Raw genomic sequence first — 144,179 nt, forward strand, 5'->3', positions numbered from 1 at the left:
AGATTAAATGCCATTTCTAATTGTTTTTTTCTTAACGTTTATTTATTATTGAGAGACACAGAGAGACAAAGCATGAGCATGGGAGGGGCAGAGAGAGGAGGAGACATAGAATCCAAAGCAGGCTCCAGGCTCTGAGCTGTCAGCACAGAGCCTGACGCGGGGCTCGAACCCACAAACCTCGAGACCATGACCTGAGCCGAAGTCGGAGGCTCAACTGACTGAGCCGCCCAGGCACCCCAAATGCCGTTTCTAAAGGTTACACAGTTAATAGTGGCAGAGCCAGGATGAGAGCCCAGCTTGTCTAACCTGGGCTGCCCGCTCTACTGTGGGCAATTGCTCTGCCCACAGTACTCACGAACAGGAGAGTTCAATTTACCTTTGTTGGTGTACTGGAGTCAGAATTCTTGCAGTGCAACATGTATACTAGCCTAAATCCACATTCAGATTTCCAGCCATATTCCTTGAAAAGATAGAAGTTTGCCTCTCAGATTCCTGCGTTGACAGTGACAGCGATGGTATTTCTTTTCAGTGCAGATGAAAAGCCTCTTTTGAAATTTTGGAGAGTATAAATAGTAAGTCATAGAATGAAATTCGTATAAACAAGAGCATTTCACTTTCAGGGTAATAGTGGTCCAAATTTGGTCTGTTCTTGGTTACCAGATGGTGGCAGTGGTCAAGAGCTTGTCTTTTTTCTTGGAAACCAGGGAACTGTAAGAAAGCGCAGTGAAGACATCTGCGTTAAGATATCTGATTCTGAATGACAGCCTTGGAAGGAAATAATGCAGAAGCTTGTATGAGCAACAGACGCTGCCATGATCATCACAAAACACCATGTACCTCTGTCCTAGTTTGAGTTCTAGCCTAGGAGCTGAAGTTAGAAAAGTAGGAAAAAGAAACGGAGAAGGAAAGGCAATAATTAAAGGGAGTGTTATCAAGCAGCTATTACTGTGGGCAACTGAGCTTAATCCCAATGAGGACACTCTGGGAGCTAGTGTCTTGGTAGAAGACTGATGGGAGGCTGTTAATTTCCAGACACTTTTGGTCTACCATAAGGGCGTGCAAAGTACCTTAGAATCCAGATAAAGCTTTCAAAAGAAACATGCAGGAGCTGGCAGTTGGAAGTTAGCTTTCTGCCCCAAAGTAGAAAAGGTAAAGGGATAGGTTGTGTTACTGACAGCATCTAAAGCAGTTTTGCTTTCAGAGGGCAAGAGACAAACAGAAGCTAGCATATACTGAGTGCTTGGAATTAATTTAATTATCACAGCCACCATATAAACTGGGTACTATTATTGTTGGCACTTTGTAGTTAACAGAAAGTAAACAGGGGCACCTGGGGGGCTTATTTGGTTAAAGGCCAAATTTTGGTCTCAGCTTAGGTCATGATTCACATTTCGTGGGTTCAAGCCCCTCACTGGGCTCTGCACTGACAGCGTGGAGTCTGCTTGCGATTCTCTCTCACCCTCGCTCTCTGCCCCACCCCCCATTCATGTTTGCACGCCCTTGCACACCTGTGCACGTGTGTGTGTCTTCTCTCCCTCAAAATAAATAAACATTTAAAACAAGCAAACAAAAAGTAACATCATTGTTTATGTTCAAACATCTGGGAAATGATAAAGTCAGGCATTGAGTCCAGGGGGTCTGACTCTTGAAACTTACTGTCTTCCATGTAAGTATGCAGACTGTAGATTCAAGCTCCTGAGGCTATTCTCATTCTCCAAATGTATGGCTCTTGCCCACGGTAGTTTTTTCCAGAAAAGATCTAAGTTGCTTTAACAGGTCTCCATTACCCCTTGATTGCATTTTCTAGACAGAAATTAGTGATAATAACTGCTGACATTTCACACTCTTCTAAGTTTTTGTATGGGTTTATCTTAGTTAATGCTCTTACCAAACCTATGCAGTAGGTACTATTATATCCCCACATTAAGGATGAGGCAGCAGAAGCACAAGGTGGTAAAGAACTTGCATGAGGCCGTTTACTCAGTGAGTGGGAAAACCGAGGTTCAGTCCGATTTCAGTTCCCTTGCTTGATCACTATGTTGTGCTGTCTCCTTCATGAGAAAGTTTTAAAAGAACAAAGTTTTGAGTAGATGGTGGTGCTTGGCAATTCCAGGAACTACCTTTAAAAGGAAACAAGGTTAACGAACGTAACAAATTCAGGGAAATAGCAGAACCTCCCTAGTCAGTTTTGATTTACAAAGTCTGAACAGGAAAATTCTTCTGGGTAAACATCCACATCTCTGAACCCTTGTTTTAAGGTATCAATAACCAGGCTAACACTGGACTTAGAAATGTTATATTTATGTAAATTTCCAGCTGGGCCAAGGCACCCTTGGCCTTGGGAGCAGATCTGGATGATAGATGGTGGATCTTTGTTTCAAAGGACTAAAAGGGAGGGGCGCCTGCGTGGCTCAGTCAGTTAAGTGTCTGATTTTGGCTCAGGTCATGATCTGTGCTGACAGATCAGAGCCTGGAGCCTGCTTCAGATTCTGTGTCTCCCTCTCTCTCTCTCTGCCTCTCCCCGACTCGGGCTCTGTCTCTCTCTTTCTCTCAAAAATAAATAAAAATATTTTTTAAAAAAGGACTAAAAGAGAAAGATCAGTAATTGACACCTTCATGTACTTGCTTATTTCTGATTTTAGTAGCATTTGTTTGTAACAGAACATATTGAAACAAGGAAAAGAACAGTGGAAAAACAAAGTTCAAATTATTTTTAATCACATCATTTTTCTTCTCTTTACAACATAAGTAAGGTAAAGAGTGAGAGTAATCTCCAACCCCCCCTCCAGCCCTAGACTTTTATCTTTCTTCTGTGATTATAGAAATACACCTACAGGCCATACATATACACGACTGACAGCTTTAAAAAAATGTGATCATGATTTTTCTCATTTAACAATACCTCCTAGACTTCATTGATCCTCAGTATTTATAGTTTACAGTTTTACCTCATTTTTTTAGCTCCTGCACAATATTTCATTATACAGATTATAATTTATCTAAACAATCTCTTACTGATGGACATTTGATTTGTTTGCTGATACAAAAAGTGCTGCAAAGACCATCTTGGAGTATCTTCCTACACTGCCCAGCTGGTGTCTTTTTAGATCATTCAGCATGAAAGATGTCAGATGGTGGGGAATTTTCCCCTTTGAACTAACCAAGTAGTCTAACTATTTGGTTTTCTGATTCCCAACTCCCTTCTATTAATACTTCCTGCTTCTGGTTCTAGTTTAACTCCTACCACCAGTAACAATGATTTAAATTAAGAATTCTTAAAGGCAATTAATTGTGTGTCTGCATTCTCATTCCAATATCCAGCCAAGAAGAAAACCTAGTAGGCACCTTCTCTCTTCCTTCCTCCATCTTCTGTCCTTCATCTCCCAGGCTTCCATCCTGACCGCTGTCGACAGGACTAGCCCTAAGTCTTTTTGGATTCCAGCCTTGAAAGCTATTGCTCCGTTGTATTGAAATATGCTTTCCATGCCTCCCTCCATCCCCACTTTGCCCCCACAAAAGGTCCAGTTCCTTGAACAAAGTCTGTATCTGTGAAACGGTTCTCCAGTCTGGGAGAAACAGGAAGGCCTTTTTTTTCCTTGCACTCTGCCTCTACATTTACAGTGGAAGCCAGCAGAGAAGACTGCTCACATTCTTTCCCCAGTTTTCAGCAGAAGGCAAGAACCCCCGGGCCTCAACCCCAGCCTGGCTTTGGTCACTGACCTTCCTCTCAGAAGTTTCCACAGGACCTCGAGATTGCCAGATCTGGAAAGAAGGGAGGTGGGGAGTGTGGAGACCACCCAGTGGCTGGTGAATCTGGGCCACTGGAAAGGGAGACTAGGAGTGAGAGCATTACACATCTGGCCAGCCCCTCCCCGCAAAGAGCTAGGTTAGGAAGGGCTGGAGGCTAAGGGTGGAGGGGGAAGCAGAGGGTGACCGAACTTTTCGCCCTGGGAAATCTCAGCTCCACTGTGCAGAAGGGCTTCTGACACGTCTCCCCTTTCCCTCAACTTGGAAGCGAAAACGGACCTAAAGCAAAGCGGTACCTCGATGACTTGGGCTGGCTTGGAGGAGCCAGCCTCCCACGGGGAGAAAAAGCAAGGTCATCTCCTCCCTGTCGTCTCCCGGGGCCCCGCAGCCGCCTTCTCCCCGAAGTCATCTTCCTGGGTGCTGCCTCTCGGGAGATGAGCCTAAGCTCCCAGAAAGCTGCGGACCTCGGTCTTCATGCGGCGCCCCTTTCTTGGTTCTCGGGCTTTGGCCCTTTGTGGGCCCCTAGCTCAAGAAGGAATTCCGGGCTCCTAGAAGACACCCAGGGATGGCTGTGGAGGGAGCAGAGCCAGAGGACGCCGATTCGGGCAGCCGCACTCCCTGTTGTCCCGGGTGGAACTGGAGAGGCAGAGACCTCGGGGCGGGAGCTGTCCGTGGTCCTGGCCTACGTCAACGCGTGGATATTTAAGGCAAAGCGCAGCCCGCCCATCATACAGTACAGAGGATGGAGTCCTGGACTGTGAGGCTGGAATTGGTTTTCATGAACCCCCACGCATGCAAGGTCTGAGAGTCTGAGAGTCGCGTTTCAGCACCCTCCGGAGAGTAAGTCATTGGGCAAATCTGAAAGTTTCTTTGCACGTTTCCTTTCAGTGCCAGACCTTTTGGGTTTAAAGACTTCAACTCTTTTGATGCCTCCCATCCTCTCACTCTCCCCCTTCCCGGAATCTATTCCTCCTCCAGCTCCCTCCCCCGGCCCACCTCTGGACCTAGGTGGAAAAGCAAGAGGTGAAGACTGCGGAGCCACGTGCTCATTTCATCTTCACTTCGGATTCCCAAGACATCAAGCTGATACTGATCATTTCAGGGCAGACCGAGGCAGGGATTGGCTTAAAACCCACTAACCTGGCCTGTTTGTGGAGATGATGGAACTTTAATGTCGTCAAATAGAAACTGGGTCTTTGGAACGATGAGGTTTAAACCTCCTTAAATGGGTTGTATCCTTGCAGTTTCATCCGAGCTGATTCTGAACTAGGACTGAAAGATGGAAGTTGCCCCCTTTTTAGTTCAGAGAGTTCCAGGTGAGGGAAGGAAAAAGAAGGTTGAAGGATGAGGTGGTGTATAGGTGGAGATATAGATCTGCTAAATCAACTCTGTGCAGTGGGGTCACAGAGGAGCTGCTGGGTCGCCCTCACAGTGAACGTTTCAATGTTCCTGTTCTCAGGCTGAGCAGGAAATAGACAGTCAAACAAGTACTTGTTGAATTAATTAAAAAAAGGAATAAATTGCTATTTTAATCATTTTAATTGCTTCTCTTTCCCCAAACTATACAGCTGATGGCAGATTTCTGGTGGCATTTATTCTACCCTCTTGTAATGAATGGGAATGGAATAATACTCTTAGAGGAGCAAAATTCCTTCTTATCACATCCCCTTATTTGAAGGACTAATTTGTCCTACCCCATTTTGCAAGAATCTTTATTTACACTTTGCCTTATACATTGGCGTTTTATAGGGCTAGCTTTGGAGCAAAGTGCTCAGAGGGGGAAATGGCTTGACCACAGTTCCAACGACTTTAATTTTTTAAGTTGGTATTCACTTCCTGCCTCCGGAAAGACAAATACCTTCCCAAACCTCATTTCCTAAGGTGACCTTAAAATTAGGCAGCAAAGTGAAGCCATGTTTTCATATATTAGTTCCTCAGCAAAACAACATGTATGGAGAATGATCGGTTTTTAAATCAATCTTGTTTATGTTAACTATTTCATAAAATGAGCACACATGATATTTTCTGCTGAAAAATAGTGTCCTTAGCAGCAGAGCAAATGCTGGCTTTCTGGATATTATGATTTAAAACTTTACTGATAATGGTAGAGCTCAGGAAGAAGGGAAATGCCTAATAGTGTGTTAATGTCAGAAATGAAGGTGTGAAGTGGAGTTCTATTGCCTTTAGCTTCAAACAGGACATTTCCATTTCAATCTCCAAACTTGTCTTTTTCATGATACAATTTTGACTTCAAATTGATGCAAATTTCCTTTTTATTGCTCACCACATTAATTTATGTGTACATCTAGATTTGGGCTGTGTTGAAAGGCTTAAATTCTGCTTTGGTCAAACTCTTTTCTCAAGTGGAAGACAGACTCTTTATGTAGGACACTCCAACAACTGTCTTCTTTCTTTCTTTCTTTCTTTCTTTCTTTCTTTCTTTCTTCTTTCTTTCTTTCTTTTTTTGAAAGAGGGGCCATCTGAGATCATGTTACTGGGCCAAGACAACCAAAAAACAAGTAATAACCAATTCTTATGGGAGCTCATTTGTGCTTTGTAACAGAATAATAAACATTTAAAATTGCTAGATGCAGCTGAAAGTAATTGAGAGGCTTCTATACACACAATATGCTGCTTGATCTTTGTGACAATCTTGTGAGGTAGGCATGCATCTTCCCCATATTACAGAGGAGGAAACTGAGGCTCAGGGAGAGGTTCACCTTGATGGAAAAACTGGCATTTGAATCAAGATCTCCAGAGCAGTGTTACTGAGACATGTTACTCCTTCCATTTCAAACAGTATCATGTGGGAGTGCATCACTAAAAGAAAGAAAGAAAGAAAGAAAGAAAGAAAGAAAGAAAGAAAGAAAGAAAAAAGAAAAGAAAGGAAATCACCTGGCTTTCCTCTGTATAAAGTGCAAAAAACTGGTCATTACCACCAAGGGAATAAATATCACACTTATCTATTCTGTCTTTCTGTTACTCAGCCAAAATGTATTCAAAGTCTGCAGTGAGCAGAGAAAATCATCAGAATCGTGTTTCCTGGTCTGGGTACTAACTTCTTCATGGCTTTACGCCATTCTGACTTTTGTTCTATAAAAGGATAGGCTTTGGGGTTTTACCACTCCCCTCTGTGCCCACAACACCTTGCTGGTCATGGGAACTGTCAACAATGCTGAGAAACTCTGCTCTGAAAGGCTCAAATGGTCTTATCCTCTCATTGCTCTCCAGCCTCAGCACACTGTCTTCCGAGGAGTCAAGTCATAAAACCATGATTGTTTAGTCCCAGACTGCCCTCCACTGTAGGAAACTTTCTTTTTCCCAAGAGAGACTCGGCAGGGAGCCTCTTGTATCTCCGGCTTTCCCAAGGACATCCAGGGAATTGAAAGTTTTGGAAAGATTCTGTTTTCTCCTTCCTTACTCCCAAGTCTGACTTTTTGTTAGGTCAAGGAAACAGAGCTCTTCGGGCACCACAGCATCAGGGATGGTGGTGGAGAGGAGTATTAGGACCCTGGAGGAGCTTAAAAGCCTTCATGGTCTAACAGTTACCCTTTGCAAGTAATGCTGTTGTTCCAGGCTGATTCTCTACTTCTGGGTGGTGCCAATCGCAGAAGGCCTTCTAAAGAATGGCTTCAAACTGCATTATTCTCAAACAGGGTCAGTAGAGGTTTATGGGAAAGGCTAGCCTCTCTATCCTTGTTGCCAGAGCCCTCAACTCATTTCCAAATCATCTTATGTCCTCTTAGAGGTCAAAGGGATGGTGTGTGCATGTGTGTGCGTGTGTGCGTGTGTGTGTGTGTGACTGGATAAGTGACTTCTCAAAGAAACCCACACTTTTGAAGGGAGAGACATAAGGGAAAAACCCAACGACACAAACAAAGATACATTACTAACCCTCTTTTCTAAGTCCAAACACCACTCTCCCTTGACCACTCACAAGGAATAGTAGAAATCAGCCCTTTGCCACACAAACATCTCCACTTGCAAGGTTATTGCAAAAAAGGACAGGATGCAACTGACATTTCTTTGAGAACCTTTAGGAATAAAGACATCTCAGGGAAGACCAAGTCTCTTTCTTTTTAAGTAGATATTCCTTAATTCACTTCTGGGAAGAATAAATCATAAACATCAAAGTATGCACCAATTTTTATAATTTCAATAAGGGATACTGATACACTTACTTTCTTTTGGCATCACCTTTTTCCAAAGAATGGTCTGAGAAAAAAATAAAGGCTGCAGTTCAAGCTATAATCATTTATTTTTTTTTATCCATTTGGGCAAACTGGAAAATAAGCGGGTGCTACGCTTTCTGCAGCAACATCATCTACTAAGAGACGTAAGAAGTCTATCCATATCTCAGGGAGGTACATCTTCTTGTCTTTTTTTCCATTAATGTTCTATTATTTAGAGATTGCTGTCATAAAACAAACAAAATGCAAGAAACATACAAAAGAAGTACTGTTGAAGAGCAACCCTGAACAACTATGAATTATATCGTAAGAAGAGTTGTATATATACGCTGGAGGGCTAGATTCAGTCTTCTCTGCTATTGCTTATCTCTCTGAGCTTGTTCTTTAAGCTTACTATATATGAGAAGGTAAACTGTATCTTGGAACTAGCAGAACTTAAGATTATAAATGAGAAAATTCACAGCACACAAACTGTTAGAGCCGTTACTAGCACATATCAAATCTATTACTGTTTATAGTTTTTGAAACTGCACAAGAAAGCTATTAGAGGGCAGGGATGTTGTGTGGGGGCAGGGAGGTGGGTACACACTCTACTGAAGAGAAGAAGCTTTGATCACTTTTTTTCTCTTCCCTTTGCGGAGTCCATATTTATAGCCTTTCCTATTTTGCCTCCTCTGTAATTTTTTACAGTTGTTAGGTAAGCCATTCATTGCTCTCTGACCATTTCAGCCCCACCGTGGATAACTGAGACATTTCATTGATGCCATTTTGCTTCCTTTATTAATTAACAAACATTTATTCAGCACTTTCATATGTCAGTTATTATCAAAGCGGTATAAATACAACTAGCTAGCCATAATCTAGTCTAAAGGGCTAATATATTTTTAAAGCAAGGTCATAATTTAGATTAAGATGCAACATTTTCAACAGAATTTAAAAAGGAAAATTGCAGATTTAGTTGTTTCCCAAGTTTTTCTTGAAAAATAGCTTATGTGTGAGAGACAATCTTCACTACACTTCCTGTGATTCAATTCACTCAGAATTTTTTTGAAGATTATCAAGCACCTACTACGTATTATATGCTAAGGCTTTTAGAGGTGAAGATAGGCAAGGTTCACATTTTTATGAAGTTGACATTTTAGTGGTAGATTATTTGATACAGTTAAACTATATAACTTAGGAACCTATAATTGAAATTTAGATTCATCCTTTTAGAAACTTATTGAACACTAATAATAAAAATTTGTAATGTTCTTACATTTATCTCTCTTTTTTGGATACAACAGGATAGCTATCAGTAAAGCATTACTATTGTTTTTTAAAAAGCAGCTCAATTGGAAGTTCTAGCATCAGCAATCAGACAACAAAAGGAAATCAAAGGCATCAAAATTGGCAAAGATGAAGTCAAGCTTTCGCTTTTTGCAGACGACATGATATTATACATGGAAAATCCGATAGACTCCACCAAAAGTCTGCTAGAACTGATACATGAATTCAGCAAAGTTGCAGGATACAAAATCAATGTACAGAAATCAGTTGCATTCTTATACACTAACAATGAAGCAACAGAAAGACAAATAAAGAAAATGATCCCATTCACAATTGCACCAAGAAGCATAAAATACCTAGGAATCAATCTAACCAAAGATGTAAAGGATCTGTATGCTGAAAACTATAGAAAGCTTATGAAGGTAATTGAAGAAGATTTAAAGAAATGGAAAGACATTCCCTGCTCATGGATTGGAAAAATAAATATTGTCAAAATGTCAATACTACCCAAAGCTATCTACACATTCAATGCAATCCCAATCAAAATTGCACCAGCATTCTTCTCAAAATTAGAACAAGCAATCCTAAAATTCATATGGAACCACAAAAGGCCCCGAATAGCCAAAGGAATTTTGAAGAAGAAGACCAAAGCAGGAGGCATCACAATCCCAGACTTTAGCCTCTACTACAAAGCTGTCATCATCAAGACAGCATGGTATTGGCACAAAAACAGACACACAGACCAATGGAATAGAATAGAAACCCCAGAACTAGACCCACAAACGTATGGCCAACTCATCTTTGACAAAGCAGGAAAGAACATCCAATGGAAAAAAGACAGCCTCTTTAACAAATGGTGCTGGGAGAACTGGACAGCAACATGCAGAAGGTTGAAACTAGACCACTTTCTCACACCATTTACAAAAATAAACTCAAAATGGATAAAGGACCTAAATGTGAGACAGGAAACCATCAGAACCTTAGAGGAGAAAGCAGGAAAAGACCTCTCTGACCTCAGCCGTAGCAATCTCTTACTCGACACATCCCCAAAGGCAAGGGAATTAAAAGCAAAAGTGAATTACTGGGACCTTATGAAGATAAAAAGCTTCTGCACAGCAAAGGAAACAACCAACAAAACTAAAAGGCAACCAACGGAATGGGAAAAGATATTTGCAAATGACATATCGGACAAAGGGCTAGTATCTAAAATCTATAAAGAGCTCACCAAACTCCACACCCGAAAAACAAATAACCCAGTGAAGAAATGGGCAGAAAACATGAATAGACACTTCTCTAAAGAAGACATCCAGATGGCCAACAGGCACATGAAAAGATGTTCAGCGTCGCTCCTTATCAGGGAAATACAAATCAAAACCACACTCAGGTATCACCTCACGCCAGTCAGAGTGGCCAAAATGAACAAATCAGGAGACTATAGATGCTGGAGAGGATGTGGAGAAACGGGAACCCTCTTGCACTGTTGGTGGGAATGCAAATTGGTGCAGCCGCTCTGGAAAGCAGTGTGGAGGTTCCTCAGAAAATTAAAAATAGACCTACCCTATGACCCAGCAATAGCACTGCTAGGAATTTATCCAAGGGATACAGGAGTACTGATGCATAGGAGCACTTGTACCCCAATGTTCATAGCAGCACTCTCAACAATAGCCAAATTATGGAAAGAGCCTAAATGTCCATCAACTGATGAATGGATAAAGAAATTGTGGTATATATACACAATGGAATACTACGTGGCAATGAGAAAAAATGAAATATGGCCTTTTGTAGCAACGTGGATGGAACTGGAGAGTGTAATGCTAAGTGAAATAAGCCATACAGAGAAAGACAGATACCATATGGTTTCACTCTTATGTGGATCCTGAGAAACTTAACAGGAACCCATGGGGGAGGGGAAGGAGAGAAAAAAAAAAAAAGAGGTTAGAGTGGGAGAGAGCCAAAGCATAAGAGACTGTTAAAAACTGAGAACAAACTGAGGGTTGATGGGGGGTGGGAGGGAGGGGAGGGTGGGTGATGGGTATTGAGGAGGGCACCTTTTGGGATGAGCACTGGGTGTTGTATGGAAACCAATTTGTCAATAAATTTCAAAAAAAATAAAAATAAAAAAATAAAAAAAAATAAAAAACAGCTCATTTATTAATTATTAGACAGATAATAATACTAACCCATGAAAACATGTTGAATCCATTGCTGTAGGTTGGGCTTTTATATCCAGATAAAAAGAGCTAAGTGCTGAGTAACACATTACTAAAAACTTAAAGATTATCTTCTTTCAGTATGTAATTTCTTCCTGCAAAATTGCAACCTAAACCTAAGATTTAACTTCAAATGCACAAAACTATTTTCAGTAAGACTAAAAATCACTATAAAATAAAATACCCAGTCTAAAATACTATAAAACATTTTAGTCCCCAAATCAAGAGTTTCTCTGATTTACATTTAGTGTAAAGAAACATTTACAAAAAAAGTCCCTTTGCAGAGTATTTGGGGCCTAAAGAAACAGAAAAAAAGAACACTGTCACTTTTAGAATCAGCGTTTGTCAGTGGGTTCTACAGAGCCATGAGGAACTAAATACAGACATGAAAACCCAACTCCAAAGCAATGAGATCTCAGACACAATCAGACCAAATCGCTCTTCCCACCTGGTAGCATACTTGGGCTGGTATTATTACACACTATTGGTGGATCAGGGACATCTGTTTAAAGACACATGGTAGCATTTGAATTGTATTTCCAGGCTGGAAGAAACCTTGATTCCTCCAGTTAAACTCCTTCATTGTTCAAGTAAAACCAAGATCCAAAGTGAATTATACAAAGTGACATAATTGATAAGTGGCAGAACTGGCCACCAGAAGTCAGGTTTTCTCAAATTTAACGTACTTGATAGATTTGGCTGGGCATTAAAAAAATCAGCTGGGGTACTTAAAAATGCAGGTCTCAGTGGCCCCCTTACCCAGAGATTCTAGTTGGATAGAGCTGGTATGTGCCCAGGAATTATCATTGATGATGATACAGCTGGCCTGAGAATCACATGTGAAGAAATATTATGCAAGTTCTTTAACACTGAACTATTTCCAAAATAAGGTGTTGAAGTGGTTGAGAATTTCAAAGCATAGCTTTAAAGACACTGTTATTTTCCCCACCATTTCCTGGATCTTCATGTGTTCATGCAAAATGCACAAGCAATAAGAAGTCAAAATCTGTTGACTATCCAGACATAACATCGATTATCACAATGCACTCCTGTAATGGGTTGGAAATCTTTGACTGATCATTTTTTCATGTCACAAGATTATCCAGTTAATGTATTTCTAGGGGAATGGAGAGGAATATTCCAATCCAAGAATGAAGTTGAAACTGCAAAATTTTATAACCGCTAGACTTTTTTTAAACATAACTAAAATTCTCATTTTTGTTGAGGATTTGCTAGTTAATAATGTATTCCCTTATTCTTTGAATGAATATTTACCGAATATCTACCTGCCAGGCCTTCAGTCAACATCTGTCGCATCACACATGTCTGCAAAATATCTCCCAAAACAGACTTGACAATTAACTGGAAGATGAGATTCAAAGTTGTGGGAGTCAGGTGAGAACTTCTACTACTTTCCACAGTAGTATGTACAATTACAATAAAATATAAGAAATGCTTCGATATTATGCTATGAACTTCAACCTTTATAAGTATTTTAATGGGCTCTTGAATTAAAGGAAATCTACATGGGTAAAACACAGCAATATTAGAATCATAGTTCACTGAAATAAAAAATTACTTGCGTAAGTTAAGATTTAGATTAAATCAACAAATTCAATTCTAATGACAGGCTTGTGTTTTACATCGAGTGACATATAGAAACTTGAATAAATCAGGTCCCAAATTTTAATTAACTGATGAAATGTGACATACTATTGATTTTAACTGAATTGAGGGTATGGGATTACCATCTTTAAATCAAAGAGGACCCCAAAAGATTAGGCTTTTGGGTGTGTCTTAATACACTGTCATTTCAACTTATTTTGATTTATTTGTTTGTGCTCCATCTTGTTCCAAAAAAGGATTTAAGGCTCTCAATTCAAATTAAGGTTCGCTTTTCAGACTTTTTCAGATGAAATGAAAGTAGTTGGACTTCCATCATCAGATTCTCAGTTGACAGGTTTTGTCCATGGCTTCACTTTATTTTCTGAAGGGCATTACAAAGGATTCCAACTTCACCTACAAATGAAAAAAAAAAAAAAGCCACTCATATCTTAAGAAAATACCCTTTAAATGTCTACAATGTGCAACATGTTAGAGGATGCGTGGGATGTATGGATATTCTGGGCACCACCCCAACCTTCAAGGAGCTTACAGAATAGTTATGGTGATAGTATTTGGGCAGTTATAGCATAGGGACTTACAAGTTTTAATGTAGTTAGCTTCACCTTTCCATAGAAAGAGTTAGTTTTCTTTCTTTTTCTTTTATAGGGACATCTATACATGCTTGCAAGGATCTAAGACATGAAACCTAAAAATGTGGTTCACACAAACCTCCTGTGTCAACATCACCTAGGGCCTTATTACAAATGCAAACTTCTCAGCCTTACCACAAATTTAGCAAATTTAGTTTGGGGTTATGACTCAGGACTGTTCATTTTTAACCAGCTCTCCAATGATTCTGATGTACTCATTCTGAGGCATGAGAATGCTTGGTTTGAGCAGATAACAGCCTAGATTGCTAGACCACTGGACAATGATGGAGTGCACTCCCATTCATGCCATGTTCTCACATGCCAAGAGGCCACAGGAACATAGACACTTCAGAGAAGTGGAAGGAATCTTGAAGATGGACAAGCCTTGCTCTCCTAGATCCTGAGGAAACAAGTATAGAGAGGTGATGGAGTCTTACATAGTCACATTGCTCTAAGGACCCTTCAATTCCTAAATCTGTTATTCTGTGATTTAAAAAATTCTCTTAAAAACAAAGTTACTCTTGCCTTTTAAAGGTAAATAAGAGAGACAAAAAAAGTTATGGGCTGACCCCTCTGTCTTACATCCCAGCCTCTGGAGCAGTTGGCTGGCCTTTTTGGTGAACAGATCTATTCCAGCTGAGTATCCAAAATGGAGTCTATGGGGCAGGGGTGGGGAATCAACCTTGAACTTTTTCAAAATGTCTGGTCACAGGTGGCCATACCCAATGAAGAATGACTATAATGGCCAGGGACAGCTCTACTACTGGATGTGGCCTCAGGCAACATCAGTAGGGTATTAGAGGGATACTTCAAGCCTACCTGCATTTTTGGCCTTTGTTAGCGTTACATAAAGTAGGAACCCCCACCTGGTCTAGAATTCCTCTGTTTAGGCTGCTCACCCCTTCAGTAGTTTCATCCATCCATTTGACAACTCTTGAGCACCTAATATACTTTTTTAGGACTAGGGCTAACCCCTAGGGATTTGACAGTGAACCCAACCTGGCCTTCTGCTCATGTCTTGCTGGGGAGTCAGACAAGTAAATAATTACAAAACAATATAGTGATACATGCTCTGAGAGAGGGATCTGTGTGGATGCCAAGACATAGGAAGGACACCCGGAGAAGTCTTCCTACAAGAAGAGATGTCTATGAAAGACTTAAAAGATGAGCTAGAGTTGGGGACTTCTAAATGAGAGCGGGAATGAGAATATTTTAAACATAAAGAACTGCATGAGCAAAGGCCAGAAGCCAGGAGGAAGTGTGGGAACTAAAAGCTGGCCAGTGTCACTGGAGGGGAGCCTGAAGCACTGGAGAGGGAGTCCAGTGAAGAACAATGTAACGCTGTGACATTTTTATGAGCAACTGTTATAATATCGTCATTGTCCTGGAAGGGTATAAGGCCCACAGATGAGCTAGTAGATGGCTATTAAAATAGTGAGAATCTGTCTTGTAGGGGTTGAAAGCCCAGGCATAGAAATATGCATTGGACACTTAGAGGAAACAGAGTGGAGAGGCAAAGGAGGAAGAGGAACACGGCAGTGACAAGCCAGGATGTTATGATGGGAGGAGGTAGGGTGGAATCTAGGAAAGTCAAAGGAGAAAAGACACTCAAGGCAACTGTGGCCTTTTTGCCAAGTTTTCCTCATTCAACAAACAAATAGCTTACCTGGAGATACATTTCTCCCTAATTCAATATTTAATAAATTTCTTATTGTTCCTATGGTGAAGGTAAGAAAATCCAACTCTCTATTTCTAGTAAACGGAGTAGCCTCTTGAGGTGTAAGTTACTTACTGTTGATGGAATCAGCCAAAATCTTAAGTTGCTGGGTATTGTCCAAGACCTCAATCCTTTGTGTGTATGGATCATAACGAACTGAGAAGGGCCGTGGGATTGTAGCAGCAAAATTCCTGAAACCGAATCCACAGAGCTCAGTGAAGGGCACCATTTGGGGACAAATCATTCTAAAAGATTTCTCAGTAGCATTTCACTTCAATCTTACTAGAACCGGGGCTTTAGAAAGCAGACTGAGAAGGGAAATGGAGTTTTAGTGGGATCCTGTTGGGCAGCCTTTGTGTGCTGTGTATGTGCTGAGGTGTATATACAAACACACATAGGCACATGTTTATTTAGTTACCTACCTCCAAAAAGACAGAGGTAGCTTATGGTAAAAGCACAGAAAACATTGAGGCCAAAATTCTTGCCATTAAATAAAGTCAAAAGAGTAAGTAAATCTAGCCAAAGAATGCTATAGAATGAAATAAGCTCCAAGATGCTTGACAAACAATGCAGAAAGGGAAGCACCTCCCTCAAGAGTGGAAGAAAACACCATGCTATTAATGAAATTTAACATGGATTGAGTGCCTCCCATGTACCAAGAACTATATGAAATCCCAATTGTTGTATACGCTTTACAACTATCATTCCTAATTTAGTCTTCATGAAAACCTTAGGAGGAAGGTACTATTACTATCCCTATTTTACCGATGAGAAAACTGAGGCTTGGGAAGTTTCAATGAATACCAAGGTCACACTGGCAATAAATCGTGCAGCTGAGAAGGGACCCAGGTAGTCTGACTTTGGCCTGTGCCCTTCACTGCTTTGCCTTCTTGATGCATTACTCCTGGATCTGGGAAAGTACCAGGAGGGCCTTATGAAGAACTTCAAGCGATGTAATGAACAAGATACTCCAAAAATGGCCTATAGATTGCAACGGCATCACAAATGATACTTCTAAGTTGGCTGCTGGTAAGAGTCAAAGCTGCCATCCCAACAAGACAAACTCTAAGGGAAACTAGTGGGTTTTCCAAGTTCGGCAAGAGCGGTAGACTATGGTGGCTGGAAACCCAAGTTCCAGAGCCAGGCCGCCTGGACTCAAATCCTGCCTCTGCTAGTGACAGCCCTTGTGGGCTGCACCTTGGTGTCCTCATTCCTCTATAAAACTGGAACGAGAGCAGTGCTACCTCAGAGGGTCGTAGCCAACGCTGTTATAAAATAGAGTAAGTGCTACATATGCGATAGCTGTTCTCTTTCATCAGCGACTGGGGACTCAAGAGGAGCAAGTGGTTAAGTATGTCTCTCCACCTCTATTTCTCTGAAGAGAGCTTTCTCAGCCCTGCTGGTGACATGATGCATAGAGCGCATATCTGTGATGTGGCCTGCTCTGCACCTCGTCCCTCTTACATAGTTTACCTCATCTTTGCTCTGGGCAATCTGCCTCCACACCACTAGAAATGCTTCAGTTAGGCAGTCAGTCTTGGGGCCATCCCTCCTTTAGCCAGAGAACAGTGCCTGATACATAGTGAGTGAGAGAAAGAGAGACAGACAGACAGACAGACAGAGAGAGTGGGCACGTGACCACACTCGGCATTGTTTCTTTCTGCCTAGAGCTTGACTCTTGACACTGAAAATGGTCAAAGTTGATTTCTCTTAGCTGGGATGCTCTGAGGACATCCCTTCCTTCTCTGAACCCTGTTCTTCAACATTCCCTTTGACCCCGAGTCACCTCTCAACAGAATGGAGTTTTTGTGGGTGTCTCCTCTGGGCAGAGAGCACTGACAAAATGGGTGGGATTTCAAAGGCCTGAGAAACCCAGGTTCTGGCAAGCTCTTCTTGCTGGTCTGGAGCAGATCACTGCCTGGGTTAGAAAGTCACCACCAGGAGGGACCCATTTAAATGTGACCCTGGTTTGACAGAATGGTTATGAGTACTGGTTCTGAGCCCCACACCTGAATCCAAACCCTGGGTCAGTCCCTTACTAGCTGTATGACCCTGGGTGAGTTACTAACCACCTCTGTGCTTCTAACCCCACCCTCAAACTTTGTAGTTTTATTTGAAGCTTGAATAAATTAATACATGAAAAGCACTTAGAACAGGGTTTGGTACATAATAGATATTAGACATCTAACCTGCTTATTATTATTATTATCATTATTATTACCCAAGTGGGGTAATGCACTAATCCACTGAAATCCATAACTCCCAAAAGGTCCCAAAAATGTCAGAGTATAGCCTTTAGGGGCTAAGGGAAGGCTAGGCTCCCAGGGAGGGGTGGAGATTTAAGAAATAACTGGAAAGGAGTAACTGAAAAAACCTGAAGGCCCTGGAGAGATAGGAGGAAGGGAGTCATCTTAGGCCAAACCATGCGGACCCGGGAGCCAACGTTTTACCATCTATCATCTAAGTTCAACGCAGTAGAAGCTGCACACTCAGCTTCATAGGGTCCCAGAAACTTCTGTATCTATGTCTATCACCCCTCACTCATCAGATATAAAACAAGAGGTGGTAACAAACACTGAGTATCAGGATAGCCATGTCCAGGGAGGCCTCTGTCCAGCCTGTCTCCTGCTGGGAGGAGAGACACTCAAGCAGATTATAGACAGGGCGGTCAGCTCAGAAGGCTGAGCCTGAGTCTTGCTACCTTTCCATCACCGTCAGCCTCTTGCTGAATTGCCTCTGAGACAGATGCATTTGCCTATTACTTATTGCATGTTCACTATGTATCAGGCACTGTTCTAGAGCCGGGGGAAAGATCAGGAAAACAGAAAGGACAAAAATTCCTATGGAAGTGGAGCTTAAATCATTTGGTGTATTAAACATTAGCAAGTGGTAAGCAGAAAAACAAACTGCAGAAAGGGGTAAGGATGTGAGGTGGGGCTGGGTAGGGATTTAAAAAAATTTTTTTTAATGTTTATTTATTTTTGAGAGAGAGAGAGAGAGAGAGAGAGCACAAGCAGGGGAGGGGCAGAGAGAGAAGGAGACACAGAATCTGAAGCAGGTTCCAGGCTCTGAGATGTCAGCACAGAGCCCGAAGTGGGGCTCCAACCCACGAACCATGAGATTATGACCTGAGCCAAAGTCAGTTGGTTAACCAACTAAGCCACCCTGGTGCCCCCAGAGGCTTTCTTAAAAAAAATTTTTTTTTAATGTTTTTATTTATTTTTGAGACAGAGAGAGACAGAGCATGAGCAGGGGAGGGGCAGAGAGAGAGGGAGACACAGAATCTGAAGCAGGCTCCAGGCTCTAAGCTGTCAGCACAGAGCCCAAGACGCAGACCTTGAACCCACTGACAGTGAGATCATGACCTGAGCTAAAGTTGGATGCTTAACTGACTGAACCACACAGCCCCTCCCCCGCCCAGAGGCTTTCTTAATAAGTCACTTGGTCCAAGAATTGCCCATAAAGGTCTTAGGTGAGAGCCACATAGGGGTCTCCCTCCTGAAGGAAATCTGATGTCACATAAACCAAGGCTTCTAGCCATGCCAATGTGTACCAAAAAAGACTTTTGATTTTGCAAATATGGCAAAGGAATCTGCTTGGGAAGCAGACATACCTGTCCCTCTCTCCTTTCCCATTTCTATGAAGGAAGCACAGTGAAAAGAAAACAACAGAGTCCAGTTTGAAAAAAAATTTTTTTAACTTTATTCATTTTGAGAGAGACAGAGAGAGAGAGCAGGGGAGGGGCAGAAAGAGAGGGAGACACAGAATCTGAAGCAGGCTCCAGGCTCTGAGCTGTCAGCACAGAGCCCAACGCAGGGCTTGAACTCACAAACCGTGAGATCATGACCTGAGTTCAAATCAGAGGTTTAAGCAACTGAGCCACCCAGGTGCCCCTGTGTGAGAATTTTAAATAAGTTTGTTGCGAGGTGCCTGGGTGGCTCAATCAGTTGAATGTCTGACTCTTGATTTTGGCTCAGATCCCACAACTCTGGGATCAAGCCTGCTTAAGATTTTCTCTCTCTCTCTCTCTCTCTCTCTGCCGCTCTCCTCCACTTGCACACTTTCTCTCTCAAACAAACAAACAAACAAACAAGCAAAGTAAATTGGTTAGAGAAAGACACACAGAGAAGGTTAAAAGATCAAAAGGTCAAAGGGTCAAAAAGGTCAAAAAGACTTGAAGGAGTTGAGCAAGTGAATGATGCAGGTGTTGGGAGAATAAAGTGAACAAGGGATTCCCCCAGGTTAGAAGATTTCTGGAATGATTTGTTGGGGGCCTTCTGCGGCTACTATGTACACAGAAGAGTTCAGTACCTGGACTTGGTGGCTACATTCAAGCAAGGATCCAGTGGCAGAGTTTCTGCAGGGGTCAGCATATCCACACAATTAGCTGTGAAATGGGGTCCCACTAAGGAACCTCTCCAAAACGGAGAGTGAAAGGGACAAAGGTGGGGAGACTCCGTCTGCTGCACACTGTTGTTATAAGCATTGGAATCCACTCTTCTGGCCAACCCCTCACAGATCAGTGGCACCAGACAAATCAGGAGGCCCCAAGAGCCGCTGACCCACCTTAGTCACCACCTCACCTCACTTTCTCCTTGGCATCATTAAAACTCTCAGCCACGTAATAGAGGGGCTGGAACTCCGTGACAGTGTACTCCTGGACGGCTGTCTTCTCCAGCTCCAGGGGGAGGAGCTTCGGCTCGCCCGACAAGCAGTACTGTGGGCCCCGAGTGGAAAATTTTCACGGTTAAATCAGGGTCAGGCTGTCTGTATACCTTCTGTCATCTCGCCCTGATTCCTTCCACACCCCAGCCCAAACGCAGTGAACTGAGTTATTTTGCATATAGAAGATCCTACCCTTCAAAGCCCATCTAAAATCTGCAGTCAAGGTAGAAAGGAGGAATTCACACTAGCCATTTTCATGTGAGATGATCAGTAGAGGATATGAGAGCCAACCACATTTTTTGGCATGTATTTCCATACATCTGTGTGCACAATTCAGCCTTGGGATCGGGAGGCCCCTCTGTCCTGGAGACCCGTGTACTTGCAGTTCAAGTTTACATCTAATACCCAAAGTCATGAACAAATCATAGCTGCTAAGGTACCAATCACTTGAGGATACAAGAGGAGCGCCTTAATCACGTGCCCTGAAGAAATCATGTATCCACAGGAGAACTGCAGAGAAGTGTTTGACAGCCATCCAGGTCAATACGTAGCTGGAGAGTCTGAAATACTATGGACCACTTCTCATCAGAGCTCCAGCCTGTCTGGGTATCAGACACAGTGTAGATACTATAAAGGTATATACTGCCTTCTCTACTATATGCATTTATTTATTCCAAAACGTTTATTGGATGCCTTCTGTGTGGATGGCAGTGTACAAGATGGATAAAGATCCTGGACCTCCTGGGGTTTACATACCAATGTAAACACAGGTGTTAAGGTACCAATCACTTGAGGATTAACCCCTGGGTTGAATCTCAAAATGGATATAAGTGGAGTCTTACCTGTAATTCACCAAAGGATGACAGGAGCCCAGCACCATACGCCTTTATGGAGTCTCCTTGTTTGCAGAGGCCAAACTCCACAGTAAACCAATAAATCTGGAATGGAAAGTCAAGTTCAGAGCACACCCCAAGGAGGGGAAAAGCAGCAAATGCCCCAGGGCTAAAGACAGGACTTCCCAGGTGGGAGTTTGTGCAGGTCTCTTCTCTGAATCACCATGACCTGGGGTCGCTTCTCTGTGTCCTATGTCCCACCCTATCCAGTCACTGGCTGAATCAAGAGTTGGCTGAATGCAAGATGTGTTGGGAAGCAGTGAGGGAGTACTGAGGAAGCCCAAAGAAGATACCCCCAACAGTAAGTCTATTGGACAGGAACTCCTCAACCTCTTTCGCTTTCTTCTCTGTGGCATGACTACAGTGAGATGTTCCCTTTAGTTGGTCAGACTTGCCAACAATCCCATCAGCCATGGGAGGTAGGAGATCAGTAGTGATAAAATCATTGAGGGGGTATCCCATCATTGTGCTAAAACTTGGGGGGTCGGTTTCTGATGTACTGCCAACCACTGCACCTATCCTCTCCAAATAGCCAAGCCCAACATGTCCTAGATGCCTGGCCTGGGAAAGATGGTCCTGGAATTCTGGCATAACCTTACTGACCAGGGCCAAGAGGAACCCAGGTCCCAGTTAGCTGCTGGAGACAGTCATGGTCTTGGAGAATTAAGGATGGGTTACTAGTTAAGTCGGTTTATTACCCTAGAGAATAAACTACTAAACTGATATAACTTAATGATAAATTTTCATTCATTCGTGTTCTAATATCTTTACAAAGCTTTCTTTTTCACCTTCCAGGCTGAGAAAATTATAAGAAATGTGACTCAGAGGCTGGGGAGGGATGTACTCAAGTTGGAAAGAAGTCTGTAGGAAGAAAACCCCCTGCTGTACAGAGTCATGGATTCCATGCTTCAGTGGATGAGTGTTGTCACATTCACTGGAGAGGGAGAAGTGCTTGACAAGAAGAGGAAAGCCCACCCCCACTTCCACCTCCTATCTAATAAAGGAAAGATCCTCATGCTGGCTCCAGTGCAAAGGTAGAGAGTAAATATTTCCTCTTCAAAGCCATGAATCCAAGCTATTTCTCCCCACACACACTTTATGCCCAAAGGTTCTCAAGTGCTGTCATTACAGCCTATTTGTGTTTAAGATTCTTTGTTTAAAATCACATGTAAATATTTGCATGCTGCTGATTTCAAAATCAAACCACTAAGGAAAAATCAAAATGTGAAATTTCATTTGTGTTCATGTAAGTCAGCACATTCTGATATTTCCCCCAATTGGCGTGGCTTTCAGGCGAGGATCAAAGCTTTGAAGATCTGAGGGCTATAGTCTAAAGCACTCCCACTACCTGCCAGGGAGAGAGGGGACTTACCGTGGCCAGTTTCTCAATGTACTCATCAGGCGCACCCAGAGAGGCAAGACCAATTTCCTGTAATTATAGAGAAACAGAGTCACTGGCATGGCTGGGGTCTGCCTATCTTCAACCTTCACCCTCAGCTCCAACCTCATACTTGATCACAGGAAGGTGACGGCTGACAACATGCCTTCACAACGGCTCAGATAGACCCTGATTATTCTTTCAAGTCTTCCCTAGCCACACATCATACAATCACAGATCTCAAGAGAAGGGAAACCTTACTTCATTACTTGGTCCTTTGTACTTACTTTAAAAATAAGAAAACTGAGGCACAGAGAAGGGAGGTGATCTACTCAAATTCACACAGTAAGTTGTGTATGAAGCTTCATTCCTTGATTCCAGCTCAGTGATCATCCCCCCATAGCTCAAGTGGAACATGCATGGAATACAAGAGGAGTGTCTTAATCATGTACCCTGAAGATACCACAGGAGAACTGCAGAGAAGTGCTTGACAGCCACCCAGGTCAATACATAGCTGGAGAGTCTGAAATACTATGGACCACTTCTCATCAGAGCTCCAGCCTGTCTTGTATCAGACAGTGTAGATACTATAAAGGTATATGCTGCCTTCTCTACTATATGCATTTATTTATTCCAAAATGTTTATTGAATGCCTTCTGTGTGGATGGCAGTGTACAAGATCAATAAAGATCCTGGACCTCCTGGTGTTTACATTGAAGTGGAAAGTAAGTCCTCCTTTTAGATCCAAAAAGAATGTGCTCAGGGAACTTTCAAAATGACACCCTGCCTTGGGACTATCCAGGCATAATGTGACACTGATGGCCCAGTAGCATCCATCTATCAACTCAAGTAATTGTTCACTCCTCTGGGAATGGCATATGGAGGATTGTCACTTAGCCTCTGGGCAGAATAGCTTCTGGTAGTGAGAATAAAAAGTTCCTATGTTCTAAGGAAGAAACTGATTTTTCTTTGGCCATAAGAACAAAACCCAGTTTTAAAGCTGTCCAAAGCAATCAATGACAACTTGACAGCAGGAACGATTTTTCTGAAGGTCAGCTGGTCAACAATAGCCTCAATCCAATGGTGACACTTGTGAGTTAAAGTTTAGCTAATCCTCAAACACTTCCATTTACAAAAGTCCAACAATCTCTGAACACCACAGCTCCCAAAACCCCACATAAAAGCAATAGTTTTCTTTGTTTAGAGAGATTGTGTCTTACAAGTGCAGTTCTCCCTTACCTAGCAGGCAGTTAATTCAGCTTTTTTGTTTGTTTGTTTGTTTGTTTCAGGTATTAAGTGATCGCCTCTTCAATCCACAATAGAAATATTTATTTCTTCCAGCTGAGGGAAAACTTATGAAATTTACACACAATCCCAATACACACAAACCCATAATTCACATTTGCTGCAGTATGTGATCTCGAGTTTATCTTTATTCCAGTTGATCTTTATTCTTCCCTGTGAGGAAGAAGATTGGCAGGCAAAGCTTTGTATTGGTTCACATTTGTGGAGACTGAGGCACACAGGTCACATGGCTGGTTAGAGTCAGGGTGGGACATGTGGGTGCATCACTCAATTCTCCCCAACCACAGTTTATCCTCTCAGTGCCCTGAAGCTATTACTAGGATCCTGTCACTCATCTAGAAAGCTCACTACAGTGATAGATGAATCAAGGCCTAGACTACAGCTTTGATTATAATGGCAAGACATTTGGCACTTTATTTATTTATTTAGTTAGTTAGTTAGTTAGTTAGTTTTGCCAACTATGAGTTGGGCTACTAGCATTGGATTCTTAGCAAATATTATCTTATCTAATTAAAGCACATACAAAAATGGCTGCCTAGAAGCGACAAGTCCCTAAAGAGGAGGGGAAAGGTACCAGGAGAACTTGGAAGAAGGTAAGGTTACTTCTCTGTGAGGATCAGGCAAGATTTCATGGACAAAAAGACCCTTAAGTTAAACCTGGTAGGATGAATGAGATTAGCAAATTCAACAGCACATATATAATTCCAAGGATGAGGGATTTATCAACCCCATGCTGGGGTCCCTGAAAGGGTATTTAGCCATCTCCATGAGACCATATGCCCATCTCTAGTGGAATCACAGAACTGTGTCTGCTTTCCACCCTTGCAGAGGACACAAGGACCCCTCCATATGTTCAATTCATTGAGCAATCCAGATCTCATTCTATAATTAAAAGGCCAAAAAGATTCACTCCTCACCTGGGAAAACTGGGCAAAGCTGCGATCTGAAAACAAGGGCACATGTCCCAGCAGCTCATGGCAGATGTCACTGAAAGATACAAAGGACAGAGCTTGGAAGTGAGGAAGGTTATAAGTCAAGCCAGATGCATTCTTTCTACATGAGAAATAGGCAGGTAGAAAGGAGGTAAGCCATTCAGGTTTATGACCTCACTCCCAAGCATTAGTGGCATGCAAAGCTTGGGATCAAATGAGGCAAGATACAAGAGAAAAGGAAGAAGGGAAAAGAAAAGTAAGGAGCAAATCAGGGAACAAACGCCAGAGGGCCTTAGATATATCCTCAGTGGGGTGCAGAACAGAAGAGCCAATATTCCCATGGACCTCCTCCCATACACCTGAGTGAGCTGTAGGTCACAAACACTTCCCATCCCAAGTCTTCATCTTGGTAGTGACATCATGGGCAAATGCAATGTGTTCAGTTATTCCCCATGAGAAATAAAAGTTAAATTTAAAAAATAGTGCTGTTCTTTGCTTATTTATTCAAGAGAGAGGCAAAAGTCATTCAGAGAAGAAAATTTACATTTATTTAACACTTAATGTGCCAGGCCCATTAGAAATAGGTCTTTTCTGATTTGTAGTTATAAACTTTGTGGACAGGCAAAAAATATTTTGGGTGTCCTGTTAAAAAAATTTTTTTTTTTACTTCATTTTTGAGAGAGACAGAGACAGAGCATGAGCATGAGCAGGGGAGGGGCAAAGAGAAAAGGAGGCACAGAATCCAAAGCAGGGTCCAGGCTCCGAGCTGTCAGCACAGAGCCCAACACGGGGCTCGAACCCACCAACTGTGAGATCATGCCCTGAGCCAAAGTCAGACACTAAACTGACTGAGCCACCCAGGCGCCCCAGGTGTCCTACTTTTTGTATAAATTGCATAAGTTCTATTTGATTTGATTAAGAAGATGGCTAACTGTCAAAGTAAGGTCATTCTCGACCTCCATACAAACACATCTAGACATAGAAAGATCAGAATCATCCAGATGTGTATTTAGGAGGCGCTGAGATCACCTGGCCACCACTTGCTCCTGTTCACATTTGGAGCTTCATAGCTCTGATTCCTACACTCCCTTTGGAGGTTGACTGTGACCTCTTATTCCCACAGCCAGAGAAGATCTGAATACGTGGTTCATAAGATGCCCAAATATCCAATCAGTAAGGTCTATCCGGACAGAGAAAATCCCCAGAAGAGATGAATCTCTCTCTTTGTACTACCATCAAACAATCCAGAAAACTAGTCCTGTGGATCAGCCCACGATGAACCCAAACCTCAGTCCTGGAGCAGGGATCAATGGCACTCACGGTGGCTGGATACTGGTAGCAGGAGGAGAATACTCACGGTTCAGGCGTGTACATGGGCTTGGACCCATGTCTGATGTATTGAGTGCAGTGGAAGACTCGGAAGGCCAGGCCACCCAAGAAATCCCGAGAGGAAAGCAGGCCAGCCACGGGTCGGAGGCGGAATCCAGTGCAAGCTGGGAAGCAAAAGAGAAAGAAAACTCAATGCCCATCGCGGCAGAGGCAGAGGAGCCTGAAAAGCGTTAGGCAAGGGAGCAGTAGACCCAACTGTCTAGGAGAATAGATGCCGATGCCAAGTAGACTTGGCTTCACAGCTCTGTCCCTACGCTTTGTAGCTGGGCGATTTGCATCAAGTAACTTCATTTCTCTGAGCCTCATTTCCTCATCTGCAAAATGTAGATAGATGTTTACTAGCTTTATTCCAAGAATCGAACGAGCTAGTAAATATAAAGTCCTTAGCACATTGGAGACATTTAATAAATTTAGCTTTCATTCTTGTTTATTAGGATGAAACACTTATTCCCTATTTCTCATGTCTCTAGAGTTGAAAGGGACTTTTCACTCCACTTCCAGAAGGGAAAAGGATGAAAGGAATACTTCCAGCTTCTTTACTGCCCTTCACACATACACCCCCCAAAGAGCAAGGACTTGTCCGATTGGAGCATTTGGGAAGAGAAAACGAATGTTCTCCGTGTGACCTCTTTGGTCCTTTCTCACCTGTCTGCTCACAGAGCTGCACATTCTGGTCTGCTCTTGGCCATGCAATGGAATATACACTTGACCATGAATTGGTAGATAAGTTTACATAATTCAGAGGTGAAATATTGGGAAGTCCATTTTGTTTGTACATCCACACCACATTCTCTAAGTAGCTTTTATCAGTAATAAAGTTGACATTTTGATCCTCTCTCTGGTTCCAATTATCTGTCTCCCAATTTGTTTCAAACTTGGAAGGAGAATAATAATCAGTGATGATGGTGATGATGATGATGATGATGATGACGATGATGATGGTAATGATAGCTAGCACCATATACTACCTGCCATACTGTTCTAAGCACTTTATATCTACTAACTAATCCTCCTAATAACCCTACGAGGTAGATACTTGTATTATTCCCACTTTACAGATGGGAAAGCTGAGACACAGAGAAGTTTAATTTCTTGTCCAAGGTTACATCTACAGTCAGTCTGGCTCCAAAGTCTGTTCTCTGAATGACTTCTCTGTAACTCCCCAGCTGCTAGTGTTACCACTTTATTATCTCACTATTGGTCATGGCAAAATGGATATTTAGCCACAGCATGCCTTTAGGACCTGCTGTCCATCTGCCTATGTTCTTGGACCTGCAGGCTGAAATTCACTCTGCTTGGCCTCTCATTTCCCTCTTCAATGGGCAAGTAGAGACCCTCTAGATAGAAGGGACCCAAAGCTCATCTAGCTCATCCCTAGTCTATCCCAGCTGCCACTTCCTTCCCTGCCACATAATTTCCCTGGCTCCTTGCCCCAGAGCCGGCCATACCATTTCCACACAGCTCAGAGCCATAGAAACTTCTTCATTTCTGTAAACCTGTGGTCTGTCCTCCTACTTTCTCTCATTCTACCTGCCACATACTAGGTGTTTAGTATGTGTTAGCTGGTGGGTCTTATCTTGGTTTTGCCAAATTAATGTCTCCAGGCAGAAAGGAAAATACTTACCTCATTTGGAAATGATGTGCAGAGGCCAGGCATCCCAATAATGTTTTCCCCCCAAGAGTTACTCAGATTCCAATTCAGCCCAAATTCACTGAGCACCCCCTGTATATGTAGCACCACGCTGGGTGTTTTCACTTACTACGTCTTTTTTCATTCCCACAATTTCCCTACGAGACGGTCTCTATTTGACAGGTGAGCAAACTGAGGCAGGTTCATCCAACTAGATGGAGTCAAAGCAAGATTCCTACTAGTCAGAGGCATGGACTTAGAGCTCAGGGCTCTTGGTACTGCCGCAAATAACACATTTCGTACACAAAGCACACTGCAGCCATCTATAACCCAGCGGGAACTGCGAGGAGAACCCTGCCTGGGCACCTGGGACTTTGAGAATGGGAAAAAAAATGCTTTTCAGGGACAGGGATACGGCAAAACCCACACACGATGCCTTGTCTTGGATGAGAGTGGATTAACAGTGGAAGCTGGTGGTGAGGCAGAGCCCAGCAGTGAGATTTGTTTTTCCGACCATCAACCTGCCTGCATCACCACACATACCCTGGTACTAGCCGTGATTTACTTTCTTCCCTTTCCCTTCCCTCCTGCTCCCCCCACTTTTGTCCCTGAAGTAGACTTACTCTGCAGAAATTGAGAAACCTCTTCCAGCTGGGGAATGTTATCTTCGCGGAAGCCACAGTACTTTTCCAGAAGCGGGAAGATGTGATTGTGCTCATAGCAAGCATGAGTTTTATACAAGGACTTCAGGGTCCTGAACACCGTCCCCCAGGTTTTCTTTTCTTCCTCTGTGTATTCCACTCGAGGGATGGGCTGCCCACTGGAATATAGGCATGAAAGATTTGTCTCCAGAAAGGCAGGTGTAAAGCAGAGGAAGAAGGAGCATTAGCAGAGGGAGGGAGGTCCAGAATCTGTGAACCGTCACAGACTACAGGGGGTTTCATAAGTTATTCGAAAGAAGAAAGTTCCACTTCTTGATATAGGAAACATTCATGCAATTTGGCTAAGCCACGATACAAGCTCTCAACTCACCAACCGCACCAGAGATTTGTTCTCGCTTTGGAAAATCACTTGGCCTTTCTGCTCTTCTCTCTCTCCAGTTGTTTACCCAGAGTGGAAATTCACTTAACTGCAAGGGCCCAGCGGGTAACGTAAAGGGGCAAAGTAGTGGGTATGGACAGAGGAGGGTGGCAGCCAAGACAACTGAAAGGCACATCCTCTTTCTAAACAAAGGCATCCAAGTTCAAGTAAAGCAATATCGTGTTTTGCATTATGTCAACTAACGCAATTATATCTGCGGTCTAAAGTGGATTTAATATATGGACTGTGAGCCTGAGACCCTTGTTTAGTGGGCATGCACTTGCTAGATTTGATATTTCTTTTTTTTTAATTTTTTTAATGTTCTATTTATTTTTGAGAGAGACAGAGCATGAGTGGGGGAGGGGCAGAGAGACAGACAGACAGACAGAATCTGAAACAAGCTCCAGGCTCTGAGCTGTCAGCACAGAGTCCGACATGAGGCTCGAACTCATGAACCGTGAGATTATGAGCTGAGCCGAAGTTGGACGCTTAACAGACTGAGCCACTCAGGTGCCCCTAGATTTGATATTTCTGACCTTAGGTATTTAAACCCATGCCAGGTGTAAGATCTGCTTTTGTAGCATCTTCTGTTATGACATAACAGAGCTACAGGGAGCTGGTTAAAATACATATGTTGGACCCTGTCCCATAGATCCTGAATCTGTGGGGGAGGAGAAAGCCCAGGCATCTGGACTGCAATAAGCTTCCAGGGGATACACTATGGTTTGAGAGTCAGTAGTTCAAAAGGTCCTTTTGAAAAACATCTAAGGATGAGCTGTGTTCTCAAGAGTAAAAACACATGAAAATCAAACAGAGCCTGACTTTTAAAAATCTAGCGACTGTTCTTTGCACTACAGACCTGTTTCCTAACAGGGTACACAGTGTCTAGGACGAGGCAGAACTTTTCGCTTAAGAATCTGGATCATTCTCAGGCTCCAAACTAGGTTTCTCCTGCCCTTTCGAAGCTGTAGCTCACCCAAGGCCATTAAAGCAAAGTCAGTGTTATGTTCCACAGAAAGGTGGGCAGAGATTAGGGCAGATTTTTGCTGATGCATTGGAAGCCACACAAACTCAGAAGACCCTATAATGGCCAGCAGGGTTTGTGAAAAGAAAACATCAGGCAAGCCCCTGCCTGAGGATGCACCATTATTTCCGGGCTAAGTGCTGATGGAGGGAAAAAGCAGGCTTCGAACATGGACAGAGAAGGGTTCACTACTTGGCTCTACAAGTTCCTAGCTGAATAACTGCTCTGGCAATTTAGTAAACCTCTCTAAATCTAACCTGTGCCGCTGGTACATGGGCTGATAAGTAACTATTTGGGAGGTATAGAGGAGAATTAGGTGAAATACTATGTACAAAGTACCAAATATTGGTGCTGACAAATAATAATACCACTGGATAATGGATAATTATCATAACTGAGTCTTATTTAAAAAGAAAGGTGATTTGCTATTTGGTAATACAATTTTAAGAGATAGTAACGGGGCGCCTGGGTGGCTCGGTCGGTTAAGCGTCAGACTTCGGCTCAGGTCATGATCTCATGGTCCATGAGTTCGAGCCCCGCGTAGGGCTCTCTGCTGACAGCTCAGAGCCTGGAGCCTGTTTCAGATTCTGTGTCTCCCTCTCTCTCTGCCCCTCCCCTGTTCATGCTCTGTCTCTCTCTGTCTCAAAAATAAATAAACGCTAAAAAAAAAATTAAAAAAAAAAAAGAGATAGTAACATCCTGGGTACCATGATGTCCCTTTGGTTAATAGTTACCTTTCCAGGGTGTGCCATGTCCCTTCCCCATTCTTCCAGTAAAGCAGCCTCCTCCCCTCCCAGCCTCAGGTTCAGGTGGGAGGAGACTCCACCACTCTTACCTGGGCATGTGACCAGGCCTGGCTATTTAGAGCATCTCATTTCCCTGGTCACAGACAGTGGCTGAGAGACGGGCCCATGTTCTAATCAGAGCCAATGAGACTCACAGAGAAAACTTTTGTGGAACCTGTTGGAAGGAGATAGAACCTCTAATTGTGTTGAGGTGTCAGCCTGGTGGTGCTGGGCCCACCTCCAAGAGAGACGCCACCGATGGCCAGAGAGCAGGGCCAATGCAGAGGACTCCAGAGTCAGAGAGAGGGAGGGAGGGTGGGAGGGACAGAAGCGTGTGGCAACTTGAGCAAGTTATTGCCACTTTCTGAGCCATATATATATTCAACATAAGGACAGTCAAATCCTTCTTGTAATATTGTAATAAGAATCAAATACGTCATCTCTGAAGCACTGTCTGGATGTAGTAAACATTTCAGAATTTATTTTCTCTCTCTGTCTCATACGTACACACTAACTTCCATGGTTTACTTAGAAAGTAAACACAGCACATATTACTCCATCTTCCACTTCCATCAAGAGACCTGAGGTTTCATAAGATCCTTGATCTTTGAAGAAATTGTCAATTATTCTCATCAAGTCATGGTCTCATTAAGTAAACTAAACTAAGACATTTTAGGTTGAGTGTCCATTTAGTTTGAAATAAGGAAGAGATATCTAGTTAAGCCAATTAGGATCCTTCTTCAAAAAAGTGTTTTAAGTAGACGACGTTGTTTCTGAATTATTTCACCAACCAAATATGGCATTCAAGATACTCCAGCACCTGGCATAGCCTTCCCTCTCCTTGGAGTCTTATTTTACACCAGATCTTCCCACATAGGTAATTATTACAAGACAAATAATTTGGTGCCTCAGAACTGCAACTGCCATTTTTCAGCGCCTCTTCAATCTGATGTTTTAAGACTTTCATTAAATGTTCTTGGGCAGGAGATTCGGAGCACCACACGGCAGATGGGCGGAGAAGAGGTCGTTAGTTAGCAGTGGTGGGGGTTAGTTGCTTCTTTACTCTCCATAGGAATTGACTCTGGCCCCCAATATTCACATCTCAAAACAAAAGCCCTGTAGCTAAACGGGCCACCTTCTCTCCTTCATTACTCCCATTCTCTTTGGCTGTAAACTCCAGCTCAATCTTTAATTCTCAGCCTAAACTTTACTTCCTGCTGACCTAGTTGCCCAATCTACATTCCAACTCCTAATTATACGGCCTCAGGACAGCCAAGTTTTAACTTTGGGAACACCTATCTCGTTTACTGTTGCTTTTGTCACTGCCTTCCCCGTATTCCCCAGAGGGCATGGGCTCTGTGGGTCTTGCTCTTGGGGTGGGCCCTGGAACTTAGTGGATACATTCTGTCACGTGATCAATATCGTGTGGTTCCATGACTCATAACGCAGGAGCTTGGGCCTCATTCCCCATGCGGAAAGTGCCAGAGATCTGAACGTGGGGGCTATTGGTATGGAGGGTGGCAGAAACCAAGGAAGAGGGCCAAAGTTGAGTCTGAAAGACATTACAAGCTCTGGGGTGAGACGAACAGGCCAGGGAGAACTGGGAACAAACCTCAGAAAGGAGGGAGGGAAATCAGTAGACAGTAGAATACATTTGATTCTCTTTATATGTGGTAGTTGTGCTACATAAGGTCACCATGAGCTCTGAGCTGAACTCTGAACGCAGAACCACTGGTCCAGAAGAAAATACAGGACTAGGGTCCCATGAGCTCTCATCACATTTTCATCAACTGATAACACCTAACTTCGTTTTGTGTGGGCTTTTGTATAAAAAAATCTTATTTAATATATACGGCTGATTCATTAACGTTGATCTCGACAGCACTATAACTCCTGCTTGAACAAAGCTTATCTAACACACGCATTTTCTCCATAAACACATTAGAGCCTTCTCACACTTAGGAACCCTAGACGGCACTTCACCACTGTGCTGGGGGGAGGGGGGCATTTTAAACAGGAAAATGATCAACAAAAAAAATGCAAAAATTTGGCAACCGGGTCTCTAAATAGACTTCAATAAGAATAGTTGTTTATGGTATAGAAGCTGAAATAAGAAGGCAGTGTCACCTTGTTCAGTCTGAGACCTCGTGCATCAGGCAACTCCAATCTTCCCCCACTCTGTGCATGTCTGGGAATGATTGCAAAAGTGCCACAAGAATTGAATTGGAGGTCTCAAATAAATGAAGCAAGTAATCCTCGAATAATGAAAATCCACTGTGCCAGATACTGAGCTAAGAGACCATTTCAAAGAAGAAAGGGATGGTAAACAGGGTCAAAAGTTTAAAAGAGAGCAGCTAAAATGAGTTCTGAAATAGGCTTTGAATTTGAGAACAAGTTCAGCCCTACTAGCCACATGACCTTGGCCACATCACTTAACCATCTGAGATTCATTTGTAAAAATGGGGAAATTGACTAGAAGGTCTCTAACGATTCTCAGAGAGCCAGGCATCCATGGATGGTTTTCAATAATCAATTTAACTTGCTTGATAAACATGGAGAATGGTGAGGCATTCAATCCATTCCAGGCTTCTCCATTAGGTTTCACAGTTTTATTTATTTTTTTAAATGTTTACTTATGTTTGAGAGAGAGAAAGCGTGAGCAGGAGAGGGACAGACAGAGGGAGGTGGACGGAGAATCTGAAGCGGGCTCTGCGCTGACAGCAGACGGCCAGATGTGGTGCTTGAACTCACAAACTGTGAGATTATGACCTGAGCTGATGTCAGACGTTTAACTGACTGAGCCACCCAGCTGCCCCAGGTTTAACATTTTTATGGAAAGGAGGTTAGGGGATCAGTTTCTCTCCTCAAATCGCAAGAGCCAGACAGTAAGTGAATGTCCTTCCTAAGCAGCTCCTGGATTATATGGAGAAGTGTGGTCTCTTGACGCTGAGAATCCCGGCACTCAGGGAAGTGGGTAAGAATGACTTTGGAGTTAGAGAAATCTGAATTCAAAAGGGGATGATGCCACCTACTAGTTATATTATGACCTTGGTAAGTTACTTAACTGTATTGAGCATTACTTTTCCCATCTGAAAACCAGGGAATTATTATTAAGACTAAATAAGATAATGACATAATGTAAGCAAAGCATTTAGCAAAGCCCCAGACAGAGCAAGGAGATCATAAATTTAAGTTATTATTATTGGCTACCTGAAAAAGTTTCCTGTCTGTACCCGATTTGATGGTGTTCACCTGACCATGTTAGGGCAAAGGCAAACTGGGGAGAGGTTGCCATGTTCTGTGGTTCCTGTTTGTCACAAGCCAAGGCCCCAAACCCAAATGGGCCTAGGTTTAACCAATATCAGGTTTAACCAAAGTTCTGGATCTTTCCACTGCCGGGAGTCATTCAGAGAAGGGAATTGTCTTATTTTCTCCGGAGGTCTTTCCATCTGGACGGTAACTTTGTATTCAGTCAACAGAGCCCTATTATTTTCATCGCCCTCAGAATCTATCAAAGCTGTTAAAGTACCATCCCTCAGGGTTCTGGTCAACTTTTTAAAAATTTTTATTTATTTATTTAGAGAGAGAATGAGATGGGCGGGTGGGGGGGGGGAGAGAATGAGACACAGAGAGAGAGAGAGAGGATCCCAAGCAGGCTCCAGCGCAGAGCCTGACATGGGGCTCAAACCCACGAACCATGAAGTCACGGCCTAAGCTGAAATCAAGAGTCAGATGCTTAACCGACTGAGCCACCCAGGTGTCCCAGATGCTGGTCAACATTTATGTCTCATCTTGTGCATGTCTTTTCTCGCGTCTTAACTCAGGAATGGAGCTCAGGCCTCAAACGCTAAGTTTCCCCGTGGTAGCATTTCTGTAGTTCCTGAGGGCTCAAAACAGCAAAAACAGCTCCCTTCCCAAACTGACATCTTTGATATTTGCATTTTCCTTTGGCCAAAATAGAGTAGAATCCCAGACAGAAAACAATAAGCTCCTCTGAAAATTGCCCTTCGCAGCTGGGTCAGATCAGATCAAAGAAGAACGCTGAGGCACGGCTCATCTAAAACCTCAAATGATTCATTATTTCAGTAAAGCAGCCAACTCCTCCTTGAATGTAAATGATTCTCTTTTTCCTTCTTCCCTGTTTAATGTGGAGAATACCAGAGGCTGTGTTATTCAGGGCGAGGCCTTTTGTAATTACTTCAGACGTTAGCGCATAAGGACACAACAAAGCTGGGGAGAAGGCCGGCCCGGCACGGTGGGTAATTTTGTTTTGTCTAGCAGCAATTTTTTTTTTTTTTGAAACATGTGTTATTAAAGGGAGGGTTTAAACACACATGCGCGCGCACACACACACACACACACACGCGCGCGCGCGCGCGCGCGCGCGCACGCACGCCGAAGGCGGGACTCTCTATGCTGGTATTTTCCAAACTTGGGCAAGGAAAAGGTAAGCCAGGAGCGTGCGCTTCTCTCTTCCCCAAGACCAGCAAAGTGGACTTACTGTCGGTAGCTGTAGGCAATGTCAGCAAACTGCTTCCGTCTTGCTCGATACACAGGATCCTTAAAACCCTAGGAGAGAGGAGACACTTGACTTCTCAAGGCTTGGGCAGAGAGGCCTAGCATGTCCCTGTGGGATTTGAATGGGGGCTCTGTGAGCTCTGACAGCCCCGCTCTCCTTCCTCAGCTTCTTGATAAACAAACAGGTACATGCTTGCTGCTATTGCAATTTTTTAAAATAGTATTTATTGGGTCTTTATTATATGCCTGTCTATGTGTGCTAGGGACTTACTTTATCTGTAAGTCCCACAAAAATCTTGCATGGTAGCTCAGTATGATTATCCTCATGCCTCCAGCGTAAACAGTGGCCCAGGAAAAGGAGTCAAGCAAAGATGAGACCAGGGTTTGAAGCACCCAGTTTCATGCTGTTTTCATTGCACTTCAGGGTCAACCTTGATACCGCAGCAGGGGCTCACCTGAGAAATCAATCTCAATATAGAAAAATGAAGATAATCATTTCTCCTTTGAGGCTCACCCACCGGCAGGCAGCCTTTCCCCCAACAATCCTAAGCAGCATGTTTCTTTTATATATATATATATTTATATATATATATAAATATATATATACACATATATATGTATATATACATATATATGTTTCTTTTATATATATATATGTATATATATATATATAATTTATTTGGGGGGGGGGCATGTGAGTGGGGGAGGGGCAGAGAGAGAGGAAGAGAGAGAGACTCCCAAGCAGGCTCCACACTCAGCATGGAGCCTGAGGCAGGGCTCGATCCCACGAACCGTGAGATCATGACTGGAGCCAAGATCAAGAGTCAGATGCTCAACCGACTGAATCACCCGGGCACCCCCAGAAGCAGCATATTTCTGAAGAGTGGAAAGAAGCCAAGGGTGTCTTTCAGTGTTGGTGGGACATATACCTTAGTCAGAGATGAGTCCAATTAATTAAAAGGGCATTTTCCCTGCACTTTCTTCTAGGAGTCCTATGGTTTAAGGTCTTGCACTTAAGTCTTTAATCCATTTCAAGTTAATTTTTGCAAGGGGTATCAGATAGGCATCTAATTTCATTCTTTTGCATGTGAATATCCAGTTTTCCCAACTCCATTTACTGAAGAGACTATCATCCATTCCCCATTGAGTATTCTTGGCTCCCTTGTCAACTCTTAGCTGACTGCATATGCATGGCTTTACTTCTGGGCTCTCAATTCTGTTCCATTGGTCAATTTATGCTGGTACCATACTGTTTTGATTTGTATAACTTTGTAATATAATTTGAAATCAAGACATGTGACACCTCCACCTTTGTTCTTCTTTCTCAAGGATTGCTTCTTGACAATAATTTTTCTGGATATAACGCCAGAAGTACAAGCAACAAAGTAAAAGTCAACCAGTAGGACTATGTCAAACTAATACTTTTGCACTGTAAAAGAAACAACCAACCAAATGAAAAGGCAACCAATGGAACGTGAAAAAAATATTGCAAACCGTGTATCTAATATAAGGTAAATACCTAAAATATATAAGTAACTCATACAATGCAGCCCTAAGTTTTCCATTTAAAAAATAAGCCATAGAACCGAATAGACATTTTCTAAAGACGAAATACACGTAGTCAGTAAGTACCTGAGAAGACGCCCAACACTCATCTTCAGGGAAATGTAAATCTAAACCACAATGAGATACCACCTGACACCTTTTAGAATGGCTATCATCATAAAGACAAGAGAGAATGAGTGAGGATATGGAAGAAAGGGAACCCTCACGTACTGCATATGGGAATGTATATTGGTGTAGCCACTATGGAACAGTATGAAGGTTCCTCAAAAAATTAAATACAGAACTACCATATGAACCAGCAGTCTCACTTCTGGGTTTCCATCTAGAGGAAATGAAAATAAGATCTTGAAGAGATATCTATATTCCATGTTCACTGTAGCATTACTCACAATAGCCAACATATGGAAACAACCTAAGTGTCTGTCAATAGACGAAAGGATGACGAAGATGTACCCATATATATCACATATATTATAATATATAATATATAGTATAGTAATATAATACAGATATATATCCTACCACTCAACCATAAAAGAAGGAAATCCTGCCACTTCCGACAACATGGATGACTTGTGAAGTTATTATGCTAAGTAAGTCAGACAGAGAAATACAAATACTGCATTATCTTACTTCTATGTAAAATTGAAAAAAAGCTGAATTCATAGAAGCAAAGTCGAATGGTGGTTGCCAGGGGCTGGGGTGGGAGAAATGAGCAGATGTTGGTCAAAGGGTACAGACTTGCAATTGTAAGATGAGTAAGTTCTGGAAATGTAATGTACAGCATAGTAGCTATAATTAATAATACTGTATTATATACTTGGAAGTTGGTAACAGAGTAGATCTTAAATATTCTCATCACACACACACACACACACACACACACACACACACACACACACAAATGGCAATCATGTGAAGCGACAGAGGTGTTAACTAACCTTACTGTTATAATCATTTTGCGATACATATGTGTATCAAATCATCACGTTATACACTTTAAACTTACACAATGTTATGTGTCAATTATATCTTAATAAACCTGGAAAGGGAGGGGAGGTATTTTACCAAAAAAATGATAGTACCTGAATTTTAGAAAAACAAGAGACTAGCATCATACTAGAACTTACTTTGTTCATTCCAAGAATTTCCCAATAAGGGAGGACCTCTACCACCTGCCCCACCTTCCCTTCAAACCAAGGTGTTGATGAATCATAAACAAGGGCTTGCATCATGGAGTGTCATATTTAGAGAAGTATTTTTAAACGACAAGTACTCCCTGATTTTTAGATATTTTCTTGTTTTGTCTTGTCTGATTGGCTGGTTGGTTGGTTATTTTGTTGTTGGTGGTGTCATTGTTTTCAATCAGAGTCTGCCAGCAGTTCCAAAGAACCAGTGTCCATATATATATGTAATCTGAGAGTCTGTAGCATAAAGTTCGCCATACAGAAAGAACTACAAACACTTGTTGAAAGAGGGAAAGAAGGAAGGAGGAAGGGATGATCAGAGGGAGGGAGGGAAGAAAGAATGTCTTAGTTTGCTTCTTAAGATATATTTTGAGAAAGAGAAATCTAAATGTTTCACACCAGAAAATTAAAATTACTACGTATTCTTATTCCAAATTCAAATCCCAAGTAAATTAAGTGATTATTCAGTTTGGAAAACATTCCATGACGCAGTTATTACAAAATATAGCTCTTCGGTTTTCCTCACAGTGCTGAATGGTTTGGAGTCATTAATCACAGGAAGGAAGGCTTAGGAATCTGAAAACTTAAAACTACCCTTGGTGCCCTTCTATTGGATGAAGATAAGTTGCCTTGGGATGATGCAGTAAGTAAATTGGGCACCATGATTTGATTTCCAAGCAGCACTGAATGCATCCCTTTAGGAGCCTGCCTACTGGGCTAAAGGAAGAACACATCTCCATAGTTAGGACTCAAAATATGAACTTAATACTTGCCAGTCATTAAGGTCTGGTGACCACAGTCATCCTCACCTACAAGTCTTATTTAACAGTCTGTAATAGGGGCGTCTGGGTGGCTCAGTCAGTTGAGCGACCAACTTCAGCTCAGGTCATGATCTCACGGTTTGTGAGTTCGAGCCCCACGTCAGGCTCTGTGCTGACAGCTCAGAGTCTGGAGCCTGCTTCTGATTCTGTGTCTCCCTCTCTCTCTGCCCCTCCCCCACTCGTGCTCTGTCTCTCTCTGTCTCAGAAATAAATAAACATAAACAAAAATTTAAAAAAAAATAACAGTCTGTAATAAATGGCTCTCCCCAGCCCTTAAGTATACAGCATAGACTTTTGCACCTATAAGCCGTCTTGGAGAATATTTCTATATTTTGATCAAGATATGAGAAAAATGAGGCCCACGGAGCACCTCCATGGGAGTTTTCTGTTTGCACCCTTGGCTGACGAGCTGAGGGTTGAGGGTTGAGGCAGGAAACCAGGGGGATGAGGGAAGATCTCCCTTAACCAGTGGATTTTCACTTCATCATGCTGCCTCCAGGAGTGAGAAGCCCATGACAATCTCTCTGCCCTATTCGGCTCTTTATCTTTGATCCGTAATGTATATTGTCTAGGTAGTTTGAAGATATTTTCATCAGTGAAAAAAAAAGCTTAATATAAAATTGCATATCCAGGAGGTATCAACTATGATGGAGGGAATGTACAAATGAAGTGATGGAAAAAGTACACCAGGGCCTAACAAACGTTACAAAAATGAGAGAGTAACCTTGATTTTTCTATACGATTCATGCTTTTGAGGTTTTGTACTGTGAGTATGGATTTCTTTTATAATTAGTAAAAAAAAGTAAAATAGCATTACAAATCCATCTCAAATCATTGTGAGGAAGCCACAGAAGATTCACATACTGAGATACGTTCAACACACGTACATACATACTTTTCTACACAGATTTTCCACAGGGAACGTTTCTAACCACAGTCCTTTCCAGCTCAAAGTGCCTAAGAAGTTCATTATCAGCCGTCCCAAGAACCGCGCCCCACCCCCCAACCAGGCTGCAAGGACTTTTGTTCTCTCGGTTGCCAGGGAAAGGGAGCTGTGGCCCCGAAGTCCATCTCTTGGTGGTTTGGCCTTGATCCTTTGGGCAGCCAGATGACCACAGGATCTCTGCAGCCATGCACAGTACACTCTGAATTAAGCTTCAGTTGATGATGACTAATCATCCTGTCTCAATTAAGCTAATAGCAGCAATTTCAGTAGCACTGCATGTAATTTATTTATAATCACCCTGTCTCAATTAAGCTAATAGCAGCAATTTCGGTTGCACTGCGTGTAACCAAGTATGTTTTGACAGGAAAATATATTGTTGGTGAAGGAGGAGTGGGGAAGGGGGGGGGAGGAGTGGAAGGGACAAAGTGGAGGGAATTCTACAGGAGGCAGTCTACATGCAATCACTTTCCTAAATCTCAGCATTTTTGTGACTTGGGTGTTGACGTGTGTGGTTCTGTTTTTGTGGGGATTTCAGGGAGCAGGTAACCGTGTGGAAAAGTCTTCTGGGTATTTTATACTGAGCTTTTCACGTTACCCTTTCTTGATATCATGGCTGAGGTTAAATCTCAGAAATGCCATCTTTAGACTAGCAAGGAGAACAGGGGTTTTCAAGTCAGGCAGGCTGGGTGGATTACTAACCCCAGTCACTAGGAGCTTGGCTTGAGGTTGGCGAGTTCGATTCTCAGAGCCTACGTTTCTTCATCAGTAAAGTGAGACTGTTAGCTCCAGTTCCCTCATGGTGTTGGGTGGGTTAGAGTCGGTAAGGTACACAGGGCACCAAGTAAAACTCTGAACACAAAGGAGACAATCAAAAAATGACACATTTGTGCAAAATGGTGGAAAATTCAAAAGCTGAGAAGTCTGGTTCAGAACATAAAAAGGATAGAGTCTGGAAAGGGTCACTGAGCCCCATCACCCACGGTTGGGCCTTCTAAACAGCATCTGTACAATTCTTTCTTTCCTATTTATATTCCATCTATGCCAACAATGAGAGACTTTTTGCATTCCATCAGCCCCACACCAAGTGGAGAAAGGATGGTACACAGGAGACAAGAGTCTCAAAGTGGTTTAGTAACTGCCATTGCCATCCTGCAGACCCCGCCCAGAGATGTGCAAACCAATAGACCAGGGCAGCACCAACAACAGCCCTGCCCCTTGCCCACTCTCTGTTGCTGGCCGTGCCTACCACCTATAAAGCCACAAAGTCTGTTTTGGAAAGGATTCAGATACCTGGTTGCCCAAGCCAATAACCTGAGAGTCATTGTTTTACTTCTCTCCTCCTCTCTTCCTTCACATCCCATAACCAATCTTTGTCCATTCTTCCTTCCAAATATCTTAAGTCTGTCCTTTTTACTTTATCCTCACTGCTGTCCCTTCGTTCAGGACCCCATCACTTCTTGCCTGGGCTAGCACAACTGCTTTCCAAGTGGACTTTCTTTGTTGCTTTCCATACCTCCCCCCTCATGCAGCCCCGGTAGATTTGCAAAGTACAGATCTGGTGCAGTCACTCTCATCTTTAAAAACTCTCAATGGCTTCTCATCAATTTAAGGGTAAAGTCCAAAATTTTTAACACAGTCCACAAGGCGTTATGCAATCTGGCTCTTCCTCCATTTCCAATTCTGTGTTGAACTACAATGGTAGTCCTGCATATTATGTCCCAAATTTGTCCCAGTTGGTTTTATTTTTATTCTTTAAACCCACCAGGCTTTTTGCCACATCAAGGCCTTTACACATGCTGTTCCCTGTTATTGAAATACCCTTCCCCACTCTTCTAGACCAATAAGCTACTAACTGGCCTTTCCATCTGGTTCAATTGCATCTTACAGACTTCCTTTGCTTTTTTCCAAACTTATTGATTTTCCCCTACAATACACTTTCTCAACAACCTGAGTGTTTCTCCTTTCAGACAATCATTATACTTGTTAATATCATTAAACTCAGGACTCTGTTAGTCTTACTTATCACTAGATTTTAAGTGCATGGCATAACTCAGCGTACTTCTGGGTAGGAGCTGTTAAAAAATTACGCAAAAAAATTACCATGTGCCTTTCCAAAGTCACATTAGATCATTGCCTAACAAGTTCACGGTAAGCTCTAGAGGCATGTATATCTGTCTGATGGGCAATTTACTACTTAGTAAGGCCCAGATTCTTCAGGGTTAGATGCCACTTACAGAAGATGGGCAAGTAGCAGAAGATTTATTTTATGATCAAGTTGCAAATGATTTATGTCCGGTAGATAAAAACACTCACAGTTACGGCTTTCTTGCCTTTGAGAGCATTAATCACTTGTAACTCCATCTCTGTGGTCTTGCTCCAGCACTCAATTTTTCAATGACCATCCATAATTTAGTCTCTTATGGCTTCCTTTGCACCAACGTCGTCATCTTGCTGGTTCCCTCACTACTGAGCTAATAGATTTTTGACCGATGTTGACTATATACCTGCATGATAGTTGTTTTTACTTTTTTGAAAATTATGTTTGGACAGAGCAACTTAGTAGGAGGGCCACAAGTCTTTGCTAACTGGCCGACATCTTTAGAATAGACTTTAATGGGGCCTTCGGGTGGAGAATTTTAATTGGCAGAAAGGAAGAGGAGAGGAGTACTAGAATGACAGCCCTCCACTCAGGGAAGAGCAAGGCTCTTTCTGGAGAGAAGAGAAACTCCGTACCTACATCTGAAAGACTGAAAAACAGTTTGAGACCTTTGGATAGTAGAAGAAATAACACAGATGCACAGTACTGCTGATTGATGTTTTCTCCACCAGAAAGCACCCCCTGGTGTGAATCTTCAGTCTAGACACTGGTGTAGGTGCCAGTGGAGCTGGCATAGGGAGCTCTGGGGTTAGGATCTGTGTGGCCAAGGCTGCTGGTGCTCCCGAAGGTCTGTGTCTCATCCCTTTTTCAGAGAACATTGCTAACCCACATTTCTCAGTCTTCTTTGAAGTTCCTAGCGGCTATGTGACTGGGCTGTAGTCAATGAAATTTGAGTGAAGGATGTGAGTCACCTCCAGACATGGCCCACAGAAACCTCCTGGGAGCAATTGTCTCTCTTTTCCCAGGTGCCGGCAGAAAAATAAAAGGGTCTGAGACTTGGAGGAAGGTATGCCCCTGAAGTGGGAGGGGCTTAGTCTCTGCAAGACTGTGTGGAGAAATCTCCCTACTGGCTTACACTGGAAATACACCTTCAGTTAATCCATGGTGACTTGGGGATTGTTTGATCAGCGGTTAGCCTACCCTAGTTGTTACCAGACTCCACTCACCTCTCCCTCTTTCCAGAAGTCCTCCCTAACCATTCCGGTCCACAGTGATAGTACATGCCGTCTGACTCATTAAACCTGGTGTCTAATCATCTACTTTTTGTGTGTTATGATTTAAACTAAATATTACCCGAACTGCGTTCCATGGAACACTACCATTTTAGATAATATCGCTAGGTATGCCATTAAAAAGGGGTTCCATCAGTAAAAAAAAGTTTGAGAAACATTAGGTTGAACGAGTTCATGTTTACGGGACTTTCCAACATCCCTAATGAGATCACAGGACTTGCATATGCTTCAAATGGGGCTCTAGCATATACTGTTTCTCCCTTTGATCATGAAAAAAATTTCTTTCGTGGATTATAGTTTGGGAAACATGCATATGACCCTTTCATGTGTGTGTGTGTGTGTGTGTGTGTGTGCGCGCGCGCGCGTGTATCTGTCTTATGCCTTTACAAGTCATGAGGAAGTGAATTTATTTTTCTCTGACAGTCTGTGCTCAAAGTATAAAGCACAGCACACACAGTTCTATGACATCAGTGTCAGAAAACTTAGCCTGGGGAAGGGGCCAGTGGAAGCGACGTCTTCAGGGAGGCCAGCATATGAGCTAGGCCGTAGAAAACGAATAGAGGTTTGCCAGCAGGGCAAGAACAGGTGAGACGATAAGGAAAATCACCCCAGGTGAAGGAGACAACAGGGACAGGACCACAGACGCTGGGGAACAGGCAGAGAAAGAGTCCGTTGGAGAACGGAAATCAAACAGACCACTTGGATTCTGTCTCCCAAGCTTACAGTTGAATCCCCGTCACCTCAGGCACCCCTTTGGGAAGAGCGGACACCCCTTCTCCCTCCGCCCCACAACTGGAGGCCCCAGGAGGGCAGAGGTCATGCCGTATTCATCATTTCAGCCCCCTTTCCTTTACATAGCCTGGGAGGCGGCTCACATATACGCGAGGCCACACGGCCGTCTGTCTCTGTCTGAGACTTCTCTGAAAATCAGAAAGCGCAACCCTCCCAGGATGGATGGTGATAACACCGAAATTTTAAAAATGCAGGGAGAGCATTTAGCACAGTGCCGGCACACAGTCCACGCTCAAGAAACGTTTGCTATGAATGTCACTTGCTTAGTAAATGCCTGGGGAAGGAAGAAAGGGGAGACACAGGCAACAAAGGAAAGAAGGCAGTGTGCACGGGGTGGAATGCAGCTCTTAATTTATTTTCCCACTTGGCTAACGCACACAGGCAGGTGCCCTTTACCCTCTGGGGCAGGAACAATCCTTCCTTGGCCGCATTCTTCAGAGTGGCTGTTTCGGAGGCCTTGAAGTGAGATATTGGGTCAAACGTCAGTGCACACTGCCAAGGGCAGGGGAGCATGCTGCGAACCTGGTACAGAGCGGAACAGAGGGTCCTTTCGGGAAGAACACCGCCACTCCTCACACGTGGCAGCCAGGGCCTGTGAGCACTCTGGAGGGTCCACTCTGTCCTTGGCCCATCAGTTCCCAGGATCTGATGAAAAGCCACAAGAAGGAACAGAGAGAGCCTGGCCTCCTCATCGGGAGGACCGTGTACCAGACAGATGGGGTTTTTTTTATGATAAAATTCATCACAGTGAGAGGCCAGGGAAACAAAGATAGGGGCTGGGTCTGTAAGGAGAAATGAATTCTAGAGAATTCTAAGACCAGCTTATCTACCTGAGGAGACACAAGGATAAAGGGAGGGAAATGTCCATGTCTGTGACCTCTTCCCTCTTTCCTGGCCATACTCGTTCCCCCAAGTGAGCGGTGAGTGTGACCAGCAGAAGGGTCTTGGGTCACGGCAGGAGGTCTGGAGTCTGGTAAGATGGGCTAATTTTCCATTGACTGGGCCAAGGTGGCCAGACAGGTCTTCCAGGGGAACAATATCTTTGCAGATGCTTTGCTCCCAAGGCCCACGGCCGAAGACCTGTCAGTGGGGATCTAGAACCTCTCTTGGCTCAGGTCTGGCGCCCCCAGGAGCCACAGGAGAAGGCTGCACCATCCCCAGGAAGGTGAATGGGGATCCAGCTTTATTTTGGGGGGGATAAGGTACTGAAGTATATATGTTAGGAGACTGAACTACAATTTCTACCCCTAGACTAAGTAGTTTCACAAGGAAGCATCAAGGAAGCTATGGAGAGCCCACATCAAGATACCCAGGCAAGCAAATTATTGTCCTAGGGAAAGACTAGAAACTTCCTAAATGCTTGCCATTGGGGGCTGCTTAGTAAGTTATGGCAATGCACAAAAAATTGTATATATAATAATTTTATGATATATATAATTTAATAATATGTATTAATTTCTAAATAATAGAAAGAGAGGGGGAAAGAGATGTGGAGAAGAGAAAGGGAGCACACCAAATTTAACACTGATTGTTTCCGGACAGTGTGACAATAGGGGATAATTTTTTTCAATTTTGATGTGTGGGTGTCAGGAGGGAACTCGCCTCTGTTTCTAAAATAGTTTCTCATTGTAAAAAAAAATGCAGAATACTACCAAGAGAAAAAGGGAAATAACTGGAATTATGGGTGATCTTTATTTTCTTCTCATGCTTTTCTGTATTTTTGAGTCCACTATCAGGGGTTTACTATTTGAGTTAGAATAAGCAACACTTGTTCATATTTGAAAAGGCCAGTCTACTCCAGAAATAGGTCTCTCTTTGTCTCTGAGAAAGCACCAGCGTTTCTGCCACTGGCTAGACCTTTGTCTTTGGCACCATGAGGACTGGATTAGGAATCTTAAAACCCAAAGCTTAGCATGGGACCTTGGAAAAGTCCCATTTACTCTCACTGGGCCTCAGTGAATCTACCTGTAAAATGGGAACATCTGCTTTGCTTACTGCAAAGAGCCTTTGTGAAGAGCAAGTTCACGATTCACTCAACTGTAAAGACCCACAGAGATGTAAGAAAACTGCTGAAATGCAGACACTCTCACTGAGTTCCACTAAACCACTGTAATGAAACAGCTTCCAAGTCATTTAAAGATTAAGGAGCCATCTACCTGGGCAGAGAGTAAGTGACAGCGATATGACTGTGGCACTTTTCATCTATGGAGGCTGTCAGAACTGGTCCTGACCCTGAGTCCAGCCTGAGCTGCTCCCCCTCCCCAAACCCCTGCACCACACACACACAAAAAAAATGGTGATAAAGTCCCCCCACCCTGGGCCTTTTCTCAGAAACCAGTAAAGAACAACCTGCTCCCCTGCCCACAGGGGATGGGATGCAGTCTGACTTCTTTGTCTGGTATATCAGACCTTTTAAAATCTGACCCTCACACCCCATGCACCAGCCAGCCATTCCAAAATATTCCAGATACTTTCAGGACTCTGAGCCTTCACATATACTGTTCCCTCAGCATCTTCTACTCAGTTTGGGGGATCCAGTTCCAATGTCACCTCTCCTCACTGCCCTGCTGTACCTGGCAGAGTTGTTAGTGGTTTACTGTTTCCCAAACACTTGAACTGAACCTCTTTAATTGTACAAAGCCGGAAAGATGATTTACATGTGTGTGTGTGTGTGTGTGTGTGTGTGTGCAAACACACACCTACATGCATATATTATACATAAACAATAGTTTCTGGAGGCCGATCCATATTTGCTCCAACAATAAAAATGACCATGATAATGATGGTGCTGATGATGTACAAGAAGACACCCTGCAGATGTCTGTAGTACAAGCAAACAAATGAAGACACATTGCTGGGGATCAGGGAGGGGAGTAGGGGCGGGGAGGGGTGGGCTGAAAGGATCTCATGGAAAGGACCACAGACACGGGGACTCACAGGGTGGTCTGCATCCAGTTCCGCTCCATAGCTGAGGATCTGGTTGGCAAATCTGTCGAGCTCTTGAATGGTTCTTGGGAACCAGGGCACTGAAACACAGAGAGGGCAACATCCTGAGTAGGGGATTGGCAGGACGTGGCCGAAGGTCAGAAGCATGGGATCAGCCCCAATTAGACAAACCAGTGAGGGGGCAAGTGGGCTCCCCAAATTACTGTAATTCAAAAGTTGAATCCCATTTTCCTTGGAAACTAATTTCTTAAAATTTCAGCCTTGTTCAAGTGTAACTGACAGATAAAATTATAAGATATTTAAAGTGTACATCGTTGTGATTTGACATAGGTATGCATTGTGAAAGCATTTCCCCCATCTAGTCAATTAACATATCTGTCAACTCACACATATTTACCTTTGGGGGTTAGTAAAAATATTTAAGCTCTACTCTCTTAGCAAATTTCAGTTATATAATACAGTGTTATCAACTACAGTCACCACGTTTTACAGTAGGTCCTCAGACCTTATCTACCTCATAGCTGAAATATACCCTTTTACCAACCTCTCCTTATTTTCCCTAGCCCCCAGCCCTTGGCAATCACTAATCTGTTGTCTGTTGTCTGTTTCTATGAGTTTCATGCCTTTTTTTTTAAAGGTTCCATACGTAAGAGATACCATGCATTATTTGTGTTTCTCTGACTTATTTCACTTAGCACCTTGGAAAAATAATTTTAAAACATACTCTCTTTCCTGGAGATTTTCTCTGAATTTCCTCAAAATCCGCCTCCTTCCTACCTCTAATAGCAAAGGGAGTGGTTTTTTATAGTTTTCTTTAGTGGCAGATTATTGCATGTAACCCCAGAATATAAATTAGATAAAACCAGAGCTGTTCTGTCTTAAGCAAGGGACCCTATATCATGACCCCATCTTCCTAACACATGCTTCCCTCACAAAGACTTCCAGGCATCCTGGCAGAATCTTTTGATGCCAAAGCCAATTTGAAAGTCACTGGTGAAACAGAATGGAGTCAGTCAGTCTAGGATCTGACAGCACTTCATAGTACCTAGAGAATCTGCAGGCTTGCTTTTGGAGCAGCCTAGTGGGGGAGTAGATCAGGCCTGGGCTTGTGGTCTACAGAGAAGACCCCCTGGGGGTGGAATTGCCCCGGGAATAAACAGAGACTAGGACATTTGGATTGTAAGGTCCATGAGGGTAGGAACCATAAGTGCACTGTAGTTCAACTGCATGGAGGAGAGGGAGGCCATGAGGGAGGGAGGGAGAGAGCAAGGAAGAAAAGAAAGAAGAAAGAAAGGGAAGGAGCGGTAGAGGCAGGAGGAAGGAAAGATGGAAGGAAGGATGAATGGAAGGAAGGAAGGAAGGAAAGGAAGGAAGGAAGGAAGGAAGGAAGGAAGGAAGGAAGGAAGGAAAGAAGGAAGGAAGGAAAGGAAGGAAGCCTGGTTGTGCTAACCTGTAAGGCATTCACAACAGTAACTGTCATCCATGGAGCATCAACTCTGATCTAGTTGCTATTTCTGAAGTATCCCCCAAATAAGGAAGGCACAGTGACCCCTATTGTACAGACTGCACAGCTCTGAAAGTCTAAATAACTAGTTGAAGACCACACAGGAAGTAAGAGACAGAAAAACAGAGCCAAAGAGGACATGGGAGGCAGGGAGAGCTGTGAAGTGAGGTCCAGCCATCCAATGCTTCCCCTGAAATGAGCTTTAGAGAAAAGATGCTGAACTTGTAGTCAGTAAGGTCTGGCTTGGAATCCAGGCTCCATCTACCTACTTTTCCTCTCTGTGCCTCAGTCCTAACTGTAAAAATGGCAATAATAACAACAGTAACAGGAAGAAGATGTTTCTTGAGGCCTAACCATGTGGCATCCACTATGCTTACTATTTTGGTTCAATATCTCTTTTAATCTGAGTATTACAGTGAGGAGTCAATAAGAATGTAGGCAAAGGGCTGGCCCAGTGTCTAGCCCATAAAAGGTAGCTTTCCATCTCTGGCACCTTCTTTCTGATTCTGGCCCAGCTCAGGTCAGGTGGGAAAGGGCATGCATGCCATCTAGTGGCCAGCCTGGGGAAATGCCAGCCGTGATCTATACATAGAAGCATCAGGCAAGAATCTTCCACATTCCACCAAAACAAGACGCTTACTTCAACAGCATTAATAAAGATCCATTTAGAGAGCCGTTTCCATAGATAAGAGGTGCAAAGCTCTCTACTGCCTATGGTAGTGATAAAAACTAGCACTGAGTGCCATTCTAAATATTTAACCTGTGAGGTGGGTAGTCTCCCACATAACAAATGAGGAAACTGAGGTACAGAGAGGTTAAGTGGCAAACCCAAATACCTAACTGCCAGGAAACAGAGGAGGTCAGGATTCAAACTCAGGCATGGATGACTTGGTGCCTTCCGTCCTGACCATGAATCCATCCTGCCGCTTTGGGGAGTTACACGGAGCACATTGTTAGCTGGCCTCCGGAGCCTGACTGCTTGATTGTCCTTTCAGTTTCCCAGCTGGAGGTTTCCATGCCCTTACAGCCCAGCCCACTGCTCAAGGGTGGCTCTCTGTGGTAATAGGCACAGGAACAGACACTGCAGGAATATTCCAGGAGCTAAGGCTTATATAGCACTTGCTTTGTGCCAGGCGCTGTCTTAGACACACTACATGTAGCACCTCACCCGATCCGCATAATAACCCCAAGAGGTAGGCATTATTATTATCCCCATTTCACAGATGAGGACAAGGAGGAACAGAGAGGATAAGTCTCTTCATAGACCTTCTGAGTCCCAACTGCCGGACTTTGGAGTCTGGGACGACCTCACCGTGCGCGGCTCACCCAGCATGGCACCTGGCTTCCCACTTTGTCTCCTGAACTTTTCTCCCGGCTTTCCTTTCTCCTTGAGTCCACTGCTTCCCCCTGTACAATGGATCTCTGTTGTTGGCACTGAAAATGGGGTCTATCTCTTACTCAGGTTTGGAAGGACTTCAGAAAGGACATCTTATTGTAGTCAGCCAGGGCTCGGGATCCCCTCTGAGACCATTCCTGCTTCCCCAGAATGTTGCCGTCCCATCAACTCTCTCCCAAGGCACCTTTTCCCCATGCCATCATTATCTCTCTTGCTTGGGAGTCATCCGTAGCTCCAGTGGTCACAGTTGCCCCAGAGACAGGACAGGCCAGCCCTGTCTTGCTCCCCCGCTTTCTGACTCTGGTCACCCTTAACCTCGTCGAAGTAGATTCTACAAATATATGTTCAGCACCGACTGCTACCAGGCACTAGACACTGAGGGAGTCTTCACTCCTGTGGTGCTTCCATTCTAGTGGGTATGGGTGACAAGAAAGCAATTATAAAGAAATTTAAATAGATACCAATGCCAGGAAGTTCCTGAACTCAGGAGATGGAGAGGAAGGGGGGACACTACCTCCTGTGTCATCCTGTGGCTCCAGACCCCAGAACGAGGGCCTTGGCAACTTGATGTCGTCTTCCCATTGCTCAAGGGGATCTGGGAGAGCTAGAGTCTGTCGTCAGTTCAGAGCTGGCTCCCCGTCTGACTTAGGGAGAGTCAGTCTAGCAATCGTCGAGGGCCTGGGCAACAGAGCCAGACAGCTTAGGCTGGAATGTTGTCACTCTACTTACTGTCTGTGCCACTCAGAACAAATTATTAAATCTTTTTGTGCCTCGGTCTCCCTATCTGTAAAATGGAGATAATAATAGCACTATAAAGTACTACTTTATAGGAACAGTACACGGTTGAATGAGTTAATATACGTGATTCACTGAGCACAGTACTGGCACATAGTAAATACTATTATTGTTCACCTGCAAGCTCCGGGAATTTTTTTAACACTCTGTCCTTAGTCCAGCGTAGCACAGAGAGCAGAGTTGAAAGCCTTCCAGCAGGACTAGAAAGTAGGCCACTTATTTTGTTGCGTAATTGTGCAAGTAGTTTATCTCTCGGAGCCTTAGTTTTTATTCCACCATATCGGTTAGAACCATCTTTCTATATTATTGCATTAAATACTACAGCCAATGTGATACAGTTAAGTGGTCCACAGCAAGTGCTTATCTGTATTAACCATTAGGGTGACAGAGATTTTAATGATGATGATAAAAAGGAAGAAAAAGGAGGAAGAAGAGCAGGAGGGGGAAGGGAAGGAGGGAGAGGAGGAGGAGGAAGAGGAAAGAAGGGAAACTGGAGTCAGAAGCCCATTGGCAATCAAGCTCCAGTATTAATAGGCTTTCTAATCTTGGGCCTCAGTTTCCCCTTCTATAAAATGTAGGAGTTGGATTGACCTGTGGCTGGAATCCTCTTTGGATTTGGGTTTTCAGCCCCACAGAATGCCAGTGAAGGGCTGAGGCTGGTCAGAGGGGACATGGAGACACGCTTCCAGGGACTTACAGGGTCAATCTTGCTTGCTTCTGGAAGCAAAACCACGGCTCCCAAAATGCATTGCACCTCCCATTTCCCTTGGTCCTCTCACCAAGAGAACAAGGTTCTACTCCACAGAAGCCTTTTCCCACCTTGATTCAGAGCTGTGCGAGCCTGCAGGCTCCCCACTGAACGCCAGAGGGCAGCAGAATCAGCATATTTTTAGCTCTGGCTGATTTCTTCCCCACCCCCCCCCCACCCCCTCCTCCAAAGGGAGAACACTTGTTGGACCACATGGCTCAGTTCAGACTTCTTGGTCGAAACGAAAAAATAATCAGAGAACATGAGAAGGTGGCAAACCTCAAAGGATTCAAGGTTTGGCCAAGAGAAGACAAAGGCAGAAGCCGCCCACCAGGTCCCAAGCCCTTGTCACAGAGACTGTGAGGGACCCTCAGACAGCGCCATGAGCCTGTGGGGCGCTCACCCATGTCCAGGGGCCTCTGGTACCTTCTGGGCCTTGTCACCACCCAGAAGAGGCCCAGGACACAGCCAGGTTGGAGGAGCAGCAAAGCTCGGTTGGCTAATCATATCGGCTTCAGAGCCAAACTGCTTGGGTCCAAACCTGGCCTCTGCTACTGTGAAACTTCGGGACTTCCGGCAAAGTCCTCCAGTGTCCCATTGGTAAAAAGACTAGAGTAAATGTATGCACTTCAGAGTGTGTGAGGATTAAATGAGCTAATGCACGAATAGTGCTCAGAACCGGGCTTGGCACACAGCAAGTGCTTTATAAGTATTTGGTTTTATTATAATCATTGTAGGAAGCCAAGTAACAAGGAGCGATAAATCCGGTACAGTCTCTCTCCAGGCAGCAGCCCAGCCCTACCTTTAAATCTGTTCCCCGTCCCCTCCCCAGGTCCCACGTGAGGTTAAAGCATCACCTCCCAGAGGCTGCTCAGTACAGCCAATGTGTCATCTGAGGTGGAAGGAAGACACAGGCCAGGCCTCACAGCTAAGAGGAGTTCCCCAGCCACTACCTTGGAGAGCAGGACAAGGTTTAAGGAAATGAGACCCAAGAGAGGTGAGTGCAAGCTGTTGGGAATGGGGGAAGCAAGGTTCTGACATGGCTCACTTCCTGGGGAAGAGGCCCACTCAGCAAGGCCGGAAGCAAGCAGTGTGGCAGATGGACACCAGGTCCTAAAGGAGACTACAGCGGACCCCAGACAAAACAGGACCAAGCCTTTACATTTTTATAGGAAGCCTACAATTAAAAAAAAAATTGTTAATTTACTTTGAGACAGAGAGAAACAGAGCATGAAAGGGGGAGGGGCAGAGAGAGGGAGGGAGACACAGAATCCGAAACAGGCTCCAGGCTCCGAGCTGTCAGCACAGCGCCTGACACAAGGCTCAAACCCAGGAACCGCGAGATCATGACCTGAGCTGAAGTCAGACGCTTAACCGACTGAGTTACCCAGGCGCCCCTACACTTTTTCTTTTTACAGTCTATTGTGTTTATTTCTTGCACTATTACATATATATTTACATACGTAAGTCACATATATTTATGTATGTAGGTAGGCATGTGTATCAGAGTTCAGAGCCATTATATGTCCATACATCTAAGCGCCTCGACCTTGATGAAGCAGGTGTCCTGCAGGAGCAGGGGTCCCTTGTCTATAGCTGATGACACTCACCCGGCCCAGGAGTCAGAGAGGCTGTCAGGATCCAGGGAAGGCGGACTGGTTGCAAACCCAGCTGGAAAGCCTACATCGCATACCGTGCAAAGGGCGTGCACATCCTGGACTTGAAGCCAGCAGGTCTGTGTTCAAATTTCATCTCTCCCACCCATAAGCTCTGTGACTCTGAGCAAGTCACTTGGTTCCCAAGCCTCTGGCTTCTCATCTGTGAAATGGGCGAGGCAGCCAAACCCTGGCTGGCTTCTTCGGTTGAGGGGAGAAGCAACCGGCTCACCGTAGGTCGATCTGTCACCCTTACACGTGAATTCACAAGCAGAACCCAGAGACACCTGTCTGGTTAAGTAGGGTCGCACAGGCCACTGGCGGGAGGGTCAGAGCTCACACCTGTGCCCCTGTCCTCTACACCTGGGATCTTCCGATTTTCCCAGGCAAAAGTTACAGCTACATTTTTCCCTTTGAGGTTAGTATTTTTAATGTTTATTTATCCTTGAGAGAGAGCACGTGCGCAGGGGAGGGGTGGAGAGAGGGGAACAGAGGATCCAAAGCAGGCTCTGTACTGACAGCAGTGAGCCCGATTCTTTGGGGCTCGAACTCACAAACCATGAGACCATAACCTGAGCCCAATGCTCAACCGACTGAGCCACCCAGGTGCCCCCGAAGTTAATTTTTTAAGAGCTGAGTCTGCACCAGATACTGTGCTAAGCGCTTCACTTCCATTGTCTGTTTTCATTCTCAAAACAATGCTAGGAGGTAGACATTATTTCCACCTTACTGATGAGCAAACTGAGGCTCACGGAGGGGAAGGGACTTTTTTGAGATGACGGAGCTCACTGGAAATGAGGACTCTGCAACTCCCGCTGTGCTGGGCAAGCTCAGAATAAGGTGGGGAGGGGGGCGGGTGCTGTGTCTTAGATTCCGGATCTTCCACCTGGAGAGGGAAAGGGGGCAACGAGCTAAAGCAGGAATCTAAAGCGCTTGAAGCAAATCCCTCGGACAGCCTCAGGTCCTCCCCATCTCCCATCCCAAACCTCCCTGGATTTGGGGATAGGAACTCTTTAACACCAACGTTCTCAGCTCCTCAAAGACACCTTCACTTTTCCATTCTCTTCTTCAGGGTCGGCGGCGGGCCTCTCCCCCACCCCGGCCAGTGCTGGGAATAGAGACTGACCCCAGCGACCCACGCCTCCGTCTTGAAAAGTTAAATCAGATTAGCTCATTAATGACCTTTGCAAATATCTCCGTGGTGGGCTGGCCTCTGCGGGCCCCTCGCCTGCCTCACGGGCCGCTGGGCTCGGCGTTAATGAATGACTTGGGCAGGCTGGTGCAACAGAGGCCCTCTGTGAAGTCAGAGGCACTGGAGGGGGCGCAGATCATTAATAAATATTGATTTGGCTCCAGGGGAAGCAGCCTGCAGGAGAGCCGGCCCTGGACACCCACGTCGTGGTCTCGTTAAGTCGGGGTCAACTGCTCAGCCCGGACGCCAAGGGGTGGCTGGCTCAGGAGTACTCCTGAGCAACAGGCCCCCGCGGGCCTGGAGGGAGCCTGCTTCCTGGCCAGTGGGTCAGAGGAGGCCTATTAAATTTATAGCAGTTCAAGGTGCAGGCTGAGTCCCACGAACCCCCTCCGTCCACCAGACGTTCACCAGCCCCAGGGTCCAGCCAGTGAGGCACCCAGCCTTGCCCCAGACTTCTGCCTCCAGCAGGCTCAGGGAGGGCAATAAATCCTCCTTTCCTGGGCCCAAAATAGAGGGTGTTTTCACTCCCTCTTCCCAGGCTCCTGAATGTCTCCTCTGAGGCAATGGCCTCCAGCCTCGCAGAGAAGCGTTGGTGTGCCGATCCCAACAGGGAGAAGGTAGAGTGCCAACACCCTGCAGGATGAAGGCTTTGGAGGGTTTTATTTTTTCTCTTTTAAGGTGCTTCGACTTTCTTTCCCGGTAAGGAATGCCCCGCAGAAAGGTCTTGGCAAGAACGGGTGAGCCAAATGCTGGCTGACGGTGCCGAGTTAGTTCCTGCGCCCTCCTGGGCAGAGTGGAGGCGCGGAGGGCTCAGGGTGCACCTGTATCGGTGACATGATGGCAAAGCGTCTGACCTCTGCGTCCCCATGTTAAAATGAGAATGAGAACCAGGCAAATAAAAGGACCCAGGCATGAAGCAAAGGGGCAAAAAGGGGTGAAAGGCTGTTGAAATAAATCAGTGATGGAATGAGTGAATGGATACGCATGAAATCACGAGTAAATAAAAGAACGGCCTGCAGAATCCTTTATTCCAATCTCCACCTTAAGCTGGAACTATCCTCGCAATATCCTCTCTAAGATTCCATGTATCTTATAAACATATCCACTGGCGAGTTGCCCACTGTGTCCCCAGATACCGAGTCGTGTTTTCTGAGAGCCTTCCTTGCACACCTGCCACCTACCCCTGCAGTTATGGCTGACCTACCTTGAGACGAACAGACTACATCTAAAGCCTCTTCCACAGTATGTCTGTCTCCCTCCACGTGTCCCTCCCTGACCCTGCTCCCCCTTCTCCCCACCACGCCCCCAACTGGCTTCAGGGCACCTCCTAAGTGCTCCTGATGCAAACCACACTTTCCTAATCCTGCCCGCATCGTGCCACATAGGAACCACCTACTAGATTATAAGATACACAGGTCTCAGCACCGTGTGTATCCTTTTTCCCACCCTCCCCATCCTGTGACTGGCACCGAATGGGGGCTCAATGAATATGAATTGCGCAAATGAATGATAAACTGAATTAGGGCATAAATGTGAATGAAAGAGGAGAGGTGGCAAAGCTGACTGTGGTTTTTGAGAAAGAGTAGTAAAATAATATGAAAGGAAACCCCAAGAGTCAGAATCTTAATAAGTAAGAGCCACATAATTTACAAAATGCTAAGGAAAGAGAGAATGCCAGGGGTAGCATGGTCAAGCACTACAAAAGTTTCAAAAGGAATGAAAACAACAAAAAAAGAGGCTACTGGTTTGGGTAATGGGTGTTGTTAGAATGGTAAGGAAGAAGAGAAGAAAAAAGAAGGAAGGGAGAAGAGAGGGAAGGAGGGAGGGAGGGAAGAAGGAGGGAACCCCTATGAGAAGCTGGCCTTCTGTCTCTTAGAACAGTGCTGTTTCCAATATAACACACAGCCAAGTGGATTATGGTAAGCATCACAATCACGTTCATAGGAAGTGATACTTGGAAATGAGAGGTCATTCCCAGCGCCCCTCCTATCATCTCACACATGAAGTTGTCTCCCTGGCTGCCAGGTGAGGCTGGACCCAGCGAGGGGGTGGCTGCCACCAACTCTCTATATATTATTAGCCTGGCCAGTGTCCAGACCCACGGAGCTGGGGGTGTCAAATAGCCCGAGAGTAGGCTGGCGTTGTAGATCATAGAGCCCCTCCCTACCGAGGCTTAAGGATGTCTAAGTTCAGGGGCTATTCAACTCAAGCAAGTTCAACCCATAGCACACCATAACCTTCAGAGTATCTTGCATGATCTTCCCCATAAGTTCTAAAAAATGGCCTGGTCGGTCTCAGCTCTACTTCACCTATGAGAAAGAAGATGTAATGAGGCCACCCAGCTGTCAGGGGGTCACACGGGAGTCAAATCTAGCAGGCGGTGTACAGAATAGGAGTCCAAATCCTAATTCTTGGCTCTAAATTCATGGCTTTTTCTGAGTTGCTATCATGGTCCCTCAATCCAACATGAATGGCCAATCAACACTGTTACAATCATTTCATATTCTCTTAGTACCTCCTCCAAGGGAGGGAACACACCTGCCACCCAGAGGAAAGATATTTGACAGGGTAAACTTGAATGGCTGCCTGGAGTGTGGAGTCTTCATTGTTCCGAAAGATGCACTGCGTCTCATTTCCTAATATGGAAAATGACAATAATGTCATACGCTTGCTCTAGCTGAGGTGGCCGTTGCAAAGCTTAACTGAAACAACCTAATAGGAAAGAATTTTGAAAACACTGGACTTGGCATGCAAATGAGGGATCCCACCTTAGAAAGAGAGCCTGCTTCTAAATTTCTGATCTTCATGAGCATTTCCCAGCCTGGCAAATGGACTGGGCTGTAGAAAGAGCATTTGCCCTGGACCTTCCCTCACAGGTGAACGGAGCTGCCTCTAACCCACTGCAAGGGAGCCGCCCTATGCTGACAACCCCAAGAGCTTCTGCTTCAGCCCAGGGCTTGGTACACACCCCATGCTTTGCTTACTCTCTTAGGAGTGTGTCGGCTTGTATCAATGAGGCATTTTGCTGGAATAAAAGTCTCATCCCCAGCTGCCATGACTTATGACAACATCAGTGCATCCTGAAAGCTTCCAGGTAGACTGAAAAAGGCTGTCAATCCTGTGTGTTTTTACAAACATAAATATCCTTGGTCCCCTGCAGACCCAGGGCCACAAGCACCTATAGCCCTGAGATGTGCCCTTTGGGGCAAAGGGAAATGCACCGGAGATGATTTGGAAGGGGGAAGAGGACAGAGGGAAGGCGGAAGCACAGAACAGAAGAGCAAAGGAAGGGAGAAAGGAAAGGCTGCCACGGGCAGTGGGAGTGGGGAAACTTCCAACCATCTGGACCCCCCACCAGCCCTAAACTGGCTTCTCTCTAAGGGTCCTCAACTCCTTGGGGACCACGACCCCTTGGAAAATCGCTCTTGAAAAATATGCATGCACACGTATGTGTACCGTCTTGCCCACAATCCCAGGGGCTTTTCAGACTCCTGCAAGGAGTCCCATCCTTCCTCCACCGGTGACCGGTCTGAGACCTCAGGCTTCTCAGGGGAGCACTACTGGAGCAGCAAGGGGGCCCGAAGACGGAGCTGGGAGCGGGGGCGGAGGGGCAGTGTCCGGGGTAGGACTGAGTAATAATGCTGCTCTTGTCTTCTCACAACATATGTTCCCTTAAATCATTGCTTCAGGCATTGATCCAAATAAAAAAGACAAAATCATAAATGCCCCCAGGCCAGACAGATAGAAATAGGTAAACAGACGAATAAATATATAAATAGCTTTTCCACTCCCCACAGAAAATACAACTGTACCGGAAGTTTGGACCCCCTCTGCTTCCACACCAGGATTCCCATCATTACCACAACCTGAACAAAATCCACCAGATGTCCATTTGCTCTTGGAAAATAACTCCAAACGGATACATTTCTAAGAAGGTGATAATCCTATACCTCCGTCTAGCCAAGACATTCTGTCCGTCTGCTTCTCCTGGCTGCAATCTGCCTCCATGTAGGAATTTCCCATCCCCCTCTAAATGTAATGTCATGCAGAAGACTCAAAGGGAAAGGTAAAAGGATTAGTAGATTGATCGATGGAAGATATTAATGCTCTTTCATGTTGGGTTGAAGAAGGATTTGAGGTCATCGGGAGAGACGGTGGCAAGAGAATAGATCTCAAGTATTCAAAAGACTCTCTGGATTAAAATCCTATTAAAGTCACATCAGCTCCTCCAGGAGGCATTTTAGAAGGTTGGAGTCTCTTTAACATGTCACCATAATTAACCTTCCCTTAAGCTGTTTTGGGTGGGGAACTTTGGCAATTAAGAAACTGGAAACTTTCATTCTCTATCATCCACATGGCCTTTTGAATGGCTTAAAAACTAAAGTGAAAAGTGACTTAGCCTAATTGATTCGAGGGGTTCAGATCTCCCACTTCAACCTGCTGTCAGACTCGCTCCTGAGATCTTAGCCCCTCAAAAGAAAGGGCATTTTGTCAAGTGACAGAATCAAAGATTCAGATCTACCACGATGCCTTTCTCCCTCTAATCATTCTCCCACTGAGTTCCATGGCAAGAACGACTCTGCAAAGGGATGGGTTGTTTTCCCTAAAAAAAATCTTTCTGGGCCCAGACTGCAATTCTCAAAACCGAGAAACCCAAGAGCCGCCCCTCCCTGCAGGGGTGAGGCTGTGCTGTTCGAGCAGGACCAGCACCCTTAGCAGCCCTTCCGTTATGTGGACATTGGGGTCAGGAAACTGTGTCAGGTAGGGACAGCCAGTCTGGGATGGGATGACCGACCACATGAATAAATAAAATGAAACGTGTTGTTGTCAAGGGTTAGTCCCTCCAGGATTGTCTTCACAGGTCAGATGTCAACCCAGTTTCAAAGGTCAGCACCCTGCCAGATTCCATCACCTTGTCCTCGTTACAGAACCTGTCCCTGGACTGTATTCACCTGGGTGTCTTGTCGCCCTGGTCAGCCTGTGAGCACCTTAAGAACGGGTAGTGTTGGGCCTCTCTCCCCGCAGCTCGCATCACCAGGCCTGGCGCAGAGAAGCCCGCGACACATGCTTACCCACAGCGGCACAGAATTCACTCTGTGCCTTAAGGCAAGTCATGGCCTCCGTTTTTTCCAATGAAAAATGAAGACGTCTGTTGGGCCGCACGACCTTTGAGGTCATTTGCCAGGTCTCAGATTCTCTGGAAAAGTTGCTGTGTACAGGCTGGCTTTTCACAGCTCCTGCGCTGGGGCCATTATTTATAGTAACAGTGATGATAACGGTTAAGAATGGAGAATATGTACTAAGCCCTTAAACATGCTCTGCACCGTTCTCGATGCTCCACCGGTGGTGTTTCATTAACCCTACGAAGCACTCTTGTCACTCCCATTCGATGCAGTGGGAGATTGTGAAGGTCAGTCATCTGCCCAAAGTCACCCCTGGTTCAGGGGTCTGGGCTCCTAACTACTGTTGCACGTCCCCGTTAAGAACCTCCTTTCTGAGCCTCCAGTTCAGGCTACCAGCCCTTCAGCTGATCTACATACATTTTCCCTGGCTCCCCAAGGGGCTGCCTGCCTGCTTGTCAATCGCTTTGATTTCTTACCCCAGGGCCCCAGCCGGCCCAGCCTCCACCTGCTCCAAGCCAGGCAGTTAGCCCCAGGATCCGGCAGGCCCTTTGTCCTGAGGGCCTGCAGCTCCTGTCGGGAGCAGGTGGCCGGAAAAGCAAGAGAAGGCGGTCATCAGCGAAGCAGCTCGGGAGGTGGAAGAGAAGGAGGGCAGAAAGGGTTGAACTGAGGAGGAATTCCAAGTGGCCGCCCCTCGGTGACCTGAGCCCATGTGCGAGGCCGTCTGGGCTCCACAGGGGCAGAATCGGGGAATAAACTTCCTTGTCCTGGTGATAGCCACAGAAGGATGGGGGCAGGAAAACAAGAGAAGTCTCCTAGGAAGGCCCTGGGGGTATCTTTTAGAAAATGTTTCAAAGGCCTCTGCGAAGAGGTGGGTCTCATTTGAAAGCATCTCTGCCCATTCAAATTGTTATTTAAAATAACGTTTGAAATCCTCCTGACCTAAATTCTTCAGTGTTGGCAAAAAACAAAAACAAAACAAAAACAAATGCAAAACTTTTGATTTTACAGTAGGACAAAGCGTTTTGATTATTTAAGAGAAAAAATAGTTCATCTCGGCAATCGCGCTCCTAAGTATTTACCCAAATGAGTTTTTGACTCACGTCCACACACAACCCTGCACGCGAATGTTTATAATAGCTTTACTCGTGATCGCCAAAATTTAGAACATAAAAAAATTGCAGCAAGAGAAAGAAAATTATTAATATTAAGAAATCTCTATCTTGAGAAGGTGAAGAAAGAACTAACATTTACTCAATGTCTAAAATATCCAGGGGTTCCTCCAGGTCCCTAACATACACCTTCCAGATTAATCCCCCACAATGGTCTACCAGAGTGGATGGCATTTTTGCCACTGTTTCTTGAAGACAGCATCAAACCGCTGGTGTTGCAAAATCCCTCTGTTTGTTACCTGTGTCTTTCTTCTTATCCCGGGAAAGTTCGTGGACGGTGGCACCGATGTCATGCCTCAAAATCTTGATGATGTTTGCCAGGACAGGCATGCTACGTTTATCCAGATAGGTAAAAAATTCATACTCATCTTTCTTCAAGCGCGAAGGTCTGGATTCAATGTGGGTCAGGTTTATGTCATTCTCCTAAAAGAGAGAAGTAGGAGGGCCGAGGGGCCTGTCAGTGGAATTAACACAGACAAAACCTGCAAAACCAGAGCAAAACACACAACACGATTCAAGGCAGAGAGAGGAGGAACAGGACTTTTGTTACACACGTTGGAGTAGAAGCAAGTCCTTCAAGTAGCAAAAGTTGTTTACTTTTCTTCTTCGGCAAAACCAAGTAACAAAATGTGGGGGAAACAGTGCAAATGACGGAATTTAATCACATGGAAATCTGCTAAAAGCCTAGTGTTGCAAACCTAAGATTTTGGTTTGGTTCAAATGACTAGAGCAGCGGTTGCCAAAAATGTTTACATAAGGAAACCTCCTTTCCCAAAGAAAATCCCATAGAATCTCAATAATAATATCTCATTAAATTAACAACACAGAAGCAACATTGCCTGGTTTTAAATAGGGTCCAGGGGAGTCAGGCTTATTGGGTTTAAATCCCTTGTAGTTCGGGAAGTGTATCTTTCTCCTTGATTGTTAGTAGCATAGGGTTGAAGAGAAAATATGGATAATTACCATGATGTTACCTTTTCATTTTGAATTTTTAAAAAATTGTTTAATGTTTATTTATTTTTGAGAGAGAGAGACAGAGTGTGAGCAGGGAAAGGGCAGACAGAGAGGGAGACACAGCATGTGAAGCAGGTTCCAGGCCCTGAGCTGTCAGCACAGAGCCTGATGCAGAACTTGAACCCACGAATCACAAGATCATGACCTGAGCCAAAGTCAGAAGCTTAACTGACCGACCCACCCAGGTGACCCAATAACATTTCCATTTTGAGTATTACTTCACAGTTTAGAATTATGTTCTATGACCTTCCCAACAAGCCTTTGAGTAGGTTAAGGGGGATGTAATATGTGAAATCAGAGATGACGGTGCTTTGCTGAAAGCGGCTGGAGAGAGAGGACCATTTTTTTCCAAACTGGGAGTCATGGTGTTGTGACTACACTGCCTTTCCTGCCAGATACAGTGAGGATTCTGCAAGCACCAGCTTTTATCATTATTACTACTAGTGTGGCAAGCACAAGAAATGGAACCCTCTGGAAATAGCAAGCACAGCAATAAGTAACCCCCTACAGGTACTCTTCCTGAACTTTCTTCCTCATAATCCCCGAAGGCACATGATGGAGCCATTGTTTATGGGCACCAGCTGCAGAAAATATACCCCTAACAGTGATGGCCAGGTAGCCCAATTTGAGGGCCCCAACTGAAGAGAGAGAGAGAGTGCTTAGAGGAGGGAAGGTCAGAGAGATAGCGGTCGCTCTGAAGCTTTCTAGACAAACAGAGGTGACTTCCTAAACAAAGCAAAGAGCAACGTCATCCTCTTGGCTCAGAAAGAAAGAAAAGGGGTAAGTTTCATCTACTATTTGCCTAAGTTGAAAGTTTAAAAGAAGAGATAACCAATTCCTGCCTTGTGTAGACCAGAGAAGACATCAAAGCCAAGAACCGAGAGTGGACACACCTCTGGCATGCTTATTTACAAGAGTACAGCAGGGGTGGGAGGGGTAGGAAGGGGTGGGAGGTGGAAAAGGGGCTGGGAGGGCTGGCAGACAGACTATAGGCTGTTAATGTTCAACACCCACACTCTACCCTCAGCAAAAGCACTTCCAGAGAGAAGTCTCTCACTTTCGCAATAGCCATGACTCAGTTTTTATAATTCTGGAGATCTAACATATGGGGGAAATTTTCACCAAAATCCGTAAGCTAACTAAACTCCTGCTATGGGAGAATGATTAGGTGAATTGCAGTGGAATCACTCCGTGGAGATTATGCAACCATTGAAAAGCAAGTAACAATCACAAGTCAATCAGCATGGTACACCATTAACACATTAACAAAACAAAGGATAAAACCACGCAGTCATCTCAATAGACATAGAAAAAGCATTTCTATGATAATTTCCATTTATCATAAGAACTCTCAACAAAGTAGGGTGCAGAAGGAACATAACTCCACACAATAAAGCCCATATATGGCCAACATCTTACTCAACAGTGAAAAATTGAAAGCTTTTCCTGTAAGATCTGGAACAAAACAAAACATGGAAGTCCTAGCCAAGCAATTAGGCAAGAAAAATAAATAAAAGGCATCTAAATTAGAAATGAAGAAGTAAAATTATCACCATTTTCAGATGACATAATGCAACATGAAGAAAACTCTAAAGATTCCACCCAGAAACAATTGGAACAAATAAATATATTCAATAAAATTATGGAATATAAAATTGACATTCAGAAATCAGTTGAGTTTCCATATGCTGATAATGAGCCATCAGGAAGAGAAATTAAGAAAACAAACCCATTTACAATTGCATCAAGCAGAATAAAATACTTAGGAATAAATTTAACCAAGGATGTGAAAGACCTGTACTCTGAAAACTATAAGACATTGATAAAAGAAACTGATCAAAGAAAAGAAATGGAGAGCTATACTGTATTCATGAATTGGAAGAATTAATATTGTTAAAATGTCCACACTACCCAAAGCAATCAACAGGTTAAATAAATGAAATCCCCATCAAAATACCAGTGTCATTCTTCACAGAACTAGAACAACAAATCCTAAAATTTGTATGGACCCACAAAACACCCTAAGTAGCCAGGGCAATTGAGAAAGAAGAACAAAACTGGAAATATTATATTTCTTGATTTTAAACTACACTACAAAGCTGTAGCAATCAAACCAGTATGGTACTGGTACAAAAATAGACACACAGATCACTGAAATAGAACAGAGTGCCCAGAAACAAACCCATGGATATACAGTAATTAATCTATGACAATGGAGGAAGAATATGGAGGAAGACAATGGGGGAAAGGACAATCTCTTCCATAAATGGTTCTGGGAAAAACTGGACAGTCACATGCAAAAGAATGAAACTGGGCCACTATCTTATACCATACACAAAAATAAATTCAAAATAGATTAAAGACTTGAATGTAGGATCTGAAACCATAAATCTCCTAGAAGAAAACATAGACAGTAAGCTCTTTGACATTGGTCTTAGCAATATTTTTTGGACCAGCCTCTTCAAGGCAAGTTCAACAAAAGCTAAAATAAACAAATGGGACTGTGTCAAACTGAAAAGCTTTTGCATAGCAAAGGAAACCAAACAAAAAAGCAACTGAATAAGAGAAGATATTTGCAAATTGTATATCCAATAAGGGATTAATATCCAAAATATATAAAGAACTTACACAACTTAATGTCAAAAAGCAAACACCCTAATTAAAAAATGAGCAGAGGACTTGAAAGGACCTGTTTCCAAAGAAGACATACAGTTGGCCAACAGGTACATGAAAAGATGCTGAACAGCATTAATCCTCAAGGAAATGCAAATCAAAACCACCATGAAGTATCACCTCACACCAGTCAGATTGGCTATTATCAAAAAGATAAGAAGTAAGTGTTGGCAAGGATGTGGAGAAAAGAGAACCCTTGTATAGCATTGGTGGGAATGAAAACTAGTACAACCACTATGGAAAACAGTATGGAGGTTCCTCAAAAAATTAAAAATAGGACTATCACACAGTCTAGCAATTCCACCTCTAGGTATTTATCTGGAAAAAAAAAACATCAATTTGAAAAGATATATGCACACATATGTTCATTGTAGTGTTATGTACAACAGCCAAGATATGCCAACAACCTGTGTCCATCAATGGGTGAATGGCTAAAGAAGATACGGTGTGTGTGCATGTGTGTATATGTATATGTCTACGTGTGTGTGTAGGAATATATATAGGAATGTTACTCAGTCATAAAAACAAAGAAAAAATCTGGCCATTTGCAATAACATGGATGGACCTAGAAGGTCTGATTCTTGATTTCAGCTCAGGTCATGATCCCAGGGTCATGGGATTAAGCCCAGTACAGAGCCTGTTGGCATTCTCTCTCTCTCTCTCTCTCTCTCTCTCTCCTCAAAAGAGCAGCTTGAAAGAAAGTAGAGAGAAAGAAAAAGGCCCTTCTCCCTCTCCTCTTCCCTCCCTCTCACTACCCTTCCCCTCCCGTCCCTCCCTCTCTCCTTCTTGCTATCTCTCTCCGTCTCTCTCCCTCCCCCTCTCCCTCTCCCTCTCTCTCTCCCTCTCCCTCTCCCTCTCTCTCTCCCTCTCCCTCTCTCTCTCCCTCTCTCTCTCCCTCTGCCCCTCTCCCCCACTTGCACTCCTTTGGTCTTGCTCTAAAAAAAAATTAAAAAATAATTTAAAAATAATATTATGCACATAATGAAAAGAAAAATATATCTTTTAAAATGTGAGTGAAGTTTTTGGCTAAGAACACTCAGCCAAATTCTCTAAACCATTTCTCTCCTTTTTGAATCAATTTGTTAATAATTAACTCTCAAGTTTGGCATGCAATTTCCTTATTGGAGTTTTTCCAGCTTATCAGTGTGGATCCTTAGATACCATTAATTTTCGTTGCTAAGAGAGGCTTTAGAAATGAACCTCTAAACCTGATTATGATCATAATTACCATTCAGTAAATGAACTTTTATTTTTAAACAAGGGGTCTGTGTAGGTTTACAAATCGACCCATCTAACATCACCACATCTTTGGGTGAGGGACAAAGAACTCTGCCTGTTACTCCACATGGACATCTGGATAGAGGCAAGAAAGGTTTAGAGTTAAGTATTTCGAAGACAATTTCATAATTTGTCCAATAGCTGATTTATGCATAAAAGACAGCCGTGTAACACCTTAATTAATCAGGCCTGTTGAGCAGAGATTGAGGACTCAGAGAAAAATAAATAGAAATGAAGAGCCTATTTCAATCGGGATTGGCCAGAAATCCCTTTCTGTTCCCGCCCTTGAGGAAAATCTTTCTAAAGGGGGTTTGGTCAACTGGTGAATAAAATTACAGATACAGAATTCACAATGGTGCAAAATGGATCTATCCTTCTGGATCTTTTCAGGCTTAGGGCCCATCCTTTGCATCTTAATTTCATTCCTCAAGAAAAGGAGAATGGTATAATGAAGAGAGTGTGGGCTTTGGAACAAGTCTTAGCTCAAGGTCTGGTTCAGCTGCTCACCACCTTTGAATACATTAGTTGGTCATTCTGAACTTCTGTTTGCTTGTGTTTAAAGTACAACTAATCATATTACATGGCATCTCAGTAACAAAAAGGGGAAATTCACCTCATATGATTTTGGCTTTGCTGCTGGAGACCCACTAAGGACTTACTATACTCTGCCTCTCTCAATTTGGTATAAATAAACACACTTCCCTGGGAGGCAAAACACATTATGTTTTATGAGTTATTTTACCCTTTAATATTTGCTTTACCTTAAATTTTTCTCAGGTCCTTTCCAGAGAGCATGTTTCAAAAAGGAGAAGGAAAAGCTGAGGGTATTTTCATATGGTACTAGGTTGGAAAAGGAAGATCTTTTGGACTAACTCCGTGTTGTTGCCTTAGAATAAACTTAAATGAAGTTATGTTCTAGCCTATTCAGAGATTTCTGGGGGCAACATCAAAGATGTTCACAAAGAATGCCCCCAAATCATTGGTCTCAAGTAAACAGACAGGAGTTTTCGAGAACTCATTTAATGAAGCACCTTCCATGTGCCAAACGCTGTTCCAGGTGCTGGGATACAACAGTGAACAGAGAGGGAAAAATCCCTGCCTTTCTGGAGCTTATATTCTCAAAGCAGGAGACAAACAGTAACTGAAAAAATAAGTAGAATTTACAGTCTTCAGATGGAATGGAGAAAAACAGAGCCAGAAAGAAGGATCGGATATCCCGGGGGTGCCATGAAGGTGCTATTTGAAACGGTGTGGTCAGGAAGTTCTCAAAAAATAAACAAGTGACATTTAAGCACAGACCTGAAGTCAATGAGAGAGCAAGCCATGAGGGAACAGCAAGTGCAAGGGTCCTGGAGCAAGACAGTGTACAACATGACTGAGGAACCCCAAGCAGGCTGGCATGACTGGAGCAGAATGAGCAAGAGGTCGGGCAACAGGACTGAGGCAGAGCAGTAACTGAGCGTGACCTATCGGCCATTACCTGAACTGAGCTTTTCACGCAGAGTGATATTAAGAAGCTATGGAAGGTAATCAGGCAGAGAAGATACGGTCTTTGACTCACGTTTCAAAAGGAGCCACTCGGGCAGCTGTTTTTTTTTTTTTAATTTTTTTTTCAACGTTTTTTATTTATTTTTGGGACAGAGAGAGACAGAGCATGAACGGGGGAGGGGCAGAGAGAGAGGGAGACACAGAATCGGAAACAGGCTCCAGGCTCTGAGCCATCAGCCCAGAGCCCGACGCGGGGCTCGAACTCACGGACCGCGAGATCGTGACCTGGCTGAAGTCGGACGCGTAACCGACTGCGCCACCCAGGCGCCCCTCGGGCAGCTGTTTTAAGAATAGACCATATGAGGCAAAGGCAGAAGCAGTCTGGAGGCCGCTACACTATTTGGGGTAAGAAATGACAGTTAAAAGATTAGAGAAGAGGTCTCATGGAGACGCGGGCGAGGCTGCTTATATATTTTACTGGTCTCCTCTTGTGAGGGGGCCAGGAACGGCCTTGGTTGACCAAGAATCCAGAAATTAAACCCACTGGGGTGAACAGGAAACCAAAAACGTTCAGGAAAGTACGGGCAGCACCGTTAAATCCTGGAGCGAGCTCCCGATTGTTCCCCGCTGTGCTCTGGAAGAGCGTTCTCGGACCGGTTCAAGCAGGATTCACACCCTGGAGACCATCTTTTGGGACACACTCTTGCCTCCTCTGGAAGTGTCTCTGTTGTGATCTCTGGACCTTTTCTTCCTCAGCCTTCCCCCTCTTTGTCAGATTATTTCTTCTCCACCCTCCCCTCCACTTATTGGGGTTGCATTCAACTCAGGGAAGACCCCAGTCTGGGGATAACTGGGGAAGCAGCTCAATCCAGGCTCTTCTCGAGGCTTTGGAGAAAAGAGCCTTTTTGTCCGTGTGTTCCTCTTTGTACCCCTTTTCTTGCCACCAGAGTCATAAGATCTAAAAGCCCCTGTGTCCTGTTTCAGCCCAAGCTACTGGAGAGCAATCCAAACTCACGTGCCATCAGGGGGTCATGGCACGCTTCAAATTTTCACCATGGGAGCTCGAACTTCATAATAAAAGTTCAAAACGTAAGCTCTGTGTTGCTAATTCTCCAATACGTCCAACTCTAAACTGTTAACAGCTAAAAACAGCACTGATTTTCAATTAGAGGCTCTTCTAGTCAATACAGTCATCTGGCTGCACGAAAAGTTTCGTGCGGCACCATTCCCAGGGGTAAACAACGATCATGACCTAACTATCCCACCAACAGGAGAGGTAAGGTATAGCCACCCAGTGAACATACAGAGGGGGAGATGAATGAGCCAGGACATCACGGACAAACCTCAAAAACAATGCTCGCCTCTCTGTCATCGGGAAAGAAAACTGCAAAAATAGAGCTGTAATATGATTCCAATTTTATGAAGAGTCAAAGTCTGCAAAACTATGCCGTAGATCATTAATGGGTGGCTCTATACAAGCATAAAAAGATAAGTGGGAGGAACATCGAATTCAGATTAATAGCTACACATGAAGAGGAAGTTCACGGGGAAGGGTCCCCAGGGGCTTCAGTCATTTATGCCATGTTTCATTTCTACACATTCAGCGAAACTTCTCTAGTAACGAACTATAGAAGTGATCCCTTTGCAAGGTTTCATTTCTTAAGCAAGGAGTTACATGGGTGTTCTTTACATCATTATCTGTACTAGGGGCTTTAAAGAAAATTCTGAAAGTCATCCTGGCTCTAAGAACTTTTTTTCTTCCGGTGAAACTCAAAGCTCTTCTTATTTTGATGAAGGAAGCAATGTTCCAGCAAACGCTGTACTGCTCACGACTGCTCCGGACCTAAGCCCAGAGGGGTTAAGGCAACCCTTAATAACCCTCGTGGGTCATTCTAGATCCCGCCCCGCTCACCAGGCCCCAGGGGTCACAGGCGCGACCTTAAAGTCCAAACTTTAGAGTAGTAAACATTGAATATCTGCTTAGATGTCCCCTCTGCAACCCAGCCTCTGTCCCCAGGAACGCTGAGGTGGCGAGATAGAAAGGATTTCAGGATTCTGTGACCTGACCACTTGTTTGTTCACTCACGTCAAGTCATTTGTTTCTTTGTTCTAGAATGAACTTCCCCTTTCCTCTCTCCCGGTCACCGCTTTCAAGCTTCCGCTTGAACATTCCATCTGCAAGAAGCCTTCCCTGGCTGACTCTGTCTCACGGAGCCCTGAGCTTCTCTAATTATTGTAGGGTCAGAGAATGACTATCTGACTCACCCCAGGCTCTCCAGCACCCACATAGGGTCTGACAATGGTAGATACTCAAAAAATATTAATTGAACACGTAAATGAGGGAGGATGAGCTCACTGAATATCCGATGGGGAAAAGACATGGGTCAGCTGGGCAGAGGCAGAGCACAGGACGTGAACGTGACAAACACTGACTGGCCCTTTCCATTTGTTTCCAAAAGCCCAGGCTACTGTGAAAACAGAGGGTGAACTCTGAGGCGCTTTTGGCTCTAAGCGTCTAGCCTTGGGCAGCTTGCTTAGTCAGAACCTCTGTGTCTCCATCAACTAAATGATGCTAATTGAGCATACCCATGAACTTCAGCACTCTGTATACCCATGCGTTTGCTTGTTCTTTTCCCTAGAGGATCTCAGGTAAGGTGATTAGTGGAATGCTGACTGGTGGAGGGAGACCTCTTTGCAACTTCCCCAGGGAGCTGGCATCTAATTTTATAGCCCATTACTAAGCCACTTGCAGCAAAGACTCTCAGGAGACCATTTTTCTAAGAAGGCACAGACATGAGCCAGCAGAGGCTAAAAATATAGAGAACTACAGAAAATGCTTAAATAAATGCATAAAGAATTGAAAGTTAGAACAACTGGGGACAGGGGATGCTGGACCCCAATTACTAAAACATCCACTTCCCTGTCTCACCACCCAGACAACATACGTAAACACAGTTCTTCTGTATCTTTATGATAAATACCAAACTGATTGTGTTACATTCTGATGTAGTCCCTGGCTGAGGTTTACAAGGACACACGTCCACTGCCCGGTGACATCTTAATGGAATGGTGACTTTGGTGCTAAGCATCTGAGGAAAAGAACAGGCTCTTGGGCAAGGAATGAAGCCTGGCGATGCAGGGACAAATCTGCGCTCACTCTGCAGATCTCACTTCTTGTTTGAGGGGCTGGGATGTCCGTGTGTGCTCCTGGTAGCTCGGGGGTTAAGAAAGTTTTCACCATACGGAGTCAGGCCAGGGGGGGGGTCAGATGGTCTAGGCTCCCATGACTGTTCGTCTTTCATTTATTACTCTGAGCACGTATTAAGGTTTAGTTAAAAGTCCCCGATGTATCTCTGCTACAAGGCGTCAAAGGATGGTCCCGCTCGTTAAACATGGACGGGACTGCAGTGAAGGATTCACAGGGTACAGGTGATTCTCCCATATGGAATGTTCTCCCTCTACTGCCAGTCTTGGGGGAGGTGGAGAGATTTGTATCCTTTGTCTCTATTTAGGGAAAGTAGGTTTGTTTACACCATAATGTCTGCTTTGACTCTGCCCTGCCTTTTGCTGCCTGTTTTCATAGTAGTAATGCTCGAAACTAGTGCCTTCTAGCACTCTTCTACCACAGAGATATTGCCTTTACTTGATTTAAAATATGCTTCTTGTAATTGCGACACCTTGCCCTTTTACCTCTGAAGTAATGGAAAGTAAGCAGGGTTTTTCTTCCATAATGGTCCTTCAAATATTTGGGAGGAAAAAAAGAGATTTCATTGCCCCATCTTCCCTCTTCAAGGCAAACAAGTCTAACCCTTTAACTCCTTTTCATATTGCCAAGAATTTAAGAGTTCCAGAAGTTCTAGGCACTCTAAAAATGTGGTGCATAGAATGACAGTTAATAGAGCTCTTACCCTGTGTCTGACACTGTGACGAATATTTTACATGTGTTAATCCCTGTCTCACAGCAACCCTATAATACAGGCTTAGTATTTCCTTTATTTGAAAAATAAGGAAACAGGATATACAGAAGGGGCACCTAGGTGGCTCAGTCGGTTACATGTGCAACTCTTGATTTCGGCTCAGGTCATGATCTCTCAGTTGGTCAGATGAAGCCCTACGTCAGGCTGTGCACCGTCAGCATGGAGCCTGATTGAGATTCTCTCTCCCTCTCTCTCTCTCTCTCTGTCCTTCCCTCTCTCTCTCAAAATAAATAAAGAAACTTAAAACAAACAGCTTGTGTTTAAAAATAGATGAATAAAAATAAGGAAACAAAGCTACCAAGGGATAAATAACTTTTTCAAGGCCATCCAGCTCACAGGTGGTGCAACAGGGTGTTGAACTCAGTTTGGTTCCCAACAGTACACTTGACCCAGTCCTGTTCTACTCCTCAGGGCCCCAAACTTAGGTTACAACTGATGGATGGTCTGGAGCTCATAACTCTGAAACAGCATAAGCTTAGTGGAACGCTCATGCCTGCAAAAATGTTAATAGGCCTTTCTTGAACAATACCTCCTGGCCAAATACATTTGGGAAATACCAAGCAACATAACATTGGATAAATTTCCTCTCTGCAGGGCTTCTCAGAGCCTTTAATATGTTTACGTGTATAATGGGTTTCCAAAATCTAAATGTAGAATTTTCCAGACATAGCCCCTCTCAGAACTCTTTTCTAATAAAACACCTACTAATGTGTAGAATGTGATAGACTATTGTTCAGGAAACCCTGCATAAGGTGTAGCTTAGATTCCTTCCTTGGCTTTTCTTTTTATTACCTTTGGTTTCATTATACATGGTCCAGAAGTTCAGTGTCAATGACACACTTTAGGGGGTTTGTCTGTATTTTCACCTAATGCTTGCTCGTATGCCTCATTCACAAAGATATGATGAGAGATGTAAATACACAAACGCTCTCTGGCCACCACAATCTCTCTGCTCTACCAAGCGACTCTGCCTTTCTTTAATGGCCCTGCCCCAACTCATTGCCATTTGCCTGTGAATGCTCACAGGCTATATTAAGTCATTCATTCTAGGGTTTTCACTTTGTTTTGGAAAGAAAAATTAAACATCAAGGCTTCTGACTCCCTCTAGTCTTCTAACAGCCTCCCCGTCATTATATCTTTTCCAAGATTTCTAATAGGGTTCATAGATCACATGTGGAAGGGATAAAGGAAAAGACATTGTATGAGCATCTTCTGCAGGCCCAACTTGTATCACACATTTTACGTACCATGTAAAATCTCATAGCCCCCTGGAGGTAGATCATTAGCCCCACTTTATAGATGAATAAACACAGGCACATATGTCAAATTATCTGCCAAAGTCAATGATACCTGGGATCTAAATTGCACAGTGCAAAACTGCTGCTCCTTATACGCCTTACATCACAACATGTAGCTAGTATGCTATTTAGAACCAAAGATAGGATCTCATCTAAAGGCAAATGAGTGATCCCTTGAATCCTCATAAAGTCTTGGCCCCGGAAAGTTCCCTAATCCACCTATTTGTAAGTGTCAGATGGATGACAGGATAAAGTGACTTCACCATGGACCCAGATCCTGAAATGCTAAAGCCCAGCCGTGTTTCTCTTGGTTTTCAATACTTTATTCCAGCGTTCCCAGTTCAAAGACCGTTGTCTTGAAAAGAACACATGCAAGATAAAGGCTAAGTTGTTCTGCTTTCTCATAAACAACTGATTGTACTCTGATAAAAATGATAAGCTTGGCATTTTAGAATCCTAGTCAATTTCAGAGGTTCTACCACATTATGTGTTCACCTGAGACGAGCTATTGAGCCCCCTGAACTTTAGTTTCCTTGTCTCTATGATGAGTATGGTATCACTCACCTCCACTAAGTTACTTAATTTATGGAAAATATTAAAATATTCTGAGTGCTAAATATGATTTATTTCATGGAAAGTAGAGGGTACAGTCCCTGGTGACAGCAGGAACTCCTTCCCCGGCACCAGCTTAGAGCAGTGGTTCTCATTCCTGATTGGGCATCAGAGTCACCAGTGGAATTTAAGGAAAACTCAAGAACAAACAAACAAACAAACAAATCCAAAACTCATAAAGGAAATGACTGAAAATATTAATCACAGTAGAACTTGAAAGTTCAGTATGACAAATAATATGATAAACCCAAGTAACATAAAGAGACAGGGAGAAAATATTTGTCACAAACAGAATGGTATTCAGATTATATAAAATGTCAAGAAATTGGTAAGAAAAAGATAAATTTGTAGCAGAAAAAGATTAAAACCTGAATGGACATGTCACAATTTACAAAAGAATAAAACCCAATGTCATGTAATATGAAGACACCCCATCATTTCATTCATAATCAGAGAAATGAAAATTAAAACAATAAATTACTGCATCCCGGGGTGCCTGGGTGGCTCAGTCAGTTAAGTGTCCCGACTTTGGCTCAGGTCATGATCTCACGGTTCGTTCGTGAGTTGGAGCCCCACATCAGGCTCTGTGCTGACAGCTCAGAGCCTACAGCCTGCTTCAGATTCTGTGTCTCCCTCTCTTTCCTCCCCTCCCCCACTCGCACTCGGTGTGTCTCTCTCTCAAAAATAAATATACATTAAAAAAAACAATTAAAAAATAAATCACCACATCCCACCCATTATATTGTCCATGATTAAAAAGGAATAATACGTGAATAACTTTAGAAGTATAAGTATTCCCACAGTGAACTAATGGGAGCATAAATTGTTAAAGAACATTTGCAGAACGACTTAGTAGTTTCTTTTAAAACTAAAAATGTCCATGACCTAGGACCAGCAATCAAAATTCTTGCTATCTACCCTCGAGAAATATTTGCACATTGCATACAAAAAAAGAGAACAAAGTACTGCAGAATTGTCTGTGACTTCAGAAAATAGGAAACACCATAGACGTCAAAAATCGGGGTCTGGATAAATAAAATATGGTCCATGCATTTTAAGAACAACTCTTCAGAAGTTTTTAACTTAATTTGTATAAATCTCGAAAGCACTGCATTCAGAAAAAATATATGTAGCAATTCTTCTTGGACACTTAATGTGTATCTACTCTGAGGGTTTTACATGCATTAAGTTGTTTGATACTCAGATCTACTATTTCAAGCAGATACTATCATTATTATGAGGAACCAAAGCACAGGCATGTCAAGCGACTTTCCCAAAGTCACAGCTCTGTCTCTCCAGAGTCCATGCTTTTGACGGCTCTACTCACCTGGCCCAAAGAGGCTGCAAAACCGTGTGCACAGGGGAGTAGCTGTTAGTATCAATATCATTTTTTTAAAGGACTGTAATATGGGAAGAAGTATACTAAACTCATTTTCATGCTGCCTTGGCCAGGAAGTTTGCAGCGTGACGGGATTGAGGAGAAATCAGAAAGGACTAGAGCAGTATCTTTAGCATTGTATTTCTTTTTTTAAGAAATAGTATGTTAATTTGTAATTTTTGAAACGATAATCAAACATGAAAAAATGAAAATGAACTTGGCAAAATTTTAACAGTGGTTGACACAGATGAGGGCAATATGGATAGTTATTTATTTTTTTTATTTTTTTATTTTTTTATTTTTTTTTGCACTTTGATACATGGTTCAATTTGAAAGAAGAAAGAATACTTGGTGGGGCGCCTGGGTGACTCAGTCAGTTAACGTCCGACTTCCTCTCAGGTCGTGATCTCGAGGTTCATGAGTTCCAGCCCCACATCGGGCTCTCTGCTATGAGCACAGAGCCTGCTTCAGATCTTCTGTCCCCGGGCCCCTCTCTCTGCCCCTCCCCCGCTTGAGCTTTCTCACTGTCTTTCAAAAATAAATAAGAAACATTAAAAAAAAAAATACTTGGTGACAGATCCCTTTCCCCAAAGAATAAGAAAGCATCCCTGTCCCCATAGATGGCGCCAGGATATCTGCATTAAAAAAAACCCTCCAGGGGCGCCTGGGTGGCGCAGTCGGTTAAGCGTCCGACATCGGCCAGGTCAGATCTCGCGGTCCGTGAGTTCGAGCCCCGCGTCAGGCTCTGGGCTGATGGCTCGGAGCCTGGAGCCTGTTTCCAAGTCTGTGTCTCCCTCTCTCTCTGCCCCTCCCCCGTTCATGCTCTGTCTCTCTCTGTCCCAAAAATAAATAAAAAACGTTGAAAAAAAAAAAAAAAACCCTCCAGAGGTATTCAGATGGCAGGGACAGCTGTATTTGGCAGAGGTGTGGGGCTCTAGGGAAAGCTCACGGCTTTGAAAACCGGGATCCCGTCTCCCATCATCACTACACATTAGCTGCGTGATCTTGAACAAATTAGCCTCTCAGAACCTCAGCTCCTCCATGCATAAAATGGAGTAAAACCTCCTCCACCAAATTGAATGGGACCTAAATCCCGCCCGCTCCGTGTCTGGTTTGTCACATACTGTGGTTCCACGGACACTAGAATTTGACTTTCTATCTTCCCTCAACGCTTTGAATGATTGTAACTTAACTGTGTGTTTTGCCAGGCTGTTAAGAAGGGTAGAAGGCATGCTGGCCTATACAATGCCTAGAGCAGCTTCTGAAATATATTTGGGAAAAAAAATCAACACACACTAACAATAACAGCAACAAAAAACCCTTCACCAATCACTGATAGAGAGACCTCTGTTTCCTCCTCTGTGAATGTGTAGAATAATACCACTTACTGACCATGGAAGTTGAGATTTGGGATAATGCTTTAAAAAGTTCACCCAGAGTACACACACACACACACACACACACACACACCCTTTGGGTGTATTTTATCTAGTCCTGGTGATGTAGTTACTTGTAGTTTATTAATTAGGTTGAAAACATCCTGTTAATTTGCTATTATTTAATTTATTAACTGATTAAGGCCTGACCTCTCAAGGGGAAAATGCTGATTAACTATATAATACAAAGGCTAAAATGTTGCATAGGAGCATTTTACAGATACATTCTTTCTCATGAACAGTTTGTCATTCAGAAAGTACTCAGTCTCTCTTCTCTGTTCTCATTTCTTGCTCTCACTCAGGCAGACCTTCCCCTCCCCAACCCATCCCTGCCTCCTTTGGATAGCCAAGTTCAGTATTTTTAAAAATAGACCCTACTTTTTAGGTAGATTTTAGATTTATAGAAAAATTGAAAGGATAGTATGAAAAATTTCCACACACTCTGTACCCAGACCCCCCTATTATTAGCATCTCGTGTTAGTGTGGAATGTGTCAGAGTTAATGCATTAACACTTATGCATTTTCTTTTAAAAATTTTTTTTTTACATTTATTTATTTCTGAAAGAGAGAGACAGAGCATGAATGGGGGAGGGGCAGAGAGAGAGAGGGAGACACAGAATCCGAAGCAGCCTCCAGGCTCCGAGCTGTCAGCACAGAGCCCGATGCAGGGCTTGAACTCACAAACCATGAGATCATGACCTGAGCCGAAGTTGGTCGTTCAACCGACTAAGCCACCCGGGCGCCCAACATTTATGCCTTTTCATAAACTAAAGACCATAATGTATTTGAATTTTTTTAGTTTGTATCTAATGTCCTTTTTTCTGTAGTAGGATCTCATTCCAGACACCACATTACATTTAGATGTTACATTCCTCTAGGCTCCCCTTGATTGTGACAATTCCTCAGACACTTCTTATTTTTGATGACCTTGACAGTTTTAAGAAGTATGGGTCAGGTATTTTGTATGATGTCCTTTAACTGAGTTGTGTGATGTTTTTCTCATAGCTAGACTGGGTTATGGTTTTAGGGGAGGAAGACATCAGAGGTAAAGTGTCATTTTCATCATGTCGTATCAAAGGTTCATACGATCTACATGACTCATCATTGCTGGTATTGACCTTGATTACCTGGCTGAGCTACTGTTTGTTGGGCTTCCCACGCCCTTTCCATCCCATCTGGTTTGGAAGAAAGTCACACTGTGCCACTCACATTTAAGGAGTGCATATACTCTTCTTCTGTAAGTACAGAATATCTATTTAGATTATTTGAAATCTTCTGCATGGACATGTGTCTGTACCCCATTTACTTATGTATCCAGTCACCAGATATAATTTTATTAAAGAATAAAATTTACCTGGGGTAAATGTTAATTGGTTCAAAAATATTCCTTCTTAAAATCCAGGGCAAAAAAAAATTTTAAGAAAAAAATAAAGCCTAATTGACTTTGCTTGTATTTAAATTTAATTTCACTCTTAACTGAACATTTAATATATATAACACTGGTCTGTAGAGGATGTAAGATGGCTGAGCCAAGGTTCCCTGCCTGAAGAAACAGGCCCAGACAGAAAATGTGCATGCATAACCAGGCAAATAAGTGTTGCAGTTAAAAGTAAAGTGCTTTGGGAACACTGAGAAGATAGTAATTAATTCAAGGAAAGCTCGATAAAAGAAGTCTGAAATCAGGGCCAGCTTCCCGTGTGTGCAACCAGTGATTCTGAACGATTCTGACTATGAACGGAGAAACTGAAGCCCAGGGAGAATGAAAGACTTCACTAAGGTCTCATAGTTGGTTAATGTGAGCGCCTGAGCTGAAAAGCAAGTCTTCCAATTCCAGATCCCATGTTCTTTTCGCTGCATCCAACTAGGAAATAACACAGAAGCCTGCTATGCATTATCCAAGGCGGAAATGAATACTTACCTCAAACAAGCGCAAGACCTTGGCCAGGGCACCAACTTCTTCCTTGAGCGAGAAGATCAGTGATATGGCACCATCTTGATTGGAATTGTCTTCAATATAGCTTGTTTCCTACAAGATGAAGTGCTCCTGGTTAAAACGTTTTCCTATGAAATCTGCAAGCAAGAGGCCGGCATAAACCCTCTCTTCTAGTTAAGGCTTGGAATGCAATGAGTTACATATATTCTACACAGTAAGTATATGATTTCTGGTAGAAAATATGTAAGTCAAGGGGAGCGATATTTACAATGATGCTCCTAGGTCAGGATTCACTTTTAGAAAACTCTCATTATTCACTGATATCACCAGTCACCCTATAGACCCAGTACCTTTTAATGAGCATCTACCAAGTGCCAGGCACTACTAGGGCCCTGAGATACAAAAATGAATAAAACAATTCCCATCCTTCAGGAGCTCAATATTTGGCTTAATAGACACATAACACAAAGAGCCTTAGAGGTAGTATAATAAAATTCAAAAAGTGTCCAGAAAAACACTGAAAACTACAGTGTGGAAAGTACTAAAAATGGGTGGTTGAGACCAAAGACCTCGGTTGGAGCCCTCTGTCTTCCAGTTATCAGCTGAAACACTTTGGGCAATAGCTTGGCCTTTTTAGTTTCCTTATCTGGAAAATCATGCTAATAATAAACCCTGTCAAAGCAATATTCACATGATGAAAAAAAAAGATAAAACAGTTTACATATAAAAATGATGGAAATACGGGGCACCTGGGTGGATCAGTTGGTTGAGCGTCCAACTCTTGATTTCAACTCAGGTCATGATCCCAGGGTCGTGGGATTAAGCCCCATGTCAGGCTCCGTGCTGAACACAGAGCCTGCTTGTGATTCTCTCTCTCTCTCTCTCTCTCTCTCTCTCTCTCTCTCTCTCTCTCTCCCCCTCTGCCCCTCTCCTCTGTTCTCACACACACTCTCTCTAAAATAAAATAAATAACAATAAAATTTTTTTAATGATGGAAATATTGTAAATACACAAGAATGACTCTTTAGCCTTGGCAAAGATCCCAGGGAAGCATTATGCTCAGGAAAGCATTGTCCTGTATGCTGGGATCTATGATACCCAATTACTGAAAAAATCACAAAATGCATAAAAGAAACACAAATAACCTAACCAGAAGAGGGATGTCCTAAACTATATAGCAAAGCTTGTCAAGGATCTAGCACTTTCTACATGCACATGTCAGCAAACTAATGTGGGATTAGGGTTGGCGTCTCAGGGTTAGCTGAAACCTTTAAAAATTATAAAGTTTTGCAATAATAATATAAAAAGCTCCATGTGTGCTGACAAATAAATAGCACGTACCCCAAACTAGGAAGAAAAAACCATGCAGAACAATTACTCTCTTATAAGCAAGTTAATGAAATTAGTGGGATGGATGTTACATCATCTTAATGAGAAGGCTGTGTTGGGCAGACTCTACCAGTGACGGCATAATAACCCTTGCATGAATATTGATGACCTTTAGGACGAAATTCTTTTCATTCAGAAATTTCAGATTTTCCCAGAACCTCACAGAGGTGGGGCAACCACCCCCTTATTTTGCAGATGGGGAAACTGTGGGCCAGAGAGAGAAAGGTGTAATGCTTCCAAAGCCACACAGGTGTTGGGTAGCAGGTCAATAACCCAGGCTCTAAATTATCAGCAGGTGTAATTAGAGAGATCTTCAAATGAACTGGAAGACTGAACCGTTATATATCCCTATATGGACCATGATATTATCTTTCTTAAAAAACACTTGTTTTGTCTTTTTAAAAAATTCCAGTAGAGTTAATCTACCATTTATTAAGAGCCTGTAATGTCCCAGGCATTATAATAGGCACTTGATTTGGATTACCTCATTTAATTTTGATATAATTAGGAGGCAGGTTTTATTATCCAGCAGGTGTCTGCTTTTACTGATGACAAAATGAAGTCTCAGAGATATACAGTCAGCAACGGAGCCAGGGTGAGACCCCACACCATTTGAGCCCAGCATTCATCCATGAATCACGGCTTCTTGTAAGACTCTATCCTGCTTCTCCCTCTTTTAAACCCTGCCACAGACATGCAGAGGAGTGTCTGATATACATCTTCTTCCTCCCAGAGAACACTGAGTCCTTAGGCTTTTCTGATTTCTTTGAAATGACAAAAGATTTCCACTTCTGGTTCACTTGGCAACGTTCTCTTCTGTTGGCCTCCAAGAAAATAACACATTCCAGATATACCTCAACAGGTGCCACCCATAACTGGGACAACTCAGACCTGAAGGCACCTGGGCTCAAAACTCTGTCACCACCAGCTTCCCGCTCCTGTACATGTCCAAGTCCCACCTGACCTCTAGAAGTGACCCTTGGGGTCAGGTCCTTCTTTTGTTCCTACTGCCACCGCTGTGATCCAGCCTTAGTGATCTGTATCAGTCTGGTTCTAACAGAATTTTGTTTGTGTCCTTCTACTACTCAGAATTCCCCAAAGGCTCCCAAGGCCAGCAGGAGAAAATACCTCTTTCTGATATTCAAGAGTTCCTTGGTACCTTATCTCCCGAGGCCGCCCACAGGAACTGCCTCTCTAGCAAATCATCTTTCTTCTTGCCTTTTCAGCTCATTAGAACAGATGCCCTGCCCCAGCCTCCACGCTCCCCTTCCAAATATCTAAGTCTGCCTCTAAAGCCCTCTTGGGTCTCACTTCTGTCAGAAGACCTCTGTCCTCCCCAGCTGAAGTGAATAATACCTCCTTGACCTATGCATTCCATTTGGCTTCTGATGTCCATGTGGGACTTGACTGGCAGAGCTGGCCCTGTCTTTAGAGTTGATCTAGTTCCACCCTCTTATTTTGCAGATGGGGAAACTATGGGCCAGAGAGAGAAAGGTGTGACTCCTCTAAAGTCACACAGGTGGTGGGTAGCAGGTCAAAAACCCAGGCTCCTAAGTATCATTCTGTACAATTCCTTCTGCTATGTGCATTATGTCCACATTAAGGCCTCTGTGCCTTGCAGACCAGTTATCCAATATCATTCCTGACAACCCATACTAATCCACACCTGCCCCCTTCACTTTCTTCTTTCCCCCAGTTCACTTTCTAGATCAGATTGTCAATGAGTGTTCCTTTTTTCTCCATTCCAAAATTACCTGGGGAGTCTTTGTTCAAATGCAGATTCCTGGGCCCTGCCCTAGCCCATCACATCTGAGTATGTGGGGTAGGATCTTAGAATCTGCATTTTCAAAAGGTCCCAGATGATTCTTCACCGTGGAAGATTTTGAAACCACTGATAAATACACAGCCCAAGTTTTTAAATTGTGACTTTTCCCAAACATGTCTGCAAATTCACATTTGCCATATGGAAAGGTACTACTCTTTATTGTTATTAATATTAATAATAGGACGTGGCATTGAATGAATCCCCACTATGTGCCAAGAGCCATACTTGGTGATTTTTATAGTTAATAAGCATCATCATTGGCAGTGGCTAGTACTGTTATAAGAGTCTACAAGTTGTAGCTCATCTGGTCTTCACAATAGCCCCATGAGGTGGGTGATGTTATTTTGCAAAGGAGGACACAGACTCTGCCAGCTTAAGTGGATTGTCCAAGGACAGCCCGCCAATGGTGGCAGAGCCTGGATTTGAACATGAGTCCAACAGTTCCAAAATCCGTATTCTGCCTCCCAGTGACAGACCCGAGGGAGACAACATATAGCTCCCCTTTGCAAAACTTGAGGGACTTTAAATGAAAAGAAGCTCAAGGGAGTTTGTGAAATAAGGTGGCCTTGGGTAGATTCTGATTCCAACATCACTATGTGGATCCAGCATGGGACCTTGGGCAAGTCTCTTCCAGAATATATTTGTATTGGCTCATCATCCATGCCTTATTTGTTTCCCAAAAGCATATGAGTTGGCTTAGAAACACATGTAGACCCGGGATGGGCAAAGGTAGAGAAAAGTAGCTCAGACACCAGATAGGAAGAAATAGTGCAGGGAAAATGAACTTTACTAGCGCCCAGGATGGAAAGAGTTTTGATCATTGGGCAATACGTTTAACAGCAGAAATATATTCCCTATGGTTGTATCTAACAAATGCATTCTGTTATCCTTGGAAAAGAGCATTTTTCAAAATTGCAAACAATAATACTCTTTAGCAAGGTATTCTAAGGGCACCTTCAATCTTAGTGTCATGGTAGGAGGCCTGTATTTGCAAGTGTGATTATATGTATACACATGCACAGTGTAAGACAACCGGAAAAAAAAAGATGCAGACATCCTGCCATGGACACACTACACCCCATATTCCAGCGTGTTTCTACAGGAGGAAGAAGTGTGGCAGCGAGCGCCCAGGGTGTTGAAGTGTGATCTACATTTGAACACTGGCTTCACCATTCACAGCTATGATTTCTGAGTTCCTCTTATCCTGTATTCCACTGCCCTGTTCTATTTTTCTTCACAGCTCTTTCCCCTACACGAAATTATTTGTTCATTTGATTAGTTTTGTATTACTTTTGTCCTCCACTAGAATGTAAGTTTCACTAGCGCAGAAATTCCACTGCGCCTGGCACAGAGTAGGTGCACAATAGGCCTACTGGGTGAATGAATGAGCCGAACATCTCTTGCAGGGTTGTTGTGCCTGTGGCGTGGGTAGAGCACTTGACACATCACAGGCTCTCCAGCCTTATGTCAGCATTACGTCCAGCACGTGCTGTTCATCTGGGTCGGGAGCTTCGAGAGGGCATAAAGTAGGTCTTTCTTGCAGACTTTCAGAGCTGGAAGGAATGCTTAAGACTATTCCAGTCCAACTCCCCAGCCCTCAGTTTTACAAATACCAAACTGAGCCTCTTTGCCCCAGTTAGATGACTTCCCTGATACACAGCTTCGGTAAACCAAAGACAAGAGCCCATGTCCGCTGACTGCCTGTCTAGCATCCTTCCACGGTGTAGCTATACCAACCACTGTGCTTGACTCAGTGCCTGTGTCTCTTGCCAATGTTCCATACCCAGTTTGGTGAACAAGTAAGTCAGTTCTGGCTAGACACGGTGCTCCAGGAACTGTGCTAAAAGCTTTACAGACACTATTTCATTTCATGCTCATCCTAACCCTAGGACATGGGTATTTTTATCCTAATTTTTCAAATGAATAAACCTGCAGCTTTGCAAAGTTAAATACCCTGCTTTCCATGCAAAGGTAAGACATGCTGTAAACTCTCATTTTTTACCCCCAGTCATCAAGAGCGATCATCTGTGGTTCTCAATCTTCTAAGTGTTCTATGAAGAAAGCTTTAAGCCCCCATGGCTCCCTAACCAGATCATAGCCCCTAACTTCCTCCCATGGTTGTAGGGGCCCCACTGCCAGAAACACCAGGACTGAATGATGACCGGGCCAGAATCTATTCTGCGATCCATCTGACAACCACACTGTCCCTCCTCAACACAAACTGTCTCCCAAGTGCTACCTTTTCAAAGGAAGTCTTTCTCACAGGACTCGAAAAAAGAAAAAAAAAAAAAAAAAAGTCAGTCCAAAGTTCGGTGGTCTCTCTAGTTAGGCTAAAACATCAACTATCCTCTCCCCTCCAGCTTCTGTTCTCTAGACGGGTCTCACTGATCTTGTAAATGACAGCTGTCTGTAAGCTCATGTTATCTCCCAGGGCTGGGCTTTACGTCTGAACCCCAGAGTCTGCAAGTGTGATAAGTCAATTCAAGAATGTATGCTGCCATTTTTCACCTCAAGAGAAAGGCAACGGGTCCCGAAGAACAGAATGCACCCTGAGTATTATCCCCAAGTCACGTTTAGGGTTCTCTCACATTCCAAGTCCAAGGCTAAGTCCTGTTCATTTCCCTCTCTGTTTAATTTTTCTCCTTCCCCAGGTCTGAGTAAGTCCAAGACTTCTTCATGCCTCCTTTTCTCCCAAAGGTGAAAAAAAGAATACAATGTCTTACAACATTGCCATTTTGAAAGCTGGCTGAGAGCGCTACATAAACATCACAGGAGAGCAGATCTAGAAGAATCCCACCTCCCATACCGGATCATTGAGAACCAGCCCCTTCGCTGTAGGAAAGAGAAAGCAGGCAACAGAGAGGGCCAGTGACTTGTCAAAAGACACACAGCTCCTTGGGGGCAGCTCTGGAAGCCAGATCCCCATCTCCTAAAGCAGTGCTCCTTCCCTGAAAGCCACACAGGACAGATGTCCTTCCCTAGGGAGCGGTCATTGAGGACACGTGTTATCTGTTGCCTTCCTGGACATTTCCATCATTCTTCAAATAAATTCAGACTTCTCGGTGTGCTTAAGGGAGTAGGAAAGAACAACATTCCTCAGACCCTTTCCTACCGGGGACCAGACGTCCCTCCCTCCCTGAGGCCAGCCCCGGCTCACCTGTCCGTCAGAGAGTTTCCTGCCAAAACCTCGGTTTTCCAGGACCACAGCCGACATGCTGGTTCCCCGCGCGAGTGAGGCGTCTAACTCTGGGACGTCGGTGGCAGGCGGTTTCGTAAACAGCAAGTGCTGCCGCTGAGGTTTTTAACCTGGCGTTAGGAGGAGAGGAGAGATTGCAAGGATGTCCCCTGCCACTTACCGGCCACAGTGAAGCCCCAGGTGGGCGTTGTCCTGACGTAGTGGGCTCCGGGTCACCTGGCCCGACCGCCCAGAGGGGAGGGTGTGGCGGATGCGGGGAGGCAGGACTTGGCTGCCCGCCCTCGGTGGGGCGCGGGGCCGCCTCCGCGCTGGCAATGAGACAGGGTTGGCACCTCCAGGACGCAAGAGCACGGGAAGCGCGTTCCGTGCAGTGCGAACAACCCCGCGATCGACCCCCTGATGACAAAACCTGTAAGAAATAATCCTTTCTTCCCCAACCCCCCTCCCCATAGGAGCACAGCCAGGATCTTAATTTAGATTTACATTGGTGGGGGGCGGGGTCCTTTCTATTAACCATTAAGCCAACCATCTTTCTGTGCTGGGACTTCAGAAAGCAAGACTTTCTGTGCTGGGACTTCAGAAATGCATTCGCACGCCCTCGAGCTGTTCACGCAAGTGCTGGGAGCGCCCAGAGGAGAGTGGGACAGCCACCTGGCCGGGATGCTGTTAGAATATGAGTAAGAATGAGAACGAGGTACCGTATTACGCACTGAGTACAGTTCTCGCCATAGAGTTGAACCCTCAATAAACAGAAGATCCTGTTTAAAAGTATGTGACCACAAATAATCATCGAACACCTGTACTGTGTGTGGGGAGGTATTCTCTGCACTGAGGGTGAAGCAGTGAATGAAGCAGAGGCCCCCCGCCTCCCCGGCCAAGCTGCCTTTCTGTGAGCGAGACAGAGAATACGTTCATAAATTTAGGCAGAGCTAAGCCTTCTGAAGAATATAAAACAAGGAGACGGGCTAGGACAGAGCTGATGGGTACTGGAGACTGGGCTCCGCCAAATGAGCAGGAAGATGTCATTCACTCCCATATTTTCAGAGCAGGAATCTGAGATGAAGCGTTCGTTGCCAGCGGGAAAACAAAATAACGAGGACACAGCCACGTCAGAGGTTCAGAAGAGATGTGAAAAAATCAGGGGCATCAAGGCCTCGAGGGCCTGCCTAATATTTACCCAGGAGAGAAAACAAGCCAATAATAAAGGTTGCTAGAGATCCACCCCCTCCTATCCCACGATGCTGTGACAGAATGACCAAACATCTGCCAAAAAAAAAAAAAAAAAAAAATCTCCTATTTGAGATCCAAAACAAATGGACTAACTCCTGGTTCCATCACTGATTAGCCATGCTATGTAGCTTTGGACAAATCCATGCCTCAGTTTCTTCGCCTTCAAAATGGGGGTTTTAAGGGTTGTTGTTTAGGGTTCCTTGAACCTCTATGATGTGCCAGGCTTTCTACTGGATGCTAAGAATATAGACATAATTAAATGTGACTTCGGTCCAAAAGGAGTCTTTGAGTGTCTGATTGGTATTTCCTACGGTAAACTGGAAGATCAATGTTGCTGAACCTGAAAGGGCAAACCCTGACTTCCACCCTCAGGAGAATCTATCCTTTATCTAATGTCAATATTTTTTTTAGCATGATAGACATGAGATGAAGAGTTTTCTTCAGCCCCAGGACTGCCTCACAAGCATCATTTCATCCATTGATGTTGTTGGCATCCTAAGGACAGCAACGGATGTGATGGCAACTGCCATATAACAGGCATGCCATAAATAAAAGCAAACAATGACAGCTAGTCCCACATAAAAATGCCCCAGACCTGGGTTTTAGAGCACACTTAATTTTCAGTTACTTCAGAGAAAAACACTAATGCCTTCTTTTAAAAATATTATTCTGGCAAAAAAGAGAACATTTCTCTATGCACTAAGATAAAAACTCCCAATGGTTGTTATATAAATTTTGTAGGTGATTTTTAAGCTGTCTTCTTGTTAAATGTGTGTGGAATATAATGTGTTGCTCTTATAACAAGGGTGGTTCTGAGTCCTAAAAAAAGTTGCTTTGGACCCCGGTGCAAGTCTAGAAGGAGTATCCAAGAATGCAGTGTGCAGACCATTGAGATATTGTGAATGGCCACAGAGAGGTCCACCATGTCGCAAGTTGTGTATATGGTACACTTAGAGCTGACCTTCACCGATTTGGAAGTTGAAGATTTCCCAACCACTGCAGGTTATCAATCTCTTTTATTTAACCTCATATGCGGAGAGTTGAGTTAATCATAATCTATGAATTCATGGCACATAATCAAAACCTACAAGGTCCTGTCTTGTTTAATTTATTCATTCTTTTTCATCTTCATTCCCTACCTCTACTCCCTTCCCCCGGAGGTATCATCCTTGTGTTTAATACTTAGCCTTGGATTTTTATTTTTTTTTAATTTTTTAATGTTTATTTATTTTTGAAAGAGACAGAGCGTGGGTGAGGGAGGAGCAGAGAGAGAGGGAGACACAGAATCTGAAGCAGGATCCAGGCTCCGAGCTGTCAGCACAGAGCCTGATGTTCGGGGGATGAACCCACAAACTTCAAGATCATGACCTGAGCCGAAGTCTGATGCTTAACCAACTGAGCCACCCAGCCAGGCACCCCTAGCCTTGGATTTTTAGAATGTATGGAAATATTGGTGCTTGTATGTACTTTTCGTGGATATGAGTGATGTTGTGGTATAGTATTACTATAGAACATAGATGGACTATAGATTTCACAGTTTTTAACTTTTTCTTTGACCATATCCTTAGGATCTAAACATGCTGTGAATGTGCATCTAGTTCTTTGCTTTCCTAACTGGTGTGGACTACTCCGCCATATTTGATTTCTCCATTCCCCAGTGATGGACACCTCGGCTGTCCCACCCCAAACAATTCTGCAAGAAACACCTTACTCCTTGTCCCCTTAGAGACCTGTGTGAGAATTTGTCTTGGATGGAGGGGTGGGATCCTAAATCCTAGGGAACATGCATTCTTAACTGCACAGACTACTGCCAGATTGCCCATTGGAAAGGCTTGTACTAGCCCACACCCCTACCAAAAGGGCCAAATAGTTCCTGTTGCTGAGCATCCCCAGTACCTGGCATCTTCTAAATGTCTGATTCTTTGTCAATCTGATCAGTTTGAAAAAAGTATGCCTTTGCTGTTTTTATTTTGCATTTCTCTTGTGACAACTGAGTTTGAATATCTCTTTAGACACTTATGCCACTTAGATTTTCCATGCTGTCAATAGTTCGTTATATCCTTTGCCTATTTTTCTACTAGGACTCCTGTCTTTCCATGTTGACTTGCAAGCATAACTTGTATAGTCTAGATGTCAGCCATATGCCTTTCTCAGTCACTATCACCATCAGTCGTCAACTGGTGTTCTTCCTTGAGAAAAAAAATAATAATTCTGATGTAATACAGATCGATCTTTTAAAATTTTTGTGGTTTGTACTCTTAGTGTCTTGTTTAAGAAGTCCTTCCTCATCTCTAAGTTACAAAAATATTCTCTCCTTTCATCATCACTGGTTTTATCTTTCACATTTGGATCTTTAATCTATCTGTATCTCTTTGTGGGTGGGATAGAGTACTGACCCAGAGTTGTTTTTGTTTTTGTTTTTCTGTCTCTCCTCTCTTCATGTCATGAGTCAGTTTTTCAACAACATGGACAAAGACTTTTCGTCATTGACTTTTTATGTCAGAACTTTCTCAGCTGAGATGAAATGACCCCTTCTCAGAGATGCATAATAAGAGACACCCCTTTGACTTTTGGTACCACATGTACGGTTTTCCAAATTGCCATTTATATTTGAGTCGGTCTCTGAGATTTAATTTTTATTCCATTGGTTTATTCTATTATGCCTCCTTTTGTGTCATTATTCTGCTGCATTTATTAATATCACAGTATGGTTTGGTAATGTATCTTAATATCAAGTTGGCAAGTCCCCCTTCTTCTCTTATTTTTCCCGAAGTGTACTTATCTGTTATGCACATTTATTCTTCCATATGCCAGCTGAGATTTTTATTGATTTGGCTCTGAATTTGGCTCTGATTTGGCTTCATCAGGGGATGCTTGTGTTAAACAATAGCATTAATAGCAGACATACATGCAGCCAAAGTTTCTCCATTCCTATTATGTGTGTTATAGGGTTTTGGTGTCGGAAACCATCATTAAATTTATGAAATCCTCTCTATCCCTCGTGTGCTGAGGTTTGTTTTTCATCACGAAGTGTTGAACTTAGCAAGCGCCTTTTCTGCATCTACTGAGAAAATTACGCGATGGCTTCCTTCTAGTCTATTAACATGGAAAATTATACTGGCAAAACTTTTGGATGTTAAGCTCTCCTTGCATACTAAGATAAACCATTTTACTACTTGTACATCATTATTTTATTTTGAAATCAAGATTACAGTAGCCTTACACAAGGAGTTGTAAAAAAAAATTTTCCCTGTTTTTATAATTTTGGGAAAAACTACAGAAGATGCAAATTATTTGTTTCTTGAAAATTTGGTAATATTTCTTATAAATACAATGGATCTAAAATTTGAAGGGCCAGGAAAAGTAGTAGATTATATTTCAATTTACTTAACTATTATTGGCCTAGTTATGCTTTCTATCTCTTCTCATTCTATATTTTTCCAAAATTAATTCAGTTCATCAAAGTCTCAACAAAACGGACATATTCCTGTTCATAACATTCTTTCCTTGTTTTTAAAAGTTATATTGTCTGGGGGCGCCTGGGTGGCGCAGTCGGTTGGGTGTCCGACTTCAGCCAGGTCACGATCTCGCGGTCTGGGAGTTCGAGCCCCATGTCAGGCTTTGGGCTGATGGCTCAGAGCCTGGAGCCTGTTTCCGATTCTGTGTCTCCCTCTCTCTCTGCCCCTCCCCCGTTCATGCTCTGTCTCTCTCTGTCCCAAAAATAAATAAACGTTGAAAAAAAATTTTTTTTAAAAAGTTATATTGTCTGTCTTTATTCTCTCTTTCTAGTTCCATATTTTATTTGTGTCTTTCCCCATCTTGCCAGATGTTTGTCCGTGAAGACTCAGCATTCATAAGACTGATCTTCTTTAGTGTTTGTGTTGTTTTCTATTGAATTGTTTCTCCCCAGTTTTCTTTATTATTTCCTTACTTGAGCTTGCTTTATTTATTGCACTGCTCCCAACTTCTTGAGTTGAACCCTTGGCTTATTTGTTTTCAAAGTTCTTTGTTTCCTGAAGAAAACATTTAAAATGAAATATTTTTTTAAGTACTATTAGTACCATTTTGGCTGTGTCTCATTAATTTGATACAGTTAGTGTTTGTTTTTTTTTTTTTTAATTTTTTTTTAACGTTTATTTATTTTTGAGACAGAGAGAGACAGAGCATGAACAGGGGAGGGTCAGAGAGACGGAGACACAGAATCTGAAACAGGCTCCAGGCTCTGAGCTGTCAGCACAGAGCCCGACGTGGGGCTTGAACTCACGGACCGTAAGATCATGACCTGAGCCGAAGTCGGATGCTTAACCGACCAAGCCACCCAGGCGCCCCATACAGTTAGTGTTTTTATCATTGTTTAGTTCTAAGTTTGGAATGTAATTTTCTCAATAACCCAAGAGTTATTAAAAGTGTATTATTTAAAGTCAAGGTATTTGGGATATTGTTGGTTTTCTTTCTTTTTTTTTTAACTTCTAACTATATTACATTATAGTTAAAAAGCCAGTCTTCATGATTTTACTCTTTGAAATTTATCAAAGCTTTGTGACCAGGCACATATGGTCCATTTGTATAAATGTTCAGGTATACTAGCAAAGAATGGGTATTCTTTATTTCTTGAAGGTATATATGTGGTGTGTGTATGTGTGTGTGTGTACATATATCTATTATATTTTAAAATCCCTATTTCATAAATTAATATATAAATCAGAGAAAAAAGTTGTAGAACATGCATTTACACATAGATACAAATGTGTGTGTGTGTGTGTGTGTGTGTGTGTGTGTGTGTGTGTATAACTTGTACTTTAATCTAATCTGATAGTTTCTTTTTACTGGTAAGTTTAGCCCATTACTTTGTTATAAAAACTTTTATGCTAGTACATATTTCTGCCATTTTGTTTCATATTTTCCACTTCCCACACTTCCATTTGTTTCGTTTTCTCTTTTTAAGCCTTCCACTGGAGGAATAGGTCAAGTTTTCTTTTGCTGATTTGAAAGTTCTCCTTTCTATTTTAATTCCTTTGCTGGTCATGATGGACTGAAATGTTTGTCCCCTGACCCCACCAAATTTCTCTGTTGAAAGTATAATCTCCAGTGTGATGGTATTTGAGGACTTTGGGAAGTAATTAGGTCATGAGGGCAGAGCCCTTATAAATGGGATTAATGCCCTTCCCAGTAGAGACAACTTGCTTCCTCTCCCTCTGCTCTTCCTCTCTCTCTGCCTGAGGATACAAGAAGATGGCCATCTGCCAACCAGACGGGGGCCCCTCACCAAAGGGTGAATCTGCAAGCGACTCAGTCTCCGATTTGGTGGCCTCCACAACTGTGAGAAATAAATGTTTGTTGTTTAAACGTGCCATCCCACACTGCTTAAGAAACTGGTTATCTCTAAGTCTTTATTCATTTTTTGACATAATTTTTATGTCATTTATTTATTTTTGAAGAGTTAAATACTCATATGAATCAAAAAGAAAAAAGTTATAACACACATAGTGAAAATTCTCTCACACTTCCCTATCCTTCAGACACCTGATTCTCTTCCCCAAAGACAATGAGTGTTACCAGTTTCTTTCAGGGATTTTTAAGCACATCTGATTCGTGTTTGTTTGTGCGCCTGTGTTCCTCTCCCTTTCAAATGGCAGCATAGCGGCCACAGTTATATACCTTGCCACTTCAAACTTTTAATTTATATATCTTGAGATCACCTGCTTGCTACATGCAAATCTTCCTCGATCTGTTTTAATAGCTCCATTGTATTTCTTTGTATGGGTTGTCATAATTTAATCAGTACTTGTTAATGTTATTGTTTCCGATCTTTTGCTATTACGACTAATGCTGTGATGAATAATTTCATGTGTGCACACGTGTGCACATTTTATATACATGGAAGGATATGTCTGTATGAAAACATACCGTAAGCAGAATTTCTGCGCCGAAGGATATGGGCATTTACCACTTTAGTAGATATCAACAAATAATCCTCCAGAGGTGCCCATATAATTTATTATCCAAACTGGAGTTTTTTGAGAGTGAAAAGAAGCGCTCGTGGTGTATATAGTGAGACAACGGGTATAAACTGGGACTATCACAGGCAAACTGTTATGTATGGTCTCCCAATACACACGTGTTCTGCCAATTTACACACGACAACAAAAATGTGACAGCTTCTATTTCTTTATAATGTTTCCACCCCATGGGAAGTTGCTTACCTCAGTATTAAGAAATGTCAACAAGCATATGTAGTGCTCTTCTGTTTAAAGAAAAAAGAAAGGTCAACAGATCGGTTCAGATACACAAAAAGACCAGATATCACTTGGGTAAATCAAACAAGCCTGCTGAGTGAACAGTCACAGCAAAAAGATCGTCAACATTATCTAGGGACAAGCAGGAGTCTATGTTTCCAGCCCATAACCCTCACCAAGGAGCACACACTTGTGGATGGTAACACCGGAGGGAATGAGAGATGTATCACCCCTGCTGGAAGCTCAACGCCACCACCACCTTTATACCCAACTAATGGCCATGAGATGAAAGCAGTTCTGGACAGAGTCTTTTCTAAAATAGACATAACTCATTAATCTCAGCCATACATTCCACAGGCTGATGGAGAGGCTATATATAGCACAAAACTCAGAACCAATTTCCCATGTATCACATTCAAACTCCTTACACTAACAACATAAACTGCTTGAGCTAAGAACACTCAAGAATTCATTGTTGTGGGACCAGAACAAATGTTAGATGCCCAGACATGTGGCCTTTAGACCAGCCATGAGGCTCCTGCACTTACCAAATTTTTAAATCCCTGACCATCTGGAGAACAAAAAACTCATTATACTTTTCATTACAATAGCTTTTATTTTGAGCAAGGTTTGTCTTTGCGTTTACTTTTCTGTGAACCATCTATACCTTGGATTATATCCCTGCCACTTATTTTTAAAATCATCAGGCGGCACGTTGGCCTAGGCTTCATCCCTAACCTCCACCCCCAAAATCAGATACACTAAACCACGGAAGGTAGGTGCTCTTCATGGAAGCATCTACAGTTACAATGTAGCATTGTTGTCATTTGGTACCAAAAAAATATGTCTACTTTCTGGTTATTTCTCTGATGGGGAATTTTGTATGTGCCTTGGAGATTACTCACTAGGGACTTTGAAACACGGTTCTGTGATCCACGCTAAGAGAGGTCCGTCTCACAGTAAACTATATACCTTTCTCTTGCCAATGGTGAAGTACAGCTTGTCCTCACTGTGGCCATCTGTCTATATTTAATATTCAGAGAAGCTAGACAGTTTCTTGCCTTTATACATGACTTAGGTAGAATCCCTACGGCCCTCAAATTTCAGAGGACATAGGCTGTTCTCTGATATGTTCTTTTTACCCTCCTTAATCTGGCACAAGGGGAAGGAGAGGGATTTCTGGAAAGAAAAGAGAAATATCACAGCACACTAACAGAACTCTCTTTAATAAAATTCTCTCTTTCCAGTCATCTGTGTTAGTGTCTTAGTCTCCGTTTATAAATCTTTACAATAAGTGTTGAGCCAAGGATTGCAAAATGGGCTTCCCCATGTCCTGTATAGAAAGTCTCATATTCCAAGACAATCACATTTAACATATAATTGGAGTATTAACTGGACTGATGGATGTTTTTAAATTTGAGGTTTTCCCTTAAATATTTAACGAAGTCTATGCATGTATGCAGCATTAAAGAAGGTGAAAGTTGAGACATACTTTCCCTGGCATTTGCACCCATCTTGGACCATCTTTTCAAGGATCTTTGCACAGAAACAGCCTTGGAAGAAGGAGATGGTATCTCCTTCTGGGTCAAAGGGCAGATTTGGTTCCTGACCAGTATGAAAGATAGAGAAGATATCCATCCCCCAAAATATCCCATGGTAATAAAGTCTTTCCCCTCTCCCTGAAGAAAATGTGCTTACATCCCAGAGTAAAGAAAACGCCTCTCTTTGGAGAGAAGGTTGCAGAAGTTGCCAGCAGCCCCAGAGAAGATGTAACTTTCCTAAGCTCAGTGTTCCTCATCTGTGACACAGATCCAGTGGGTGTTCAGCATTCACCAGATCCACTGTGCTTTGACATCCATAGGACGTGGGCGACAAGTCATGTAAACATGACGCACATGTCTGTTGTGCTCTGAACAATAAACTGTTTAAGCCACTGGGCTCATTATCCCCTGCTGGCCAATTTCATGGAAGTATGGCAAATATCCCAACAGTGACACTGATGTTTCGGAACCACTTGACCTACTTGACAGAGAAAGCACAGAGATGTGGCATATGATGGCTAGCATTTTCCTTCCTTCTCTCTCATGGAAACAAAAGCTCTAAATTTTAGCTAGCCAGCCCCAAGACTTCCCAGAATAAAAACCCACACTTCCCAGCCTTCCCTGAAGCTAGACGTACTGCAGGTCTCATATCCGACCAAAGAAACGCAAGGAATAGAGGTCTGTGCAACATCGGAGAGGTGTATCTGCAGAAGGCATGCTTTTCTCCTTCTATGGTTTCCTTCTTGTAGGTTGGAAGGCAGAAATGCTGACTGGAATCGGAACAACTGTGTTGGATTATGAGGTAAATGTAGGAGTGGGGGCTGTGCTTTTCAGAGTAAGAAGAGAGAAGGATAAAGGTAAAAGAAGCCTGGTTCTTGACATCACGGAGCATCACTCTGGCAGCCTTGGACTTTTGACTTATTTGATATAGGAAAAAAATTAACTTCTGTTTTGTTCAAGCCTTTATTTTGAAATTTTTGTCACTCACAGCCAAATCTAAGAATATGAGAAGCATGGAAATGATACTTCAGATGGATTTCTCTGTCCAAGAACCACTCTTTTGTCATCAGAATTTAGAGAACAATGCAATGTCTCATTGGAAAAACTTGGGAAATTCCCACCCAGCAAAATCAGTTAACTGTGAACTTCTTCAGATCCTCGTTTCTGTGGCACACTTCTTCGTCTAGCTTTTCCCACGTAGATGATCCAGAAATCTGAAGATCACTGCCGACCGGTGCCCACACAAACTAAATGCAATTAACATGTGAAGTTGTGGTTTTAACCAAAATAAAATTTAAAGCAGGCTCTTCCTGGAATTCTCAGGAAAACTTAGACATTTCTTCAGATTATAATAAAATCAGCTGGTAAATCAAGTGTATTTGATCAGAGGTTTAGTGTGTGTGTGTGTGTGTGTGTGTGTGTGTGTGTGAAAGAGAGAGAGAGATAGAGAGAGAGAGAGAGAGAGAATGAATGTGTCGTCTGAAGACTCTGAAGTCATTACATTAGCCTTCCTTCTTGGCAACATCAGCGTAAGGTCACTGAGTGTTGTCATTCATACGTTCACTTGATTCAACAAATATTTGTTGAGAATGTACTAGGTGTCAGAAACCGTTCCACGTAGTAACGAGCACGACAGTCAAATCTCTCATTGATTCTATTAGGGAACATGACCAGTGAACAAGCAGTATTAAAAAAAAAAAAGCAAGATGCACCGAGTAGACATAAAGTTTTAAAAAGAGGTATTGTAAAAGAGATTGACTGTTTTGGAGAGGCTGATTTCAGTGGGATGCACAAGGAAGACCTATTCAAGAAGGCATTGTTGGAGCTGAGAACTGAATTATGAGAGGGCTTCATTCTAAATAAAAAGATCTGGGGGAAGAGGCTCCCAGTGGAGGGAACTTCTGTACAAAATCTCTGAGATATTGAACATGTGGGACTTCTTTGAAGGGCAGACAGAGGCCAGTTGTGGTTGAAGTAGAAAGAATGGAGGGCAAAGAAGTGTGCACTGAGTTTGGAGAGGGGGCAGAACCAGTTCCTGTATTTATGACCAGTGGTGTCCGAAGGTCAGCTCATACAGACTTGTGAGAGCTGATTTTTCAGAGGTTTGGTGAGCCTGTTGCTAAACATACCCATGATTAAAAACTAAATTACGTAAACTTATAATTGAATGAAGTGTATTAAAAACAAAGGTAATAAATACTCAAAATTCATTATTTCACAATTATTTTACCAATTTCATTGTCCATGCTCTCAAGGTTATTTATGCCTATGATATCTGTGTGGTAGAAATACTATATTAAATGCTACTGCATACCCCTTCTCAGTTTCGTGTTCATATTGGTAGTGTGAAATCTGCCATAGCGGGAATATTTACACCAGGGAAATCAGCCAACACTACAAATCAGGGGTAGAGTCAGTGATTTGCTAAATAAACATTTACCACATCCCACTGACCATAACTATGGCAGCAAAACCACAAGTAGAACCAGATTGAAGCCAGATACCTCAGAGGGCAGGACAGCAATGTCACTCAGTGATTGAAGACATTTTAGGGCAGAATGAACTCAGTCACCGGTCAGTGGAGTAACACCATCAAATCTAAGCAGATCAGGGTAAGATTCAGTCTGAAGAAAAATCCAAAGTCAAAGCTAGGGAAAGCGCCTCAATGGTGGGACTCAGGAGGAAGGCTTAGTACACCAAGTAGGTAATTAGTACTCCAAGTCGTAACCCAAGTACGACCTCTTTCAAAAAGCCTTCTCTCTCACTGCCCCCAGTCAACTCAGACAGCATCTTGAAATTTCCGCTATAACTAAACTCATCAACTTTCATGTCTTTTTTCACTTTTCTGTCTCCTCCTTCTAGATAAAGAGCTCTCAGACCAGAGAGCAAATCTTAGTCTTTTCAAATTCCAGGACTAAGCATGGTGCTTAGTGCATACTAAGCACCCAATTCATATTAGTTTAATCAGAAATGTAGAAAAACATACACAAAAATGTCTGGGACAAAAAAGCTTAGGGAGAAATTAAAACTTCAGCAGTAAGGGAATAATTAAATTACAGTTCATTCTCATATTGGATTCAGCCATAAAAATTATTTTTTAAATCATTAAAAATGTGTATCTCTCAAAACGCTCACAATTCAATTGGTGATTGATAAAATATAAAGTCTTGTATTTCCCATTGTGCAAATATGTAAAGAGGCATACAACCACAAAAAAGGAGGGGAAAGAGGTGTTTTCTTTAGATTGTAGGATTAGGAAAGAGTTTTTTTGTTATCTTTATGCTTTCACATTTATATTTGTATGGAAGAAAAGTTGCAAAGAGAAAAAGTAGCTTACCTAAAGAATTTGCCCAGAGCCATACTGGATTTCTAGTTAGCCATCCCTCAGCATTATTCTTTCCATCTCATCCTCTCTGGGAAGAGAAAGGGATAAATATTTATTCAGCACTTAAATATTTATTTAGTACCAGGCATACTGCAGAGGTCATCTTATTTAATGCTTTCTACAATCCAATGAGAGAGATTTTTAGCATTCTCACTGGATGAATGAGGATATTGTGGTCTTATGGGATAGGGGGCAAAAGACCTGGGGTGGTGATGTTAGGGTTGGGAAAATTACCTCCTATCCTTTCTCTCTGACTCCTGCATGAATCCTTCCTCTGCAGAAGAAGACGGTGGTATAAACATCCCTGTCCATTCAAACACTCCTGGCCCCTGTGGAGCCTCCTCAGTAGGTTTGACCATTTGAAATCTAAGTCTTGGAGGCCGCTGTCACTACTCATTGAGTAATAACTTTGGGAAACATCTACTGAGGCACTCAACCCACCAGACCATGGAGTGCTCGGTTCCTTGATAAGACAAATATGTGCTCTGAAGCTTGGATTCTTCTGCCTCTGTCTCATCAGGGGGGGCAGGTGGATGAACTCTAAGATTGAGAAGACACTTGGGGAACTGGAAGTAAGTGAGATTCATCCATACAACCTAAAAATATCTATGAAGCTTGTGCTGTAAGACAAACACTGTTCTAGGTTCAAGGATGTAACTGCCTCCCTGAATTTATATTCTTTTTTAGAATACTCTTTTAAAATTTTTTTTTTCAATGTTTATTTATTTTTGGGACAGAGAGAGACAGAGCATGAACGGGGGAGGGGCAGAGAGAGAGGGAGACACAGAATCGGAAACAGGCTCCAGGCTCTGAGCCATCAGCCCAGAGCCCGACGCGGGGCTCGAACTCACGGACCGCGAGATCGTGACCTGGCTGAAGTCGGACGCTTAACCGACTGCGCCACCCAGGCGCCCCTAGAATACTCTTTTAGAATGGATATTAATCAAACCATAGGAATACATTTAAATTTACAACTGCAATGAATGGCATGAAGGAGATGTACGTGCTGTTGTAAGAACTTCACCACAGGAAGTGTTCTCAGTCTAAACTTAGGAAGTAGAAAATCCCCGGACAAAAAGGAAAGAGAAGAACCTGGAACTGCCTGGCACCTCCAGACAAAATAAGCAGTGTATGCAAAATTCATGCGGTATAAACAATAGGATTCATGGTTGAAGATGCCACTGGAGAACTAGGGACAGCTTTGTAGACCGTGTTGAGGGTTTTTTGTTTTAAGTTTATTTATTTATTTTGAGAGAGAGAGAGAGAATGAGCAAGGGAGGGGCAGAAAGAAAGAGGGACAGAGGATCTGAAGCAGGCTCTGTGCTGAGAGCAGAGAGCCTGATGTGGGGCTCGAACTCACAAACCATGAGATCGTTACCTGAGCCAAAGTCGGATGCTTAACCAACTGAACCACCGAGGAACTCCATGTTTTTTTGGTTTTTTTTAAACCTTTATCTTGAAAAAGTTGGGAAGCCAGCAAGGTATATAATTAGAAGGTGCTTCTCTGAGATTTGACCATAAGTGGTCATAAGACCACTCTGGCTTCAGTGTGGAGAGTGGAGGGAGGGCAACAAGAGCAGTTAAGAGATGAATAGAGTTGTCCAGGTGAGAAATGGCCATGGTTCCTCAGATTAAAGTGGCATCGATGACGGATGGTGGAGATGAAGAAAATGGGATGGATTTGAGAGTCAGAAGATTGAAAGAAGGAGTCAGCTTAGATATGAGGAGTGAAGGGGAGTAACAGGTCAAAGATGAATCCTGAGCTGCTGAGTCGACCAAGATAGTACCATTCTTGGAGGTGTTGTGTCCCTGCTCTTGACAGACCAAGGAGCTCTGTCAGAGTTGGACTCTCTAGCTAGCCATTGAGAAGATCCCTGTGGAACTGGAACTCATTTGGATATTAAATTAAAGGTGGAGAAGCTAGATCTCCCTTTATGTGCCGTATTTCTAAAAACAAGTTTTCTATGTGTATTTTGCTTTTTTTATTTATAGAGTACTTTCACACACATTATCAGTAAGATATGAAGTACTCTTCCTGTTTTAAAAATTTAGGAAATAAACCCTGAATATATAAGTGATTTGTTCAAAGTCACACAGGCCATCTGAATCCAAATTCCATGCTTTTAAAACTTTGTTTCAGCCATTCATTATCTATGTTTACCACCTACTCACAGGCACCAAAGGCAGATTTGTCACAGAGCTAATGTCGCTAAAGCTTCATCGGGGCCCTGCACCTACACACACCCCTCCACGGCCCTGGAAGGGACCTTAGCAATAGTTTCATCTGGCCATAAGTGGGCTTCTATTTTGTAAAGCTTTCCAAAGATACTTATACCACAGTCAGACAAGACTGCCCTGTCTTTCTACTCTGACATCCTCTGTATCACACTTGTTGTGTCCAGTGGTCCAGACATCTTTGAGATCGACCTAAGGAGAAGTTAAGATGAAGGTGCATTTTATCTGCATTTGGTGGATGCATTTATTATCTTTGTGGTCGCTTTCATGGAGATTTATTGCTGGTTGTCTGGATATAAGAAGGGTTTCCAGGAACACTCCCACTGTCCACCCTCCTAAGTCAGGGAGTCTTAAGGTTTGGGAACAGAAGTCTTGAGGCTATGTTCTAAGTGTCCAGTTTTCTTCCAACCCTGGTCAAAACAATTGCCTTTCTGGAGATCTAACATACAACGTGACGACAGTTAGAAATACTGTGTTGTATTCACGAAATTTACTAAGAGGGTGGATCTTAAGTGTTCTCTCTCTCTCTCTCTCTCTCTCTCTCTCTCTCTCACACACACACACACACAGAAAAAAGGAGAACAAAAGAGAAAGAAAGTGGTAACTATGTGACATGATGAGTATGTTAATTAACTTGATTGTGGTGTTACAAATATCCAAGCATCAAGTTGTGTACTTTTAATATACACCATATTTATTTGTCAATTAGACCTCAATAAAGCTGAAGAAAAATATCATATGCCTGGATAACCCCTCCCCTAATTTAAAAAAATCAGAATTTCCTTCCTTGTTAGGAATATACTTGACAGTAAAGCATGAAAATTATTAACACATCATTTTTTCCTTTTTAAATAAGAATTTTGTGAAATAAATTTATCAGAATTCTCGTGTTTATATGGCACAAATCTACAGCGGTTCTGTAAACTTTAGTTTGTAAAGTAATATGCTTTAAGCTTCCAAACTATCAAAACTAAAGAACAAATATCAACCATATGTTATTGAAAAAAATGATTTATCTTTTCATTTGCTCTGTAGGTAAGAGTAAACATTTTGATGAGATGATAAGGGTCTTCAAAAATATAGAACAAGTTGTAGAAGTTTATCAGGCACTTAATTTATAAAAATATGTTAATTTGTCTGAACTGTGTGGCATTTTGCTAGCTTTATGTAATGTGTGATTTGTTTATATTTCTGCTCTAAAGGTATATTCATTTTTCTAAATAATATTTATAATTTTTTTTATCTTTTTCCTAAATAGAGCCCCCAAAGTTTTATATGCATCAGAGTCCCCTAATCTGGATCTGTCCCCGCATAGGAATTACGTGGTTAAGACAGGAAAAAAAAGTGCCCTGCCTGGATCCAACGTAAAGTCTAGTGAGAAAATAGACCATGAAACAAGCAGTAGCAGCAGGTGAGTACAGGTTAGGCTAGGTGAAGGCCAAGTGGTGTGGGAGAACATTGGAAGCGCCCTACTGTGTTTAGGGTCCATGGGAATGGTTAGGAAAGGAAGGGGATCCCTGGTAGCCAAGCAGCAAGGTGAGGTGAGAATTTCCTATGTAGAAAGAAGAGCCTGAGTTCACATAAGTGTGGCATGAAATCTTCACTAGCTGATCTAAGGTTCATGAATGGCTTTTAATGAAAGCTTTGATGACTCGAAATAGCTTGGGAGCTCCTCCTCCTTTACTGCTTCCCTGAATTACCTGGCCCAACTTCACTAAGGAGAGTCAACTGCCCCTTCCTTCGGTCTGGTCTTGCATTGAAAACTGCCTTTTTGCTTGCCCTCCTGCAAAAAGGAATATTACGTGAGCTCTCAGAACACAGGAACTGAGTCTTTTTTCAAGTTTTGCATCCTGGAGCATACTACATGCTTGGCATAGAGGAGGTATTCGATAAATGTTTTTGCAAATAATATTTATTCAGCTCCTGTCATGTGTCGGGCCCTGTTCTGGACACCAAAACCCACTAACAAACGGAACAGGCAAAATCCCTGCCCTCCTGGGGCCTACATTCTAGTGTCTGTTGAAAGAATGAATGAATGGTAGTGTGTATGTTAAAACAGCTCACTAAAAGAGATGCTAGGAAAGGGAACTGAGCTAATCAAAGTCTGTCCCCACCAATCTCTCTTCCTTAGCTCCAGACTGACCCCATGGATATGATGGTGTCACTCTCCTATTTTAGAATGTCCCAGACCACCACACTTAGACCATCAGTCGGTCATTCAAGGTTTCCCATAGCCCAGCCTACCCTGCCCAAACCAACCCAACCCAGCCCTTACCATTCACCATAACATGGCCCCCGCTCCTCCCTATCTTCCCCTGCTCACACGTGTGTGAAAACAGACACGAAGACTTCTGACACGTTAACAACCCTCATTATGTGACCCCATCAATGTCAAGTACGCCGAATCCTAAGTACCTGCTAAATACCAGGTTCTGTGTGTTCATTAGAGAGAAGATCTGATTGCTTTCCTAGAGGCGAGGAAGCTATTCACATAAAAGATCACTGCTGACTCTAGGGAGCCTAGGGCAAGTGGAAGTGAGGGGACAGACACCCCAAAGGAGGGGGATGGTTTCTCTGAATCCTTTAAATTCTTCATTAAGAGCATTTTGCATGCCACTCTCTGTATCACAGATGCACACATTCAAGCAGCTTTAGTTCCACCAAGTCCATTCATTCAATCAACAAGCATTTATTGAGCACCTGCCTTGTTCCAGACACCATGCTGAGCATGCAAAAGGAGGCCAGGCAGAACCCCTACTATTATGGAGCAGTCAGGGCAGTGGATTCTTGTCCTAAGAAAATTGGGAGGCTATTGAAAGGTTTGAATAGAGGAGCAATAGGTTACGTTACACTTTGAAAAACTTACTTTGCCTGAGCTGCGACATAAAGTACCATTTCTTTGCACTCTGATGCCTTTTATGCATTTGACTGTGTCATCTACTTATATTGTTCTGGCAGCAGTGACGATGTTTGAGGGAGATTGTACTGGAAGCAGGAAAAAACCCGAAGCAGGTTGACCAACTGGAAGACTATTGTCATAGGGCAATGATATTAGCACTAGATGGGAGGGAAATATTTATTTATATAAATATATATTTTTAAATCCATATAAATACATAATTAAATATATACATTGATCGATATAACGATATATAAATTATACAAACAGACGATGAAAGAGGTTATATATAGTTAAGACTTGGCCATTGTGGAGAGGGCGTGAGAGAGCAGTGAGAATGTAGGACGGCTCCCATGATTTTGTTTTGAGTGCGTGGATGGATGATGCCAAGCCCTGAATTATGGAACAAAAAGGAGGTAAGGATTTGAGGGAGTCAGAATGATGAGCCCAGTGTTACACGTGTTGTAGTGGATACACCAGGGGAACACCCCAGTAGCCATGTTGGTGGTGCAGTTTGAGATCCCAGGGAGAGGTCTAGGGTAGAAATAAGAATTTGAGAGTCAGGGCATCTGGGTGGCTCACTTGGTTGAGCGTCACACTCTTATTTCAGCGCAGGTCATGATCCCAGGGTCATGGGATTGAGCCTTGCATCAGGCTTCACGTGTGAAGCCTGCTTAAGATTCTCTCTCTACTGCCTCACACCTGTCAGAATGGCTAAAATTAACAACTCAGGAAACAACAGATGTGGGTGAGGATGCGGAGAAAGAGGAACCCTCTTGCACCGCTGATGGGAATGCAAGCTGGTGCAGCCGCCCTGGAAAACAGTATGGAGTCTCCTCAAAAAATTAAAAATAGAGCTACCCTACGACCCAGCAATTGCACTACTAGGTATTTATCCAAAGGATACAGGTGTGCTGTTTTGAAGGGGCACATGCACCCCCATGTTTATAGTAGTGCTATTGACAATAGGCAAATTATGGAAAGTGCTCAAATGTCCATTGACTGATGAATGGATAAAGATGTGGTATATATATATCTCTGTATAGATATAGATATATAGATATATATACACACACACAACAGAATATTACTCAGGGGTCAAAAAGAATGAAATCTTCCCATTTGCAATAACATAGATGGAACTAGAGTATATTATGCTAAGTGAAATAAGTCAGTCAGAGAAAGATAAATATCATATGATCTCACTCATATGTGGAATTTAGGAAACAAAACAGATGAGTATAGGGGAAGGGAAGGAAAAATAAGATAAAAACAGAGAGGAGGGCAAACGATAAGAGTCTCTTTAAACATTTTTTAAATGTTTGTTTATTTTTGAGAGAGAGACAGAGTGCAAGCAGGGGAGGAGCAGAGAGAGAGGGAGAGACAGAATCCAAAGCAGGCTGCAGGTTCTGAGCCATCAGCACAGAGCCTGATGTGGAGATTGAACACAGGAACTGTGAGGTCATAACCTGAGCCAAGTCGGGAGCTTAACCAACTGAGCCACTCAGGTGCCGCAAACCATAAGAGTCTTTTAAATACAGAGAACAGACTGAGGGTTGCTGGAGGGGTGTTAGGTGTGGAGGATGGGCTAAATGGGTGATGGGCATTAAGGAGGGCACTTGTTGGGATGAGCACGGGGTGTTATATGTAAGTGATGAATCACTAAATTCTACTCCTGAAACCATTATTACACTATATTTATTTATTAAAAATAAATTTTATTTATTTTAAAATAAAATTAAAGATTAATTGATTAGTTAAATTAAAAAAGTTAAAATCTAAAGACCTGAAAAAAATAAATGAATGTTTGGTAGAATTCACCTAAAAAAATAAAAAAGATTATCTCTCTCTCTCTCTCTCTCTCTCTCTCTCTCTCTCTTTCCCTCTGCCATTCTTCCCCACTCATGCTCTCTCTCTCTCTTTCTCAAAAAGACAAATTTTAAAAATAAACATACATTAAAAATATTTTTAAAAGTTTAAAAGGAATTTGAGAGTCGTCAGCTAAAGATGTGGAAGCTCAAATCTACAGATAACATGTGTCCTTGGGAAACTGGAGATGGGAAACTAAAAACTAGTACTGAGAAAAAAATTACCCAAGGGATAAGAATCATGGTAGCCAAAGGAGGAGAGAACATTAAGAAGAGGTGAGCAATCAACAAGGCCAAAGACATTGGGACAGCCAAGTAATGTAGGACCGGAAGTAGCTATTACATTTAACAAAGTGGAGTACTGGTGAGTGTGTTAGTCTGTATTCTTCAGAGAAACAGAACCAGTAGGAGAGATCTGTATCTATATATGTATCTATCTATATCTATACTAATAAATAGATGATAGATTAGATTAGATAGATAGATAGATGATAGATAAATACTGAGAGAGAGAGAGAGAGAGAGAGAGAGAGAGACTATAAGAAATTGGTCAGTGGTTATGAAGGCTGAAAAGTCCTCAAACCTGCAGTCAGAAGTCTTTCTCCAAGCTAGAAACCCAGGAGAACAGATGGGGTAGTTCCAGCCTGCATCCAAAGGCCTGAGAATTAGCAAAACAAATGGTGTAAGTTCCAGTACAAGTCCAAGTCTAGAAATAGGAGAAAACCAATGTTCTAGCTTGAAGACAATCAGGGAGAGTACGAGAGAGGGGGGTGGGGGGGAACTCTCCCTTACTTACCCTTTTTGTTCTATTCTGGCCTTCAGTGAATTGGGTGCTCCCCACCTACATTGGGGACAAACCTCGGAGCATCCGTTGGAATTAAATAAATGGAACTGTGGTGTAGACTACTGTTCTAAGAAATATGATTGACAGCTTAGGGTGGTCATAAGATCAAGGAGTGGGTTGGCTGATTTTTAGGATGGGAAGGTAAGCATTTTATGCTACAGGTTTATGAAATAATCAATCACACCTTCCAGACTCAGCTGGGGAGAGACCAGATTGGGAAGAAATAGAACTTGGGAAAGGAGGTTGGAGAGACATCCAGTAGGAATAAGGATGAGAAGGAATCAAAGTGGAGAATGGAAAGCTAAGGTTTCCAAGGTGGAGCTGTTCTGGGTGCAAAGTCCAAGATGTAGCCTCAAAAGGAGTGGCCAAAGGGGAAGTGAAGTTTGCTTGAGTTTCAAAAGTCAAGGAAGCTGGGTACTGGGTGTTCCCATGGCCCTTTTATTCAGACTGAACAGTTCTGACCATTCTTCATGCCGTCATCAAAGACTATCTCTGTAATAACTTACCAAACCTCTCCACCCCCTTCAGAAGTCACCAGGGCATCCCCTTTACCCAAAGAGAGAGTATCTATGGGACTAGTGTAATTTCTTTACCAGAAGAGATTCCTTCTTCACAGCTCTAAATAATGGACTGTGTCTCATCATCTCAAATACCTCTAGAGTACTCCATTTTCAGAGTACAAAAATTTCACTCTATAACTTGTCAAAAAGGCCAATTGGAGGGCACCTGGATGGCTCAGTCAATTGAGCACCGGAGTCCTGATTTCAGCTGAGGTCATGATCTCACAGTTCCTGAGTTTGAGCCCCACGTTGGACTCTGTGCTGACAGTTGGATTCTCTGTCTCCCTCTCTCTGCCCCTCCCTTGTTCTCTCTGTCTCTCTCTCTCTAAAAAAAATAAAAATAAACATTTTTTAAAAAAGCCAAATTGGCCCCAGATTATAACTTGATGGGTCAGGAATGAAGTTTCAGAATCTGAACATTAACAATCACCGCGTATGTTTCTTTTTTTTTAAAGTTCATTTATTTACTTTGAGAGACAGAAAGACAGAGAGAGCACAAGTGGGGGAGGAACACATATATATAGAGAGAGGATCCCAAGCAGATTCTGCAATGTCAGCACAGAGCCCATTTCAGGGCTCGAACTCACAAACGGTGAGATCATGACCTGAGCGGAAATCAAGAGTGGGACGCTTAATCTACTGAGCCATCCAGGCGCCCCTCCTGTGTTTCTAATGTGGGTATTGTGGGGACGCGATACAAGCCGCACAGCACTCTATGGTTGAAGTCAATTGTACAGAGTAGAATCAGTAGAATGAATCTAAATGTCAAGGTTTTTCACGCAGTACTCCCTGCAGATTTAGAAACAACCGGCAGGTGGCGAGCGACTCACACAACCCGCAGTGGAGGACTGTGAGTTTTCCTGGTCCCCAAATCCCTGACCAAAAACTGCTCAGGCCAATAAAGAAGAATCCTGTTTCCTAAGCAAAGCTGTTAGTGATAAGGTGAGTTACTTCCCTTTACACCAGATTCCTGATGAGCAATGGCCCGCCCACGTCTTTCCCTTTCCTCAGGAGGCCAGCAGGTACTGGTCTGGCAGGTACTGGTACCAGTAGGTACTGGTCTACATCGTGAAGTTGTGGATGAGATCATTTGCCCCCTGAAGGTTCTTTCCATAAAAAACTGGAAAAGATGTTTGTCTGCTCAAAGAAGCGAGCCATGACCACGAAAGGGTCACGTGGTGATGTCTGTATTGTCTATATAGTCAGAGCCAGAGGGGAGGTATCCTACTCAGTCCCTCATTTTGTGGATGAAAACCAGTCTAGGAAGAAGGTGAGCAATTTGCCTGAGGACACAGCGCTAGAAAGTTCCAGAACCTGGAGTCTATCTCTTTGAATTCAAGTGGCTTGCTTTTGCACTGTCCTTAACACTACGGGTCTGCATGTGTCTGCAGTTCACCAGTGTCTGCTCATGACTTGCCATATGGGAGAAGCTAGGGATGACCATTTGGTTGGGGAAGAGAAGCTGTTTGACTTTAGGATTCCAAGAAAAATCTCCCCTTCCTAACTAGATTGTGTATTTACCCAATGGGGGTAGGCTGGCGGATGAGGGAGGGTGGGAGTCTAGACTAATGGAACTTGAGTCACAGGGCTCTCCATTGTTGCCCCACCGTGACTTTTTAATGGACCTCCTTTTCTTACACACCTCCTTTTCTGCCTGCTAAACTACAAGCTTAGTGAAGGCAATGCTTGTCTTAGTTACCTCTAACTATGCTCTATAGTTAGTTGATGCATCAATGAGCATATCGACCCTGATCACTTTGGGATCAAAGTGGCATTTTCTAACACCTTAGATGAATAGCATATTCCTCATGTTATGTACTCAGTATGCTCACACTTATTTAGCAAATGCATATAGTGTTCACTCTGTGCCAAGCACTGTTCTCAGAATGTTACAAATATTAACTCATTTCATTTCGTTTCTGTTGCTGTTTCTCTAAGGTTCCCTGTCAATAAATATCCATGTGTCAGAAATCACCCTCTTCCTCTCCCTCCTCCTCCCCCCAAAAGACCCTGCAATACTGGGCATAGGGAAGAGTGTTGGGGGGAAAGGAAAGAGTTAACTGGCCCACCTGGGGGCTCAGTTTCCCAAATAGACTCCGGGACCCTGGCGGTGGCCTCCTTCCTCACCTCAAGTGAGCAAACGCCCTTGGCCTTTGGGGCAGACGGCCAGGTCTGCACCGAGGTGGAGACGGCAAACAGCCGCCTGGCTGATTTATAGGCCAGCGCATTCCCGGGCCGCGCCGCAAGGAGTCGGGCTGAGCTCGGACTTTGGGAGGTGATGATGGACACAGGACACGTGGCCACACAATGGGGACACACGACTGACCTCAGTCACTTCGGCAAACTGCCCCTGCTTTCGGAGAGCGGCAGGAAAGCTTCAGGAGCTCTGGAACCATGGGCGCCTGTGTCCTTCGCCCCAGCCCGTAGCTCGTGTCACCCTGTTGAGGGCAGAGAGCACCCAAGGGCGCTCATCCCCCACCCCCTCCAGAGCTCTGAGAGGCCCCTCACCCTGAGCTTTAAAGCCTTTCCTGGAGCACGGGAGCCTTGATGCGGTGCACACTGTGTGAAGACAGGCACAAGGACCATTTCCTTGGGGCTGATTCTGGCCAGGACGTGCTGGGAACGAACTTTCCCCGCGTGTCAGATGCCGGCACCCAGGGACTGGGTGACGCCTCCTCGTGGCGGGGCAGGGCGAAAGACAGAGGAAAGGCCAAAAGAGGGTGGAGAGGGTGTTGTGGGAGGTGGCGGGGGGGAGGGATAGGAGGAGAGGCAACCGAGAGGAAGGGGGGATGGGAGTGGAGGCCGTATGAATTTGAGAAGGAGCGATCAAGTTGGGGAAAAAATAGCAAGGCTTTTTTTTTTTTTTTTTTCTTCCCTCCTTATATGCAAACTGTCACTTCGGGTTAGCGTGAGCCCTTATCTGGCTCATTAGCATGAGCTGTGGCGAACGCGCTTAAACCCTCTAATTATTTATTATGCCGTCACGGAGCAGGTCGCAACCCCGGGGTGCCCTTGCGGGGACCCGCAGAGGCGGACACTGCGCGCCGCTGGGGCGCAGCGCCCAGTGCGACTCTAAGCTACCAGGGTGATATCCTCCTTGCTAGGAGCCCCGCGGGGAGCTGTTCCTCAGGGCAAGGCGGCAGAATTATTGGGGCGTACCAGCCCCCCCCCCCCCCCCGCATCCATCCCAGTGACGTGGTGCAGCCCTCGCCTCTCCAGTCTATACTTGCGCCCGGTCCTCTTAATTAGCAAATCTAAAGACCGAAGTTGGTGGGAAGGAAACAGCATTTTTGCAAAAGAACAAGGAGCTGGAGCTTGGGTTGGGTGGTATGTTGGGTGCACCTCCCAGAAGGACCCTGGGGAGAGCCCGAAGGTGGGGGGAGCCCTCTTCCCCCTCTCCCCCGCCGCTACCCCCGCCGCGTTCCGAGAGAGTTGGTAAATTGGGGGGAAAGGCGCCCGGCTGCAAGCCGGCCACTCATGTCCAGGGCTCTATTCAGAAAACAGTTTCAAAATAAGTTAACCTCGGTAGGGTGTCCCCCCCCTCCCCTTCTAATTGTCCCCCCTTCCCCCTCCCGCCCTCCGTTCGAGTCTGTTTTATGTTCCTCTGCGTTGTGCCAACTATTTTATCTTTATTCCTTCTCTTTCTCTTTGGCCATTCATTCCTTTTTTTGTGTGTGTGGCTTCCCTGGCTGATGTGCGGCTCGTTACCACCCACTGCACGCTCGCTCCTGTAGCTGAGGTGTTTCTATACAAACTCAAGCGTCCAGTTGTCATATTAATTATTACACTGAGTAATGACTGAAATGGTCAAAATAAGGGTAGACTCGAGAGCTCTTTTTCTTGCTGCTCAAAGATTCAGCAAAGAAGCCGTGCAACAAAGCAATAATTGGTCCCCAGAAACACTCCGACAAGGCATGGAATATAGGTTTCATAGAACCCTGCGATTGTGAAGGGGGGAAAGCTCTGAATGGACCCCACGCTTCTTTTCTAAACTCTCTTGCTGAGCAAAAAATGGACCTCTGTTTGAATACTGCCCTGATCCTTGAATACTATACCCAGCAGAGAAAAAAATGCACCATTTATTGTAAGTTTTTTTTTTTTCTTCTGCAGCTATTCATGGGGTCTCTGTGAAGAATCAGCTGGTTTTGTTTACCGTGAAAGACCTTTACTTTATTTTCATTCTTGGAGGAGGTGGGGTGGGGGGGAGGGACAGAGAGCCATGTGCCTAGACGGAGAGGAGCTGGCCTACTGTAACAAAATAGAGTGTAACAAATCCTACAAAAGTTTAGAATGTATTGATTCTTTGGAGAGCTATATAGATTAACGACTTTCTTTATGCTTATCCCAGGAAGGTATTTAATCATAATGTAAATGGGGCTTTAGAAAAAATAAAGACTTAGCAGCGTTAGTTCTCCTATTTGGAGAACTTCAAAAGGACTTGTGAGAGTGGCTGCAAATTACTCCCTCACCCCGCCCGAAACCCCCCCCTCCCTAACCAAAAAGCCACAATAAAATAATAGTTTGTGCTTTTATTGTTTTGTTTTTTTTTCCAGCTTTTCTTTTTCTCCTTTTTAAGGCGTATTGAAAAAGCAAATAGATTTGTTTGAAGCCTGGATTCCTTAATGCAGGTGCAGGCCTGGCTGCTGTGACCAAGAAGCCAAGCCAAATCTGTGGTTCATGCTATTCTGCCTCACACCCCCCCCCCACCACCACCCCCCTTCCCCAGGCCATCCCAGGCCGGTCAGACCTAACTCGGGGCTGGGCAGCAACAGTTTCTGAAGTTACCTTGGGAAGGGTGAGCTTGGAGACAACAGATTAAGCACTAATAAACTTTTCATTTTTCCTGGATAGGACGGTGTCGACTACAGGCCATGAATACTCTGTATACCCAGTTTTCCTGAAGCATCTGTGACTTCTGGGACTTAGCGCTCACTGAAATTGAGGTTTATGCTAAAAATATTGTCTCCAAATCAAGAATCAAGGCCTGTGTTCATCTTTGTACTTAAATGTAATTTTGTTAAGTGATCTGTTCAATGGAAAATCTAGTTTCACTTTTAATGTTAACTCCCTTCCCCCCAAACAAAAAGGATGGATGGAACCTTTTAAAAGACATAAGGCATATCTCCTTTCCGTGGAGAGAAGGTGCACAATTCTGGAGCTTGAGGAGAGTGTATGAGCAAAGGTAGCACTGGTCTGGCCTTTAACTGTGAGTGGAAATTACGGTAACAGACTTGGGGTACCGGGGCCTCAGGTCTCCGGGGCAGCAGATCCTCCTGTATCACCAGGAAAGCCAGCTCCCCACGTAGATACCAGTGCTGAAGGCAGACCAGGATTAAACTAAAGTATGGTCCAGTTCCAGGATTCCCTAACATAGAAGAGGGGCCTGCAATGCTAGAACAGAACGGCTTTCATTGTTTTGCAGGAGAAAGAGAAACCTTCCCATCTTTCTGGGATGTCTATATTCTGGGTAATACACACCAAAGGCGGTCAATGTCCTGCCACCCCATTACAAGAATGGCAATCCCTGATATGTGTGGAGGGATTTACAAAGTGAATTCACAAACACCAGATTTAATTCTCCTGACAGCCTTGACAGATGAGCAAAGAAAGTGTCACTACTCCATTTATGGATGAAGGTATTAAACACTCCTTTTGTGAGTTTTCTTCTCCCTCCGCATCTAGATAAATGGCATTTTGAGTGTCCTGGTCAAGTAAAGCCCAGGGGACTTGCTCAGAGGCAGGCCCCCTGGTTGCCAAGAGAGCCACAGAAAGCTAGAGGTCAGGGCCAGTGGTTCTGCTAAAGCCCCTACATGCGCAAGCCGTGAAGCTTGTCCGTATCTGACCTCACTTGCTTCTGTTTTATGTTAAAATGTTGGGTTCAGTGCCACCTTGATTTTTGAGCATCACCCCATTCCTCTAAAATGACAGGAATTACCCACTTCCAGGTGCTGGGACAGTGGGACAAGGTGGTGATGAAGATCCGACGGCTGGACAATGGCTACAGCGATTATCACAGCATGGTACCAGGAAGCATCCTCCCACAATCCCTTTCCTGGATGGGCTGTGTGAGCAGTGACTTCCTCATAGTTTTAGAAAAGCTATTCTCATTAATCTCTTCCTATTTACCCCTGGCCCAGAGCGCTCCACATACATCTGGTTGAAACCTCCCAACTCTTGGAAGTAGGTACCATAACTCGGAGCATGGGGCAGGTGAGGACTGTATCAAGTCCTAGCTATGAGGACTAGAACAGAGGCTATTTGCTCAAAGTCATAGCTGTTAAACAACAGAGCCTGGATACCAAATCAAATCCATTTGTTCTGTCTGCCAGTGCAAAGTCTAGGTTCCCTGGGCCTCAGAGAGTATACCTCTCAGGGGTGTGTGTGTGTGTGTGTGTGTGTGTGCAGGGGTGGGTCCTAATCTAGGTCACAGGGTCAGAGGCAGGATTCCAATGGCCTTTTAAGCCTCAGTGTTTGTTTCAAACTGATGAAACAACCAGAAGGGCAATTTCCGTGGCAAACTCTTGCTGGTGGTGCACAATCCCCAAAGACAGAGGCCAAGCCCCTCGAAAGGGAAGCTAGCCCACTCAACCTTGCGGTCGGAGAAGATGGAGAGGACACTGCCGGGCTGGGAAGGGTGGGTGGCAGGAGGAGCCTGCTTTGCGCTCACTCAAGTAGGCAGAAAGGAACGCCTGGGTTTTTGGAGATTTTGCAAAGCCGGTAAGGTCTCAGGCTGAGGATGCGGGAGTGGGGCGGGTTGAGGATGGGAGCTGGCTCTGGGCTGGAGCGGGGAGAAAAGGGACAAACGTTCCGGTGGCTTTGGCCGGAAGGATCCCAGCGCTCGCTGTCTTTTCTCCTGGGCGGAGGCCAACACGCAGGACCACTACAATGCATGGCTTCACTAGTGGGAGTATTCGGGAGCCCATGTGATGGAGTGGGGGGGGGCTGGGGGTTGGGCTTAGGCTGTGGCCTTGAAGTCTCTGACAATTAGGATCTCCGCGCACGAGTGAAGTCCGCACCCAAAAAAGAAACCGAGGACGCGGGCGGGCTATTGGCAACTTTTCCACACCCCTAGACACACCACTGGAAATGAGCTGGTGTTCGCCGCTCTTGCGTTGATCGAGAAACTGAGGGCCGTAGAGAAAGAGGAGCTTGTTCAAGGTTAAAACGCAGAAACAGTGCTAGAGCCAGGACCACAGACTTTGTCAAATGACGGAATGATAGAGTCTGAATTGGAAGGGCGCTTGAATCAGCCTGCGAAAGAAAACGCACTTCGATGGGTCCGTGTTGGCGACTCCGCTCATTTTGCTCAAGAGGAGTGGATGGGGCACAGGCGGCTTTTCGTGGGCGCCTCCTAGCGGCCTGCACCCGGGGCTCACCGCCGGGGCGTGAGGGTGGGGAGACACGCCTGAATAACCGCTATTTGGTCAGGTGGTCTACCAGGGGCTTCTTGGGGTAGCAAAGCGGTGATGTGCCTATTTTAGGCCTCACAGCCTCCTATACTTCCCAGAAATGAAGACAAAAGTTATCTTGGAGTCCTCTCAACTCCTTTCCTGGGGTGGGGGGCGGGGGGCTGGGGGTGAGGGGAGAGGACAGAAGTGTAAATGCCACCGAGTCCATCAGTCCTGTGGGGTCGACAAGCCACAGGTTACTGTGAGGAAGGAGGCTGGGTGGGGAAAGAGGGTTACAGAAACTGAGGCAGAGAAAACAGGTGCTTCATCTCGGAGCCATTCCTCCTCACTGCCCATCACCGCCACCGCTACTGTTCTGGCAACACTCGAAGCTAGGCACACAAACCAAAGGTGGCTCCTTGGGTCACCCCCGTAGATCCTTTAGAAAGACCCATCTCCCCAAAGGGAAGTCCAATGAGAAGCAATTATTTGGGTAATTCTCCACAATCGTCCCTGCTTTCAGGTCTCCGATCAAAACTGTCTATTTCTACTGCACAAATCAGCCGGACGATTCCCTCTTCTTCTGTCTACGACGCGACCTGAGACGTGCCCCCAGCCTCCTTCCCCCGCCTCCAGCAGAGCGGTGCGGAGATGGGAGCGGCGGCTGGGTCCGCATTCTCCAAAGGGCCGCTTCCCAAGGCGCCCCGAAGCTGGACCCGGCTCCGGCCGGAGAGCGCCAGGGCCGAGGCCCAGGAAGGGCGCCTGGGTGGGCGCAGTCCCAGCGGCCGAGCGACGGCTGCAAGCGACTCCCCCTCCCTCGCGGCGCCAGCACGCGGCCCCGCCGGGCTCCGCTCCCAGTCGCCTGCCACCGGCCCGCCGGGCACACGCCTGGGGCGGGATGGAGGCTGCGCCAAGGCAGCCGAGGTAACTGCGGCGGTGCCCAACGACCAGAGAAACTCCTCTGGCCCCTCAACCTCCACCCCCAACTCTTTTCTCAGACCCACTGTGGGAAACCCCAGAGCGCCCCGCGCTTTATGCATCCCCCAGCCGGTCCGGAAATCATCCTTTGGGATAAAGCCACTGAGGTCATCCTGGGGGGCATCGCGGCCAAACACCTACGTATAGTTCTGATCCCAACCAACCCTCAAGGAGATCACCTCCCGTCTTTATCGGCCCCCTCCACAGTTGTTCAGTTGTGAGGAGCATATCCTAGTTTTTATACCTGGATGGGACATTAGAGACCATCCAATCCAAACTTCTGTTGCTACAGACGAGAAAACTGAGGCTCGGAGCGGATTCCACTCACCAAGGGCCACAGAGCTAGCGAGAAGATGCTTTGGGACTAGAACCCAGCCTTAACGGTACTTTTATTTACTTTCGCAGTCCAGTAATTCCCACGGAGTTCTCCCCATCTTTCTAACCTTCGATCCCAAATTTGCTTCAGCTCCCAAGAACGGCGAAGACCCCCCCCCCCAAGAGAATGACAGGTAGAAGAAAGCAGGAAAAATGGAGCCCAGTCTCTAAACCCGCACACCGCCTCGTGGCACTTTTTCTGCTCAAAGCCTTCCCTGAGCTTTGCTCCAAGTTCTCAGGAGAATCCCGAGGCACTTCACCCCAAACCTTTCCACCCCTACACCCCCAATTCCCAGGGCCATTCGCCCGTCCAGACACGCCGGCCCCCCCTTTCTAGAGCCACCCCCGTCTGCAGCCCGCCCTAAGCGCGCCGCCTGTTTATTCAGCCGGGAGTCCGGCACGCGCCAGGCGCACGCACTGCAACAACAAACCCGGCTGAATGGAGAGTTTGCAAGGAGCCGGCGCAGGGACCGGGCGGGGGGAGGGGAGAGGAGGAGGGAGAGTTTAGGGAGTGGGTGGGAGGAGGAGGGAGGAGGAGGGGGGAGTGGGGGGCTGCAGCCGCTCGCTACAGCAGCGGGGAGTGGGGGGCGAGGCGGGGCCAGCGCTGCGCGTGGGGCTGGGTGTCCCATTGAAAAGGCGGCCGCACTCCGGCCGCCCAGCACTCTCTCACTTCTGGCCAGGGAACGTGGAAGGCGCACCGACAGGGCACCGGCCAGGGAGGGCGAGGGCAAGAAGGAAATAAGAAAGAAAGGGAGTTAACAAAATTTAAAAAAACAAAACAAAACAAAAACAGCCTGAGCCACGGCTGGAGAGACCGAGACCCCGGCGCAAGCGAGCGCAGCCCTAGGGGGCGAGGAACGGGAGACTCAGCAGAGCGTGCTCACCAGTGACTTTTGCTCCTTCTGCCTTTAAAACAAAACAAAACAAAACAAAAACAACAACAACAACAACAAAAAAAACAAGAAGGCGTGAGCGGCAGGCTCACACGCGAGCGCCACGCGAGGCTCCTGAAGCCAACCCGCGAAGGGAGGAGGGGAGGGAGGAGGAGGAGGAGTGGAGGGAGGAGGAAAAGCGTTTGCACCTTCGCTGCTCCCACCCAAAGAAGTCTCCCCGGGATTTTGTTTGTTTTTTTTTTGTTGTTGTTTTGTTTTTTTAACTTCCCTCCGGGCTGCCTCTTCATCTCTCCCCTTGTTTCCCTCTCTGTTCGTGCACCCAAGTCCTGTCTGTGTCCCCTCGCGCGCCCGCACCTCGCGTCCCCGCTTGCTCCCCTTCGGCGACTCTTTGGCGGCCGCTGCGCATGGAGAGCTCTGCCAAGATGGAGAGCGGCGGCGCCGGCCAGCAGCCGCAGCCGCAGCCGCAGCCGCAGCAGCCCTTCCTGCCGCCCGCAGCCTGCTTCTTTGCCACGGCCGCGGCGGCGGCGGCGGCGGCAGCGGCGGCGGCGGCGCAGAGCGCACAGCAGCAGCAGCAGCAGCAGCAGCAGGCGCCGCAGCTGAGCCCGGCGGCCGACGGCCAGCCCTCAGGGGGCGGTCACAAGTCAGCGTCCAAGCAAGTCAAGCGACAGCGCTCGTCCTCGCCCGAACTGATGCGCTGCAAACGCCGGCTCAACTTCAGCGGCTTCGGCTACAGCCTGCCGCAGCAGCAGCCGGCCGCCGTGGCGCGCCGCAACGAGCGCGAGCGCAACCGCGTCAAACTGGTCAACCTGGGCTTTGCCACGCTCCGGGAGCACGTCCCCAACGGCGCGGCCAACAAGAAGATGAGCAAGGTGGAGACGCTGCGCTCCGCGGTCGAGTACATCCGCGCGCTACAGCAGCTGCTGGACGAACACGACGCGGTGAGCGCCGCCTTCCAGGCTGGCGTCCTGTCGCCCACCATCTCCCCCAACTACTCCAACGACATGAACTCCATGGCCGGCTCGCCGGTCTCCTCCTACTCGTCCGACGAGGGCTCTTACGACCCACTCAGCCCCGAGGAGCAAGAGCTGCTCGACTTCACCAACTGGTTCTGAGGGGATCGGCCTTGTCCCGGCCCCGGTGCGAGTGGACTTTGGAAGCAGGTAGGTTGCATTTGGGAGTGAACAGTGTGATATTCTTACCTTCATTCTTTTTCCTCCGTCTTAGTGTCTGTAGGAGGGGGACTGTCTCCACGGAGATGGGGGGGAGGGGGTCGATTTAAAGAATTTGTAAATTAATTTAAAGTTTGTCGGTTTCAAACCCTGGTTTGTTAGTTTCAGTATTGGCCTCTAAGAGTGGCTGGAGGGAGGGATAACGGGGGGGGGGGGCGGTTTGCGAACGATGGAGAACCGAGTACTGGGACCTGTCAAAAGAGGTGCTGCACCTGACAGATCCTCCCTCAAACCTCCACTTTCCCCCACTGCCAGCCTCCAAGTTCATACTAACCTCTCCCCTTCTTCTCAAGTTATAGGGTCACCGCACAACCTACATCTTTAGTGCTTTCTTGTCAGCGATGTTGGAAGGGAGGAAAAAAAAAAAAAGAAAAAAGAAGAGAAGAAGGAAAGAAAAAAATAAATTCAGGCAACCAACCGCAAGACCAACTAAGCAGCGCATGCCTGAGAAGCAAGGCTCTCTCGAAACAGGGATGCGCTCCGAACTCTATCTTTGCACTCCCAATTCTTTACGGAGATATGAAGGGTGACTAGGACCTGAGTCAAAGTGCAGAATGCAGCTTGCGTGCAAAAGCAGTGGGCTCCTGGCGGAAGGGAGCAGCACAGCCCTAGAGAAAACTCCCACCCACCAGTAACAGGCAGAACTGAAAGCACTTGCTAGGGTGCCCTCACCTCCCCGCCCTCTCTGAAAGTGCAGTTCTAAGCCCTGTAGAAATGGGTTGGTGTCTTTCTTCTCATTATCCCCATCCCAATATGCTGTGGACATTTGTCTGCAGTGAAATTATGCTATACTCAGTCCTTTGAAACCCAGATCCTCCCCGGGGGGGTCTCCCCAAACCCCATTTCCTCACAGCATCTTTTCTACCATTTTCATCATAGAATGCTTCCAATCTTTTGTGAATTTTTTTATTATAAGAAAAATCTATTTGTATCTATCCTAACCAGTTTGGGGATATATTAAGATATTTTTGTACATAAGAGAGAAAGAGAGAAAAAATTTATAGAGTTTTGTACAAATGGTTTAAAATGTGTATATCTTGATACTTTAACATGTAATGCTATTACCTCTGCCTATCTTAGATGTGTAGTTCACCTTACAACTGCCATTTTCCCCACGTGGTTTTGTAAAGAACTCTCCTCACAGGTGAGATCAAGAGGCCACCAGATGTACTTCAGCACCAATGTGTCTTACTTTATAGAAACTTTGTTAATGTATTAATGATGTTATTAAATACTGTTCAAGAAGAACAAAGTTTATGCAGCTACTGTCCAAACGTAAAGTGGCAGCCAGTTGGTTTTGATAGGTTGCCTTTTGGGAAATTTCTATCACTGCCTTTTTTTTTCCTTACTGTTTTATTACAGACTTACAAGAAACGTGTATAACCCTGTTTTATACAAACTAGTTTCGTAATAAAACTTTTTTCTTTTTTTACAAATGAAAATAATCAGCCTCCTCCACGTCTTCCTTGACTCCACAGTCCCTGTACAAGTTATTTTCGAAATGCCAAAGGGGAGGAGTGGGTGGGGGAGAAGAGGGTGGTATACAGCATGCTAAGTGGCAGAATTGACAAAGATAAGTGCTATAACCAGTCCTACCCAAGGTGACTCTATGACAAATGTAGAGGGAAAAGATAGGTAAGTAAAGACAACTTTCTTCCACTTTTATGCTGCAAACGCGCAAGCGTGCACACACACACACACACACACACACACACACACACACACACACCTAGAGAACAGGTGGTGAGTAATGACTGCAATGTCTTTTGATGACATGATTGTATATTTAAAAAATCTCCCAGAAAAATGAACTGGAAGGAGAGGATCCTCACCTTCACTTTCTAACCCTTAGCCCCATTTGGAGAGTTTCTCATTGTGAAACCATGGAAAAGCTGGATGAGATAATGGATATTAGGGGTGGGGTATAGCTGCTGGTACTGGAGCTTGTGCAGGGCAGGGGGGGGGAGGCAGTCTTTGCTGTGCTCCCAGTGGTGGGTGTGTTCTTCCTTCACTTCTAGGCTAGGCACACATTTTCTGTTCCTTTTCCCCACTCCACACACTTCCCATATTGATTTTAAGTAAGGAGCACCTATGATATGAATTCTCTGCAGAAGGAGTTAGATTTAAATGAATAAAAGCCTTAGAAATGTGTGGTCGCTTTGAGACACTGGCCTATCTACGTTTGTGACTCTATCCGAATAGCGTGAGCTGCGTGTAAAAGTACCCAATTACCAAGATTCAAAAAGAAATTGGTGGGTTTTTGGCTGGCTTGCTTCTTGTCAGTTAGCAAGGACGTGATCAGAATCCTACCCCCTCTCTCGTTGGCTCTTCGCTCGCTGCCTGCATTACTTGCAGATTCAGTTTGCGTGTCTCCAGCCAAGCGGAAAGCCTAGCGCAAAATGCATCTTACAAAACCCAACAAAGAACGGAGAGCCAGCATGTCTTCCAGAGTTAAAAATCTAGTCTGTGTTGGTACATCTATACCATTTAGTGCACAGAATAATCATTTTTTAAAGCCGCGATGCACGGAGCACGCCACAGCGTCTGATGTCATTTTGGTAAATGACCCTCTATAGAATGCACATTGAAGCTTCAGTCCTTTTCAAAGAGATGAGCGTAATTAAGGGGAAAAAAAATCAGTAAATTCCTCATCGCCATAAATAATCGGACTTTCTGCCAGCAGTGGGCCAATTTAGAGCTTACTTGAGGGAAGTAATGCCTTTGTGATGCCTGCTTTTATTTTTATCTTCTCATTTGGAGGACCAGAGCTGGGGTCCCCCCCCCCCCAATTTCTTTTAATTTAGCTCCTTTGCAAGTTTCCAGATAAGGTATGCAAAGAAAGTGTAGCAAGTCATTTATGGCTATGAATATAACATTAGGATAATGTTTCAGCACCCACAAAGGGGATTTTTCCCCCCTTCTCCTCGTGAAGACAGGTGTTCTTTTACTCACTTCTGAATGGGAAATATCCAGTCTCGTTAAACTCGAGGCAAAGTTAGCCGTTGTTTGCCACAATGCGAAGGCAAACTCTAAAAATTCACAAAAACACACACAATTTTGCCGAAGCTAGGAAAGGGCAAAGCGGGGATTGGGCAAAATCTCATTACATCTGCTCTAATCGCTTAGCAACACAAAGCCGGGGCTTGTGCGGGGAAGGGAAGCCATTCACACTGCTCTGACAGGCCGCATTCAGCCAGCATTAGTCAGCTCCATAAATCACCGCTGCCCATTGGCTGCGCCGCGGGCTTTGCAGCGGCCCTGGGCTGTCAGCGAAATACAAAATGTAGACCCCAGCGGCTAGCAATCGCGGCCTCTCCCCCGTCCTAGCCCCCACCTCACTTTTTTTTTTTTTTTTTTTTTTTTTTGGAGAGGGGTAACTGGAGAAGAAAACTGCCTTGACTTTATTGACTGAGAAATCTTACCTATTCAAAGAATAGCCTGGAGACCACCGAGTTAAGACTGGAGGCACGCCTGAAATTGACGAGGAGGAGTGCAAAGTGCTGGAGCTAAAGAAAAAAGCAGACTTTCGCTGGCGGCCGAACTGTTGAACGCGAGTATTATAGGCTGAGCTGGAGCTGCTGGGACACACTTTGCACCTCCCTGGCAAACAAAGCCTTAAAAAATATTTTTTTTTTAATTTTTTTTTCAACGTTTATTTATTTTTGGGACAGAGAGAGACAGAGCATGAACGGGGGAGGGGCAGAGAGAGAGGGAGACACAGAATCGGAAACAGGCTCCAGGCTCCGAGCCATCAGCCCAGAGCCCGACGCGGGGCTCGAACTCCCGGACCGCGAGATCGTGACCTGGCTGAAGTCGGACGCTTAACCGACTGCGCCACCCAGGCGCCCCAAATTTTTTTTTTTTTAATTGGCAGTAGGACTGTGTGTGTGTGGAGAACTTATCTCTAGTTCACATCAGGCTGGCCCAAGGGAGAGTGAAGAAATGGGTCTGTTCTCTGCACAGAGCATCAAAGGAATAGGGCTGAGATGTAATAAGAAAGGAGTGGCTGTGCATTCCCACTTGGCTGTTTTTGCAGGGCTGGGGCTGGTGGAACACAGAAGCCAGGGCAATTCGATTCCTTCTGAGTTTCAGTATTCTTGTTTGTAACCTGGTGTTGATGGTCCCCACAGCAGCAAGAGGAGACAATGGAAAGCAGTTAGCATTTGCCTTCTGGGGGAATTTACAAGCTATGTGGAAATGGCAGAGCCTGTGGTTGTGAATTCTTGACTTCCAGTCCTGCCCCTAGTTTCCACAGGAACGGTCAGCTGATGCATGTAAATCACAGCCTAGATTTGAGGCTTACCCATAAAACAGAAAGAAGTCTGGGAGTGGACGTGCAGTTAAGGTCCGCTTTACCGGGAAGTTCGGGTCACCTTACTTCAAATGCCACCTCCTCCAAGAAGTTTCCCTGAACACTCTATCTAAAGCAGCTCTCCGCTGGCCCTAGTCACTCTCTACCCATTACGCTATTTCTCCTTCCTGGCATTTACTACTATGTGAGAAAGCTATATCTTTGTTTATATGATTGCTGTCAGTCGCCCCCTGGTAGACAGTAAGCTCCATGAGGACAGGGACCTTACCCGTCTTGCGCACTGAAATCTCCACAGCCCCTGCTGTGGAGATAGGTATTTGCTGACTGAATGGTCTGCCCTGTTGGATTCATAGCCGAGCTACTTAACCTTCTTTTCCTCCTCCAGTCTCCCCCCTCCCCCCTTCTCTGCTCTGCTTCGTGTTTGAGGAGGCTGGTTGCTGTGGACTTCCTCAGGAGGGCTCCCTTGCCCTCCGGCTTTCTGCTGGGTGTGGCCAGTGGGAGGCACCAAGAGGAGATTGAGAGGTAGTAGGGGAGGTAGGCTGGGAGGTTGATAGACCTGCTCCTCACTGCTTGGGCTCAGTTGCTCTGCTCCTTGGTCTAAGGCCACGGCTCTTGTCAGGAGGCCTCTCTCCCACGACAGCAGATCTTGCTGGGATGTAGTAACAGATTCTTCCTCTTGCTCCTTCAGCACAGAGGTGGTAACGGCTCCCCCTTGTTGGGAGTCTTCAGGGTGCTGCACGGTTTTGCTTCCCTTAGTCCCACCCACAACTCTGTCTCCCCGTTAAACTCCTTTCATTTACCTTTTCAAGTGTGCCATTCGGTCCTGTTGACCTTGGCTGGTACACTGGTTATTCTACAGGATCTCCAGGATGTGTTCATTTTGTTTAAGATTTCCAGGGACTCGTAGGTCTGTCAGTAAGAAACTTCTTAGGTCAGAGGTGGACCTAGGTCTGTTCAGGACCTAACTTTGGAGAATCACTTCATCTTTTTGAGCTAGGAATGACTTAGCAGAGCGTTGGCAAAAGATGTCAATTATAGTTTGCTCTTCTGGAAAATGAGGATAACACCCTCTCTTGGTAAATAGAAAACGTAAGGGCTTTAGAGCTGACAGCACAAGAAATGTCACTGCAAGAGATAACCGTTTCTCCTATCTTCCTGAACCAGATAGAAAGGTGGTGCTGGAGGCTTGCCACGAAGACAAAGGCCATGCTTAAGGCTGGGGGAGCCACTCGTTCATTCACTCAGCCATTTATGTCCTCACGGAAACGGAGGGACGAGTTACTAAATTTAGCCCACATTTCTAGGACTTCATTGTCCTAACTTGTATCTGCTAGAGTGAACTCTCTGAGAAGCTTGTTTTATTGCAACCTCCTTTCAGAACACTGTGGATGCGTCTCTGATAGTATTGAATGCCCTCAATCCTATGTTCCTTTTCCCACTGTCGAGAAGGCTCTGAACTTTTTTTTTTCTCCCTCTTTCCACTCCCGGGCCAAGAAACGATCCGTTTTCGGATTCCCCCAGAAACTCCAGGTTATCCGAGTCAACGGGAGGGAGGGATGTGGTTTCACTGACGCTAACGTTCTTTTCCCGCTGCGCGTGCAAAGGGCTGGGCTCTTAGGCAGGTCGAAGTTATATTCCTTCTTCCTTTGTATGCAAGATTAGGTTGTTACAAAAGAGGGTGTGTAGGTTAATGGCAGGAAGCAAGTTGCAGCGCGGAGCGCGGGCCCCGAGCGCGTGTCAGGTTTAATGATTTATTCAAGCTGCAGAGCATCCGGGCGCTGATTGGCTCCAGGCATGCGTCCGCTGTCAGCTGCGCGCGCCGGCCTCGCCCAGCTACCTGACTGCAGGGGTGCGGTGGGGGCCTGAGGGGAGCGGGGCCGGGGGGCGCCGGAGCCCGGAGGTGTGAAAGGGCGGAAGAGGCAGAAGGTGAGCGAGAGGAGAAGAGAGAGACGGGGGGATGTGGGGGGAGAGGAGAGGGAGAGAACAAGGGGAAGAGAGATTGGGATGGGGGGAGGGGGGAGAAGCGGGGAGGCAGGAGAGAGGAGGAAGAAAAACTCGAGAATGAAGTCCGGGGTAGAGAGGGGAGGCGAGAGCGAGAGGTGAGAGGGGACAGAAGAGGAGAAAACCAGAGGGGGAAAAGAGACAAAGAAGGAGGGGGGAGAAATGAATGAGAGAATCGAGAGAGGCTGGAGAGGGGAGTGGGAAGCGCTCCCAGAACGTCCCACGTGCGCCCCCCTCCAGGCAGCCTGCAGGCGGCCGCTCACAAAGCCGCCTTTGATGCGCTGGCTACCAGGGCTATTTTGGGAATGAGATGGGGGGAAAAGGCGCCAACCCACACTCCTTGACGGGAGTCACTTTCTGCAAAGTACGTTGGAGAGGACTGGGCCCTGGTCCGGGCAGTCGGGGCAGGAAGTGGACTCCGGGGACAAAAGCGCGGCACCTGCCAAACGCAAGAGCGCTTGGAGGGCACCTCCCCCCTCGCGTCTCGACGCCCCCCCACACTCCCCTGCGGGAGGGAGGGCGGGGAGGCTGCGCCTCTGGGCTCCGGCACTGCCCAGCCCCGCCGCCTGTGGACTCTGCCGCCGCTCAGCCCGCCCTCCCAGACCCTGCCTGGCGGGATCCCTCGGCCAGCTTTCCTTTGGGTCTTCCCCTGCCTTTTGAGTCACTTTCTCCCTCTCCACTCTCATTTCCCTTTCTCCCCTTATTTCTTCCTTCCCCTCGCCTTTCTTCCCTCATTTGCTGTCTCTTTTCCCCCATCATTATTTTCAATTAACAACACCCAAACACTTCTAGATGGGACCCCTGCTCCAGCCAGTGGGCCCTTTGGAAGGAGGGAGTGGGTGAGGAAGAAAAATATCTGGGGCGAAAGGGAGTGTGGCATTTGAAAATCAAATGGGAAAAACAGCCCACTGTGTGCATTTTCCTGGGTAAAGTCGCGGAGCCATCAGAGTGGCCGCTAGCGCTGGGGCTTGGAAATTCTATCAGTAATCACCCGTCTCCTAAGACCAGGACCGAAGTAAAGCTGGCTTCCCCCTCTCCTCCCACCTCCAGTCACACAGCCCTGGCCTCCCCCAGCTATGGCTCTTTACTAGGAAAAACAGTCTGTCCCCATTGTGCAGATGCCAGCAAGGCCTTTGGCGAAAGGGAGGCCGGCCAGGCCTCTGATCAAACTCAAAGGTTAGTTAAAAGACAAAAACAGCTGAAAGTCTTCATGAATAATGCTGGGCCCACCCCCCCCCTACCCCCCCCTACCCCCCCCCCCAGCTCAGTGTAGTGCAAGCCCCACTCAATGCCCTACCACTTTGTTATGCTGCTCGCCTAAGTCAGAATTTCACAGAAAGCCGGAGAAGAAAAGCTCCCACAATTAGGGGTCGCCTGTCAGAAAACATTAACGCCTTCCTCTCCCAGCCTGTCAGGCGTGCTGCAGATACAAACCGCCATGGAGAATTGGCCCGGCTACCCGGTGAAGCACCCGCCGGGCCGAAGGGGCGCAGATTTGAAAGCGGAAGGAGATGGGTCCCGAGTGGGGTTCCTTCAGTGTCGGGGGTGTGCAAAGATACCTCCGGCTTCTTCTTCCTAAGAGTCAGCACCAGATGCCTGGGAGAGGTCATAGGAGATAGTCCTGTGGATGGGCACACGGGCCTCCCGGACGAGGGCAGTGTAGGAGGCCCTTTTCTGGCAATGGCCGTGGTGCGGCTGGGCGCACGTGGCCAGACCCTCATCTCTCCTGACTGAGCATTTTCCAAGTGCCAGGCGTCTCCTTTTGTTCATAATGAGAGCAATCCTGTAAGGTGTTGTGTTATTATATTTACCTTATGGATGAAAAAAAATGAGGGGCTCAGGGAAAGCTCCATGACTTCTCCATGATCACAAAGCTAAGTAGTGGCAGAGTCAGGATGTGAACTCAGTTTTGCCTGACTCCCAATTCCACATCTTTCAACCATAATCTAGCCCATACGTAGTCTTTCCAATAAGATCCAGAGACCAACTTTCCGTTTGTCTGCTTCTGAAAACATGACCAAGACGCAAGCATGTTCTTTCTTGTATTCCCAAGAACAATTCCTGCTTGTAGAACAGCATCTGGCCCACATCTTGACACTCAAAACCTTGTGGAAGGAAAGAAAGACGAAGGAAGGAAGAAATGAAAGGAGGAAGGGAGGGTGGGATTCCTTAGAATGGTCCTTCTGATTTTCTTTGAACAAGATTTTGTTCCAGGTTCCAGGTGTTTGATTTTGGGGTCAAGAAATCAGGCTGGGGTTCTCCATGTACCATCATCAATTAGCTAGGGACTTGAATCTCCATTTCCTCATCTGCAGAAGCGGAGATAACAACAGTTATCCGTGAGAGTAATTACAAAGATAGAATAGGATAAACTATGTAAAAGTGCCTAGCTTGGTATGTAGCACACAGTAGGCTGCTCAAAAAAAATTCAGGTGAAAATTAAGCAGGATTGAGTCCTTTATTTTTGTGGACCAGGAGAAAAATGCTGCGTGTGCAATTACATCGGTGAAACAAAAATGACCTTTGGATGTGATGACGGCTATGGCTAAGCCATCAGGAGGTTCTGTATTGTTGCTCTGTGGTGCTCCTACCACAGGAAGGTATGAGCTACAGCAGAATCCATGTGGATGGGTCTTAGGGAGACTGTCTGGCGGTGGGAAAGAATTCCAGGGCCCCCAAGAAGAGAGTAGTCACCGTCTAGTAAGAGCCGAATGGTTTGGCTGTGGCTTATTGCTCCCCGGTGAGACAGGCAGGAAATCATCAGCCCATTTTGTGGAAGGCAAAAATGTAGCTCCAAGAAGCGATCGCTTTGCCAGGAGAAAGGAAGCACATTTCATTCATAGAAATTCAAGGATGGCCATTACTGCCATTGCATCTGGCACTGGTGAGATGACTTAATTTTTTTCTCAGGTTTATTTAGTTTGAGAGAGAGAATCATTGCATTGTCGTTGCAGAGCCTGACAGGGAGCTCAATCCCACAAACCGTGAGATCATGACCTGAGCTGAAATCAAGAGTCAGCTGCTTAACCAACTGAGCCACCTGGGCCTCCTGAGATTGCTTACATTTGTATCAACTCTCAAATCTCTGTAATTCCACCAATCAGTTCTTCCAGGCTCCTAACCACCAATTTGAGAAAGAAAAAGAGAGAGGAGGGGTGAGGGAGGGAGGGAGGAAGAAGGAAGGAAGGAAGGAAAGAAGGGAGGGAGGGAGGAGAGAGAGAGAGAGAAAGAAAGGAAGAAAGAAAGAAAGGAAAGAAGGAAGAAAATGAAGGAAGGAAGGAAGGAAAGGAAGGAAGGAAGAAAAGGAAAAGAAAGAAAGGAAACCAGTAAAGCTTTTTTATAAGCCCAGGAATGTTTAATAATTCTGCAACAGTTGGTCAGCTTCTCCATCATTGTTTTTCCTCCGATTTCTTGTGGGGATGTTTTGGTTTCCAGAGAACAGGAGTGAATGATTGTCACGTCCTTTGTCTCTCCCACATTTTCATTTTCACTCATTCTCTGAACAGCCTTCTCCACCTTCCAGAAGACAGTCTGTCCTTGATAAATAATCATTACCTCATGGACTGCTGGCCGTGATCATGGAGGAGTGTAAACAAAGGGTCTTGGGAGGTCCCCCCCCTCCTCAAGCACATGATCGAAGATGGCTGAAGTGAAAACTGGTTTCTTTTACTGCAGGGATACAGCCAGTAGTGGTTTATATAAACTGATGATGATATCTTTTCTGTGAAAAAAAAGAAAACAAAAAACAAACAAACAAAAAAAAACCAGAATGAGTAAACATCGCAGCCCTGGGAGGGGGCCAGGCTGGACCAGTCCAGCTTCAGGTTTCAGACAGTTCCTAATGTCTCCACTTTCCAAGGGGATGGAGGCAAAGGCTTGGGGAGAAGGCAGAGCCCGCTCTGGGCATGTTCTTTTCCCAGTCTTTTCCTGTCAGAGTGGCCAAGAAGCTTGCTCTGTACCCACCTTCCCACCCTCAGGAATATTCCCCTGCTTCACTGGGATACACAAACAAAGGGCAGTTTTTTTCCGTGGCACCTAAATAGGGTAAACATTTCAGTGAACAGCTTATATGTTGACAGAGATCCTCTAGAGATGAAAAAAAACACAGGCTAATTCTAATTCTAGGTACTTTTCCTAAGGAAAAAAAAAAATCCGATATGCTCAAAAGACACACAGCAAAGAGTGTTGTATTATTATTATTTTTTTTTTATAGTGTTGAAGAATTTAAAACAACCCAAAACTTTTATGTTGGAGTTTTGGTTCAAATACGTATTGGCAGGATTCTACGATAGTATATTGTGCAGAATTGTAAATAGTGATATATATTTAGGAAATTTATGTAGATTGGTGAATCTGTGATATAACTATCTTGTAACTAAAACGAATAGCCATCATTTATACTTTTACCAGCCAGAGAAAACCAGTCAATGTACAATTATCTATATATTTTTTGGCAAAGTGGTTTCATATAATTCACTTTTTTACTTAAAATATGAACGTTAATCAGTTTAGCTATTAATTCCACACGTATTTTCCCACGCCCTATTCTAGACCCTCAGGATACCAGAATGAGAGACCAACATGACCCCAGCCCTTACAGTCTGCGCGGCAAGAAAGACATGAAAAAAATCTTGTAGTTACATATTTCTGATTCATCACAGTCTTCTACAACATCATTTCAAAAGTTGACTGAATGTACCACAACATCTTAACTAATCTGTGTAATTTTACACAAAGAGATTTCTTTTTCTTTATTTTATTTTATTTTTTATTTTTGCCATGTGTGACTAAATCCTGTGATGAAAAACTTTATAACCAAACATAATTATATCCTCAGGACATATGGGAAGAAGGAGAATGGTTCTGTTAAAGGAAATGTGTTTTCTGAAGACTTTTGGATTCATGTTACATAATTGCCTTCAGAAAGGCTGAATCAGTTGCAATTTCACCAGCAATGATGAAGACCATGACCTCACTAGATATTATTATATTTTAAACAAACAAACAAACAAACAAACAACCTTACCAATTGCTTTTTTAAAAGCAACATCTCTTTCTTGCATTCTGCTTGTCTTACATCATTAGTGACATTCAATTTTTTTCCATATTTATTTACAGCAGTGTTTCTCATATACTAGACTGCATTATAATGAAGCTGCATTATAAGAAATGGGGGCATATCTGCCTAACATACATATTCCTGGAGATTCTGATGAGCTAAATGATTCTGATATAAGGCCTGTTTGTGGACAGTGATTTTAATGTTAGAGCCCTCCTGGGGAGGTAAGTCAGAGAACCAACATTAGAAATGACAACAGTGAATGGGATAAAACCACCAATAGCATAAAAGTGATTTACATCCCAAAATTACTTTTCTGAAGTTCCAGAGATTGCATGTTCCCAATGGTAATCCATAGGTGGGGAACGTGAAGGATTACTTTGGATTCTGACTCCCCAAGTGTTCCCTCCTCTCTCCTTTCCAGCTTCGTCCCATTCATGCTGACCTCCCAGCCCTGCTCCCCACCTGCTGCTGGCCTAGAGAAGAAAGCCATTTCCATTGGCCTTGGCTGCCTGGGGAGATCTATATTACTCTGGGGAAGACAAGAGCTGTCCCCATCTTGGTAAAGTGTGAAATTCGGTTTTGATTGCAAAGGGAAGCCATTTCAACGGGATTACACCGTGACCATGTAGATTAAACTCAGCCATATGGCCCAGGATGCTTCTTCCTACTGCCAGGTAACAGTGCATTGCTAATGATGCGGTGATGACATTTTCAAATGCAAAAATAAAGCCACCTGGACTGGAATAAAGGAGGCAAAAGTTGACAAGATTAACAGAGCTTTCAACCCTCTGTGCCCTTTGAGGCTGAGATGCGACTTGTTTAATTTGTAAGTATAACCAATGAGCATGTCCCTGATGTTATAAAACAGCTCTGCCTGCTTTGCACAATAGAAAGAGATTGCAGCAAAAGGGATTCCAAGGGTCGACTGACTCAAAGAGATTGCTTGACCTCACCTAGCCTCAGTTTCTTCATTTGTGAAGAGGGCATAAAAACACACTTCACAGGATTGTCTTAAGAACAAAACAGGTTATGTGATGGTGATTTGTAATCTGCTAGTGGCTCTACTAGTGTAAAAAAAAAAACCCCAAAAATACCCAAGGTGGTTTCATTGGTCAGAGCTCTCAGTTGTAAGCTACAGAGATGCATTGGGTGGCTTACACTGAAAAGAAACTTACTAAAAGGCTCTCAGTTGTTCACAGAGTTATTGGAAAGGCTGATTCCCAGGGTCAGAAAATGAGGCTGACAGAAGTCAAGATCATGGCCAACATATTTCTCCATAATAGTTGGGTAAAGCTGCAGCCCCTTCTGCCTCCAGCCTCTGGATACCACCATTGATGCTGACACCATCTCCAGCGCTAGATATTGGTTGTGAAATTGGCCGGCCGCGGCCTTAGCCCCAGCTGCGATTGTGATAAAGATGAATTCTCTGCCGGCCCTGCTTCTTTGTGCCACTAGCTGTCAAGTCCACAGCTGGAGTAGGAGCTTCTGATTGGTTGAGACATAGATGCAAGGGAGACAGGAAGGCAGCGTCTGGCCTCGCCAGCTTTTAGAGCAGCAGATAGGCTTTGCTTTCGACCAAAATGCTTAGCAGCATGCAAGGAAGGACACTCAGATGCTGGGTAGCACAACACAAAGACCAAAAAACCAAAAGAACAAACAAGCAAACAAACAAAAAAGTAACAATAAAAGCCAACAAACAGCTTTTAGGGCAGGGATCATGAAACTATCTGTAAAGAGTAACAAGCAGATGGTTTCTGCAATTGCAGTTTAAGAGCAGCAGGAACAGTATGGAAATGAAAAGGTGGCTGTGTTCCAATAAAACTTTATTTGCAAAGACGGGATTTGGCTTTCAGATCATAGTTTGCAGCTACTTGCTCTAGAGCGATGCTGATGGTGACAACTAGGGTAACTTTAGAAACTGTCCTTCGGGTCCTGGCTGGAAATGGATGCAGGTGGAGATAGGAGCAATATTTACATTGTGCTCTGGCAGGATATCTCCCCTCATTCGGTGCCTCTGCCACTGGAAACTGTTGGTTTCTCTGAAAATTGTTTCCTAGTTTGGGGGGTTAAAAACAGAGAAACGGTTTGCATCTGAATAGAATTGAAGTTCAGAGCTAAGCCTTAGATGAGACACTGTCCAGGTGAGGAGTGTGGCAGAGGAGAGGCAGCAAAAGAAGAGCCTTCTTTGTCTCTGCCTTCCTGCACGGTCACCCCAGGGGCCCCCTGGCTCTCCCAGGTGCTTCTCTCTGCAGCTCTGGTACATCTTTTAGGGCAAGCGTCATCATTGCTTGCCATGATGGTACCAGAAGAGCCTTTAGTTTACTCCAGGAGCCTAGAGATTCGTTTCTTCCTGAGGCTTGTCAACCACACTGGTGAAAAAATCAATAGCTTCTTATATTTTCTATGTGACATTCCCATAGGCTGGTTTATGTGACCTGGAGGGTGGGGGGCCCGAAAGTCAGTGCCATGGACTCATTGACAAATCATCACAGGGGAATGTTTGCTGTCATATAGATAGAATAACTCCTTGACGGAAAAAGATCGTCTCCTTCTCTTCATCACTCATTTAACTCGGGGACTGTGATCCTAAAGTATGTCATGTCCACATTGGGCACTGGGGCTGTAAAGATGAATAAAATAGCGTCTCTGTCCTGGAGGATTGCAATTAGTTTTATCTTTATAAGCAAGCTCTTTTCCAGAAGCAGTCATTTATTATATCTGGGTCTCCCAAGCCTACTAAATGCTGCAGGGAAATGCGCTTATTCATCACGATAGGAGGGAGCTCAGGCGTCACTTTTATCAGAAATAGGTTTGGCAGCATATGTGCAAAATAGCCAACCCATGATGGTGAGCCAGACACAAGGGGCTTGCCCCTCCCTCCCTTCCTCTTCCTCCCTCCCTCCCACCTTCCCTCCCTTCCTTCCTCCTTCCCTCCCTCCTTTCCTTTCTCTCTGAGCAAGAAGTCTGGCTGTTGGAATTAGGGTTGGGGTGATAGTTCATGATGCTCCCAGGCCACCTGTGCTGACTACCTTTCCATCCTTACTTAGCATTTGGCTTGGTGCTCTGTGGCCCCAGGATGGCCCTTCCACCTCCAGATCATGTCTGCTTTCTAAGGCAAGCAGAGGGGAGTGTAAGAAGAAGGAGGGCTGTGCCCACCAAAGCTGTTCTCCTCTGAAGTGCTTTCCTGAAACCTCTTCCCATAGCCCCGATTTTATCCCTTTGGCCAGAACTATATCAAATGGCTTATGGAATGGGAGAAAAAAAAAAAGCCAGAAATCAACTTTTTAAGCCGGGAATGTGGCTGCTTCAAACACAAATGGGATTCTGTTAGCCAACAAGAGGAGGCTGAACATTGGGTCTCAAAGGCACTCAAGGTCCCTCTACAGTAGATTCTACCCCAAGAGTCGCTTTTTACTGATTCCTGAGGCCCACACCAAGCACGCGTCTGTTCTCAGTCCTTTCAGCCTCCCTTATTTGTCTCTACTTTTAAGTTGGAAACTAGATCAGATTTCTCAATACAGCATCACCAATTTCATTTGTGGAGTCACTGAATATTTGAAGGTGTCCTCTTTCAGTCCTGTGAGCTACAGATGATGAAACGGAGGCCCAGAGATACTGACTTGCCCAACACCACACAGCTAGGAAGGAGTATTTCCAAGATTAGAACACATGGACAGAATGCCAGGTATATCCTTTCAAAGGGTTATGTTCTCAGATTTCAAGATGGCAAGACTCTCAAACCATCAAGACTAGGTGGCATCTTTTCTAACTAGTTCCTTTTGCTGCTGGATTCTACATCTAAGCCCATGGCACTGACCTTGATGTTTGGAACTCCATGTTCAGTTCTTCCTATTTTTTTCCATTCCTAGAGCCTCTAAGGGTCATTAGGTGTTTAGGAGGTTTGAATATGTTAATTGAAAGAACATACGGAACTTAGTTTCCAAATCTGCGTGGCTGATATTGCCACACACCCCGTGTCTTCCACTGGAAACCCAAGAGTCATTTGCAAGACTCTCTCTCACATCCTCTCCAACTGGCACCCAGGGAGCATCACTAAATCCAAAAGATGCTATATAATATCTGAAAGATCTATAAAAACAGGGAACATACCCAAATTGTTATTGAACTCCTCAGATTAAAAGTTAGACCCATTAGGCTTTAATTTAGAGATATTTTGCCTGTAAAGGCATCTAGCAGTTGAAGGAAACATACGGAGCACGTTATTTGAAAATGTAGCAAATCTATTGTTTAGACATAATTTTTTTTCTCCGTTTCCAGACTTTTTAGACACCCTAGATTGATCTCTTAGATTCAGCTCCTGCTTTCCCAGCCCCATTGCTCCTACCTTTGTTTAAGACCTTTTCTTTTCTCCCTGGGTCTCTGCCTCTCCCCTTGTTGTGTCACATCCAATCTGTACTGTGCACAACTGAGTACTTTAAACATAACATGCAGACCACACCCCTGCCACCGAAGTGACCATTCTGAAGTGTGACCATGTATCTTTCTTGTTTAAGACACTTCTATGGTTTTCCCTCTGCCCATGATAGTGCTTCACTTATGAATGGTTGATAAACTTTGCTTCTGCCTGCAGCCCCATCCAGATCTCCAGTCATCCCCGTGGACCTTGAAACCCCAGCAGCACCAATCAGTTTCTGATCCCTTGCGTGCTCCTGCTTTTTCTCCTCTCACTACATTTGCACATACCCTCTTTGTTAGTCTCGTGTATTCGTTTACCCTTTACGTTCCAGCTCAGACACTGCCTCCTCCAGGAAGCCTTTCTTGACCTTACCTTACACAGATGAATCACTTTTTCTCTGGAACTCTTACATATGCTGTTGTTATTTAGTTGCCCTTATCACAATGTTCCCTCCTCTATTTGACTATGGATCTTCCCTTTTTTTTTTTGGTAAAGAAATGATTAAAACAAAAGGACTTTGAATTGTGTTTAAAATTCAAAAAAACTGGGGCGCCTGGGTGGTGCAGTCGGTTAAGCGTCCGACTTCAGCCAGGTCACGATCTCGCAGTCCGTGGGTTCGAGCCCCGCGTCGGGCTCTGGGCTGATGGCTCGGAGCCTGGAGCCTGTTTCCGATTCTGTGTCTCCCTCTCTCTCTGCCCCTCCCCCGTTCATGCTCTGTCTCTCTCTGTCCCAAGGATAAAATAAACGTTGAAAAAAAAAAAAATTCAAAAAAACTGCCCTAATCACTTTTATTAAGTAGACTCTGCTGTATCAACAAGGGAAATGATGACAATTTTCATATTGACCACCAGGAGTTACAATGAGCATTTTGTAGCTCTGAGAACAATAGCTCTTAAGAAAAGGAGCCAGGAAACTCCATGATGCTTCTCAACTATAACAATTTGTGAACCCTCATTAATTGTCTACCAATGCTTCACAAGTTTTAAAAGTAGCTGAATATAAGGGGTATTAGTGTGTGCTTCAAATTAGGGAGAAACCCTCAATTTTCAGAACACAAGAAGAGAACTATTTTTTTCCTTTTCCTTTCCTTTCTTTCTTTCGTTCGTTTGTTCTTTCTTTTTTTCTCTTTAGGTGTCAGAAGAGAGCAGAAAGAACAGTCTGTAGCAAAATGCAAACTGACTTTGGGCTTTTCTTCTCAGCCTAAAAAATCCAGGTAGCAAGAATATGGGGGGTATGGAAAGAATCTACGAAAAACGGATTCACATGTTAAAAGAGAAACTCATATTTCTAATCTCATAATATTTTTTTCCCATAAGAGGGGCTTTTGAATTTTGTTTTCACAATAGATTGTTGGATATTTGGGAAAGCAACTGTGGTTTATATCCTCAATGCCTACTGCAGAAACACAGTCTGTGCTCAGTAAGTGCCGATTGTAATTAAATAACATTATCTAGCTGGTGATTGGTTTTGATGGGAAAAGATCTAAAATCTAAAGGAAGTGGTCGACATGGCAAGAAAAAAAAAAAAAAAAAAAACACTGGCTATGCAAAATCACAGGCCACAGGGGATGATCTAGTTCTGTGTTTGTGGGTAGACAGGACCCGTGCACAGCCCTGAGGAATTTGTCTTACCTGTGCATACACGGAACACGGTGCATGGGGGCCGTATGCATTTCCCAGGTCTTGTGCCTAGCAGTTCTGGGCTCCACAACTCAAGTTCTGTTTTTCCAGCACTTTCCCCACCCCCTTTCTTTTGTTGCCTTTGCCAGTGACATGGAACTTTATTCCTGCATTTTATTTTCAACTTTTCTTTTCAAACAACCTCAGGAAGGAAGTCCAGGTGTAAAAGAAGTGGGGGTGGGGGGAGGCTCAGTGCTGTTTGGGCCCACGGGGAGCGGGGATCCGACTCCCATTCTTTCTGGCCCTGATTCATATTTTTTTTTATTTTGTTCTTGGAGCCCTCTTCTTTATAGATCCATTCAGCAATTTTTTTTTTTTTAATTTATACAAATTCAATGTGTGTGTGGGTTTTGGGTGGGCTGTGGAAATTGATTTACGAGTCAACCACTTTTCTCTTTTCTTGCCATCTCCGCTTGAGTGGTTTGTCGGCCCTGGGCCTTTCTTTCACTGGAGGAGAATAAGGTTGTCTATGGAAGAGGTCAGCATTTCAAATTGGTGGAGTTCAACTGCACAAATGACATAGAACTGACAAGAAAAGACAGGGGGTTTGGAGGTCACAGACTGCATAGGTCTCGCTTAGGGTTTTTGCTTTGTGATGAACCCTGGCACCAAAATGAATTAAATAACAGGCTTAAGGACTATTGAGGGAAGACTGAATGCAAATCAAAGATAAGTAGAAGTTTTCTTTCCGAAAAGGGGAGTGATTTTTTTCCTTGCCTCTCCCCCTTCCATATCTACACCGCCAAGAGCTGCATGTTAAACATGATTTCGCTGGCATTATGCTGGACGCTTTCACTCCACTGCCGCGGCGATGGCCTATCTTGGCCTATGATTAATGACCTGCTAGGCAATTTGGAAGCCATAATAACTCCGCAGTCCACACACAAACTATATAGTCGCATTCCTTTTGCGGATTTGCCAAGCTGTTACCAAGGGGCCCACACAGGAGCCGGATTGCTTGAGAGATAGCGAAGCATTTCTGCAAATGCCATTTGTGCCTTATCTTGCTGGAAAGTGCGATGAGCAGCGGGCTCATTTACAACATCCAAAGAGCAGATCTCAGGGCTTCTTTATTTCAGCCCAGATTAGGGAAAACAAAAACAAACAAAAATCACAAACAAAAGAGAGGAGAGGAGAGGAGAGGAGAGGAGAGGAGAAGAAAGAAAGAAAGAAAGAAAGAAAGAAAGAAAGAAAGAAAGAGGAAGGAAGGAAGGAAGGAAGGAAGGAAGGAAGGAAGGAAGGAAGGAAGGAAGAAAAGCCTGGTAAAAACCAATCTGTCTATACGGTCTCTAGGTTCTGAGTGATTACATAGACAGCATACAGTGGTGTTCCCAAATTTTGAATCACATTCATCAAGGCCTAATGCCAATGATGCCCTCTCAAAGCAAAGAGATTTTTGCAAATGCTGGCAGAAACAAAGCCTTCTCTTCATGGTTCACAGTTTGGAACTTGTTTGCATGCACACGTCCTTTTATTTGTTTAAAATTTTTTTAGTGTTTATTTATTTATTTTGAGAGAGAGAGAGAGAGAGAGAGAGAGAGATCCGGGAAGGGGCAGAGAGAGAGGGAGAGAGAGAATTCCAAGCAGTCTCCTTGCTGTCAGTGCAGAGCCCGATGTGGGGCTCAAACTCACAGTGAGTTGTTACCCGAGCTGAAACCAAGAGTCTGATTCTTAACTGGCAGAGTCACCCAGGTGCCCCTGCATGCACACTTCTAAACAGAAAATCTGCTTACTGGATTGAGGGAGGATTGGGCTGGGCATCATGGGACTGGGGTCCAGTCCCAGTTCGGCCACTGCCTTGCTCTGTGGCCCTGGATGCATTTTCTTCCCTTCTCTGGGCAGCGGTTTTATCATCAGTTCAATGAGAAGGTTGGGTTGAGCAAACCATCTCACAGGCCTTTGCTGGCTCTGAGTTTTGTTCAGTTAGCAAATATTTACTGAGCGCCTACCATGTACACAGCACTCTTCCAGACTCTTGAGATATGTAGAGAAGAAAGCAGACAAAGATCCCTGTGCCCCAGAAGCTTATATCCTAGAGGGATGAGCCCATCATAAACAATAAAAGCAATTAATGAGTAAAGTGTACATTTTATAAGGTAATAAGGAAAGAGGAGGGCAGAATAAGGGGCACAGGAACCCCACGGGGTGGGGTTGGAGGCAGACTGAAGTATGAAATATAGTGGTCAGAGTAAGTCTCAGTGAGAAAGTGGGATTTGGTGGTGACCTTTAGGAAATGAGAGAGTCGGCGACGCATTTATACAAAGGCAAAGCATTCTAGCAGAGAGAACATCCTACAGTGAAGTCCTTCACAGTCTAAGAATCTATTGAGGCCGTCATTTTCCTTAAGATCAACTGTCCTTCAGTCACTTAGCTAGCTGGTGGCAGCTTTATCACAGATTCGTGGTTTTCAACTTTGGCTACATGTCAAAAGTCCCCTGGGAACTACAAAAGTACAGAGGCCTCGTCCCCCTGGCCAGAGATTCTGATTTAATTGGTCTGGGGTGCAGCCTAGGCACGGAGAGATTACAAACCTCCACAGGTGTTTCTTATGTGCATTCAAGGTCAAGAACTGCTGACCTACAGCAAGCAGGTCAGCCCCAACATAACCCTCCCAGGGGCTGTTTGTCACTGAGGAAAGCCATCTTACAATTTACAATATCGAAGCAACTAGCTGTCACTTGGTTCAAAGGCAATATCTCATTAAGAGCTCTCTGTGCACAGGCTATATGCACAGCAGTGGCCATGCAAAGGAGAGCAAGGTCTGTGCTGTTGGAGAGACAAGACACATGATAACCATTCTTCAGACACTGAGCTCGGCACAGAATAGTAAAGCCTGTTGTGGGATGCTGACTGTCAGTGTATCTATCACAAACGTAACTCATTCAAATTACGACTTCATTATATTTGCCACAGATGTGTAAAATGGACTCATGCCTTTTGTTTAAATTCTTCCTTTACTCTAGTCCTAATCAATATCTGTGAAATCGGTATACATGAATCATCTCATTCAAGACATGGCTGCACAGAGTTTCAAAGTATGCATCTACATTCTAAAGACATCCGTCGTCTGTCAATGTTGCCTGACTGTCCATGAAAATGCTTTGCATACCTCTTTGTCATACATCAACAAGTCTGTCTCTAGGATAGCTACTGAAAAGTGAAATTACTGCGTTACAGAGCATTAGCATTTTAATTTTAATATATACTGCCAAATTAGCCTCCTCAATAACCTAACCAACTTATACCAGACTATAGGATCATGTACCATTTCTTGGTTGTGTCTTTCAGAGTACTACTGTTTGTAGGTGCTGTATTCATTGAAGTCTTCTCACCCACGATGGAAGGGATATATTTGCCTAGATCTATCCACACTCATTTCCAACACAGGAGAAGTCCGTTAGAGGTGGTTGGAAACTGTGGAATTACCTGACCCAGGCAGGGGTGGTACTTCTCATCTGAGCACTGTGCTTTGACCAACTGAGCGAAGCAGAGGTCCAGCGTTTCAGAGTAAGGGATTGAAAATGACAGAAACTGTAAAACCTCTGGCCCATCCATGTTGCATCACTTAGGGTGGAGAACCGAGATCCAAAATAATAGTGGCTAAACTAAGTTTGGAAAATGAATTCTCACACATAACTATCAATATGTAATAAGTCCAGGGATGGCTCTGAAGATCCATCGTGGTAGGAACGCAGAGCCTTTTATCTTACTTCACTTGTCTTAAGGTGTTGTCTTGTTCCGTCTTGTCCAAGATGGCCCATGGCCACATCCGCCTTCCAGCCAAGGACAGGAGGAGCATGCACCCTGAAGTCACATTCGCTGCTCATGCACAAAATTTAGTCACGTGGCCACATCTATCTGCAAAGGTGTCTGGGAAATGTTGAGCTGTTTTGTTTTTTAATATAGTCAAGCATTCAGCTACAAAAACCCACCAACAATGGTTCCATTACTATGAAAGAGAAAGCGAGATCAGATGTTGACAGACAATGGCTTGCTGTACATGTCAAAAGGGCCGTTGCACAGGATTTTCACAACCATGGAACAATCGCAGTTCACATCTCTACAGCCACTTATGTTTTAAGAAGTGTTCTCATATATGTTGTCTCATTTTGCTGTCATGTAAGCTGGTGAATTGGAAAAGCAGGCTCAAGAATCTGACAAAATGGATGGTTTGGAAAATTACATTACGAGTAAGCATTGTCACCTGCTGTACTTAATTTAAAAGCCTCATTGGGTCATTAACGAAATACACTCTTATTATCCCAAACGGTTGATTCTGCAGAGAATGGGTTTCCTGAGAGAAGTGAAGATCTTTTCTTTTCTTTTCTTTTCTTTTCTTTTCTTTTCTTTTCTTTTCTTTTCTTTTCTTTTCTTTTTCAGATGCAAAAATGAAAGCTTATTGGAATAACGAGGTAAAGAGGAAAGGTGGAGGATGCAGGGAGGCAGCTCTGGGAGCTCAGCAGCTAGACAGGACCACAGAGATAAGCAACATTTTGATGTTTATTTATTTTTGAGAGAAAGAGAGACAGAGCGTGAGCGGGGGAGGGGCAGAGAGAGAGGGAGACACAGAATCACAGAATCGGAAGCAGGCTTCGGGCACCGAGCTGTCAGCACAGAGCCCGATGCCGGGCTCGAACCCACGGACCGTGAGATCGTGACCTGAGCCGAAGTCGGACGCTCAACCGACTGAGCCACCCAGGCGCCCCTCATTTTGAAGGAACACAATTATCTGAGATGATCACTAACATGATGATGAGCTGGCACAGGATTTACTTTGAAAGTGGAGTCATCAATGGAGCTCATGGACTGGCTGAGTGGCGTTAGGGTGAGGGAACAGAATAAAAGAGCCCCCGAAAATCCTGTTGCTTTATGCTTTATGCTTTCGTCCATTCTGTACTGTTCATTGTCTCCTTTCTATCTCAGTCCCACCCATCCTTCGAGCCTCCGTACAGAGGTCATCCCTTGTTGGAAACCTCCAACCTCCAGCTGGAATGACTCTCTCCCTCCCTCTCTACCCTTCGTTCAACACTTCCTACGCTGGATACTTTATTGAAGAAACTTGTAGAATAGTAGTGCTTCTGGTGTCAGGAACCATATTACAGTACTTGCATCTTGCTTAACGCTCACTCTGGCTGAACTGAAACCATTCAATATTGCATTTTGTTGATGCCTCATAAAAGCAAAACATCGTATGAACTGGTGGAAAGTACTCTAGACTGGTTGTAGCAGCCTGGGGTCAAATTCTAGCCCTGCTTCTAGTGAGCTCAGAAATCTTGGGCAAGTTATTTCAGCTTTTTTTTTTTTTTTTTTAACATGAATAAACTTGTCTGTTTAGCGAGTTAAGACACAAGGGCTCTTATATGTCGGAGTTGATGGTTAGTGATTATTTTTCATGTGTTACCAGAATGTTTAGAAGTTCTAACTGAGTAATTATATCAAAAGTCTGAGTGCAACCGCCAGAAGTTAAAGATTCTTGGAAAGCTACAATAATGAAAACAGTATGATAATAATCCACAAGTTAACAAATGAATCAGTGGAATGGAATACAGCATCTTGAAACAATATTTCAAAAAAGAAAGTAGTGTGAGATAGTGGAACACTATAAATCAGTTGGGAATGGATGCTTTATTCAACATATGATAGTAAAATTGGCTGAGGAGAAAACAGTAAGTGACCTTCTGACCTTACTCTATAACGCAATAAAATCTGGCTTGGGCGAGGGACTGGAGGGAATATAAAAAAATAGAGCCATGAATAATTAAAAGACAAAGTACATCCTCATTTAATTGATTTGTGGAATGTGAAGACATTTTTCAGCACAAAGACAAAAAGAAAACACATGAGACAAAAAAAAAAATAAATTAGACTGTAAGGACAATTTAAAATTCAGTATATTAAATTGTCATCATCACATTAAAAAGTGAAAGACAATCTGGAAAAACATTTGCAACGCATATTATAAATATTTGGTACTTTCAATAAGAAAAGAATTTTTTAAATTTAAATTCTAGCTAGTTAACATACAGTGCAATATTGGTTTCAGGAACGGAATTCAGTGATTCATCACTTACTTACAACACCCAGTGCTCATCACAATCAGTGCCCTCCTTAGTACCCCTCACCCATCTAACCCATTTCCACCCACCTTCCTCTGTCAACCCTCAGTTTGTTCTCTATACTTAAGAGTCTCCATGGGGCGCCTGGGTGGCGCAGTCGGTTAAGCGTCCGACTTCAGCCAGGTCACGATCTCGCGGTCCATGAGTTCCAGCCCCGCGTCGGGCTCTGGGCTGATGGCTCAGAGCCTGGAGCCTGTTTCCCATTCTGTGTCTCCCTCTCTCTCTGCCCCTCCCCCGTTCATGCTCTGTCTCTCTCTGTCCCAAAAATAAATAAACGTTGAAAAAAAAAATTAAAAAAAAAAAAAAGAGTCTCTTGCGGGTTTTTTTCCTTCTCTCTTCTTTCTTTCCCCCTTCCCATATGTTCACCTGTTTCATTTCTTAAATTCCACATATGAGTGGAATCATATGGTATGGTCTTAACTCTGATTGACTTATTTCACTTAGTAAGTGAAACATGTCCATCCTACATGGGCCATCTAGGTCCATCCACGTCATTGCAAATGGCAGGATTTCATTCTTTTGGATGACTGAGCAATATTCCACTGCAAGTATATACACCATCTCTTCTTTATCTGTTCATCAGTCGATGGACATTTGGGCTCTCTCCACAGTTTGGCTATTGTTGATAATGTTGCTTTAAACATTGGGGTGCGTTTACCCCTTCAAGTCTGTATTATTGTATCCTTTGGGTAAATACCTAATAGTGCAATTGCTGGATCGTAGGGTAGTTCTATTTTCAGTTTCTTGAGGGACCGCCATACTGTTTTCCAGAGTGGCTGCACCAGTTTGCAATCCCATCAGCAGGGCAAGAGGGTTCCCTTTTCTTTGTATCGTCACCAACACCTGCTGTTTCTTGTGTTGTTAATTTTAGCCACTCTGACAGGTGTGAGGTGGTTTCTCACAGTGGTTTTGATTTGTATTTCCCTGATGATGAGTGATGTTGAGCATCTTTTCATGTGTCTGTTAGCCATCTGGATGTCTTCTTTGGGAAAATGTCTATTTATGTCTTCTGTCCAAGGAAAAGAGTTTTTATAAACCAGTAGACTACCAAAAATTTACAACAGAAAATAGATCAAGGACACATTCAGCCCACTGAGCCACCCAGGCACCCCTAAAATATAAAGTTTAAAAAATTGGTAAGACTCAATTCAGACCATGGGAATAAATATTTCACAACAGCAAGTGGGAATCCAAGTTGATGTAGCCCTTTGGAAAGTAATTTTACAACACACATTCAAGAATTTGACAATTGGGGTGCCTCAGTTGGTCGAGCTGACCCTTGATATCAGCTCAGATCATGATCTCATGGTTTGTGAGATGGAGCCCCGATTGGGCTCTGAGCTGACAGGTTCAGAGCCTGCTTGGGGTTCTCTCCCTCTCTCTGTTCCTCCCCTGCTCACACATGCGCATTCTCTCTCTCTCTTTCTCAAAATAAATGTAAACATTTAAAAAAAGTATTTTGACAATCTCATACCCTGTAAAACAGAAATACCACTCATTGGGATTAACATCCAAGAAAACAATCAGAAAGAAACAATCAGAAATATAGCCAAAGATTTATCTATAAAGACCATAATTGAAGGACTGTTTGTCATAGCAAAAGCCTGGAAATAAGCTCAGTGACCAACAACAGAGGAATCGTAACATAAATGATGGTGAAGCCATAACGAGAACTATTAGAGTCTCCATCAAAAAGTGTTTGTTTTGGACGCCTGGGTGGCTGGGTCGGTTAAGCGTTGGACTTTGGCTCAGGTCATGATCTCACAGTTCATGGGTTTGAGCCCCACGTCGGGCTCTGTGCTGACAGCTCAGAGCCTGGAGCCAGCTTCGGGCTCTGTGTCTCCTTTCTCTGACTCTGCCCTACTCCTGCTCTGTCTCTCTCTGTCTCTCAAAAATAAGTAAATGTTAAAAAAAAAAAAGTGTTTGTTTGAAGTCTATTTATTAACATGGAGATGATCACAATAAAATGTGAAGTGAAATGTGAAAAGAGGGATCCAGAAACTGCATATTCAGTACGTCCCCCACCCAACTGTATAAATATGGTATATACAACCACCCAGAGAGAGTAGAAGAGAAAAGAAACAGCATGCTAACATTCCTGGGTAGCAGGATTTCAAATGGTTTTAATTATCTTTTTAAACATTTCCTGTGTGAGAGTGCATTTTATTTATATAAACAGGAAAATGCAAATGGTATGAAATCTAGCAGCAGGTAGACAAACAAGCAACCTCCCTTTCCCTCCTTCCCTACTCCCCCGTATGCATCATAAATGATTTAGGGAATAAGTACTTTTTCAGAGTCTGGGTTTTTTTTTTTTTTTGACTCACAAAGCCCAGAATAAAGCTGGGTTTGATTCACAGATTCATTCATAGGAAGTTAATGATGGGATATAAAAATGCCATTTATTGAGCACCTTTTATGTGCCAGGCAGGATGTTGGGCACTTGGTAAACAGTATTTCACTTTGGCTGCTGAACCCCCATTGCAGTCCTATCCAGGGGCCCCCTCTGCTAGGTCCTCTCTGGTGGGACCTGGGGCTGCCACACAGAGAAGGGAAGAAAAAGACAAATCCCTGTGTTCTCAGCCAGAATTCAGAATACCAAAAAACATTGGCAATGGCGGGGGGTGGGGTGGTGGAGTTAGCTTCTCACATATGACTCTTTTTATCATTCTTATCATTCATTTTACGGAGGTCTAGAAATCTAAGCCTTGTTTGTTTAAGATGACTGAGCGTGTGGTATTTGCAAGGCATTGTGCTGAATGTTTTACACTCATTAACTCATTCAATCTTTCTATATCCTATGAGTCTACTATGGTTCTCCCCATTTTATTAATGGGAGCCTGAGACTTAGCTGTGTTAATTCAGTCCTTCTCAAACTTTAATGTGCGTAAGAATCAAGGATTTTTTTTTAAATGTGGGTTCCTGTTTAGTAGGCCTAGCTAGGTTGGGCTTGAGATTTCTAACAAGCTCCCAGATGGTGCTGATTCTGCTGGTTCCTGGACCACACTTTGATTAACAAGGGATCAATCCACTTGCCAGATGCCAGGTTCTGAAGGGGGTTGGGCCATGCCTTCGACTCCCACAGGCTGACCTCACACTAGGCTTCACCAGTGATAATATCATATGCTTTGGTCCTCATGGTCCACAATTTTCCAACATCCCCTGTGCCCCTCCAGCCCCCATCAGGTCTTAGTGAAAAAGAGAGTCAGTTCTGTACTCCGCCTCAGGGAAAGGATTGAGAAGACTGGAAACAGAAGTAAAGGAATATTCCTTCCTTTCCGAAATTTCACAATCTGGTGCCCCTCAGGCCAAATCTATCCTGAAGATCGGTTCCAATTAACACATCTTAGAATTTTATATTAACACATGCTTAGAATTTTAACTGTTTTAATATGTAAAAAATAGTTGGATTTCACATACAAATTCAGATTGCTGTCTTCTTTTAAAAACTTGGATAGTCTGGGTACAACGGCCTACCCTCCCACATGGCAGAGACAGGGTCCCCTGTGGGCCACAGCCCCTACCTGGTCCAATTGACTCATTTCCATCACCTGCACATTCAGTAACGGAGGAAATTCTGGGTAAAATGAAATGTTTAGAAGAAAGAGTGACAAAGGTCAATGGGACCCTAATACCATGCATTCAGGAATTAGAGATGCAGGGCCTCTATGGAGTACCCAGGAATGGAATCACCTATAGCCTGCCAAGCCCTCCCATGAGTGAGCATTATCCACCATCCTTGGTGTCCCAAGACTGAGAGAGCTTATTTTATGGTCAGCCTCTGACGTGGACATCCTTTCTATAGCCCCAGCACCTTGCATTGCACCGGTGGGGCAGTGGGGAGAGAGCTGTGTCCCAAGACTTTCTCCATTCCCATCTTGCACATCTATCAGGACAGCTCTCTCCCAGGTATCCCAGGATGCTTGTAGACCCGAGAGAGGGAGGGTGAGGCTCCAGATGCCCAATAGAGCTACTGCGGGAAGGGGGAAGGCAAAGGAAAATCCCCTTGTCCTGTAACTTGTTAGGAGGAGAAGTCCTCATCAGAACCTACTAGAGATTCCTCCTGAGTGGGGATAGTGGCTTTCTCTGCCTTTTGAGGGGAGTTGTTGGTAAAAATGGCCACCATTATTCCCTTCCAGGTGACCAAGCCCCCTTGATGCTTGACTTTCAGATCTCCCACCAACAGATAGAGTTTATTTCCCCAGTTTGAATCTGGACTGGAGTTATGACTTGTTTGGCCAAATATGGCAAGAGTGGTGTACCAATTCCAAATCTAGGTCTCAAAAGGCTTTGTATGTTTCTACCCTGTGCACCTCTGGAACGTTGTCCTGCCCCCATCAGAAGTAGCCAGGCAAGCCAGCCATCCCAGCAGTGGCTGGAACAGAGATCAGCTGTTTCCCGGCTGACTTCCCCGCTGACAGCAGATGCATGAATAAGCCCAGCCAGCACCAGAAGAACTGCTCGGCAGAACCCAGTCTAAATTGCTGACTCACTAAGCATGGGCTACATAAATACCTGTTGCTTTAGGCCAGGAAGCTTCATGCTGGTTTTATATTTTAGGCAGCAGAAGCTGACACTCCATGTAACATACTGTGTTCTCGCCTAGGGCTTCTGTAACAATGTAGCATATGCAAGGTGGCTCAAAACAACAGAAATTTATTCTCTGCTATTCTGGAGACTAGGAGTCTGAAATTGGCGAGTTCGTGTCTTCTGGAGATGCTGAGGGAGAATCTGTTTCCCGCTGGGTTTCCTAGCTTCTGATCCTTACCTGCAATCCTTGATGTTCCTTGGCTTTGCGGATGCATTGCCCACCCCCCTCCCCCCGGGTCTGCCTGTGTCACCACATGGTGTTCTCTTCTCTGTGCCTCTGTCTAAACTTCCCTCATCTTAGAAGAACCTCAGACATTGAATTAAGATCCACCTCAATCCAGTGCAACCTCATCTTAATTACATCTTCAAAAACTCTATTTCCAGTGAGGTCGCATTCACAGGTTTCAGGGGTAGAAGTTTCAATGTATCTTTTTGGGGAGACACAATTTAACCCACTGTTGAATTACTTCTATTGGAAAATCCATCCAGGGTTCTAAATAATACCTGCTAAAGGAATCTTTTGAATACCATCATTGGAAAGTTAAGCTTCTAGTTTTCATGAATATATTTGTGGGTTTAAGCTGGGAGTATGCCATTTTTTACCAGCTTGGTGAAAAGATCACAAGG

General features: G+C 44.2%; 2 protein-coding genes across 2 annotated transcripts; one reads left to right on the top strand and one right to left on the bottom strand.

The window, feature by feature from the left end:
- Positions 1-11,339: 11,339 nt before the first annotated feature.
- PAH (phenylalanine hydroxylase) lies at positions 11,340-83,878 on the bottom strand. The gene is made up of 13 exons (XM_030323525.1): positions 83,676-83,878; positions 77,290-77,397; positions 60,457-60,640; positions 46,627-46,715; positions 34,971-35,038; positions 28,204-28,400; positions 25,919-26,054; positions 24,547-24,616; positions 22,319-22,375; positions 20,896-20,991; positions 19,972-20,105; positions 15,464-15,579; positions 11,340-13,435 (listed from the first exon to the last, which is right to left on the bottom strand). Exons 1-13 carry the CDS (start codon positions 83,730-83,732, stop codon positions 13,392-13,394), a joined length of 1,356 nt encoding a protein of 451 aa, XP_030179385.1. The 5' UTR covers positions 83,733-83,878; the 3' UTR covers positions 11,340-13,391.
- A 30,672-nt stretch (positions 83,879-114,550) lies between these two features.
- On the top strand, positions 114,551-116,757 carry ASCL1 (achaete-scute family bHLH transcription factor 1). Its single transcript, XM_030323526.1, has 2 exons — positions 114,551-115,306; positions 115,669-116,757. The coding sequence occupies exon 1, from the start codon at positions 114,551-114,553 to the stop codon at positions 115,256-115,258; it is 708 nt and encodes a 235-aa protein (XP_030179386.1). The 3' UTR covers positions 115,259-115,306; positions 115,669-116,757.
- Positions 116,758-144,179: the final 27,422 nt, after the last annotated feature.

This window comes from Lynx canadensis, chromosome B4 (genome assembly GCF_007474595.2).
Source record: "Lynx canadensis isolate LIC74 chromosome B4, mLynCan4.pri.v2, whole genome shotgun sequence".
Taxonomy (NCBI): Eukaryota; Metazoa; Chordata; class Mammalia; order Carnivora; family Felidae; genus Lynx; species Lynx canadensis.

What these genes read in the sequence shown, in the direction of transcription:
- PAH (XM_030323525.1), bottom strand. Translation starts at nt 83,732, where the DNA reads ATGTCGGCTGTGGTCCTGGAAAACCGAGGTTTTGGCAGGAAACTCTCT. An exon ending in GGAAACTCTCTGACGGACAG is followed by an intron (nt 77,398 to 83,675) that starts GTGAGCCGGGGC and finishes TTCATCTTGTAG; the next exon opens with GAAACAAGCTATATTGAAGA. An exon ending in CCCATGTACACGCCTGAACC is followed by an intron (nt 24,617 to 25,918) that starts GTGAGTATTCTC and finishes TGTATCTTTCAG; the next exon opens with TGACATCTGCCATGAGCTGC.
- ASCL1 (XM_030323526.1), top strand. Translation starts at nt 114,551, where the DNA reads ATGGAGAGCTCTGCCAAGATGGAGAGCGGCGGCGCCGGCCAGCAGCCG.